Source organism: Ammospiza nelsoni, chromosome 16 (assembly GCF_027579445.1).
Source record: "Ammospiza nelsoni isolate bAmmNel1 chromosome 16, bAmmNel1.pri, whole genome shotgun sequence".
NCBI classification, from domain to species: Eukaryota; Metazoa; Chordata; class Aves; order Passeriformes; family Passerellidae; genus Ammospiza; species Ammospiza nelsoni.
The window spans coordinates 9,698,518-9,841,480 of NC_080648.1; the positions used below are offsets into that span (position 1 = coordinate 9,698,518).

The 142,963-nt window shown below is 45.1% G+C and overlaps 3 protein-coding genes and 1 long non-coding RNA gene across 5 annotated transcripts; 2 read left to right on the top strand and 2 right to left on the bottom strand.

Moving 5' to 3' along the window:
• Positions 1 to 8,179: 8,179 nt before the first annotated feature.
• On the top strand, positions 8,180 to 80,309 carry TCF7 (transcription factor 7). 2 transcript variants are annotated; one of them, XM_059483754.1, is made up of 12 exons: positions 8,180 to 8,716; positions 8,821 to 8,887; positions 9,276 to 9,382; positions 58,692 to 58,824; positions 61,847 to 61,937; positions 66,368 to 66,454; positions 68,247 to 68,357; positions 68,578 to 68,740; positions 68,936 to 69,043; positions 71,225 to 71,273; positions 72,807 to 72,879; positions 76,668 to 80,309. In XM_059483754.1, exons 1-12 carry the CDS (start codon positions 8,519 to 8,521, stop codon positions 76,957 to 76,959), a joined length of 1,479 nt encoding a protein of 492 aa, XP_059339737.1. In that variant the 5' UTR covers positions 8,180 to 8,518; the 3' UTR covers positions 76,960 to 80,309. The 2 variants fall into 2 exon arrangements, with proteins under 2 accessions (XP_059339737.1, XP_059339736.1); XM_059483753.1 differs by lacking the exons at positions 66,368 to 66,454; positions 72,807 to 72,879 and having other exon boundaries at positions 9,273 to 9,382; positions 76,668 to 76,965.
• A 1,565-nt stretch (positions 80,310 to 81,874) lies between these two features.
• SKP1 (S-phase kinase associated protein 1) lies at positions 81,875 to 91,047 on the bottom strand. The gene is made up of 6 exons (XM_059483381.1): positions 90,949 to 91,047; positions 88,258 to 88,354; positions 85,988 to 86,061; positions 84,709 to 84,852; positions 83,908 to 84,048; positions 81,875 to 83,135 (listed from the first exon to the last, which is right to left on the bottom strand). Exons 2-6 carry the CDS (start codon positions 88,352 to 88,354, stop codon positions 83,100 to 83,102), a joined length of 492 nt encoding a protein of 163 aa, XP_059339364.1. The 5' UTR covers positions 90,949 to 91,047; the 3' UTR covers positions 81,875 to 83,099.
• A 74-nt stretch (positions 91,048 to 91,121) lies between these two features.
• Positions 91,122 to 93,328, top strand: LOC132080297 (uncharacterized). The gene is made up of 2 exons (XR_009419549.1): positions 91,122 to 91,481; positions 93,060 to 93,328. It is a non-coding gene; the product is annotated as an uncharacterized LOC132080297 (long non-coding RNA).
• A 7,120-nt stretch (positions 93,329 to 100,448) lies between these two features.
• Positions 100,449 to 116,501, bottom strand: PPP2CA (protein phosphatase 2 catalytic subunit alpha). Its single transcript, XM_059483413.1, has 7 exons — positions 116,200 to 116,501; positions 105,211 to 105,420; positions 104,560 to 104,733; positions 104,293 to 104,382; positions 103,841 to 104,002; positions 102,985 to 103,103; positions 100,449 to 102,299 (listed from the first exon to the last, which is right to left on the bottom strand). Exons 1-7 carry the CDS (start codon positions 116,299 to 116,301, stop codon positions 102,227 to 102,229), a joined length of 930 nt encoding a protein of 309 aa, XP_059339396.1. The 5' UTR covers positions 116,302 to 116,501; the 3' UTR covers positions 100,449 to 102,226.
• Between the last annotated feature and the right edge of the window lie 26,462 nt (positions 116,502 to 142,963).

Below are 142,963 nucleotides of genomic sequence, written 5' to 3' on the forward strand. Positions count from 1 at the left end.
CTTCTTTTTCCTGCTTCATTTGACCCTTCATCTCTTCAATAATTTTATTTTTTGTCACAAACAATCACTAACAATCATTAAAAAAAATAGGGCAGAAAAACCTCATCTTTTGGTGTGGGTCTGGAGTGATGCTGGATGTATCAGAAGTGACCAATACACCCCACTTCATATGGGTCAATTTCAGACTTTGGAATAATTTTCCTTCAGTTTCTGATCTGGCCACTCTGTCCCACCACCATTATCCTGACAATTTCCCTTTATTCTCACTTCCTAGCAGCTGCTTCCATTTCACTCCCCCTTTCTTTCTGCAGGGCTCTGGCTCTGGGAGGAGTGGGTCAGGCTGCAGAGGCTCAGGGAGGGTTTCCTGCCTGGGACTCAAATGGGTGCAAGGCAGGAGCTGCCAGAGCCTCCAGCCCTGCTCTGCAGAGGTTTGATGTGCTAATGTGGGGTCACAGAGAGAGCTGCAGCCAAACCTTTCCCCTCTTCCTCAGGAGCACCAGCCCCTGCAGGGACCTCTTGCTGAAGCAGCCTCTGGTTTGGGTCTTGTTCCTTTTACTGCCCTCTCAAGCATCCAGAGAGAGAGTTTTCCATTCAGATGTCCCAGGTCACCACAACTAAACCAGGTCACCAAATAAAACTAAAACCAGTTTCACTGTCTGCCACACACCTCAGCAGTGCACTGTTGCCATCCAGCCCTATTGTCACTTTCTGATCTACCTAACCTAGATTTTACCAAATAATTCCTAAAATTTCAAAATTAATTACAGAATCACAGAATCATTAATGTTGGAAAATACTTCCAAGATCATCGAGAACAACTTTCAGCTGAATGCTGCCATGCACACTAAATCATATTCCAAAGTGTCACATTAACTTAGTTTTTGAACAGGAGGTGCCAGGAATGGTGGCTCCACCACTTCCCTCCACTGACTCTTTTAAGTCCGGAGTTTTCCTTTAGAAATGAGCTCATTTAGACAAAAGCACGCTGGGGAGAGCCTCTGTGGGAAATTATGCTGCCATGTATGATGGAACACCTTTGGTGGGAGATCCACAAGGGAAGGAGCAGTTGGAAGATGGGTCTGGATCTCCACCTCTTTACCAGGCTCAGCTGCAGCCTGGACAGCATGTCTGAGCAGAGCCTGAGCTAAAAGGACAATATTTGGATTTCCCCTGTACTTTGTCCCAGCCAGTGTTCAAACAGGAATCCCAGGACAAAGTGTACTTTATGTGAATTGTAGCAAATGCACAGGAAGAGGCTACTTCCAATGGGTTGTAAGGTTTGCTTAAAATGTAAAGAACACTTTCAGAGAAAAAAGCAGCCCTGTACCTTGGTTTGGTAAAAAAATCAAATTTTATGGACCCGAAAAATTAACATACTTTTCCCTATAGTTTACGTAAAAATTGTTGTGGAAGAAATGAGTATGATTCTGCAAATCCGTCTTCATGGATCCTTTTAATTTAGAGGCATGAGTCATTGGAGCAGGGACTCCTTGGATGAATGTGTGACCACAGGATGCAGCCCTGGAAAAGTGTTTTTGTAAACAAATAAACATGTTCCTTCCTGTTTGAAACTCAGATCTTTCAGCATTGGGCAAGTGCCTGAGAACCTGACAGTGAGAGTAACAAGAAATATTAAATGCAATGCCAGTTGCTTGGTCCAGTTCCAACAGCAAGAGGTGAACAAAACACACTGAGTGAAAAATAGATTAGTCTTTTAAAATCCTTTAATAATCTTAAGTGTTATGGGTATCAGGAGCAAAGAAAAGACTTGTTAAGTGAAAATTGCCTGAAGAGATGGTCTTATAACCTGACAAAATCAGAACAGGGGGTAAAAAACCAAAAATTGGTAAAGTTGATGGTGACTTGTGCCATGTTGTGCCATACACACAGGGAGCGATCCAATGATCACAGGCTCCAAAATGGATTTCACACTATGGCTTTTGACATCTGATGAAGTTTTTGAGAGATTATCCTCTGTTCCTGGAGAAAGCAGGATGCTGGCCCCAGTCAGAGTCTGCACTACCTTTGCTGCTTGATCCCAAAGGGGAAAAATGGAGTCTTCAGTCCTAGCAGCTAGAAGCATTTCCAGAAAAGCTTGTAGATATTCAAAAGCAACCTAAATATTGCAGTGTCAGGGAGTCAATTTTCTGTTGGTAGTTTAAAAGCAAACGTCTGTCAGGGAATCCTTTAAGTACATTTAGATCAATGCACGAAGTCAAATAAACACTTAAAATCCCTCAAGATTAAGAGTGAATCCAGTCAGGAAATGGCTGAGCCACTGCATGACCCTTTTTTCTGTCACAGACCGACCAACCTGGAGGATGCTGCAGCCCAAATCCTGCTGTACCTGGGCACAGAGCAGCCAAGGAGAGGAGAGCAGAGCCCTGTCCCTGCCCCAGCTGGGTTGGGATGTTTCAGCTGCAAACGATAGATCTATTTCATGTATTAGAGCTTGTCTAGACTAAGGAAATGTTCCTGCTATGACTCTGCTGAGGTAATTACACCAGTGTAAACCCCTTTGGGCAAAACAGAGCTTTCAGTGGCCTGATTTAGGCTGGTCACTTGCCAGGATTAGTTCAGCTGGTAGCAGCCTGTCCTCCAGGAGCTCCTGCTCCCAGCTGGAATCCCGCACACAAGTTTTCATCCGTCTCATCTGAAACGTTGGCGCTGCCAATCTATCAGTCAAGCCATCCTTGTGGGATGGTTGTGCTCATGTTTTTCTCCAAAAGGATGGTAAATATTTAGAAGGTTCATCTGCTAGTGGAGAACTGATTAATAGACTATAAAAAAGGAAAAAAAAAAAAAAAAAGCTGAAATAAATCTGGGTTTAATTAAAGCATATTTGGATTTGTATATGCATATCAGGGAAATATGTTTGCTGCAAATAGAATGAAATAGGAAAGCTGATGTAGGATGTTTAACCTGACAGGGGTAGATGTGTTCCTCACCCTCATTAAATGAACTTGTGTGTGAGGATAAAATGTGTCCCAACAGTAAAGTGGGAGCTACTGCAAACTGATCAATTCAAATGAACAACAACAAAAAAAAAAATTAGAGAAAATATCCCCTAAATAAAATAAATCCAAGGCTGGCCCTTTTAAAGCACAGAAGGTGGAACCCTGGACTAGGAGAAGTCAGAGGCAACATTTACATTGACTTTAAAGGAGAGGCTTCACTTACTCCAAGGTGTAAAACCACACAGCACTGCTGTGCAAAGCATGGTACAAAATACATGGTACAAAATACAAAATACATGTGCTGAGTTTCACACACAGCATTCGGGGAACCTGTTGATAAATGCAAGATGAGGAACAGGCAGACCAAGAGACAGACTTGGTTATATTTTAATCTGGTTTACTGTTACCTGCAGGTGTTACAGTTAAAATGTTCTAAAAAGTTACTACATACCCTTAATTCTAAATAGTTACTGGAAGGACAGCTAGAAATTCTAATAGTAAAGAAAACATGCTCCTTTAAAAGTTTCCTTATTAAAAAAAAAAATTAAAAAGGAGGGGGGAAAGCATGTCTCTAGCACAAAGATGACATCAGAAAAGTTCTTCAATTCACAGATGGCTGCACCTTTCAAAAAAAATTAAAACAGGAACCCTAGATTGATTTAATCACCCATACAAGCGAAAAAACGTAATGAAGATATTTAGTGCCAAATTGGTTTCTTGGGACTTTTTCCATGTAAATAATACAAATCAAACCTTGAAGTTCAGTGCAGATATGATCTGACAAGTAAGCCAGGCTTTTTGTTTTCCTTTGATCCAGCTCCAGAAATATTTTATCCAAGGTAAAGTTGGTTTTAAGTGTTTTCCATTTCAGTTTTTAATTTTGGATATTCATCATATAGGAAACTTGCTTATAATGCTTCAAACACCAGTCAGGCTGCACTGACTCACAGCACCAAACCTAAAGATTTTCTTGTATTTGCTCGTAAGAGGGGGAATATCAAGAACTCCCAATGTGCCACGGGATCAATTTCCATTGCTTGGTTATTTTTAAGGGTACAGCAAACGTGGACAACCCCAGCTGAATATTTTCAAATAGCAAGACAAGCCAATTACAGTATTTTTTGTGCTGTTCCACTTCCCCTAGGTGTGCTGGGGAATAATACTTACGAAGATAAGATGGACAGGCTTTTGCTTTCTAATGATTCTCCAAATTCCCCACATATTGCCATTCCCTCAAGATGCCATCTGGGAGCAACACTGCCTTCTCTTGGAAGAAAATTTTTATGTGTTAGAGTTTATTGTTTGGTTTTTTGTTTGGTTTTTTTGGGGAGGGGGGAAGGTTGGTTGGGCTTTTTTGGGTTGTTTTTTTTCATTTGTTTGGTTGTTGGGGTTTTTTGGGTTTTTGGTTTTTTGGGTGTTTTTTGTTTGTTTGGTTGTTGTTGTTGTTGTTGTTTTGGGGTTGTTGTATTTTACTTCTCTGATTCTGTTAAAAACAAAAATTTAAAATAATCTTTTTTTTCTATTCCGTTTCAAACCAAGACGTAGATTCTGCAGTCCAGAAATATATATATATAAACCTGAACTTGTTCACAGTTTTCAGTGCTGTGTGCCTAAATACAGATTTAGGCACCTTGCTGTAGGCATGCAGTTTTCAAAAATTCAGCTCTTGTCAATAATGTAAAATCCTGTGGATTCTCTTCCTTCCACAAATTGGTATGTAGTATATTTAGAATTAACAGGGCCCGTTTTCTCTTTTGACTTGAGTATGTGGTGTAAGGTTAATGAAAATAAGATGGATGTTTTATTTTGGGTCTTACATATAATATTATTAAATGTGCCCACCAGAAATGTAGGATAAAATATTTGCTCTGCTTGAAGATTATGTGATATTTGTATTCTAAGCCTCACCACAGTGGGTTTCTTTAAATAGAAGCTATACTTTACTCCTAAATTGCTTAAGGCAAAGGAAGCAGAGATGATGTTTTTATGAATGTTTAAATGCAAATGGAACTGAGAGTGAATGCTATGCTAGCTAACATCAAAGGCTCACCAAAGTCTCTGCATTAATGAGGCTCTTTGTTTCCTGGATCACAGATTACAACAGGTTTCCAACTCATTGCCAAGGCTTTATCTCCATTTGGGAGGGCTGTAAATCTCAGACGATTTTTTTCACATGCAAAACAAGAGGATCATCTGAAAGAAGAAGGAAAAAAAATCTTAAAGTAGCAAATATTTCATTCAAATGATTATTCCTCAAAGTGGCTGCATCTTGTTTTATTTTTGGGATGTTTAAAAGAATGGAAATTTGCCAACGGAGTTTCCTATGGGGCAGTTTATTCATTTGGAGGAGAAAACTAAGCAGGAAAAAAGCAAACAGCATCCTTCCCATCTTCTTCAGCCAGGCATCAACTGTGCCCCAAAATCAGAACAATAATTCTATGTCATGCAAAATCCGCAATTAGCAAAAAGACAGATTTTGCTCCATTTAAATATATTCAAGTACTTTTCAAAGTGGCTCCAACTAGTTCTTCTCCTCCCCAAAAAATAATAAGATTATATCCCAAGTAATAATACCCTAATTAACAAGAGAAATAGCGACCAAGATTTTTAGCTTCCTATTCAAGGGCTGAATGTGACAATATGTTGTATATTGGGTCATAAAAAACAATTTACATGGCGTCATTACAGTCTGTAGCAAAGTCTCCAGGACCCAGGGCTATCTTGTGCAATCTTAATTAAGGAAAATAAATATCGGTGTGTTGTTTTAAGCTACTGGAGACATGCACAGGACCTGTCGTGTGTGATCAGAAGAGATGGGGAGTTTCCTTTTCCATGGGAACTGCTTAAAAATCCCTCCGACGCCGACACACAAGTGTCTAGTGCCTTCGAAATGGGCTGCGAAGATGGTAATTTCTTGTTTCCTGACCCTCGGGGCCAGGCAGGAAAACTAATAATTTTCTGCCACCCCACGTCACGTCTGTGCCGCGAAGGGGCCGAGGGCGCTGTGGCGGCAGCGCCGCCCGTGCTGGGTGTGCACGGAGGGTGGCCAGGGACACACGCGTGTGGCATGGGTGTGTCAGCACACGGCTGGCAATGGGCAGTGTGTCTGTGTGTGTGTCTGTGTCTGTGTGTGTGTCTGTGTGTGTGTTTGTGTGTGTGCGTCAGTGTAAGTACACACGTGTGCTGCGTGTGCCTGAGCTCAGGTATCCGTGCCCTGATGTGTGTGTGTGTGTCAGTGTGTGCACACACGTGTGCTGTGTGTGCCTGAGCTCAGATATCCGTGTCTGATGTGTCTGTGTCTGTGTGTGTGTGTGTGTGTGTGGGTACACACATGTGCTGAGTGTAACTGTGCTCAGGTATCCGTGCCCTGATGTGTGTCTGTGTGTGTGTGTGTGTGTGTGTGTGTGTGTGTGTGTGTGTGTGTGTCTGTGTCTGTGTGTGTGTGTGTGTGTGTGTGTGTGTGTGTGTCTGTGTGTGTGTGTGTGTGTGTGTGTGTCTGTGTCTGTGTCTGTGTGTGTGTGTGTGTGTGTGTGTGTCTGTGTGTGTCTGTGTGTGTGTGTCTGTGTGTGTGTGTGTGTGTGTCTGTGTGTGTGTGTGTGTGTGTGTGTGTGTGTATGTCTGTGTGTGTGTGTGTGTGTGTGTGTGTACACACATGTGCTGTGTGTGCCTGAGCTCAGGTATCCATGCCCTCATGTGTCTGTGTGTGTGTGTTCACATCTGTCTGTGCACATACACGAGTGCTGGTGTTGCAGTGTGTGTTTGTACACACATCCCAACAAGTTTCAGTGCACACTTACACATGCTGAGGTGTGTCTGTGTACACACATACATGTCCTGATGCCCTGCTGTGTACACGTGTGTCTGTTCATGCATGTCTGTGCACACATACACATCCTGATGTCCTGCTGGGTACGTGTGCCTGTTCATGCATGTGCCTCTGCAAACATACATGTCCTGATGTCTCAGTGTGTGCACACACATGTTGATGTGTTCTCATGTGAGCTGTGTGCACACACGTGGACTGATGTGTCAGCAGTACCATGTCTGGCCTTCTGTCCTCTGCGTTTATCATGTGCCGCTGATCAGTGCTTGTAGATTCATAGGTGCATGTGAGCATGCAGATGTGTTTGTGTGTGCAGCTGTGTGTGTACAGATGCCTGTGAGTGCCAGATGTGCAGCTGTGTGTGTGCTGATGTGTGCAGTTACATGTTCTTTTTCATGTTACATGTTCTTTTGTGCTGTGTGTGGATCCCTCTGCCGTGTGCTGCTGTGTGAGTGCTCGTGTGTGCCAGATGTGCAGCTGTGTGCTGTGTGTGTGTGCACAGGTGTGTGTGAGGCTGTACACATACCCCTGTAGGGACCTGTGTGGGCCGTGCAGACCCCGACACGTGCTGATGTGTGCACACACATAAATGTGGACGTGTGTGAGGTGTTTGCCTGCAGCCGTGTGTGAGGCAGCACTGACTGGTGCAGGTGCATGTTCAGCCGTGGGCACGCAGGAGTGGCTGCAGCAGAGCTTGTGCCACGGTGAGTGCGCAGATGTGCGTGTGCAGGGATGTGGATGGGCACAGATGTGCACGGGCCGTGTGCGTGTGTGCTCAGGTGTGCGTGCAGGCACGTCCGTGTGTGCACACAGGTAGGCACAGGCGCGTGTGCAGATGTGCGGGCAGAGGTGCGTGTGTGTCACAGACGTGCGCACACACACACCCGGGGCTGCACCAAGCCCCCGGTGCTGCCCACCCCGCACCCGCACAGCCCCCCTGGGCCGGGATGGGGATCACCCCGCCGCAGCGCCGTGTCGGACTGGCCGCGCCTTTAACGCAGCGACTTGGCGCGGCAGCGTGTGTGCCAGCGAGCGCGCCCGTGTGTGTCCCCGTGTGCCCGCCCGCGTGTGCGCGCCTCTCGCTGTGTGTCTGCGCGTCCGTGTGTCCGTGTGTCCCTGCGTGCGCCCGCCCCCGGCCCCGCCCCGGCGCTGCCAATCACCCGGCGGCCGCTTTGATGTCGCAGCGCTCGCCCGCCGCGCCGCCGCGCTCGCAGTCGGACCGGGCGCTCCGTGCTCCGCCAGCCGCCGGCGCCCGCTGCTCCAGCCAAACTTGCCGGGGCTCGGAGGGCGGGGGGGCGGCGGCGGCTCGGGGGGGCCCGTGGAGCCCGGCATCCCGCGACGCCTGCCCGCCCGCAGCCTGCCGAGCCCCCCGCGGGCCGCCCGAGCGGGGAGGGAACGGGGGGGAGGAAAGAACAGAGTGACGAGGGAAAAGCAATTGTAGTTTTGTTTTGTTTTGTTTTGTTTTGTTTTTTTCAGGAGAGATTTAAAGGGAATTTGGAAAGGGGGAACAAAATTAAAGGAGGAAAAAAGTTTAAAAGTTAAGGGAAAGGAGGAGAAAGCTTTAAAGAGAAAAATTGAAGAGGGAGCTAGTTTTTATTTTTAATTTTTTTTTTTAAGAGGAGGAAAAAAAATAATTGAGGGAGAGAAAAAGAAATACTAATTGCGAAGGGCTTGATCCGGGAGAACAATACTCGCCGGGAAAGTTGCTGCGCGGCGGGGAGGGAGCGGCGGGAGGAAAATGCCGCAGCTGGGCAGCGGCGGCGGGGACGACCTGGGCGCCACGGACGAGATGCTGGCCTTCAAGGACGAGGGCGAGCAGGAGGAGAAGATCCCCGAGAACGCCTTCACCGAGCGCGACCTGGCCGACCTCAAGTCCTCGCTGGTGAACGAGTCGGAGGGCAGCGGCAGCCCGGCCGCGGCCGCCGCCGATGCCGAGGTGAGCCGGGCCGGAGCGGCCCCGCACGGCGGCCCCGCGCCCCCCGCCCCGCGCGGCCCCCGCCCCACGCCCCCGCGCTGCCCCTCTCTCTCCTCCCCGTGCAGGCCCTCCGGCGAGTGCAGGATCCGCAGAGGGTGTACCAGGAGAAGCTCCCGGACCACATGGATGATGGTTAGTCACGGCAACCTCCGCGTGTTTCTCTGTGTGTCCCCCTCTCCCCATTCCCGGTTCCTGCTGGTTTTCCCCAGTGCGCCTTGTCTGGTGCGTGGTCCCCCGGTTCCCCAGCCCATCGCCCTGACACCCCTGGGAGTCAGGGATGCTAGCCTGGTCAGCACAGCCCCCAGCGGGAAAGCTACTCCTGACAGCACCGAGGCTCCCCAGTGTCCCCACTGTGAGAGTCTGCACCCATGGGGGACCCTGGCACTCCCCATCACCTTCTCTCAGGAGTATGGGACAAAAAGATGCCCACAACATGCTGTGACCTCTTTGGGGACCCCTGACAGGTGGAGGAGTCACCTGTCATAAGACAAATTTTAACAGGGAACATTGATTTCAGCAGGTATGAAACATCAGGACCCAGGGATGTATAAAGGATCTGCCTATTCTGGTTACCCTTTCCTGATGCTCTCAGATCCGTATCTGCCCAATGGATCTATGTCACCTCTGGTGAGTTCCTCCTCTCCGTATGGAGAAGTCTTGTGGCCTCTTTCACTGCTGAAGTATGTTGCAGGTATTGTGCGGGCACCTACACATGCTTTTTGCCTGACAAATTGGAGCCCAGTTTCTGAAATAGCTGGACACTGTTCTGTCCAAGCCAAAAGGAAAAGCAGTGGGAATGGGGAGAGATGCTCGGCAGGAAGCGCCTGCTTCGCTCTGAGTTTGTTGGAGGAGCTGCTTTTCCAGTCTGCTCATCCTCTAGGTTTGGCTTTACTCTTCCAGCAGTCAACTCCTAATATCTCATGGAAGAGTGTACGTTCCTTTTTCTGGGTCGTGGGCTTTGGAGGGAGCAGCTCCTGGTCTTTGTGGTTGTGTTCAGGGATATGTCCCGCAGCTGAGCTTGTGTGTTAGGGCTCTTTTGTGGATGATGGCCCAGAAAATGGATCTTGTGCTTCTAAAATGGCAATAGAGGTTTTCAGGAAAAGGCTTTGTGCTGCTGGAGGACTATTCCCATCTTTCTCCAGGAAAGTTTAAATCAGCTTTAGTAATTCTGTACGTTCTCATGTTTCTAAGTTTTGCCATCTGAATGATTAAACTAAAGTCTTCTTTACAAAAGCTGTCTTTTCCCACCACCCTCTCGATCAGACCTTAAGAAAATAATGTCCTGACATTGCAGCAGACAGTCAGTGCTGGTGTCACTCCTGGGAGCCAGCACGCTGCGTTTGTTTCAGACATTGCTCCCCATTAGCCGTCAGAAACTGAGGACAGAACGTAATCTGATTTATTTCAGTTTCAGGTTTTAACCTTTAAAGGGATAAAGTTTAAAAGAGTATGTAAACGTGTCCTTAATTCTGGTCATTTGCTCGCAAGAGGGGTAGGATGTCAAACTGGTGTTATGGAAAATGGATGGATTGTGGAGTATCAAACTTAGAATTATTTGTGGAAATCGGTGCCGTACCCTCACGCCTGGCCTGGGTAGCAGGAGACAGGTCCCTGCATGAGCCTGCCTGGACCCCACACAGCTTTTCCTAGGAGATTCACTTTTCCTGGCTGGAACTTTGCTGAAGTTTGCAGACATCAAGGATCTATCCCTAAATTTTTAAGTCTTCCTTCAGTTTACAGCAAGAGAAGATGTGTTTGCAGGGCAGGGCACGCTTATGTTGTTGTAACCCAAATAAGCATTTCTTCTGGTGCTTCCCACCTTATCCAGGTACCAGGTGTCCCCCTCATTCCCCAAAATATTAAGCTGTTCTCTTCCTGATAAACTTTAAATGTTTTTAAATTTGTCTTATGTAAACACACTTAATTTGCTCCCTGAGATAGAATTTGGGTAAGTCCAGAGTTCCATCAGTGCAGCATCTTTTTGCTATGGTGGGATATTTCTTTTAATCTTAAACTCTTCCTAGATGGGCAGCAAAGTGCAATAGCCTATTTATCAGCAGCTAGGCTATAGAGTAGATTGTGGTTTAGGAATCACCTTTTCCCTTGATAACAGAGTAAAATCCGAGCGGTTGCTGTCAGAGCAGCCGACAGGAGCAAATGAACTGTGCAGAACTGGAAGGGGAGAAGATACATGTGGCAGAGAAGGCATGATCCCATCCCCTTGAGGGCCATCAAAATCATCCAGTGCCTCACACAGCTTCCTTTAGGCCAGTTTGGATCCTGCCATGGTTTATGAAGAGCTGATTTGATGTTTTCAGTTAAAAACCTGGCAGACAGGGGAAGATTTCTTCTTCATGAAGAAGGCTGGTCTTGCGTTTTTTTCAACTTACTACAATAACTATTTCAATATATTACTCTGGGCAATTTTGTCTTACATTTCTATTGACTGGGCAAAGATTATCATGGTAAATTATGGATTGCTCTCATATAGATTTATTGCTGCTGTGTACATTATATAAAGTGTGGGCTATAATCTGGTGGCTGCTTCCAATAATCGAGGAGGTCAGATCTGTGACCAAAGATTGCGGATACTTAACCATCCATAAAAGTGTGTTTAATTAACACTTTAGCACGAGTCAGGGAGGAGGGTTGTGTGAGTGAATAGGATTAGGTATCACAATCATGCATGCACTTGATAGTGGAGATTGTATTTTGGTTAATGAGGCTTCCTGGAAACAGTTGTTTGCAAGTAGGATTAATTTTAGAATCTTAAAAAAAATCAATTAAAAAATTAAACCAGGAGTACTTTGGCAAACTGTCAGGGCTTTACACTGAAAACAGTAATTTACCTGATTGAAAACAGAGTCTAACTCCCTGAAATACACAGAGCAGCTGGCTCTGAGGCTGGGCTGAACCTCTGCCCTGCAACGCTCTGTAAAACCACATTTTTTTCGGTGGGCTCCCCACGAGCCCTGTGGGGGAGCTGTGAGTGGCTCTGGACGGGGTCCAGCGCCTGCCTGGCTGGGTGTGTTGCTACCAGCAGTGGCGGGGTGCTGCTCTCCTCTCTCCTATTTTCTCTCTGATTTTGTCAGCAGCACCACTTTTGCTTTGTTTCCCTCTAGGTGTTTGTAGCCACTAACTGTTACGCTGCTCACCCGAGCATCCTGCTCAGGTCCCCACATCTCCCAGCCAAAATTGCCTCTTTTCACCAAAACACACCCAGCCACGTTATTGACATGCTCTGAAGATGCTGGGGAGCTGCCCTCAGCCTGGCTGATGCTCCCTGGAGGGCCAGCAGCAGAGGGTTGGCAGGAGCTGCCCGCAGCAGGGTGGCCCTCCTGGGCTGAAGGTGGCACATGCCAGTGTGGGATGATTCAGCTGGAGAGCTGCTGGTTTGGGCAGGCAAACCTTTCCTGGACTGGCAGTGGAGCTGTTGCTGGGGGCGTGGGCAGGGTGAACGTGCTTTGGAGCTGAGGACCAGGCAGAGGGCTGAGCCCAGGGTCCCTTGTTCGGGGAGCTGCCAGGCTGGGGAGGGCACAGGCAGTCAAGGGTGTTTAAGAGCATCTTGGCACAGCCTGTGTGTGCATCTGAAATCCTCTGCAAGGCTCCAGGAGAGCCATCTCTCACCTGGCTCTCAGGTGTTGTGTGTGTGGTCGTTCAAGGCTCCACTTTATCCCATCTTGTGCAAGGTCCAGCTTTTCCCTGAGTGAAATATATAATACTTACGGGTTAAAAATCTGCAAGAAACTTCCAAAGAATATGAACAAGTTGAGGAACCATTTTTCTAAATTAAATATAAAATCATAAAACTATATCCTTTTTTTAAATAGTACAAATGACTTTAAATCAAATTAAGGTACATCCTTAGTAAGAAGAGCAGCCTTTTAGGTGGTTACAAACATTAGAGGTCAGACATGGTCAAACATGTTAACACTTTGATCAGATTAAAATATTTTTCTTGCTACAGTTATATAATTGAGTTTAGACCTGAGGGGGTTTTCTGAACATTGTTATATCTTGTACTGTGTGGTAGTTAAATGGTAAAAGGAGCTCTTGTAAGTTCCTTTAAGTTCTTTTCGTAAATAGGTTTATAAAATAGGGGAATGAGCCATGCTGCCCTGTATATAGAGCACGAGGTCTCCCTGCTCCTATTGATGGGAGAGATTTCAGGGGAGCTCCTCACATTTTCTGTGTACTTCAGATGTGTGTGGTGAGTGTGTGAGGAGTGTAAAGGCAGGATGAAAATATTCTGCATGTTAAGCTGAGGCGCTGGACTTTCTGTCTGAGAAACAGAAGTTCAAGAGCTTCTTTTTCTTTGGAAAACAGACACTACCTCATTTTCTTAATTACAAAGTTGTCAAACCAGAGCTTACATGGGAGCAGAAGAGTTGGGGTACCTCCCCAAGCTCTGCACAGCTGAAGTCCCCAAATAAGACAGCAGAGCTCACAATAATGTGGCTTTTCAGAGCCTGGTCCCTGTGGTCCGCTGGGCTCCGTGGGCTTGTTCAGAGGGTATGAAATGTCCCCTTGGGCAGGGCAAGATCAAAGTGCAGTTACTGCTGGCCTGGGGCCACAGGGCCCAAATGCCTAACACGAGGTCAGAAAAGCATGGAGCTGCAGTCTGGGACTGCTCTTCACTGGACAGAAGCTGAAGCAGCAGCAGCAGCAGCAGCTGAGGCTCAGGACTCGGCTGCTTCTGCTGCATCCCCTCCCCAGGGCTGCTCCATCCCCTGCAGGAGGACACTGTGGCCCCCACAGCAGCTGGCGGAAGGAAATCTGCAGCTCAGCTGTTCTTCTGCCTCTCTGTCCTGACTTGCACTGTCAGGGCAATAGTTTAGTGTTGCTTTTTCCTGTGTTGGGTTCTGATCTTGTTGAAACCAGTGGGAAAGCTCCCCGGCGTCTCCGTGCCATGGGGAGAGGGCGGCTGCATCCCCCTCCAGATGTGCTGTGTGGAGGGAGGGAGGCAGCTGGGAGCCAACAGGAGCTCTGTGTGTTCCCAGCCGTGCCTGCTGCTCTGGGAGAGCAGCCTCCCAGCCAGGTTCCCTGGCAGCAGGGCTCACACCTCTCCAGGAGGGTTCCCTGTCCCCAGGAATTGTTACATTCCCGGCACACAGCCTTTAGGAGTGCTGCTGATGGACCTCCTGGCAGACAGACAGATGAATGATTTGTTCCCTCCTGACCAAAGAAAATCCACTTCTTTCAGCTCTTCTACCTAGCTTGAAATAAGACAATATTGAAAATAATGTTTTGTGTTAAAGCACAGTTTTGGATATGTGGATGTACCAAGGCACAGGGCTTACGAGGTCATTTATTGCATGTCTGATTCAGTCTTGGTTTCCCCCAAGGAAAATTCTTGTGTTAATTTCTGAGTTCATATCACACCCTCAATTTTGAAGCAGAACTTCCCTTTGAAATAAATTAGAGAGTTCTGCTTAAGAAGCAGCGACATGATACAGCACTGGATGTGTGTGGTCCAATAAACCTTATTTTTAAATTGTTTGGAATGAAAAAAAGAGAAAGCAAAATGTCACAGGGAAACAAAAGCAAGTTTTATGTAAATCTGTGCATGTGAATAAGTGTGCACGTGATCCAGACAGTTCAACAATATCTGGTCTCCCACTGGGATTCCTTCACAGGCTACCCTGGAACTGGCTTCCCAGGCATGGGATGCTTTGTTGGCAGGGAGTTGCTATGAGATATGTATGGTAAAGGCACTGTTCCTGCAAACTTCCAACCATTGCTGTGTGAGAAATTTTATGGGCTTGACTGGTTGAGAATCTGAGGAGAAAAGCAAAAACTTAACATCAACTCGAGTTCCCGAAGCTCATCCATGTTAATGATTAGTGGTTTTGAAATTTTAGCTGTGAAGAACAAAGTGATTTGGGTTTGAGTGGCACACGGCATGTCCGGGATGAAAAGTGCAGAGCTGGTCTGGTACCCAAAGCTGTAATTGAGAGAAGGGGGAGCAGGAGGAGCTCTGCAATGTGCTCACCTGTGTGTTGCCTCACAGCTTGTGGTCCCTCTCATGCTATGACTCCATTGGCACCATTAAATTCCTGCACTGGGGTGAAACCCTGGCTGATCCTGATCCATGCAGCATTGGCTCTGCCAGGTCCCCAGGCCAGTAGCACGGCGTGTGTTCCTGTGACTAAACAGCCCTTGCTGGCTCGAGGGGTGACTCCCCTGCCCATTGTCAGAGATCTTCTGCACAGGGCCAGATCTTAATCACAGGCTGAACCCTCCCTATCTGCAGCGTGATCTGCAAGGGAAGCAGGATTTTGGGATATGGGCTGGTGTGAGCTGCACACCTAAGATGGCAATCTGGTGTGGACTGAGTGTGTGTGTGTACATGGCATGGTGGCTATGGGCAGAGCACAGCCTCCTCCTGAGAAACATCAACACTCCTGAGGAAGCATTTACAGCGTGCCATTAACTTCACATCTGCAGTTCTTTATCTGCCTTTTGGCCATGATTCATCAAGACCAAATTTAGTCTTTGTTTCCTATGGCTTGGCCTTTGAGCCCCCTTGCCAGTTCACCACAGAGCAGGTGAGGAAGGACCTGAGCACTTGTGAGAGTCGTTCCTCTCTCAGGGAGGCTGTGCTGGGCAGAGGGGGTTTGGGTGAGCCATAGTCAGACACGTGCTGCTCTTCACTTACTAAAATCTCCTGCAACATGTGTAAGCCACAGTTTCCTCAACAAATCCTCAAAGATTGTCTTTCTCTGTCTGTTCCATTGATTTGAACAGGGACTAGGTGCCAAAACTGTTTTTTGAAGGCATGGCCACTGTGGGAGCTTCTCTTTATCCCACCCCTCCGAGGCTTTTGCCACAGCTGCTGCATCCCTTTCCTGTTTGCTCCTTATTTCACAGAAACACAAAATGGCTTGAGTTGGAAGGGACCTTAATGATCATCACATCCCAAGCCCCTGCTGTGGGCAGGGATACCAGCCACTGTTCCAGGTAGCTCAGGGCCCTTGGTTTCCCATGCCTTTGCCATTCCACCCCACTGCTCAAGGAGCCAGGAGAGGGCTTATGTCAGCATCTCTGCCAGCCTGATGTACACATGCTCTTACCTCATCATTTGCCAGTGGTGGGTGGAGGGCACAGCAATAGGAGAGTAGGTACAAATTGCTTCCTGAACTCTTTGCAGCAGGGAAAGCTTCTCAGCCTGATCAAATCCCAGGCTGGTGCCAAGCAGGGATGTGTGACTCCCCCCTCTAGGCTCTTTCATTGCTGTACTTGGAATCTCTCTTTTTTAAAAAAGGCTACAACAAGATACTTGCTCATTAGTCTCCGTGTCTGGCGGATGAAACAAAGGTTTGGTAGGCAAACAGGTGACTCAGAGGGTTGGATACAGGATACAGAGCTGTTCACTTCCTAGTTTCCAGTTTTAATCCAGCTGAATCAGTAAAGACCAGGTGCCTGTTCTGTTTGCTGGCGTGTCCAGTGATCTGTCTGAGAGGGCACAGCTCTGTCCAGGCCCCAGGCAGTGCGTGTGTTTCATGGGGTGAATGTCCAGAGAACCTGCAAAGTCTGGACCAAACCCTCTGTGAACATCATCCAAGGTCTTGTTCTCACCATAAGACTGACAGTTCAGCACATGCTGGTGGCTCACAAACCCACTGCCTGTTTCATAAAGAAAGGGTTTGCAGCACCATGTGCCTCTAAGGCTTGGTTACAGCAGGATCTTCTTGGTGGGTTATCTTGGACAAAGAGCTCTTACCTTTATACCTCCTTACAGAGCAACTTAGCACTGCTCTGTCACTGGTTTTTGTCTTTGAGTCTTTATAATTTAGGATCATAAAGTCATTTGTGCTGGAAAAGCCCTCTAAGATCATTGAGTCCAGTCTTTAACCCAGCACTGACAAGGCTACCACTAAAGCACGTCCCCAAGTACCACATCTACACATCTTCTAAATCTCTTCAGGAGCAGTGACTCCACCACTTCCCTGAACAGCCTATGCCAGGGCTTGTCAGCTTCTTCAGTGAAGAAATTTTCCCTGCCATCCAATCTGAACGTCCCCCTGGTGCAACTTGAGGCCATTGCCTCGTCCTGTTGCCTCTTACTTGGGAGGAAAGACTGAAGCCCCTCACACCTGGCTGTACCCTCCTTTCAGGTGGTTTTAGGAGCTCACCCTGAGCATCCTTTTCTCCCGGCTGAGCCCCCCCATGTCCCTCAGCTGTTCCTCATCAGGTTTGTGCTCCAGGCCCTTCATCTGCTCCGTTGCCTTTCTCTGGACATGCTGCTTATGGCCATTCCCAGTGAAGAACTCTTCCACCACCGTCCCCTCTGTGAAGTGCTTCATGGACAAAGTAGGACACTTGGTCAGTAAAAGGGTTAGCAGAACCTGATAAAATCAGCTGTCCCCACCCAGAGCATCCTGCTGGCTGGAGGTGCTGGGCAGGAGGTCACCAAAGTGGCTTCAAACCACTGCTCCTCTCCCATTCACCACCTCTGTGCTAAACACAGCTCAGCTGCCACGAGAGGAATCTGCTTCATTGTGTTTCACGGGGTCCCGAAATTAGTGTTTTGTGAAAGAAAACAATAAACTCAACAATGCTGTGGTAAGTTTTTGAAACCAAAGTAAAACTGGATACTAGAATCTAGAGCACTTTTCCCCTCTGGTTATAACAACTTTGCATTTGATTAAATGATAGGCAAAAAAAAGTCTCAAAAGTATCTCCTTTGTTCCATTGAAAAATCTGGAACGGTAATACACAAAGTACATGTCTGCCTTGAGGAGCTACATAGTAATCACAGACTGACCAAAATAAGACTTCTTTTTTTTTTTTTTTTTTTTTAAGTGATTCAGCTTGTCTGGTCTATGTTGAATTTGTTTTCTACTGTAGTTTGCTCTGAGGAGTAGCCTATGTGAGCATAAACTGAGGTGCTGCTCTGGTGGAACCCACACAAAAATAAAATATGAAATCCCAAGGTTATAAAGGCGTTTGGCTGGGTGCAAGGGGGCTGTGATTATAAAGGCACTTGGGAAAATACTTTTTGAGTCACCAGGAAGAAGCTCTTTGCAGCAAAATGCTCAGAAAGGATCAGAAATGTGAGATTTGTATTCTGATGTTGAGGATATGGCACTGCGGAGATTGCTTTCATGTTTAGGAAATAAACCATTGTAAGATCTACCACATGAAAATTTGTTGTTCTTAGCATGGAGAGGCTGATGAGGTGATTCTCCTTACGTGCTGCTGCCCTGGAATTACTGGTGTGGGAGTCAGGATAGTGAGGAGGAATTGCTGTTTTTGGATTCTATGTGGGAGACACAGCACAACCCCTGACACCACCAAACCCCAGGTTAAAAATTGGCCTTTGAGCTCTGGCTTCTTGCTATAACTTATGGACTGGCACTGTCAGATTTGGAGTCTCACCATCCAAAAAAATATATGGATTTAGAAATACAAGTGATTTTTTGCAAGATTGCATCATGCTGTGCTGAGTATTCCTTGGAGTGCTTAGATAAATTAAATAAATAGATAAATTAAGTATGCATAATAACCCAAAATTGAAACCAGAAGTAATAACATAAAATAAGAAATAAAATTTTAGAAAAATTAAATAAACGTCCAGACCTTTTTGTTTGACTTTCTCTGATACAAAGCAATTCCTCCAGGACTGCACACCATATGAAACATATTATAAATGCTCTTGTAAAATCCACATCATTATACCACATGAAAGGCTAGGTCCTAAAAATAGCCATTTCAAGAGGATGCAGGCTAGTAGCAATTTCGGTGATCATGAAATAGTTGTGTTGACATCTCTATGCGTGTACACCCACAGAAAGCTTTGACTTTTGAATATTAGCTACATTTGTGCTTTATGGAATTTTACATCTCATCCCATGGATAGTCCTTTACCCAGCAGCATTCATTTCTGATCTTATTCCCATTTTTCTAACCCTGATTTTATTGAGAAAATGGATACATCATTACTCTTTTCTTTTCTTTTTAGATTTTATGTGAAACTCTTTCCTTGCTATCAGTTTGACAGTGGTTGGCAATATCAGTTGTATTTCCCTGTCTCCCACCAGGGAAATATATGTTTTCTTTCCTTCAACAGACACACACATCCCCAGTATTTTGGGGAACTAACTGTTAAAATGTAAACCATACCATTAGATAATAACACAAGAAGCTGCCACATCTATACAGCCTTTGTATCTGGTGTAGCACTCAAAAGAAAGTAAATGAAATCTGCAGTAATTACACAGTAATGTATCCACAACAAAAAAATTTCTTCCTTGTCCCAGTGATCCGAACTTGGCTTTTGTTCTGGAATATGAAAGGCTGCAGCCTCCTGCCTTCGGTGTGCTCGCAGCAAAGCCCTGGCTGGGATCAGCTGCCGTAGCTCTGGGACAGACAACAGAGTCCTGCCAGCTGATATCGCTCGAGATCTTTTTGAAGAGCTCATCAGATTTGGTTTTATTGCTGTTGTGTTTCGGTTTTCGCTTGTTATTTGTTTGAAAGCATTACTATAGGGATCGTTTTCTGAAAAACATCGGAATCTTCAGCCTGATCTCTTGTTTGCATTTTTCTTTTATAAGAAATATGACGGTGCTGGGGGTGCACACCTTCACTTGAGGGTTCCTGAAGTCTGTGGTTTAAGCCTGTCCTGGATTTTAAGTGTGTGGCCCTTCTAAAATCACTTTGGAAGCAGTCTGTATCCTCAAAATAAATTTGCTTCTGGAACTGGAGCAGAATCTGTGGAGATGGCAAGTGAAATAACAGGGTGTTGAAGAAAATGACATTGCTTCTGAAATAGTTGGCATGAAAATTATGAAGTCTGAAGTTTCATTCAAATCAGATGTAGCTCTGGTTGTTGTGGGGCAGGACACGAATTCACCCAGCAATGCAGCTCCAAGAGATTTACAGGGAGGTGTGCAGTTGTTCCAGGTTGTTTTAACTGCAGGGCATTTCTTGTCCCTTGTCCTGGGTGGGAGTCCTGTTTTTACCTTGGTCAGTTGATTTCGTACAGGCTGTTAACAATTCTGAAGAATCAAATGCTGTTAAATGACATTAAGGAAGTGGGTTTATTGTTGCTAATTTAGCTCCCTAGAACAGCTGGACTAGGGGACATGGGAACACCTTGACAAGGCAATAGTTTTATAGTGTAAATGACTTAATTTCTATGTGAAATCATCAGTAATTGAAGGATATCTTTCCATCTGAGGGCTGAGAAATTTTGGCTCATTTTAGCATCCTGCTTTTTACGATGCAACAGACAGCGGTGTTTAGAAAAAGCTAAAAAGTTTTAATGCTTCTGGCTTGAAGCTGGTGTCATGCTTAAGCCCTTTTTTCCATAATTAATTGGGTGTCTGAAAATGAGGTTATATCTGGCAACGTCAGTTTTTTACTATTTTGGTGAGCTCAGGTTTTTCTGCTAGGAGCAGAACTCAGGTAAAAGCACCAAATGTTCCTGGCTGGGACTTCTGACAATGCTGGAATGCAAGTACAGAAAATTTAATTTCTTGACTCAAGAGTACAGAAAATTACGTGATATGTTAGTGATAATTGTTTGGTTATTGATATTTACTGGAACTAGTATATAACTGCGTGCATGTAGTTATATACATGCAAAATAGAATGTTTTCAAATTGCAATACGCTGTTTGTACAGATCTAGCACGTGGATCTGCTTATAAATGCATAGCGATGGATGAGGCAGGCTGCAGTGAATCTCTGAAAGATCAGCTCCCATATCCAAAAGCATCACTCTTCATCCAGATTTCCTGCTGAAACCAGTGGTGAATGCCTGGCTGTGGGGTGGGCGCGTTGCTGTTTCCGTGGGCAGGAGCTGCTCGTTTGATATGGGAGCCGAGTGATCCTCTTACCAGAGAGCACCAGGTGCTGTGGCAGACGGTGTAAATAGCCAAATAAACAGACATGAGTAGCACCAGTTGTTTATGTGTTAACACAGGATGTTCTCAAAATCAGGTAAGAAGTGAGGCATGTTACCAAGTTTTATAGCAGAGGAACTGGATAGTCTTGTAACTGCCGCGCACAGCCACAGCAGAGGAAGCAGGGTTTTATCCCAAGCTCCCAGTCCCACAGGAGCTTGTTTTTCTGTCACTCAGTTTCCCCCAGGAGCATTAGCAGCTTTATCATTTCATGTGTAAGCGATGCTTGGAGAGCACGGCAATGTCGATACTGAAACAAAGCATAAAATCCCACACAGGCTGCTGCAAGAGGGGATGTTTCAGAAGTGATCAGAGAAGAACTAGCCTAAAAGAGTAAGCTGTGCTGCTTATTAGACCACTTACTTCAACATATTAAACAAATTGCAATTTCATAATCTTTTAGGAAGTTGCAGGTGGCCCTAGGACCACAACTCCTTTAAGGCATGAGGCATCTTGCTTTAAAAACAAATAACCTTCTCAGGCTAAATGATAATTTCACAGAGTGGCATTAGCTGGATTGCAACAATGATGGCATGGTCCAACACATTGTCTGAAACACACATGATACACAAATCCTCATTATTAAACCAGGAACAAATGTGATTTATTTACCCACTTGTAATATGGTGATGAGAACAACCTCCAGGATCACACAGAGTAGCTTTTGGACACACGTACCAAACCTCTGGATGCATAATTCAAATTCTTTGTCATGAAGAATCAGTCTATTTATCTTGGAACCTTTTTTACTTAAACAGTAATCTCTAGGAAATCATTTAACAGTAGTTTGCTGCCAGTTTGTCAGTTAATGGCTTGAGGCAAACGCTGAAGCAGATGAAAACTTTTCCAGCGATGCTGCAGTTGCGCGGGGTGCAGAAAGGTTTACAGCAGAAAGCAAGAGAGGAGGCGGACAGATGAGTTCAGTCCAACTTTTACAATCATGAGGAAACTCAGCACAACAGGGCAAAGACAGCTTTTGCAAGCACATCATGTGTAGAATGTGAATGCCATCAATTGCACCCATGTCAGCTTCTAAGCTGAAATTTTCCTTACTGGAGGCTCCAGGTGTGAGTGTGGGGAGGCCAAAACCACGTGTGTTTGTGGTGGCTGGGGCTCTGTCTCGCTTCTTTGCATCCCAGGCATTTCTGCATCTCTGTATCCCGGGTATCTCTGTGTCTCTGCATCCTGAATATGTGTCCTGGACATCTTTGCATTCTGGGCATCTCTGCATCTCACCACCCTGGGCATCTGCATCCCTGCATCTTGGTATCTCCACATCCTTAGGCATCCCCCCATCCCAGGTGCGGAGGCAGCCAGGCAGGAGAGCCAGGGCACAGCCCCCCCTGCTCAGCTGGGGTGCTGCAGGGTGTCTGCCAGGGCAGCAGAGTCCTCCAGCTCTCAGATGTTATCTCTTCTCTCTAAAAGTCTAGCAGCGAGTTTCAGTTAGGTAATGAGTTATCTGATTTCCCTTTAATCTGGGCAGCATCACTCCAGCGTGATCACCTCGAATCGCTCTTTATCTCACGCTCAGTGCTGCAGGAGGAAAATTGGCAAGAATAGGGAAAAATTCACTGGAAAAGGAGCTCAGAAAAGTTGCCCTGGTCTGCACCAAATTCCTCCTTTTTGCAGCAGGTGTGGGTGAGAAATAACTGCCCCGAGTCTAAATTCTCCCAAGAGGCCGCAAAATCCAGCTGAAGTCGATGCCACATCCCTGCAGCATTATCTCCCACTCAGTGCTGTCTGCCCACAGAGGATGGTAGGGTGTAGGAACTGGCAGGGGATTAATGGCAGCCTGGTTCATAAAAAACTCCGCTGCCAGAAGGACGTGGGACCCAGACAGAAGTAAAGAGGGGCTGGTTCTCTCTGCAGATGCCCCCAAGTGCTATTTGTCTGAGAGCAGATTTTCCCACAGATCTTTGGCCTTCATATTATTTGAAGAACCCCCTCTGCAGCTGCAATCCTTCCCTCCCCCGAGGGAAAAACAGGGTGGTAACTTTGTGAACTGAATGGTGTGGAGGTTTAGGAGTACTGCCATGGGAGGGGAAGATTTGGCTCATTAGCGTGGAACATTGTGTTGCCAGGAACAGAGTTTTGGGGCAGAACTAATATCATGGAAGCAGATGCAGTCAGCTTTTATTAAACTGGTTTGTAGATGACTTTAAATAGGCAACAGTTGTATCTGGGGCTTTCCTTGTAAGAGGCAGAATGGCAGACCCCAGCAGAAGCAGAATCTGGCTTAGATGCTGGATAAAAAGCACACAGGAGCTAACCTAATTTCTCAATGTTAGGAAACATTTCTCCCAAGTATATATTTTTAAAGAAAAAAAAAAGGCACAACTGAAGACTTTGTGAATGTGTTATAATTTTTGGACTTTTAGAGCCCACCCATCTCACTTTGAGGAAGGAGAAGGAGCAAGCAGCTGTAGAGCCGCAGTGTTCATAGTCTGAGGGACCCAACTGATCTCACCTCTGCTTTTTCCTGATGCACCATCTCCTCTAGGCCATGGACTCCCAAGTTGCACTCAGTTACCCCATCTGAACATACATTAACTGCTTGACAGTGGCAGGCATGGATAAATTAATTTCCAAGCACTTCTCCCTTGAACCACCCTTTCCGTAGCACCAATTAACTCCTCAGCGCTAATCAGCATCAGCGATGGTCGGGTGCCATTTCCTGACACATGGCATTCCACGGCCACCAGTAACCATGGGCTGAACTCACTCTGTAATTGCCTTACCCAAGTACTCAGGTTGAAATGTCCATCAGCCAAATACAAAGTGCCCATCCTAGCCAGCTCCCAGATATGAGTGAGACCCTTGTTGTGTCTGAGGAGTCACCACAAAGACCATCCTGGGGCAGAGGCAGCAATGACAATTGCTGTGTGTCCTCACAGTGTCCTCCTGGTCCTTCCCCACCTCTCTGCAGCCTGGACTGACTGCCTGGCTTTCATGGGGGTGTTGGGAATGGTCGGTGCCCATCAGTGCAGCCAACCCTACAGATCTCTGCAGAGGCGCCTGTTGGAGTTCTGACATCTCCATAGATGTCTGTCAGCTCCTCCTATGCCAACTTTAGCCACCATTTCATGGAGCAGAGAGAACTTTCCAGAAATCCTTTCCCTGCTCCGTGCACCCAAGAGCAGCCTGGCACACCCACCATGTCTTCCTTGCTGTGCTCCATGCAGCCTCATCATCCATCCCAGTGTGGTTGAATAAAACAAGAATCCTTTTGGGTGCTGTACTCCATCCTGCCTTGGTTGTGCAATAATTTCTTTCTCAGGCAGTTCCTAATCTAGAGATTTTCTGGGATCTGTGCATGGCATTAAGGGAAGTCTCCTCATCACCTCAGGTTCTGTCTTTCGGTACCAAGTGTTTAAGACATAATTCCAGGCGTCCAGGGCTTGCTTTCTCTTTGTGTCTCCTTTGCTGTTGCTTTCATTTGCTAACATGTTGAACTTCAAAGTCTATTCTTTCTCATTCCTAATTTTTATGGAAAAAATGGTCTGAACCCCATTTGCATTTCCTCCCTGAGGATACTGGCAATCCTTAATCCTATATATTAAAGAATCTCAGTTTTCCCAGCAGCCCTTTATTCTGGGACTGCTCTTCCACTCTGTTTTCTCCTTGAAATGCTCTCCGGTGGTTCAAAATTGCTCTTCACGGTGCCCCTGACCACTGTCACTTGCTGTTATGAGCTATTTGCACGGATGTTTGATCACTTTTTAAGCCCTTTTCCCTTCCCATCCTGTCCCTTGCAGGTAATTTGTGAAGGTTTCATGCCCATGGCAGTAGATGCCCGTTTGCTCTCAGAGGTTGCAGCATGGGCCGTGTGCTCTGCAACTGGCGATATCCAGGACCTGCTGGAATAACTATTTAAAAAGCCAAGAGATAGCAGGATGAAAGTAAATGGGGCACTATTTTATTCAGGCTGATTTTAATTTCACACTGATGGTCTCCATATCCCGGTTGAGTCCCAGTGACCACCAGCATTTACCTGCTCGAGAGGCAATTGCCATCTGTGCTTCCCCTGCTGGGATGCAGGAGGGGACAGGGACCCTCTGTCTCTCAGTCCCTTGTCCCTTTTCCTGCTTCCAGACAGGACCACAGCAATTCCCTGTGTTCCCCAGCTGCTGGGAGCTGTGGGAAGTAGGTAGAGCACCGACTGCGCTGGCCGTGCAGATCCAGGGATTTAGATCACGCAAACCCAGTGTTCTCTGCTACAAGCCATTCTCAGCGATGTGCTCGGTAATTAACATGTTCATAAACACTTTGTAATCTTGTGATCATGGCTTGCAGATTAGCTCTTTTGCCAGCTTTGCGATTTCTTTGCCAGTTTTAGTTTTAATTGCAAATCCATTACTGCCAGCTCCCTTGCATATTGTAGCAATAGGCAAATTAAAACACTTGGACACAGTTGGGCGGGTTTCAGTTAAGAAATTAATTGTTACTGCCAACCAGTGCTTTTTAATGTGAGGGTGGCATTTGAGTTTGTTTTTGAGGGCATAATCTCCAAGACTTTCTTTTTTCCCTTCTCCTCCCCCCTCCCCAGACTGCGTTGCCCTGTCGAGCAGCTCCCCAGATGGCATGAAGCAAATGCCTGCCTCTTTGATCTCCTAGTCAAGAAATTTGGAAGTCGTTCTGAATTTATGAGAATCCTGTCTGAAATAAATCTGTCTGTGCACAGGGCCACACTAAGGCAACCTGGAGCTGGAGGCAGGGCTCACCTGAACGTCCCGGGGAGGCACAGGATTACATCCCACAGGAGCATCGGGTGATGCTGTAGCGATAAAGAGAAACTTCATGCATATTGTTGAACATGAAAAAGTCTAGACAATCTACCATTTACCAGTCGGGGTAATTGGCTAAAGGCTTAATCCACCCTGATAATCCAGTAATGGTATTGTTGGCAGGACATTGATGTAAATATCACTCAGCAGTGCTGGCAGCCGCTGTCTCCTGTGATTGCTGCCATTCCCAATTCCTTTTCCACAGTTGTTAAGGCTGATTTTCAGAGTTCTGCAAACTTCTTGTCTTTTACAAAGACTGTCTGGGCTCTGTGGTTATTTTTCACTCCCTTGGTTGAATAAGTAACATTTTTCACCAGGTTAGAATTTTCACAGACACATTCCTCATCTTTGTTCCTTGATGTTCTTTTTTCCCTCATGTATTTCTCCCGTGGCTCTCTCCAGCCTCCTGCTGTCACACTGTTTGCCATTGCCCTTCAACACAAACAACATCTGGTCCTGCAGTGGACCTGTGCCAGCACTGCAAGCCACCTACCACTTGTGTGTCACCACCAAACATGGTGGCATTCCCTGAGACTTTGGTGGCATCACTCTGCACAAGCCCTGACATGCCACCAGCATGGCTGGGGCTACAGGCACTGGTGGGGCACTGTGGAGGTCATTGAGCAGGGTTCTAGAAATCCCCATTTTGCAGGGGTGTTTTTAATGCATTTCTGTGTGCCCCATGGGGACAAAGAAGGGGATTGTACCACCACAGATGCAGGGAAGGATGGACAGACTAGTCCAGCCTCCAAACGTGAGTGTCCCACCACTGCAGTGCTTGTCCCCACATGCTGCCTCCCATGGCCTGTTGATGTGTTAGAGCATGGCTGGGCTTAAGTCTTGGTTTAATTGTGCATGAAGCCAATGTCTAGGAATACTAGTCCCATTCTTGTTACTTTATTCTCTTTAAGTCATTCCCTCCATTTGCCCTGGTAAATGTGATTGTTTTCAGCTGCCTTTACAGCTGAAGCCTGCACAGTACCAAGCACAAATGGAACCTGCCTGATTGGAATCACAGAATCCCAGAATCACAGTATGTTTTGGGTCAGAAAGGACCTTAAAGACCTTCTCATTCCATCCTCCTGCCATGGGGAGAGGTGGCACCCGAGATGAGGTTGCTCAGTGCCCCATCCAACTGCTCTGTACAACTCCTTTGCCTTCAGAGAGACTGGGGTTGTGTTATGGGTTGGAGCTCAGCAGAGGATTCCCTGATGATCGAATGAGAGCCCTCCTGGGAATTCCTTATCTGCAGCAATGTTGACTCCATGCTGCCAGCTGAAGTATTAAAAACCCTATATGTAATAATATATTCACTTATTTTGATCAGTAACCCAGCTGAGATGGCTGTGAATCCTTGTCACCATTCTTAAGGAGGCCTGTAATGGTTTTTTGAACATTGCTTTTTTTTTTTTTCTGCTCAGAAAACAATAGAAGCAGCAGAGTTCCGCTGCAAACAAAACCTGAACATGCTCTAACTTACATGTGAAATATCAAAGAGCCCTTATTCAGTACACATCACCGCCCTTCCGTTTCACAGCAAACACCTTGTCACAGCCCAGAGACCTTGGGAAAACTATATATAGTGTATTGGGGCGAATGTCACCCTGGTAATTATCCCATAGCTCTGGCTCCACAATGTTGTGGCTAACAAATCCAACTTTAATTGTTGGTGATCTCTATCGGAGCAGACATCGGGTTTGAGTTCACTCAGTACAGAGTCAGGAGGAATAAACACAAACCTACAGTAAGATCAAAGCAGCAGAGAGGTGCACATGTGCTAATAATAATAGCTTATGAAAGCTCATATTTTCCTTCAACAACATCCTGTCATTTATGTATCAGTTTTGAAAAGGGTAAAAATAAAATTCAGTGTAATTTACTTCAGCAAAAAAATAGATAAGGCAGATATTTGATTGCAGCAGCTCGTGTGGGTTTGCTGCGAGGATTGTAAATTCATCGCGTCCTCCAGTGCATGTGTGAGGGGAAGGTGCAGAGGCTGAGCTGGCTGTGACCAAAGCACCATCATTATCTGATTTTTACATACAGCTGGTGACAATGTGATGCAGAAGGGAGGATGAGGTAAACAGTCTCAAAGCCGGGTAACCGCATCCACACCTGGTGCATCTCGATAAAATGTCTGTAAACAGTCTGGATGGAGTGAGGTTACAGCGGGGCTGAGGACAGCTAACGGCTCCAGGAGATGCAGGGAGAGGTACACCGAGGCTTGGGGATGGTGTTTTGGTTGGGGTGGAATTGCCCAGGGGATTAAAATGGGGATTTTGCCCTTTCATGGCCGTAGGCAGCTTTGCAGGTCGGCTTTCCTGGCAGTGTGTGGGACAAGCAGAGTGTGGCAGGGTGACTGTACCCAGAGGCTCTCACTGAGCGGGGTCAGGCAGCCGTGATTTCACCTCCACACAGTGTGACCCACTTGGGAAGGTCAGCCCTCAAAACTGGGCACTCTGCTGACCATTTCCTCTGTCCTCTTACATCAAATTTGTGCTTATCAGCGTTTTTAATCTAGCACAGTGGCTTATGCTTCCGTTGAGAGTTTGTCTTGCCTGGCACTGAGGTGCCTGGTGAGCTGTGGGGGCTGGAGCACAGGGAGCTGCAGGAGCAGAGCTGTGGTGGGTGATGTGAAGGGTGATGAAGGGTGCTGTGCCTGTTGGGAAGGAGTCCCAGGGTGTTGTGAGTCTGTCTTTCACGTTGCATGCTGTGGTTGTTGACACTCGGCTATGCCTGTAGTTCTCTCTGCAAGCAGGAAAGGGTTTGGGGTTTCGGTGAGGGGAGGAAGGCTGACAGTAAAAGGTGACAAAATGTCCCACTGAGTACCCAAGCTGGCTGGCTGAGGAAAGAGAAAGTTGTTTAGAAAGAACCAAGAAGAGCACAAACAGGAGCAGGTACAGGGACAGTCACACTACCTGCTCTTTCTGCACAGGCTCCTTGGGCAGAGGGTGACGATGGCCATGGGGTGACAGTAGCAGAGGGCAGTCCTTGCAATGGGAAGGTGTTTTTCAAGGCTGTGAAGCTGAGCTGGAGTCTATTCAGAGTCTGCAGCAGCTGAATCGCAGCAAACAGGGACTCGTTAAGAAACTGGAGCAAATAATAATGATCCATATGTTTAATGCAGCTGAAAGGCGAACTTCAAAGATTCTGTTATCCTAAAAAAGCCCAAGTAGAGAGGGGAATGTACTTGATCACGGCTTGGAAGTTTTGATGGTAGCGTTGTAAGTAGGTCAGCAAACGGTAATATTTAAATTAACTCCTCTTTCTGGCAACTAGATGGGAATGCAGGTCTGGAAATGGGTAAATGTAGATTCCCTTCCCAGCTCTGCCACTTTGACAAGTCACTTCATCTCCTCGTGCCTAAGGGAAAAATACACCTTTGGGCTCTGCCCAGTAATCATCAGCCAAATGCTTCCCCACCTATCTATAGGGCTTTAGAATATGTGATTGAAAAGTGCAAAGTGTTATTAACATTGAATTAATGTCTGCCATTACAATATGTAATGGAGTATTTCTGCACACACCCCATTTCCTCCTGCTCAAATGTTTTGTCAGACAAGTCCAAGTGTTTACCAGCTTTATAGCTGGCCTAGAAAGAGCCAGCCAGAGCTGGAGCTGCTGGTCCCTGGTGGAGCTGCTGGGCTTGTTTGATGGCAGGAGAGCTGGGGTGCAGAAAGTGGCAGCAGAGCTGTCAGTACGCAGCCATGGTCCCCGTTTGTGGCAGCAGGGTTGGGGTGGCCGGGGTGCCCCCTCAGCAGCCAGCCCATGGCTGCAGACACATCTCCTGTGACACCTGCACACTGTGACACTGCACCAGGAGGCCAGACTCCCCTTGCCATGGGGTGCATGGTGGGGTGCAAAGGCAAACTTCCTGCCAGGGATGGAGAGGGCCAGGCTGGTCTGAAAATGGGGAATGTGCTACTGGAGCACCTCACTTCTCTTTTCTGGCAGCTGAGAGCTGCAGCCCTCCCACAGCCTGCACCTCCTCAACTGATGGCAGCATTTTCATTTACTTGGGCAGCGCTGATTGCTTTAATTTCTACCTCCTCCAAATACATTGATTTTCTATGTGCAAATAACAGCTGCATGTTTATTGACCCACAGCTGTATTTAAGGATTCCCACCCCTGGAAATGTTCGAGATCAGGTTGGATGGGGCTTGAAGCAATCTTGTCTTGTGGAAGGTGTCCCTGCCCATGTCAGGAGGGTTTGAGCAAGAGTTTTAAGGTCCCTCCCAACCCAAACCATTCTATGATTCTATGATATCAATGCAGATCTTTCAGAGCAGCATTGCTCCTTTTTGGTCGTCTTCCCATCCCATCAGACAGACCTTCCCTGCCTGCCTTGGGTTTGCCCACCACTGTGCACAACCCTGCTTTTCTTTCTCATCATCATGCCCTGCACAAACATTTCCCTTCTTTTCTAAAATATAGCAGCACATGGTGTGGGTTACTGTCTAGACTGCATCACTTGAACCAAATGAATTCACTAATATGATATATTACTAGAGCTCTCTAAAAGTAACAAAGTACATTTCTTTGTTCACTCTTTAATTGTTAGTTCATTAGCTCGCTTGCTGATTCATAAAATATGAAAAGCTCCAATAGGGAATCTAGTCACTAGTGCAAATTAGCTAGTTTCTAATGTACATAAATAAATTATAACCCTGCATTTACAATTTGCTTTTGCTATAAGGGCTGTGCAGAAATGCTTTATCTCTCCACACAAAATGACAAGTAAAGGCAGAAGCTGGGAGTGCTGTATCCTACACTTGCAGAACACGCTAGTAGCAAAAATTATCTCTTTGCTGGTGGGTAATTTGTTTTCTTTAGCTCTGAAGGTGGAATATGACAATGTTGGGGAGCTGCCTTTGTAGCTAGGGCTGGATGTTCAGCTGGTGAGTTGGCAGGGCCATGCTCTGTGTGCTGTCAGCAGCTGGGAAAGCCCTGAAGCTTTTGTTTTCCTGGGGCTCTGCGTTTTCCTCTGGTTTGTCTGATCCATTATTGTGCTCTCTCTCCAGCAGCAAGTCTTCCTACTTTTTGACTATTCTTGTTGCTTATGAACTATTCCCAAAAAACAGCCATGTCCTCAGATTCCTAGGAAACTTCCAGGTATTGTGTACCCATGTGCAAGACTCCCAGAGGGTGTAAGATCATTTTAGGGTGGGTTTTTTCCTATGCATTTTTGTTTTAGGGAGTGTAATTCTCGAATAAAGATCACAGATAGAATTCTTCACTGCTTTCCCGACCATGATCAGTGTGCTTATGACTAAATGAATCATTCTCTAAAAGTTGTGTAGGTTTCTACATAAAATTCTGCAGGCAGCTGTTTAATATCTGCATATTACATTGGTTTAATCCCTTCTCAGTTCTGTAATTATCTTAAAGGAATGCAGGCTATCAGAGTCCAAAAGAGAGAGTACCAAAGTCACAGAATCACAGAATGGTTTGGGCTGGAAGGGACCTTAAAGCTCATCTCAATCCAAGCCTTTGCCATGGCAGGGACACCTTCCTCCAGACCAGGCTGCTCCAAGCCCCGTCCAACCCATCCAAACTTCCAGGGAAGGGGCATCCACAGCATCCCTGGGCAGCCTGTGCCAGGGCCAAACAGCGCAGCAAACTTATTAATTATTAAAAACTTGTGTCTCATCTGATTTGTATGGATACCAAGGATTTGTGGCCATAAATGCTTTGCTTTGCTAAATTCATGGTTACTGCCTCTTCCATGGGCAGCGTTCCCAAAGTCTTTACTGGGTGTTAGGCTTGGACCTGCAGATGCTCACGTAGGGAAATGATTTCACATATATGGATGGTCTTGTCAAAACCAGCCTAACAATTGGTGCATAAAATTATTTGTATATATTTGTATTTGCAAGTGTTGGGTTTATACATGCAAGATCAAGGACTTAATTTGTAAATTTTTTTTGTTTTGCTACATGAAAGCTTTGCTGACTGCGTACCCAGAGGTCTCTGCTGCATAAATCCTTTTGAATTTCAATAAAAAGCTCTTGTATGCCTTTCTTGAGCAGACCTAGGTACTTTAAAATTTTCAAATTGATGATAAACTGAAGGATAATTCATTAGGTCATCTCACTGTAGGATGCCACATTTCCAGTGATGTGTTACCAGCAATCAAGGCCCAAAAATGTCTGCTTTTGACAGAATGAAATACACTTTTTTTTTCTCAGCCTCTTTGAATGGCATTGATTAAACAGAGATTAGGATGATGTGGGGTTTGTATCTTCAGTTATTTTACCTCAGTACTATACCATTGCTTTAACTGACTTTACCACAAAGCCTCTCAAACTTCCTTTTCTTTGCTAAATTAGCTTGTGAATTCTCGGCTTCCTAACATGCTCAACACCTCCACCTCTGACAGATGTGGAAAAAGCCTTTTATCATTACACATCCAAAATGTTCCCAGGCAGTGACCCTGGTGCACTCCATTGCTGTGACAGGACATGGTTTTCCAGACATTGCAGACTGGCCCTTGGGAGGGGACCTCATCCACAGACAGAGTGGTGAAAGCTAAATCCCAGTCCCAAAGACATTTTAGGACCTTTGTGGTATCAAAAGGGAGCATTTTTCTTGCATGTTTTGAATTTGAGAATCTTAAGGCATGATTCATGTGGTCTGGGAGCTGGCAGGGCTTGCAGTGCAGATGCACCAGGAGCCTGGAATGTGCTGTGCACTGAGTGTGGGCAGTTAGGTCATCACACCAAGTGAAATCTTGCTTTGGAAAGTCGGAGACACCTGTGTCCCCCAGTTTGACTCCATCTGCATTTCACATGAGGCTTTTCTTGCTTGATCACTCATGGATTTCTGTCATTTGGTCGGTATTGAGCTTCAACAATAAAAGCAAATTAGTTCTGCTTAATCAACTCCCAAATCTATAATCTCTAGGTCATGAAGGAACTGGTGAAATCTCATGGAACTGGTAAAACCTCATGGAACTGGTAAAATCTCATGTCTCATGTCTCCTGCTGTTGGAGCCAACCAGGCTGCTGCAAAGGCCTGCAAGCGACTCTCGACAGCTTCATTCAGAAAATCTTGCATCTTCATCTTATTCTGCTTTAATTTCTTCATTTACTTGTTGAAATCATTGGCTGCACTTGGCTTCCTACATTTTAGTTTTGTCATGTGTATAATGCTACCCATGTCTCTTTGCAGATGACCAGATTAGGTGGAGGAAAATGAGTTATGCTTATTTCTGTGTGTTATGTGTTTTTTTATGAGCACTGCCCTATGCAAAACAAGCAATATAATTCTTTAATGTTTTCTTTAATCCTGACTCTAATCCAGTCTCCCTAGTTCCACCTGAATTCCATGTGAACTAGCTTTCTTCAGCGTACATTTTTTTCTTCTTTGTTGAAGGAAAAGTTTCTTGCTAAAGAGGTGGACAGTTCTAGATCAGTGTATCCTTTTTTTTTTGGTTGCTCACTGTACATTTTTTGAATCCAGGCCAGCCATAGTGATGAGGACCTCAGCCCCAGCAACAAGCTGCTGTTAGGATTACAGAGCCCACACTTCCAGGGACAATGGCACTTGAAAAGGCTTTGCAAGGGCATCACAGCAGGGTGCTATCATTGCCAACTCCACACTTTTTAATCTGTGCTACTTGGGCACATGAGGAGTTCTAGCTCAGTGCCAGGCTGCCATTGGGGTACGAATTGGGGTTATGGTTGGGGTTGGGGTTGAGAGAGTCCAAGAGCCAACAGCTCCAGGAACAGTGGGGCTGGAAAAAGCCTGCAAGGGAGATCACAGCAGGGCCACATTGCTGCTGCTACATCCTTCTGATCTGCAAAACCCATAAAATTGGTTTGGGCGAAGATTAGGGTTAGGGTTACAGTCCGTGTTAGGGTTGGGATTGAGGGAGTCCAAGAGCGACAGTTCCAGGAGCACTGGGGCTGGAAAAGGCCTTCCTGGGACATCACAGCATGACCACAACATTGCAGCTCCTACACCCTTCTGATCTGGAAAACCCACAGTATTCGTGTGGTAAGAGTTAGGGTTGGGGTCACTGTTAGGGTTGGGGTTGAGAGAGTCCAAGAGTCAACAGCTCCAGGGACAGTGGGGCTGGAAAAGGCCTGCCTGGGAGATCACAGCAGGGCCACAACATTGCAGCTGCTGCATCTTCTGACCTTCTGGACCAGCCATGGTGATGGGGACCTCAGGCCCAGGACAAGCTGCCATCAGGGCTAGAGTTAGGGCTGAGAGAGGGAAATAGCCTCGAACTCCTTGGATATTTGGCCTGGAAAACTCATGCCAGGAGGATCACAGCAAAGGCACAGCATTGCTGCCTCCACACCTTTGAGATTAGGGCCATGCACGGGGCTGGGCATCTCAGCTGCAGCCCTAAGCTTGCTGAAAGTTTGGTGTGAACAAAAAAGAAAATTCTGAAAGGAAGTGAAAACAATTAAATGCAATAAAATGAATTGGAGTGCAGTGAAATGAGCCAAAACTTAATTAAATCATTTTCATTGAAATCTTGAGATTTCGTTTCCTTTCATTGAATGAAGAATTTTTATTTCATGAAAAGTCATGAAAGGAGAAATTGAGGAATTAAGTGAAATGAAAAGTCAGGAAAGGAAAGGAAATACAGTGAAATATATTTTCTGTCAATTCAATTCTCTGCTCTTCCCTTGGTGTTAGGGGCACTGGTGGGCCTGAGATTCTCTGAGATTTCTCTGGCCAATTCTGGCAATCAGAATTTGACTCTGAAGGCCACCACACAATTCCTTGAAGAAGACAACTTCCGTGCTCTGCTGGTCCTGTCTGATTTCAGGACAACAAATGTAAGGCAAAATATTTTACTGCAGATACCAAGAGTTTTAAAGTCATGAAACAAGCTTGCATTTAAAAGGAAGAGTTGCTAAATTCAACACATATAATTGATGTATAATTTGAAGTAATAGCTTTGCAGGAGTGTCTGCATAGAATCTGACCTATATATTCCTTAGAATTGGTGACCATGTGGAGGAAGGAGAGAGCTTGACCCAGCTTGACATTCAGATCCCAGAGAAAGGTTGCATGACTAATACTGAAAAAACAGCCATATAATTTCAGTCTTGGAATTGCATCATGAACTCACAGGCTGACAACCATGGAACCCAATATGGGCATTTTCCAGAGTCACTTCCTGATGCTCATCCACCTGAATTAAGACAAAAGAGTTAATTACTTTCTTTTGGAAAGCAGCTCTCCTCTTAAGCACTTTGCCATGTTAAGAGCACCCCTTCTGCAGCTGAGGAGGATTTCAGATGTTCTCACACTTGCCAGGTGGTGGTGATCCAGCCTTTTCAAAATGCCTCTACATAAAATTATCCCAATCCCACAAACCACTCAGTATTATTTCATTGATGTTCTGCTGGCAAAGAGGCCTCTAAGGCTTTAGAGACTTGAATGGAGGCAGGTGCCTTTTTTATCCTCCAGCCTTCCCAGAAAATCTAGTGATGCTGTGGGATTTCCCCAGTCCTCAAAGGAATTCCCTCCTTGGGGGAAGGTAGAGGTCAGAGTGGCAGTGTGGGTGTTTGAATCTTCCTGGGGCACAGGACTGTATCTCCACTGCATCTTTCTCTGTGCCACCTGGGTGCTGAGTCCTCATTCCCTGGGAACATCTCTGGGCCACTCTGTCCTCTCCATTTTCCCCTTTTTTGCTCACTGACAGCAGACAGATCACACATGGAGGGAGGAGGTGCAGCAGTACAGTGAGTGCTTGTGGAACAGGGAGTCAATCCAGAGACCTCTGGGTATGAAACTGCCACAGGAGCCCATGAGGGTGGTGCCTCAGGACACAGCAGCATCCTTGGGTACCACTCTGGGGCTCCATTATTCCCACAGTACCTCCTGTTGTCCTGCCTTGTAACTCAGCAAATTCTTGATCAGCTTTAAGGAAAAGGCTGTTCTGTATCAACTGTGTCAATCTCTGTTTCACATGTGTGGAAATGTCCTCACTCCCATTTGCAGCACAAGTGGCTGTTGGGTTCATCACTGCAGCTGTAGCGTGGAGGGTGCCATTTAGGGTGACTCACTGGGGTGCACTGCTCTGCCCCTTGGGGCATTTGGTTAGGACATGACACATTCTGGGAACACTGGATCAGGAGAGAACAGAAAAGCAGCAAAGGGTTGCTGCTCTGATACGTTTTTTTTTTTTTAATTCAGCTCCTTAAATGATGAACAGAGCACGCCAAGAGCTGCTGGATGTTGATCTCTACTTTCCTGCCCCCTTAGCAGGCTCACAGAGATTTGGATTTTCCCTTGCAACAAGGATGGATGGAATGAGCTGAAAAGGAGGGAGTCAGCTCTGCTGCCTGGTGGAGGAGCACGGGTGGTGTCCTCGGGTGCTGGGGCCACCAGCAGCAGTGGAGATCCAGAGAGCTGCTGGGTCACCCAAAAACATGCTCAGAGAGAGGGAGGGGAGAAGCTTGAGCTGCTGTAATCACAGGTAGGAGTGGAAATGTCTGGAACTGATCCATCAGTGAGCAGTGGGCCACTCCTTGGAAAGGCTGGGAATGATTCCTGTCCCCTCTCAGCAAATGTGTGCTGATCTGGACTTGGACAGTACTTTCTTTTTCAGTCTGGCTAATATACTCAGGACACGTTTAGAAAGAAATTTATATAAAAATCTCTCTTCATGTTTCATTTCCAAGCTACCACACATGGATTTACTTGTGAATAATGGATGAGTCAGCAGGGTATAATGCTCATTACTCAGTGAGTACGTAGGGAGGTACTTGGAGCAGGGGCAAGGGCTGGGTGAATCCCAAATTCATCCTGTCCCTGGATGCTGGGTATTGTTGCCTGGAGCTGCCACACTGCTGATGCTGCAGAAGCTGGGACAAGGAATTCAGCTCATTTTCTCCTAATTTTTTAGTTCATTTCTGTTGAGGTAAACTAAACCTGTGACATGTCATGGAGTTCAAGCCAATGATGAAGTCTAATTTCTGCATCTTCTGCCTTCCCCTGCTGTTTGTGGAAGGGAGGTAACAAGTGACGTTGGACAGCCACAAACTTTTAAATGAGGATTACATTGCCTACAAAGAATGCAGGCAGGCAAGATTTGGTGGTGCAACTTTCCAAAGAAAAGCCTGTCAGCCAGTGTTAATGAGAGTATCTGATCATTCACAACTGGATTAATCTTCTTTTCCCCCAGTGAAATGCTTGTTTAAGGCACCTGCTATAAAGGGAGCCATACAATGAAGAGTCTGGGTGGTAAAAAGTGGTCTTAGAGCCCTGGGTTTGCTTCTCATTCTTCAGGTAATGTATAGAGCAAAGAAAAGGCTCCCATAACATGGGAAACCAGGAAAAGAAATAAGGAATTAGGATCTGGACAGCCTGAAATACCCAGCCTGCAGAATCTTGTGCTGCTGGTTGCATGGAAAAGAGTGATAATTGAATCAGAGAGACTGAATTTAGGAACAGAGCAGAATAAATTAATGTGAGGTCCTGGAGGGTGATTATCCCTGCTCCCATGCCTGAGAACACCTGGGCTTGTCCTGTATCACAGGAGGCAGAGAGGGAGGGTGGTGAAGGATGAGCTTCTCCTTCTGCTCAGAATACAGTTTAGACCAACCCTAGCCAGACCAGAAAGACAACATGGCATGGAAATCAAAACACAGGCTCCTGTTTCTCTAATGGTGTACACAGGATACAGCGGGGCCAGCATGAGGTTTTATTTGTTTGTGGTCAAGAACTTTCTTTTTCTAACGTCAGACACTTTGGGGCTGAGGGTTTCAAATGAAACAGGATTCAGCTCATGCAGAAGTTGCATGTTGGCAAATACAGTGCTGTGAGTTTAAACCCTGTGTGGTTTACCATGGAAAATACAGACATGGTGTTTTTCACCTGAACTTGGCTACACACAGACCAGAGACAGAGGAGACCGTGTAGCTGAAGCAGTGAAGAATTTCAGATGTGAAACCAAAATTAACTTCCTCGTTGTGCACACAAATACAGATAGACACACACACCTGCCCAGGCTGCTGTAGGGTGATGGGCTGGTGCCATTTTGGCTTGCAGAGCAGTCAGGTTGCAGTGAGCAGCTGTGTGTGTGTCAGCAGAGGCTGAGCAGAGCTCCAGCCCCCCGAGCTATGGAAGGAAGATTATTGCTGGGAAGGACGCTGTGCTGGGAGGGAGTCAGCCCTCACGGACGTGACCTCAGCAATATTCCATGCATACCTGGACACATGTTCAGCATCTGTTTAGCCCTCAGGATGCAGGCACTGGCACAGGCTGTCCACAGGAGCTGTGGCTGCCTCATCCCTGGAAGTGTTCAAGGCCAGGTTGGATGGGGCTTGGAGTAACCTGATCTAGGGGAAGGTGTCCCCTAGACTGGTCAAGGACTGGTTGAGTTTTAAGGTGTCTTCCAACCCAAATTTTTCTAGGATTCTACAAATATTTGTAAGCGCGTTCAAGTCTTTCTTTTATTTGTAAGTGCATTAAAATCTTCCTTGCTTTTGCTCATACAAGACCCATGTGTTTCAGCATCTCTTATGGATGACACATCTTCCCAGCTTGGTGGTGGCAGGGCATGGCCCTTCACTGGAGCTGAGTGAGACAGGAAGGATTACTTGTGCACAGAACTCATTGAGGCTGGCCCTGCTCTGCTTCCAAGCAGGCTGAGGATTAAGATGCAAGTAGCAACACCCAAAAATACAAAGAGGCTCAGGAGTCCTTTCATGCCTTGTTTCTTGGCAGCACAGTTACAGCTGTTGCCTGTTTTCCAGTGACTCGTGCCTGTGAAAGGAAAGCCAGGATGTGAATCTTCATGGGTTTATTTGTTTGCTGCCCAGTAAGTCGGGGAAAAGTATGGTACACCACATTTATAATGCATCATCTGAAATGGATCATTTCCACCTTTAGACTGGGGTAAAAAAGAGACCTCCCACTACAGATCAATGCTAAGGACCCTTGTATGTGTTTATCATCATGAATTAATGGGGTGGGTGAGGGAACTCCCTCCCACATCCCTAATTCCTTTTACTTTTGATTTCTCCTGCAGTGTTGAAGGTTTACAGTCTGTAACACAAAACATGTGGGTTTCACAGGTTCCTGCCCTGGAGGAAGCAGATTTTGGGTGTAGTTTCTCATTCTCATTTACTCCTCATATTCTTCATTAGCACTAAGGCCCAGAATGAACTGGCTGCAGAACACCAGCTGGGAAGGGAAAGCCAGGATGTGGCCATCTTTCCCATGCTGACAATTTTGTGAGGATTTGACTTAAATGTACAGTTTAGCAAAAAAGTGAGATCTGGTTTTTGAGTTGGAGCAGGATATGTGTTAAGAGTGAAGGTTTGGGTTGGTGGAGACCAAAAGCTGGCAGTGAGCCTGGGAACAAGGGCAGAGCAATGACCTGCATGGGGGCTAGGGCTTTTGGGAGAGGAAGGGAAAATTTTACTACTAAGATTTGGCTGAGAAAACCCTGAGACAGTGTAGCTGCTTAGGCGCTTATGATCTCGACAAGACTGGCACTTACCAACTGAGCTGTACCTACTGCCTTGAGCCTTGGCCATCAGTGCCTTGCTGGCTGTGCTTGGAAGCATGGCCCAGGGGCACTCAGCAGTTCTCATGATGTTTTACTGATGCCTTAGTACAATCTTAGTGGTTTCTCCTGGTTCAGGCCCTAACCCTCCATTCAATGTTAGCCCAGCCCTAGAAACCTCTCCCAGTTCCCAGGCTAAATGAAATGGCTGCAGATGTGGCAGCAGAGCCCACCATATAATCTGCTGGATTCAAACTCTAACCCTGACCTCAACCTCAGCCTATTCACTGCTCCAGTGACTCCTGGTGACCCCAGATTTCACAGGATTCACTCACCATGAACTTTCCATTTTGGTGCTGTCTCCCCCAAATCCCTTTATTATCCTAGCCCATCCGTGTCTTTTGGACCTTCCAAAGTCACACAGCCTGCACCAGTTCCAAAAAAAATTATCTCCAAGAGATAATTTTTTTCTGGAATTGGTGCAGGCTCTTCTCTCCCCATACTTTGCTCATCTGCCTCCACTGAATCTTCTCATGACCCAAATTTGTCTGTTCTTCCTGACCTAACTTATGATCCTAACACCTACTTCAGCCTCAGTGCCATTGTTCTCCCTTGCCTAATACTAATCCTACTAATCCTAACCAAAACTCTCACCCAAGTCATAAAGATGGAGGCTATATACAACCTGCCTTAGATCCAGATGGACCTGCTTTTTTTGTGTAGAAACTACACTGAGATCCAGAGTCCCATCAGCTGGGAATGGGGTTGGGGCCGAGGCTAATATTGTTCCCCAAATGAACTTTAGGATTTAGTTTAGGCTCATGTTTCACAGGAGCCATGAGCTAGGAAAAAATGGGAAAGTGATGGCACTTTCAGTGTCATATCTCCAGTCCCTAGTGCTGGTTTCACAAGTGAGTAGGTCAGGAGTGTCCTGTCCCAGATTTCCCTGCTGGCTCTCACAGGGGTAAAACAAACACAGGTACTGTAGGTGCATGGTGTGACAGAAGTCTTCCTTGGAAAAAACAGACTTCAAGGAAGAGTATCTGATGTCATCACTGAGAGATGACTGGGCTGGAACAGTTTCTTCAGTTCACCTGTAAATAAAATGTTAAATATAATGTTTGACATTTTATTTGACAGCAGCTCCTTCCACAGTGGTGCAAGGATCTATTTCTGAGGAAAGTCTTCTGAATTCCAGAAGAGATCAAGATACTTTGACTGAGAAGGGACTGTATCCAATAATAACTCTCAAGTTCACAAATAAGTCTTTGATCTCTTCTGTTTCATGACTCCACATTGCTTTTGAAAGACAGCTGAAACTTCAACCCCCACAGTAAAATTCAGCTTTTTTTTTGTTTTATCTTGTTTACAACAAACACAGGCAGGTGGCAGGTCCCTGTGGTGTGATGAGTGTGAGGGAATGACCTTCTCTTCATTGCAGTTCAGCGACAAATGAGAGAAAGAGAGGAATAGAATAGAATAGAATAGAATAGAATAGAATAGAATAGAATAGAATAGAATAGAATAGAATAGAATAGACATTTCAGTTGGGAGGAGTATTGACAGCTACTCCTGTTTTACATATAACAAGAGGGCTTGGGATTTATGTGATCAACAGTTCAAAAGTTTTCAGAAGAGAAGTTCCAGGCTGTTTGCATGCTTGCTCACAACTGAATGCAAAGCAGCTTGAGTCCAAAGTCCACCCCAAATGCATCCCCCTGTGTTGCAGACCACCCCTGCCAAAGCTGTGTGAGGATGAGCTGCTCCATTGCAGCCCCGTGCTGAGTGACAGTCACCGGGTGGCACGGGGACAGCTGGCCATCTGTGCACCTCTCCAGGGAGGAGCACACAGCTGTGAGCACATCTTTTCTCATTTGATGCATCACATGTGAAAGGAGGAGGCTGGAATTCCAAGCTGGCCCCACTGTGCCTGTGACCACAGGGGAGCAAAGCCGCATACCCCAAAGTTAGTTCAGTGAAGCAGTCACAGGTTTTTCTGTTGATTTCCATTCAGGCTTCCAGAGGTACTTTTTCTTTTCTCTGTGTTTTATAAAGCGCTGCATACACCTACTTTCAGCTATAAATAAGAAATAATCGTGTGCATTTAACACTTATTAAAATTCTTTTTAAATTTATATGCAAACGAGGAGCAGCCACAGGCTGCTGGCAGGTTGCCGATAAAGCCCTTTGTTCTGCAAGGATTCTACACCACTGATGAGGCAGATAAATTTGTCTTCAGTGCCATAGTCTTGTCTTTGCTCTGAATCTTTTTTATAACTACTGGAAGGTGTAGGTTGAGAAATGCTGGTTTGATTAGCTGGGCTTGTGGTTGGTCCCTTTTCATGCCAAAATCATTTAAGTGTTCCAGACATGGCATACACCCATGGAATCTACAAATATATCTCTCCCCAGTGCGTCATAATTCCTGGGGTAGTAAGTGATGAATCATCAGGATCTAATGTGAAGATAAGCTAATTAGCATTAATCAGAGCTCCTGCCCGAGGTGGGAAAATGCTAGGTGAGCAGTCTGTTAGCTGCCATCTGACTTATTTAATTATTTTATTTTCATTTCTTTCAATTTTACAAATCAGACTCTTCAAAGCTTTTAAGCTCATAGACTGGTACTCTTTGGTGACATGAAAAATTTAGCAGCCTTTTCATGTCCCTCAGTCTCCATCCTGCCCCGATCTCACCTATCATCTCACTTCTTGCATTGCCTGGAAGCCCTCAGACTGTGGCTGGGTTGTGCTGTGGCTTGGGATGGCTGCTGGCTTGGAGGTTTCTCCCTGCAAGGAATCTGCCTGTAGCCCCCTCCTGCTAAAATCATTAAGAGACTATCTCCAGAATTTAAATTAACTCTCACCTTGTTTCAATATGACAGAATAGATATCCCTTCAGGTGTAAGTGGTGATGAGAAGTAGTTCCCTTATGTAAAGTAGTTGTGGTATCAGGCTATGCTCTCTTCTTTCTACTCAGGGCAATAACTTTTTCTTTGAAATCGTTAAAATTATTTTGCAGCATTTCTCTTGTAGTAATGTATCTTCTAAGAAAAAATCCCAAGCAGCAGAGATGACTGTAAATACTTCCCAATGTGTCCTTACCCTGGCTGGGGCAGGGCTGTTGTAATCAGAGTTCAAGTCTGTGGTGCAGGAGCACAAGGAATTCTGTCTCAGCAGAAAGATGAGTGCTGGCACATTTGTTTATGGATTGTTTATGGCAAATTCTTTTACCTATTGGCATCTGCAGCATGCCTCTGGATTTTGAAATGCATTGGCTTTGGTGGTGTGTCTCCTCACACCTCAGGTTTGGTAGTGGGAATCCCATCACAAAGGGAACTAGGACTCTGAATTATCCATTAGCATAAAGATAATAGCTTTCAGGGAGACCCATGAGGAGTTATTTTAAAGATGCTTATTATTTTAAAGGGCACCCAATGAGCAGCATGGCACCTCAGGGCACCTGGGACTGTCCTGCAGCCCTGATAGCCCACAGTCCATAATGGTCACAGAACACAAAATGATTTGGGTAGGAAGGGATCTAAAAACCATCTGATTTCAGCTCTCCTGCCATGGGCAAAAACACCTTCCACTAGAGCAGCTTGCTCCAAGCCCCATCCCACCTGGCATTGGCATGATGTGGCACAGCCTCTCCTCCATGGAACAGCTTGTGGGCTCCATGGGAGACAGCATCCAGCAGTGGCAGCCCTGCTGGGACGCGAGGAATGTGTGCCAGCCCACCCCCAGGGCAAGGAAAAGGGAAACATTTGCCAGTTTGTGGGCTCAGAGTCCTGCAGTACTCCAGTCGTGTGGTCATTTGCTGCAGTGGCCAATGCCTTTCTTTGCCACCCAGACAGAACTGAGGTTATCTTCTTTCCTTGAAACTGCTGGAGATCTGCCATGGGAAATGCCTTTCTTTGATCTGGATTTTGCCATGATCCCGTAACTTATAATTACACTAACTCTTCCATTCCAGTGAAACCCGCCCCTTCCTTTTGTACCCATGGCACATGGGATTTTTGGAGAAACCACTGAGACTTGCAGAGCAGCTCCATGGGCTGCTGGGGTGGGTTTTACCTCCTGAGTTTGCCCAGATGTAGCAGAATTACTCCTTTTCACCTAATTACCGTTCCATAGCTCTGTACTGAGTTGGAGGAAAAAATTCCAAAAGTGCAGGAGCACATAGCTGCTTCTTTTATTATGGTGAATAAAATCACCTAGGCCAGCTGAGAAGGTTTGTAGCCACCAGCAGATGTCATTGCAGCCAGCACAGCATGGTACATGTCAGGTGAGAACAGAGGCACTGCAGGTATTCAAATAATACCCAGTGGAGAATGAAAATAAGAAAATAAATCATGTAATTGCTGATTGCTAGGTAGCTCATTCTTAGATCTCTGGTAGCTCATTTGTAGTAGATAGACGTGAGGAATTAAATCCCACACTACAATTTGTTTTCTGCTGAATAATTAAGATTTATTAGTCCCAAGCACCAATTATAGTAATTTAAAATACTTATACTTTTTTTTTAATGGAACATGCATGTGGATTTTATTTAGTGGGAGTAGTTGGGTCCTGATAACCTAACGAGCCTGAGGATTAATGAGGAGGGCTGGTGAGGGGCTGATCCACCCCATGCTCCAGTGCTGCCTCCCATGCTGGGCTCTCTGAGGAGAGGTTGAAACTGGGTGAGCTTTGAGGTCCCTTCCCACCTAAACCATCCCAAGATCCTTTGATTTTGTGATTCCTTGGTGCAGGAGAGCCTTGGCATGCATGTCTGGGCACGTGTTTGCCTAGATGTTCGTGTGTGTGCACGTATTTCTGCCCTTGCTAACCTAAGTTTTTAATGCTCATGGGTTTCTGTGCTAGTGGCTACAGGATGGCAGACAATACTCCTCTTTAAATCAGTGGCAAACTTTTCTGTCATAAAGACAAAATAATGAAAAAATGCTCATTAGCCTCTGTATCTGAATAATTTCCCCACTCCCCTTCTTTCTCAGGGGTCAGCGAGCAAACAGGTAGAGAAAATGCCTGAGCTGCCTGTAAGACCTTGGTCAGTCACTGGTAGTTATTATAATGCCCTTGCACCAAATCTATAGAAATATTTTATGTAAAATTTACTGTTACATGCAATATTTACTGTTTGCTTGGTGAAGACCACAAGCAGAACTGAGTCTGCTGAGTTCCATCTTTTTCAGATTCAGGAGATAACAATTCTCTACCCTAAAATACACTTCACAGTTAAGAAATGCAATTTCTGTTAAACTACTGATCCAGATATAGCCTTGTACACATAAGAGACAGTCAAGCCAAGGCAGATGGATGTGATGGTAAGAGAAATGGACTAAAGGCAGGGTTTTATGGCTGGTCTCCTCGCAACACAATGAACAAGTATTTATCTTGTGGGAAACTCTGGCTCTTCATACTTCTACAGTCTGGGAAACTCTGGCTTTTCTACTGTCACTGGTGAGGCTGTGCCTCAGATTCTGTTTTGTGTTGAGTTTGGGGCGCTCACTCCAAGACAGACATTGAGATGCTGGAGAGTTTGCAGAAAAGGGCAGTGGAGTGGGGAAGGGTCCAGAGCACAATTCTGATGAGGAGAGGGGCTAGGGAGGCTGATCCTGTACAAAAGGAGGCACCTTCTTGCTTTCTACAGCTCACTGACAGGCAGGTGGAGCCAGGTAGGGATCCATCTCTTCTCCCAATAAACAAGTGATAGGACAAGAGGAAGCAGCCTCAAGTTGTAGAAGGGAAAGTTATATTTAATATTGGGAAGAAATATCCACCAAAATGGTTGTCAAGCCCTGGAAGAGGCTGCCCAAGGCACTCAGGGTGGAGCCACCATCCCTGGAGGGATTTAACAAGCATGTAAATGTAGCTCTTGGGGACATGGTTTAGTGGTGGCCTTGGCAGTGCTGGGTTAACATTTGGACTCGATGATCTTAGGAGGCTTTTCCAGCCTAAACGATTCTGTGATTCAAGACCCGAATGAACACCTGCCAGCACTGGAGATAATGTTGTGTTCTTGGCCTTAGATGAGATAAATCAGTGGGGAAACTTCATTGACTTTGGCACAGGCTGTATCTTACTTTCAGTTCCATGAATCTAAATTGTTAATCTTTTGCTAAAAGCGTTTGGAGGTGCCCCAAACACTTCAGCTGGGGACACACAGAGTCACCTGTTCTGAGATGGTGTTTCCTTATGAATCCCATCAGCTGGGTCTCGGCTCAGCTTGGGGATTTATTTCTTCAGAAAGTCCCAAGTTGCTTTATGTCCTGAAATAGAGGAGAGAGCCAGCCAGAGAATTAAAGGGAAGATGTTATGTTAAGAATGTGTTTTAAGAAGAAATTTCTTTATCTGTGAAGCACCTCACTTAAAACTGAGAGTTATAAAAAAGTGTAATTCTCTGTAATCCATAGGAATTTTACCTTTTGATTTCTAAGGAGCTTAGATGCTGGCCAGAAGATAGATGGGCTTATTTTTTAATTGCAAACTTCACTGGGAAGAATGTAAATCCTAACCCAATGGCAATAGTGTTTTAATTGTTTTTTTTTTCAGCAATCCACGGGTAATGAAAAGAACTTTTACTATAAAAAATGCAATACTAATATAGGATTTAATCATGTGACAGTGTCCTGAAGCAAGGACTCTTCTGCCTGTGTATCATTGTCCTGGTGGCAAGAAAAGCTTTCCATTCCCAGATTCTTTCAAAAGCAGATGTGGGACACATGGACTTCCTGCTCAAGCTCTAAATAATACCTAAGCTTAAAAATGTCACTATGGGCATGTGGAGGTTGTATGCATACAGGTGTGGTAGATGGTTTGGGTTTTTTTAGTACAATCAATGTTCTCTGTAATCTCTGTTCCATCGTTCAGCAAATACAGCTGTCAGTTACTGTAATAGATCAGAGACCATGACAAGTTTAAAAAAAAAATCTGTGTTACAAAATGACCTGCAGTTAAATAGCTGATCTCTGGTGCTGGTTGAGTTAGTCAATTATCTGGTTGGGAAAAAATCTATGGCAGAAGCTTCATGTTATCAGCCATTCTTCCTTCTTGAAATTTTTTTCTTCTTTTCATCTAGATGGGTGCAAATACTGGGGCAGTTGTGGATCTGTTTGCATTTCATGGAAGCAGCTGGGGTTTTGGTGGCACTGTGGTGGCATCGCTGGGGGCTGCTGGTGCAGGCAGACCTGGCACCTGACATACTGGGATGTGCTGGGACACAGCAGCTGCTTGCCTATCAGCCACCCTGGTCCCTGCCTCCCGTGGGACTGACTCCATACACACCCTTGTGTTTGCTCAGTTCTGCTTTGTTTAACTTTTCTGGAAAACCTTTTCCATGGAGCGCCGTGTCGCGGCTGACCTCAGGGCAGGGCGAGCTCCCAGGGCAGGCTGTGTCGGAAAACAAGTCTGACCTCAGCCAGCAGAGTTGGTACTTTAACATTTCTGCCCTTCTCCACCTCTGTGCAATGGTGATAGCTCCCTCTGGGGTGATGGGAGCAGACACTTCCCTGGGGCTGCTTTCCCCAGTCAGGGTCTGGCCACAAGGACCCTCTCTGTGGTCAGCCAGGGGGACAGCCCAGCAGAAGATTGCTCTTGCAAATGTCACCAGAGATGAGAATCAAAGAAAGGTTTGGGATGAACGTGGCTTATGTCTGGGTCTTCTGCCTCCTGGGAAGGTGAGTGCATCCACCAGGACTCTGTCATGCACTGAAACTTCTCCCAACAAAACTGTGGTGAAGTTTGGTGCAGCCTATGAAGAGTTGTGGATTTTCTAAGAAAAGTAAATGGGGCCTTAAAATTCCTGGCCCCATGCAGTCCTGGAGCAGGTGATAAGCTCCCCAGGAAGAACTGCTTCATTAGAACCCTACCAAGCCCTCACAGGTTTGCTCCTGTTGCTGCTTGTATTCCCATGAACCCCAAACTCAAAGCAAAACCAAGGTGAAAGAGAAAAGTTTCATCAATTATTTTTCTCATCAAAACCATATGAAATTTTGACTTCCTTATTTTTTTGGTGTGAAGTCTTTCATCAGTCCTGCCTTGTGAAAGGATGATTAGCCAGTGTTAAAATGAAATCCAAGACTGGGAACATTTTGGGTGGTCTCTGGTTCTGAAGTGACAGTTTTTCACATCTGACCTAACCAGGTTATCCCTGGGTCATTGCTGACAGTCACTTTCATAACACCATAGCCAATAACTGATGGGAACTCTTGGTAAAAATATGTTGAGAAGCCAGCCTAGCCATAGCAGGATTCATTTATTATTTTTATTTTAGCATAAAAAACAAAGTTTGCTGCTTTTATTAATAGGCCAAGTCATAATCTTCCATTATGGCACCTCCTACTGTATTTGACTGTAGCTGGAAAATGAGACTTTCATCCAGGCCCTGAAGTTTGGAAACCAGCTCCCTCCAAGCTGCTTTCCATACTGAGACACAAAGATGAAAATAATCTCATGACCATCCACTCCTGTAGTAAAATCTTGTGCAATTAAATCTATGAATCTCAATACCTGAAAAACAGGATTTGATGACACATGACAAGAGCTGAGTTAAAATATGTATGACTTAGTACCAGCACAGTGGGTAATCTTTATCATCACGAGTGTGGAGAAGATGAAATCAAGGCATGGGGTGGGGATGCACAGCACCAGAGTTACCTCATATATTCCCATCCCTCAGCTGAACTTCAGTTCTGAAAATGAGCCCCAGAAGTATTTCTGAACAGACAATTTTTTTATTTTAATGGGAAAAGATCTGTAAGGACACTTTGTATGGAGTCAGGGGTTCCTGTGGTGCTTAGTGCATCACATCTCTCCTGGCTTGTTGTGAGCAATTAGGAGATTGAGGCAGCAAAGCTGTATGTTCCCCTTCAGTCTGAGTCCAGCTCACAGGGTCAGACCTCTCCATCCTAAATTTCATCCAGGAGCCTCTTCCCCATGCTGCTGAGGCTACCAGGATTAGCTGTCGAGCATTTAAACTGCTCCTTGTTTTACATCTCATAGGAGGTAACATTTAAGGAACTTCTAGAAGTCAAGTGGCAGGACAAGATTAATTAGGATTCCTTTCTAATCCTAATTACAATGATATTTGCTTCCCACGATAGGAGTTGTTCATTATCATATGTATAAGTTTGTTTCTTTAGTCTGTCTGCTTCCCTCTCCCCGACAAAAAAAAAGGTTAAATAATATTTAATATGTTTTTGCAGTCATTAAAAAAAATCAACTCTTTTTAATCTGGTAAAAACATCAGATGGGCAGAGGAGAAACCCATTCAATTCCCTATTAATTTCCCTTGCTCTCTAATTATATGCAAATCCACCAAGCCCAGGTTTTAATTCAGCTGCTCGCATTAAGAGATCAGAGGAAGATTCAAAATGGGAAAGCAGAGTTTGACTTGTCATCGGGGGCTCGTACGAATTTGACTGCAAGATAAATTCCACATTTTAATTAAAATGTTTATTCCGCTCTGCACAATAATGCTTGCTTGCTTTCAGAGGAAAAAAAGGGTATTAAGCATTAAAGGAACTAATTCCTCCTATCAAGAAAATTAGGATTTCTCCCAGGCAGACACAGGGTATCATCCAGGATTAGCGGCTGTAGCATTCTTTGTAAACATGTCACCCTTGAAAGTGAGCAACAAGGAAAGCTGCTATCGCCTCGCTGCTGCAGGGTGTCCACAGAGCATCCCTTTGGCTCCAGAGGGGGATTATCTTCCCTCCATGGCCCCCACAGAGCCATTTATCTGAAAACTGGGAGCTAAATGTGAGTTAGATTAGGATAATGTGGGGGTGGCAGCGGGCAGCTCGCCTCTCTCCGTGCCAGCATCACCAGGGGGGTTTGGGGTCCCTGTGGGGAGGGATGGTTGGCAGCACCACTGCTGGGGAGGGGTCTGACATGTATCCCCACACTGGGCTGGAATGATGCTCTAGAGGGACAGACCCTGGGGAAGGCTCAGAGCAGCCATGGTTCATTCCTTCCTGGCCATCCATGTTGGAAATGAGCTTGACATTTATATAAATTTGAAGGGATTTCGCCAGAGTAGAGAAATGCGCACTCAAGGAGGATGATAATCTTACATATTGCCATCCCTGGTTGTTTTGACTTGTCTGTTACCGGATTGTGGCATGGGCTTGGACATGGCCACCTTTGACATGGTAAAACACTTTCCTTTGGTGTCATCTCACACTGTGAGTGTGTGGCCTTGGCCATGGATGCCATGGGAGAAAGCTCCCTCTGGACAAGTCAGCAGCATTACAGTATCATTTTTATTTTTGCTTTTATTTATTATTCCTGTTATTACTATTATTTTTTCACAGCATTGTCAGCAAATTGGGGATTTCAGGCAGTGTGAGAAACTTGGGTTTGTTCTCTGCTTCTTTCAGCCAGTGATGTTGTCAGATAGTGAGATCTCCCCTGAAGATGAGCTGTGAGACTAGCAGATTTAAAAAATGAGGGAAGAGGAAGAGGGAGAGGGAGAGGGAGAGGGAGAGGGAGAGGGAGAGGGAGAGGGAGAGGGAGAGGGAGAGGAGAGGAGAGGAGAGGAGAGGAGAGGAGAGGAGAGGAGAGGAGAGGAGAGGAGAGGAGAGGAGAGGAGAGGAGAGGAGAGGAGAGGAGAGGAGAGGAGAGGAGAGGAGAGGAAAAAGGTGAAAAGAAAATAGGGACTACAGTGCTTGCCAGGAAGGGATGACAACTGTCCCTTCGCAAGCCTATAGACAAGGGGCAAACATCCTGTGATAGGTCTCCTGGCACCAGCAGGATGGTGTCAGCCATGGTGGCCTTGCATCCTGGCACTGCTGTGATGTGGAGGGGCAGGTTTCACCCCTCTGATGTTTGGTTAATCGAAACGTCTTAAATCACATCACTGTTTTTGAGGGGTTGTGTTTTGTAAAACTCCCCCACACACTTTCAAGTACATGGGCTGGTTTTGTATTTGTTATAAATGGAAAGGGAAAACACAGCCAGCAGCCAGGACCCCTCTCCTCATGCCCAGGGATTCTTTAAGCAAACATTTGCCTCCAGAAAACTGCACAACACTGGCACCTGGAGGGTTCTTGTTGCTGGCAGATGGCCCCAGAAATCTTGCAGGTTTTTCCATCTGCTGCTGCAAGCACATCCCTGGAGAGGAGGGATCTTAGAATCACAGAATGGTTTGGGCTGGAAGGGACCTTAAAGACCATCTCATTCCACCTCCACTCCCATGGGCAGGGACACCACCCACTGGACCAGGTTGCTGCAAGCCCCATCCAAACTGGCCTGGAACATATCTGGGGTGTGGGGCAGCCACAATTTCTCTGGGAAACTGGTGCCAGTACCTCATCACCCTCAGAGGGAATAATTTCTTCCCAATATCTAGGGATGTGACAGCCAGGTGCCAAAGCCTGCTGAGTTCAGATCCAGCACAGAGCTGTGGATGGGGTTTGCAAATGGCTTTTCAAAACAGGAGAAAATCCTTGAAACGAGCAGCAACAGGGGTCACAACACAGCTCTCACAGTGCAGACCATCAGTGTTTCACCAAACCTTTGCACCCTGAGGTTTGGCTGGCCCTAGTGCTGCCAGGCAGTGGACACCCCTGCTCCTTTGGGAAATGATGTCTCAAGCCTGCCCACAGGGCAAGCCTTGCCTCTGTGACACATTTTTGTTCTGCTTTCCTCCCTTGCCCTCTTGGACATTTTCCTGATTAATTCTGGGTACTGGACCAGCTGCTTGCCTTTGAGAAGTGGAGTGAAATAAAGGAGGTCAGATACTATCAGCCTCCACAGGTCAAATGGGAGCCTTTGCATTCACAGCCTCAAGCATTACCGGTAACTCCAGGGTTTGCAAGTTCTGATTCAAATTCTCAGAACCACAGGGCATGATGGGGACAGAGATTTTTTTTTTTTTTCTGTGTAGCCCAGAACACCAGAGAGCCATTAACCAGGGATGGATGTTTCAGAACAAGCTGGGGGTTGATGCAGCCCCAGAATGAAATTGCTCTGTTTTTTGGGCAATTTTTGGGCAATAGCAGGGGTTTGGTGGTGCAGTGCAGCCTCTGGGTTATATTGCCCCAGCATTTTGGTTCCATGAAGCCAAATGGCACCTCTGCCTTTTGTGGCTCTGGCACACTGGGACTGGAGGGGTGTTGCTATTCCCTCCTGAGCAGATGCTTTGAACATCACAGCAGGAGCATTTCCCAAGCAAGGCAAGAATTGCATGGGGACACTTTCTGCAGGTTTGAGGAGGCATCTGAAGTGGGGTGGCTGTTCTGCTGAGTGAAACTGTAAACATTGTGTAGTGATGTCTAAATTTCTTTTTTTTGAGGCTTCCACCTCTCTGGTATGTGGTGTAGCTGCCTCCACACTTGTCCTCTGTCACCCTAAGAGAGCAACCTCTGAGAGGGACTTTTCATCTTTATTTTTCCATGCCTTTTTTAATTTTTTAAATTTTCAGGAAGAGCCACCTACATCTTTCTCTTAGAAGATAAATACTTGAGAAGTGAAACGGCTCTTCCTGTGCCCGTAAATGGTGAAAAGCTCAGCTTATTTCCCCTGCAGAGTTTGACTGAAAAATAATGATCATTATTGCTTAAAACCAGAAACCAGCAGCGGCACTGAGAAATTTTGGAAGGTTTTTAAGTTCTTTCCCTGTATTTCCCCCATTGCTGTAAGTGTTCAAGGGCAGGTTGGATGGGGCCCTGAGCAGCATGGGCTAGTGGGTGGTATCTATCTGCCTGTGGCAGGGAGTTGTAACTGTATTATCTGTAAGATCCTTTCCAAGCCAAACTGTTCTGTGATTCTGTGATTTGTCCCCAACCTGTCTGAAACTTGGTCACCTGTCTGAGAGCTGGGACACAGGAGGTGTGAAATGCCAGGGAAGTTGTTCTCTGATGCACATCCCACTCACAAGGGAATCAGGATCAAGGGAGATGAGTTTGGCCACTGAGGCAAGCACATCCCCTGGAATGTGCAAGGAAGATCAGGGCTACCCAGGTGCCTCATCAGCATTTACAAAGCAGAGCTGGATTTTAAAGAACCTGAAAGAAATCAGGGAGAAAGGGAAGAATTGAGAGAATTAATGCTCCATCAACCACAAAATGTATAGTGCAGGGGTAAAAACCAGAGTGAGGGCAATGTTTGGATAAAAACCTGAGCCAAGACACCATTTGCCTGTATGTGTGATATGTCTCTTAAACCAATCAGCTCCTTGTTGCAATTCATATGCAGAATTGATGCAAGAATTAATAACTGGAAATTATTCCTTTCCTCTCCATCTGACTGCTGCTCATAAGCATGTCAGGGCCAGCCAGAGGTGGGGTGCACATGGCAGTGGGACTCTTCTGGTCTTGGGGATGGGGTCTGTGGAGGAACCCTTGGTTGTGCTGAGGATAAGAACCAGATTCATCTCTCTGTGCCACAGCCAAACTGATTGACCTGGGCAGTGGCCAGGAAGATGCTGCTGCTGCTGCTGCTGCAGCCAAAATGTGTCTCTGCTGGAGGGGTGCAGGGCTGGATGAGGGCAGTGCCTGAGCATGGGTGGCTTTAACTTTCCCTGTTTCCTCTGCGGCAGCGGGCTGGGGCGCTGGGACTGCAGCAAAAGTGAGAAAAGAGAAAAAAGTGTGCTGAGCTGAGAAATGAGTCAGTGCTGCCTTTGCCTGCGGGCTGTGAGGGCTCCGGGCCCGGCGCGTGCAGCCAGCACCAAAAACAGCCTGCAGAGGGTCCTGAGGGGATCCTTCATCACAGCCAGTGCCACAAACGGCCTGCAGTGGGTCCTGGGGGGATATTCCATCACAGCCAGTGACACCAACAGCCTCCAGTGGGTCCTGAGGGGGTCTTCCATCACAGCCAGTGCCACAAACGGCCTGCACTGGGTCCGGAGGGATCTCTGATCACAGCCAGTGCCACAAATGGCTTGCAGTGGGTCCTGGGGGGGAATTTCATCACAGCATCTCCTGCTGTAGGACCACGGGGAAACGAGGGGCCAAGGTGTCTGCTGACAGTCTGGGGCCCTGAGCCTGGAGGTGTTACCAGAACTTAGTGTGCAGAGCTGGCTTTGAGTCATGGGCTCTTGTGGGTCCCCAGTGCCCCAAGTGACAACCTTCCCCTGGAAGCCCTCCTGGCATCTGGTGCTGTGGCATGTGCCTAATAATATCCTTAATCATCAGTCACAGGGTGGTTTGGGTTGGAAGGAACCTTAGAGATCATCCAGTTCTAACCCACCTGCCATGGGCAGAGGCACCTTCCACTGGACCAGGCTGCCCAGGGCCTCATCCAAGCTGGACTCATGTCCCTGATCCATCCCTGATGATTTGCTAATTTGGATTGATTGGAGGATAAAGAGCAAAAGGCACAGTGCCCGTGGTCACAGGTAGCTTCCCCAGCAGCAGTGCATGCTTGGTGCAGCCTGCTTGACCTTATACCTCTTTCTGTGGCACGATGACTAATTTTGCAGCGAAGAGGAATTAATTCCTCATTGAATCAGCAGCAGCAAACCTTGGTAGGTTTTGTTTTTCACAGCCAGCACATCGACTCATCTCACTCTCTCTGAGAAGTGATGTCAAAGCAAACACGGATGGGGCAACTTGGGGCTGGACTGCAGCCTGCAGCTCCTGTGCTGCACCCAGGCACCCACACAGGGCAAGGGAGCACAGGGACCTGCTCAGAGCTCAGCCTGACATCTGAGCTGAGAACAGCCTTAGGGGATGCTCCCAGCAGCCAGACACAGAGCTCAGCCAGTGACACACAGGGCTCTGGGACTGCCAAAACCCTGCTCTGCCATGGTGGTGATGGCCACCAGCATGGCACAGCTGCCAGCCCCAGCTCCCTTCCCTTGGCCAGGCCCTTTGCTACACACAGGCCACTTCTGGGCTGGTCCTCAGCTCTTCATTTCTCTGTCTTTGGGGCTGGCAACGTGGGAAAATTTGAAAGTGATGTGAGTAATTTCACTTGACTGCGGCTCGGTTCCCCAGCGACGCTGGAAACCACAGCGCTCACCCTGGCCACCAGCTCCTGCTGCTCCTGCTGCTCCTGCTCCCTGCAGCCTGCTCCAGCCTCCCTCAGCACAGCCAGGGTCATGGGCCACCAGCTCCTGCTGCTCCTGCTGCTCCTGCTGCTCCTGCTGCTCCTGCTCCCTGCAGCCTGCTCCAGCTTCTCCTCAGGGTCATGGACGGGGCCACCAGCTCCAAGGGTCACAGATGGGACCTTCCTCTCCCTGCAGGCTCCTGTGCACCCATGGATGGACAGTGGCTCCCCCAGTGCAGAGTTTTCCAGCAGTTTGAGCTCTTGGGATGTTGGCTGATGTTCTGGGAGCTGTGGTTTGTGCAAGGCAGTCAGCACTCCGGTATCCTGCATGGGGAGCACAGCACCCCTTGAAGTCACATCCCCAAAGGAAATTTTACCGCGTGAAATTTAACATTTTTCACTATTGGAAGGGGCAGTAGAGTTAAACTGCTTCTTTTTAGTTCTGAATTGTCTTCTACTAGAAGATTACTTAAAGTCATTCCCATCCATAAAAGCAGCAGTGGAGCCCAGCACTGGTGGGATGTTGGGATCCTCAGCAGCCCCCAGGCAGTGTGGTGTGACCACCTCTGCTTTTAACAGCTGCGTTCAGTTGTAGCAAGGAATGCTTCTCACAGGTTACAAAACATCCTCTTTTTTTTCCGTTTGCTTCTTTTCCTAAACTGATCCAAGCAAAAAAAAAGAAAAATTTTTTTTTTTTTTTCCCTACAATATTTTCAGAGTTTAAAAGTCAAAGAGTTTTATCAGCCATGGAAATTTTTTAGTTTGATCATTTCACTCAAATTTTGACTTTTGGCCTTCTATGCTACATTTTTTTAAGGTTAGCTTTAAAGTTTAACAGAAAAATTCTCCATCAAACCAGCAAAGTAAAACTACTCATTTTTAGCGTGTCATGACTAAATAGGTAAGTCTTTAAAACATTAATTAAAATGCTTGCTAACACAAGGTGCTTTCCAGAAAATGTTTGATTATAATCTCATACCATTCTCTAGTGAAAAACCCACATTTTGATTAAAATCATTGATAGTTCTGATCAACCCAGCAGCATCCCAGCAACTATAACCCCACTGCTTCGTGTGGCCAGAGCATGTGTGATGGAAATTGGGAGCAAAGGCAAAGGATGCTGAGCCTGATCAGGCTCCTTGGAGCCCAAATACACTGAAACCCCAGTGGTGAGGGTGATCCTCACATGCAAGATCCACTGGGTTTGCATGTGCTCAGAGGACAGAGAGTTTTCTGTCTGGCCTTGAGATCCCATCACAATCACACACCCAAGCTTGACTGGGGAGATCTAATTTTGCCTTGCCAACAATTAATCTTTCTTAATAATTATTGCTACTGTCTTTTCTCTTTGCTCCTCCAATTACCTCTGGTTATTAAAGTCACATCTTGGCTTCAAGAAGGGATCTTCTTCCCTCATAGCATTGGGTTTTTCAGTCATTTTCAGGGAGGTTGGTGGGATGGTTGGTGCTGGGAGGGGGATGCACTGAAACATCAGTGCCTGGCTCAGCACACAGGGGAGGAGGGGGCAGTGCTCACATGGGAGCTGAGCACTCAGAAGAGCTGCAATTTAACAAATTTGAGAGAGGGGGGAAAAAGCCCTCCAGGGTTGCAAACCCCATCCTGCTGCTCCATCCCCTCTGGAAATGCCATTCTGCAGTTGCTGTAAATGTGTCTCCTCGTTTCTGCACAAGGTCGTGGCTGCACAGCTCGTTCCCCAACCTGTCCTCAAGGGGCTGTGCTGGAAGAGGTGAGGCAAAGCTGTCCCTGGAGCCCCTTCAGGTCCCCCCATAGCTGCTGAAGGACAGGAGGTGACACATTGGTGTTGGGGCCATGATGTTTGGCACCAGCAGCGTTATTTTTGGTGGTTGGGTAGTGAGCAGCTCTGTCACTGCAGCTCTGGGCTGTGTTGAAACCCAAGAGACAAAATGAGATGCTTTACCAAACCACAGCACAGCCCCTGTGATGTCCTGAGCAGCAGCACCCTCTGTCCTCCCTGGGGACCTTCTGAGGGAACACCAAACCACTGCCCTGTGTCATTTCAATCCTCCTGGGACAAAACATTTACATCAGGGCAACTTTATGGCATGAAACATTGTCAGTTGCTAAGTCCTGGCTTTGAAAAGCCTCTTCAATGTTCACATGCTGCAGCTGATTTGCAGGAGCACAATCTAGACCTTGCAAAAAATGGGGAATTGATCCTGTTTCTCTGGCATGTGGATTTCTGTAAGCCAGGTATGGTTTCATAGTGCAGCTGGGGGAGACCAGGAGTTGCAGTCATGGCCATGGGCCACAACCATTGGCAGCTGCAGCCTTTGAACCAGGATCAACATGGAGTTTTTCTCTATTTCTCCATATTTTTGTGCAGCATTTCCTTCTTCCCTTAATTCTGGGAGATCGGTTCCAGTAACAAACTCCCTAATGGAGGATGTGGATAGGGGGATAAATAACCCCTTGCAGAAATTTTTGTCTCCTTGCTGGCCATCCTTCTCCACCAGATCTTTATGGCTTTAGAGAGTAGAGAAGTTTTTGAGTGAGGCAAGGGCAAATGTAAAAGGGTCATGGGGAAGGCAGCTCTTCTTACTGGTGCAGCATGTTGTTTGCCCTCTGAACTGATGGAAAAACTGAATAATTGAGCTGCTTGTTGTACCACCAGGTTACCCCTGGACTGTTGAATCTCAGAATGGTTTGAGTTGGAAGGGACCTTAAAAATCAAACCTTCCAATCCCTTGTCTCCTGCCTTTGCTCTGAAAGCTGTTCACAGTCATCAGGCAGCCAGGCTGGCTGCTGAATGGTGCTGTGCTTTGGATCAGGCATGAGGCAAATGGGAAAGAAAGATCTGCCCTACTTTGAACAGAAGAAATGCTTGAGTTGAGGTTTTCAAAACAGCTCAACATTGAGATTGTTCTGCTCCAGTGTCATGTTAGAATGTACATGTAGAACTGCATATCCCTCATTTAGGCTTTGTGGCTCTTAAATAAGCTAAACCATAGCTAATTTTAGAAATATCACTGAAAAGCTCTTCTTCATCTCATTTCATGGCTGAGAATAGAAAAAGCTCAGAGCTCCAAACATGTGTTTAACTAAGCAGGAACCAGCCCAGTGCTGCTCTTGATGGGAAAACCACATAACCCATGGCCCTGCTGCAGGACAGGGATGTGCCACACCAGTTTGTGCTGGGAAGGGGGATTACATTCCCAGTACCCCACTGAATGCAGTAAATCTACACCTGTTAAGCACCAGGAATTAGGGTTTTCATTCATTCTCAAATGCAAACCTGCGTGCCTCTTGGTTTTTATTTGCATGAGCAAACCTTTGTGGGAAAGGCAGATGTAAAGCAGCGTCTCCATCAGTCTGTTTTCTTTTCCGCTTCATGGGTTTCCTCCTCAGAGCAGGGATGCAAAACACAGGACTTGCCCAGGGTTCTCAGTGCACTTGGAGCAGCCAGAATGGATCTAGGATAAGTTGATCAGAGCCACTGTGTATTTCTGTGCCTCCCTCACCAAAGCCAGCCAGAGCTTTGTGCTCATTCTGCCTGAGCAAAATCATTACCAAAGTGGAAGGCACCAGTGAATTAAGTCCAGAGATCCTAAATGACTTGTCAAAAGTCACACAGCAAATCATCTGTAGACATCCCAGTGAGACTGCTGAAAACTGGCTGGCATGCCCAGCTCCTAGCCCCTGGAGAGCTGTCTGTGTGCTCCATTCCCAAACTGACCCTGTTCTGGAGTGCTGTTAGTCCTGGTTTCTTTTGTGGATTTATCTACCTAACATTCCACCACCAGGATGAAGTCACTTTGGATTTAAAGGCAGCCATGGGCGAAACTGGGCATGTAGGAAACAGCACGAGACGCTCGAGGCGAGGAGGCTGCGTAGAAGGCAGAGTGTCTGTGTGTCTGTGTGTGCTCCTTGCTGCTGTGCAGCTCTTCCAAACAGGTTCCCCTCTCTCTTCTCCAACACATAGGAGGACTTCCTGTTGTGTTCACCAAAAAGGGCATTTTCCAAGGTGTTGGGCTCTGACAGCGTGCTGCACATAACCAGGAGCAGCTACAAGAGGAGACAGATTTTTATTTGCTTACTTTTCCTGGATTTTTTGCATCTCCAGCATTACCTCAGCTCCCTCTGGTCCTAAACCAGTACTGGAGCTCAGTCCAACAGGGATTTCAGCCCAAGGGCTAACTGATGACCATGTCCTGTTTTCAAAGACATTACCCTCAGTGTTTAATGGTGGCCTTGGCAGTGCTGGGTTAGTGGCTGGACTTGATCTCTATAAAGTCTTTTCCAACCTAAATGATTCTGTGATCTTGTGTCTGTCCTTGCATGACAGCCCTGATTAAGAAAGCCTAAACATGACTTCCACAGTGAATATGAAGGATTCACTGTGAAAGTTCAGATTTAGACCCTGTGGTAGTCCAGGACAGAGAACAAGAGCTTTGCATTGGGTAACTTGTAGCGTTCATCCTGGAGTAAAAGATACTGGAAATGAATGGAAAAAAAAGTTCTGAACTCTGAAAACTCCAAGCTGGTTTGATCTGTTTTCCACTTATCCAAGAAAACATCTCCAGCTGTTTTCCCTGCTCAGTTTATGGATTAGGTTTTGGTGGTTTTTTTTTGCAGGATGCTGCAGTGTTTGTTTAGTAATTTGTTTAGTGTTTGTGTAGTGTTTTTAGCTATTCCCAGCCTTGCTGGCATACAGCAGGACTGCAGAGGGCACTGGCTGTCCTTGCTGGTGGATCCTGATGGTTTCTGAGTCCTGTCCATGGTTGTGTCTTGCAGTCCAACAAAGTTCCCGTGGTGCAGCCGTCGCACGGAGTGCACCCGCTCACCCCGCTCATCCCCTACAGCAACGAGCACTTCAGCCACGGCTCCCACTCCCCCCACCTGCCTGCTGACATCAACCAGAAACAAGGTAAGGCCACCACCAGGACCTCTCTGCTGGGAGGGGGCTCAGCTGGAGACCACTGAGGCTGGCACCCTCCTGCTCCCAAATCAATGAGAAAAATCAGCACCTTTGGTCAGCTTAGCAGGAGAAGCTTGTTTTTAGTTTATTGGCAATGCTTTGTGATCTGGCTGTGAGCAGTTTGATACCAAAAGTGCCAGCCCTGCTGATGGAGTGTGCTCAGTTCTCTGTACAAGCTGTCCTGCACCTTGAGACCACACCAGAGCCTGCACGATAATGCACAAGAGTCAACCAGAAAATGGAAAGTAATCTTTCCTTTGACTCATACCCAAACTGCTGTCAGGTTGTCATTTTGAGAAAATAAATGCTTGAAACAGGAAATATTTTGACTAAATGGGATTGGTGTCTGATAGTTGACTGGACTGTGACATGTGTGTCCCCCTAGCCACATGTTATGTGGTTGTCACCTGGTTTGGCTTTTTGTGTTCCTGTGTGAGCCCAGGCTGTGTCAATTGGCTCATGAGGCTACAGAGGAAAGTACAGTATGCTGAGGTTAAACCCTCTGAAATAAACTGTAAATACAAGTATGTGTTGAGGAATTCACCCCAGCCCATCATTCCATCATTCTTCATGGGTTCCTGGCAAACTGAGTGTAAAATCAAACTTTTCTCAACCTTACCTTAGTGCAGAACATCTGTTCAGATTACCCAGTTTTTTACACAAACCTGAGCTTGATTTCACAGGAAAGCAAAAAAAATCTGACAGTTTTTTGTCAAGCTGCATTCAGGAAGGAGGACAGTGCCAAAACAGAGGCACAAAACCAATTGTTGTGATGAGGGCAAAAGCCTCCATCCAGGAGTGATCCAAGTGGTCCCAGAGGCATCAGCTTCACCAAGTTAACATCACTGATAAAACAATGGGTTATTGAGGATGCTCTTGGCAGGAGGACCCACTGAATAATCCCTGGTCTGAACCTAGAGGCCACACTCTGGACTCATCAGGGATGCTGATGGTGGGGTTTAGGTCTGGAGGTCACATTCTGGACTCATCAGGGATGCTGATGGTAGGGTTTAGGTCTGGTGTAAGGGATACTCAGGCGCATCCTGGGTGTCTTCCAGGCAGCACACTGCTTGTCAACCATCAGGGCACAATAAACTCAGCAGAAAAATAGAAAGAGTTCACAAAATGAACCTACTGAAAGCTCAGGCAATGAGTTGAGTCTGACAGAAGGTGTGCAGGAAGGCAGCCCAGCACCTTCCCTCTTGCTGCCTTTGCTGCACCCGGCAGAGCTCTGCCCCTCCAGGAGCTGCCTCCTGGCACTCACTGTCAGCCTGGGAAACCTTAAGTGGTACAAGAAGAGCAGCTCACCCAAGGGCAGAGCTGGTTGTACCCCTCTGTGGAGGCTACAGCTGGCACTGGAGCAGTCCCTGAGCATTCAGCTCTGCAGTGGGTCAGTCATTCCTGGACACTGTCCTTGGGCTGCCCACCTGGCCCTCAGTGCAGGCACTGTCCACATTCCCATTTGTCCTGTGCTTCTACAGACACAGGGAGTCTGTTTGTCCCAGAGACCCACCTTGTGCAAGTCAAGGCAAGGTTCAGCCCACAATGCTCAGCTGGGTCCTGCCTTTGTGGTGCAGCTGTGATCAACATGCCCCATGCCTGCACTGCTGGGTGAGGGTCTTCTCCTGTGTTCATGCAGATGTGCCCCATCTGTGTTTTCATCACTACCCCCACCACCACCCAGTGTAAGTGCTTGAGAGGCACTCTCATACTCATTCTCCCAGCATCCCTTTAAAGTTTCTCACAGTAGCCCAAGGACACACAGACCAGGAAATACAAGCAGGAATTCTGAGTAAGTGGCTGGTGGCCCAACCACTGGGCCAGCAAGAATAACTTGTGCTCTGGCTTATGCAACTCCTGTTGTTGGGGGTGCAGATCTGAGGACATTCCATCAGCTGCCTTGGGCAGGCCTCGTTTTGTTTGACCCTCCATGGGCCACTGAGTCCCACTTGAAGGAAATCTTGTACTAGGTTAAAGATTCCTGTCAGGTCAGTTATATATTTATTTTAGCTGACTCCTAATAAAATGCACTTGGTATCATTCCTAATTAATAAGGGATCATTCAAACACCTAGGAGAAAAACCCAGTTGCAGCTGCTTGTAACTCTAACCAATTTAGTCCATGTGTTTGTCATCCAGGATGGCCACTGGATAATCCCTGTTCCCACGTTTTGTCTGAGGTTCAGTAGCAGCCATCACTACCCTGGGCTGCTACCAGAGCTCAGTCCCTGCACCCCTCCAGTTCCCAGTCCAGGGGTCAGCTGGGGGCCAGCTTTGCCAGCAGCACCGTGGTTGTCTGAGTCCCACCCACAGCCCCAGGCAGCACAGGATGTTTTCCAGCCCAGCTAGGAAAGGAGCAGTGCTGCAGCCCTGTCCCCTGGCCATGCTGCTGTGCCAGAGGCTTTGAAGATCACACAGGGATTCCCCATGCAAAGGGTGAATTCCCAGCTGGCACCATACCCACCTCCATAGCTCCTTGGCATCCACAGAGCTGCAGAACAGTTGTTTTGAACTTAAATTGCCTAAAATTAAGTTGGAAGTGATGCCTGCTGGAACATCCCCACTGCTCACGGGGGGTCCTGCAGATGACTGATGGAGAGGGAGCCCAGGAACGGCTTTGACCATCCACTGAACACCTGAGTGGGCTCTCTGGGAAAGGCAGAGGGATGCCTGGAGTCAGCCAAATCCTTAGCAAAGCTCCTTGGCCTCAGGGTGGCATGGAGCAGCTGTGATGCTTGTGCAAGAGCATGATGTCTCCTCCACCCCCCCCTTATGTCTGTGATTTTGCAGCAATGTGGATGCCCCACCACATCCCCACAGAGGGAAGCACAGGGAACACCACCCTGCAGATGGTTATTTCATGGGGCTGTCCACAAGTGCCCAGAGATGGAGCAGCCAGGGGGCTGGGAGCGAGCTGGGTCACCCAGGGAGTGCAGTGCCACGTTCAACTCCTCTCCTTCTCCTTCTTGCAGGAGTGCACCGTCCTTCGCAGACCTCAGACATCCCTGGTTTCTACCCCCTGCCCCCCGGAGGAGTGGGGCAGATCACACCGTCGATGGGATGGTGAGTGAGGGACGGCTCACTGAGCCCGCCCACCTCTGCTGCTGCTCCCTGTGACCTCCACGGGGCCTTCCCCAGCTTCTCCCCTCCTGTGTGCTGTGTGAAGAGGGAGGAGAATCCAGCCCTGTCTGTCCTGGAGGTGGGAGCAGACCCGTGGAGAGGCTGAAGGTTTCATCCTGGCTGAGGCATCCCTGGAGAGGGGTTACAAGCTGCCCAATCCAAAACTGCCTCCTGCTTTACATCTGTCTGTGTGGATTAGGGAACCCAGAGAGAGCTTCCTACCCATCCCTCCTGATCACAGCAGAAGTCTCTTTTTTGAGTAGGAGGTAATTTTCTCCCTCACTGGACTTTTCTGCACAAACAGTGCTTTCCCTGAGCACACCACCAGTATGGAGTAATCCCGTGGGATGCTCCATCTGCCAGGCCCTGGTGTTTCTTGGGATCTGACACACTGGGAAAAAGCACATCATGGCAGAGACCTGCCAGGAAGCAACCCTGATACCCACAGCGTGGCCAGCTGGTAACCACTGCCCCAGCTGGCATGGGAAAGGAGAGACCATGAGCTGGAGCACTCCCAAAACGTACTCCCTGCATGGGCCAGCCCTGCAGATTATCCTGCAAAGCACAGCCTGCTGGTAAACCTGCCCTGGGGACACAAGTTAAAAATACACCAGTGTGTTCTCTGTGGTCATTGCCACTGGCTTTTGTCCCCATGACCATGAGCACACTGAGAGAGCGGGTCTGGCAGGTGCTGCCATGTGGGCATCATCACTCCTCAGGTTAATGTTTATTCCCTGCTGATGATGTAGGGACATGGCAGAGGCTGGCAGGGAGACTGGTGGCTGCAGGTGGCAATTCAGGGTTGCTGGGATGAGGAGAGGGTGCAGGGACAGTGGCCAGATTCCCCCAGTGCCAGTGGATAAAACTCTGGCAAAGCCCAGCAGAGAGCTTCAGGTACAAGAACCTATTACAGAGTGGGAAAGGGGAAGCTTCTTAAAGCACAAAGTAAAATGTTAGCTTTTGCTTTGTTTTGTTTATGAATTTCATGTTCCAGATATTTAACCACAAGGAAACAGAGAATGAGGCCTTTGATACAGAGTCTGGCTTCAAAGAGATTACATTTTGCCTTCTGTGCTAAATCTGCTACTCTTGGGTGATGATTTAACTCCTCATATGATGTGATTCATCCTCAGGAAAAACAAGGACTGGGTGACTCTGCTGTAACATGAAAGGAACAGTGGGAGTGGGGAGAAAGGAGCCTGTTTGTCAAATGGAAGGTCCATCTGGGTTAGGATGGTGCTGTTCAGACAGCCCTGGGCTCATGAAGGGAGAGCAGTCTGGTTTTTTATGGAGATTTTGTGGGGCAGTTGAGGGTAGAGAGAGCTTTCATGGCTGAGAGCTGCTCCAGCATCCTTGGGGTTTGGCATCCTCCTGCAGCCTCATCAGATGGCTTCATTAATGGCTTCATTAATGGAGCAGATATGGTAAAGCAGCAAAGGGCCTGACATGCAGAGAGCAGCACCTTGAGGCATGTGTGTCTAACAGAGTTTGGCTCGTTCTTTTCCTTGCCTGGAATGTGTGGAAGAGCCCCAGCCCCCCCTGTGGAGTGCCCAGTGCTCAGCTGAGGCTCAGCACTGCTGTGGGTGGCTGCAGGAACACTGAAGCCTGGCAGGTTCATGGCAGCATCCAGGGACTGTGTGCCAGGGATGGGTGTGCTGGGGATGGTCATGCCAGGGATGCACCCCAGAGAAGCTGTGGCTGCCCCATCCCTGGAAGTGTTCAGACCAGGCTGGATGGGATCTTGAACAACCTGGGCTAGAGGAAGGTGTCCCTGCCCACGGCAAGGCGTTGGAACTGGATGATCTTTAAGGTTCCTCCCAACCCAAACCATTCCAGGATTCTGTGGTTGTGCTGGTGCCACCAGGGAGCTGCCAGGCCAGGGCAGCCACACATGGGAAGCAACTTTTCCTCCACAAGCTGGCAGGCAGGAGCTGGGCACAAACTGGTTTTGCTCTCACCGAGCGCTTCAGGAGGAGGAGCTGCAATCACTCTCTCTGTAATTAAGCTGGGATGACAGTCAGATAAAAGCTTCCAAGAGTCCAGTCAAGTGAGTTTTGCTTATGGGAGCCTGGCAGTAAACATCAGCCAGGAACCTGCAAATCGTGTCACTCACCTGTGCCCGGGGCCAAGCTCAGTGGTGCCAGGGCAGCCTCGCCTCCACCATCCCACAGCCCTTTCCTGAGCCACCCTCCCATCACCAGCTGATCCTCTGCAAACAGGCTGAGAGCTGGGGTTGTTCAGCCTGGAGAGGTTTCCAGGGAGGCCTGAGAGCCCCTTCCTGTACCTAAAAGTAGCTTAAAAAAAGAGGGAGAGGCACTTTTTATATGGGCAGATAGGACAAGGGAGAACAGTTTTGAAATAAAAGAGGAAAGTTGGATCAGATGTTGGGAAGTTTTTTACACAGAGGGTGGTGAGGCCCTGGCACAGGTTGTCCAGAGACATTGCAGCTACCCCATCCCTGAAGATGTTCATGGTCAGGTTGGACAGGGCTTGGAGCAGCTGGATCTAGTGGAAGGTGTCCCTGCCCTTGTCAGGAGCTTGGAATGGGATGAGCTTTAAGGTCCCTTCCAACCCAGACCAGTAATTCCATGGTATGGGCTGCAATTGTGCACTCCCAACCATCAGGGACTGATTTTGCAATTGCTTTAATTTTCATGTCAGAGGGACTTTGGATGAAGCTGCAAGTGCCTGACTCCATTCCCATCCCAATACCCCAGCCCCTGGAGTAACCCAGGTCTCTCCTGGATGAGCTCCAAGTGTTTTCTCGCCCCTGGGGCAGCCGTCTCCACCTTCAAAGGCTGTTTGGGTTTCCCGGTGCTCGCTGTTTGTTGGTGTGTTTATACACCCGACATCTGAGGGGTCGGAGAGGGCTCCTGCCTGCCAGGGTGTAAACAGCCCTGGCTGCCTTTCCTGCAGACACATCCCACAGATTTCAGTCCAGCCAGGAGGATTTCAGACAGCAGCAGGAGCGTGAGCCTCCTTCCTGCCTAGCACAGCTCAGGGCTCTGATGCTGCCCTGCTGCCATTATTCCTTTTCAGGGCAGAAACTTCTCTTTAGCCCTGAAAAATCCCAGGCATCCAGGAGCTTGGGTCCTTCACAGTGCACCCCACTTAATGATAAGGGACTTTTTATGGATTTTTTTTCATCATTAGAGCTGAAAATAGGTGGTTTAGGTCCTGGGTTTAGGTACAGCTCTGTGCAGCCTGGCCAGAGGAGCACAAGTACCAGCACAGTTGTGAGCACCCCATTGTGCCCATCCCTGGAAGTGTTCAAGGCTAGGTGGGATGGGGCTTGGAGCAACCTGGTCTAGTGGGAGATGTCCCTGCTCATGGCAGGGTGGGTTGGAATGAGATGAGCTTTAAGCTCCCTTCCAACCTAAACCATTCTGTAATTCTGTGATCTCCATGTGCAGTTTTAGGCAAGAAGCATCTTTTGGCAGGTTTGCAGAACAATCCAAGGTATTTTTGAGCTATTTCCATATGAAAATGCGGGGGTTCCCTTGCTGGGAACAACAAGGAACTTCCTGCATAGTTATTTTACTATCTCAAAAATCATTTCCAGCCGCAGGTCTGATACATGTCTGGTCCCCAGTATGAAACAGCTTTCAAAAAGAATGCAGGACTGAGATTTTGGCTTCTTTAAAACTGACGGGTGTCCTTAAAAGGGTGTGCTGAGGAAATCAGAGCATTCCTGAAGCGCTAAGGCAGGGTAGCCACCTTCTCTCCAGGCTCCAGGAGTCTCCTGTGCTTGGGGCATCACAGCATCACAGAGTAGATAAAGTTGGAAGTGACCACAGTGGGTGACCTGGCCCAGCCTCCCTGCTCAAGCAGAGTTGTTCCAGAGCACATGGCACAGGATTGCATCCAGGCAATCCTGAGATATCTTCAGTGAGGGAGGTTCCACATCCTCCAGTGCTTGGTCACTGCACAGTAAGGAATTTTTACTTATATTTATCCTCCTGGTGCAGCTTCTTATGCACCATACAAAGAATCTGAGCAGGCTTTAATTTTTTTTTCTTTTTTTTTTTTTTTTTTGTCACACTGTGCTCTTTTGAGCAACTTCTTCTGTACAATAGCAACATCTCCTGATTTTTCAGCATGCCTCTGCACTTTGCATTGTTACCAGGTAAACTCAGAGCTGCAGCATTAGTCAGTACCAGGGGCAGAGGGGTTCAGAACTGGATCCTTTGTAGGAAGGCCCAGGTTCTCTCAAAATAACCCCCAAAGCCCACACTGCCCCTCAAGCCTAAGGGACACTGAGTGTCCATCCACCCAGCCAGGAGCATCAGTGCTCTGAACCCATTAGCAAAGGGTATCTTTAGGAAACACCCGTGGCTGTGGATGCTTTATAGACTCTTTCTTCCTGATCCCAGGCAGAGCCAGTCTGTCTATCCGCTCCCGTCATGTGGATTTAGACAGCCGTACTCGTCAGCGCTTTCTGCTGGGGCTTCTTTCTCCAGGTGAGTATCAGCTGTGGCAGACAGGGCAGCTCAGCTGGTCGTGCAGCTTGCAGTTTGTGCAGCAGGAGCTTGCAGCAGACCACAGCCACCCAGGGACAGCCACGGGGACAGAAGGCACTTTTAGGCAGTGTCTGGTCCAAGGGGTGCTCAGGGGAGTATTGAGGATGAAGGGTGCACAAGGGTTGGGTTTTATTCAGCAGAGCTCTAAAGAGAGTCAAAAACTCCAGCCTTCAGCTCAGCACTGGGAAACGGGGTGGAATCCATGGCTCAGGACTTTGCTCCGTGTCACTAACCCTGAATGTGTCCCTGCTGCCACCAGCGCTTTGCTCTGCAGAGATGGATCTGATTTACCTGGTCTTAGCTTTAAAAGCAGGACAGGAGGGGGCAGTGATTTGCTGCCCTCCCATCAGAACAAGCCATTTCTGTGAGATACAAACACAGCTTCTGCCTTTGGGTGAGCAAAATGCATCCCCTGTGGATGGGAATCACTGAGCCCAGCTCTTCCAGGCGTGCTGCTGGGCAAAGCCCTCCTGGTCCCATAGGTTCACCAGGGCCATATCAGCTTCTGCTTCTGCTTCATGTTGTCCTGAAGGGCTGTTAGTGGAGATTTCCCACAGGAAAACCATGCAACCCTTGCTCAGGTGAGCCCTTAGCCACACAGAAACCTGGATCTATGCAACCCTCGATCCATACAACACTTGATCCATGCATGCCTTGATCCATGCAGCCCCTTAGCCTTGCAGAAGAGGGAAGGGAGGGCTGCCAGCCCTCCTTTCTCATGACGTATGACCCATGCACAGCTTCAGAAGTGAAGGCAAGAGGAGCTAACGGTTCCCTGTGGAGCCCCAGCAGCCTCCCTGAGCTCCTGCCTGCAGGATTTTGGGGTGGATTTTGCAGCACTGCTGCTGCAGCCGAGAAAGTACACCTGGCCAGATAAGGATCAGACTGTGCTGGTGGATTAAATTAAACAGCTTTTCTTTTCGTGCCAGCATATCTAATGAACAGTTCATCTCCCATGGGCAATTCTGCCATCTCAAGCTGCAGTCATAAAGTGGCAAGCTTGGCAAAGCTGACTTTGCTGGCTTTATCCTCCAGAACTCAGGAGAGAGCTAATGAAGCCTGAGAGCTAATGAGACCTCTCATGATCTCAGCCCATGTTGTGGAGAGCATTGCTTAGGCAAGGTGCACCTCCTAGAGTTGCAGTTGGGTTCATGTTCAGACTTAGTCTATTTCTGTTAAAAGAAAGGTGTGGGGTGGTCCTAATCTCTCCCATCCAAACCCAGACTCCCAAAGGAGTTTGTTGTTCCTTTCTGCAGTGCTAATGAGATAGTGCAACAATAGAGACCTGAGCAGCTGAAACTGCTGGGTGAAAGCACCCTTGATCTCGGCCAGGCTGGCTCCTGCTGCAGGTGGCTTCCCTCACTGTGGCACTGGATCCTTTCCATCCACGTGCCCACAGCTTGACCAGCCATGCCATAACGGTGACCCAGGGGTGGTGGGCACTGCCTGCCCCCCTCCAGCCTGGCAGCACTGTGTGCTTTCCATGTCCTCGCTTTCTGTCTGCTTCGCCACGTCAGAGCGCGCTCCGAGGGACAGCGTGGCTGCCTGAGGGATGCCCTGGCACTCTGAGGGATGCCCTGGCTGCCCAGTGCCCCAAGGGATGCCCTGGCACTCCAAGGGACATCCTGGCTGCCTGGCCCCCGCCGTGTCCCCACCTGGCACAGCCCTCTGGCACAGCTCACCTGCTCTCTCTTGGAGCCTCCCAGCACAGCTCACCTGCTCTCTGTTGCAGGTTCACTCACCCTCTGATGCTGGGCTCTGGCATGCACACCACCGGCATCCCGCACCCCGCCATCGTGCCCCACTCCGGCAAGCAAGAGATGGAGCACTACGACAGAAACATGTGAGTGGGAAGTGCTGGCTCAGCAGCAGCAGCTCCTCAGCACACATTTCATCTGTCACTCTCAGTTCTCACACAGGGGGAGGATGGATGGACACTGAGCTGTGCATCTGAGGAGCAAATCTCAGCCCCCCCCCACCCACCTGCTCGTGCTGTTGGGTTGTTTTGGGGTCGAGTCTTCTGCTGGCTCTGATGCTGAAACCCCCTCTTTTGTCCCACCAAGGAAACCTCAGCCAGAACCAAAGAGAGAGAAGGAAGCCAAGAAGCCCACTATTAAGAAGCCCCTGAACGCTTTCATGTTGTATATGAAAGAAATGCGGGCGAAAGTCATCGCCGAGTGCACCCTGAAGGAGAGTGCTGCCATCAACCAGATCTTGGGCAGGAGGGTAAGAACTCATGGGGCCACTGTCATCACCTGGTGCCACATCCCTGTCCCTTAAAGCTGCTGTTAAGTACATAACAAGCATCTGCTCTTATTCCACAGACACAGGGGCTAGGTATGCCCTGAGGTGGGGTGGTAGTGGTGGGCTGGGCTGGCAGGGGACAGCAGGGCCATGTTTCAGTGCTGTTTGTCCCTGCAGTGGCACGCTCTGTCCCGGGAGGAACAGGCCAAGTACTACGAACTGGCTCGCAAGGAACGGCAGCTCCACATGCAGCTCTACCCTGGCTGGTCTGCCAGAGACAACTACGTGAGTGCCCCCTGAGTGCCCCCTGAGTGCCCCCTGAGTGCCCCGTGCTGGGACCCCCACCCTGGGCATGCCCCACAATGGTCTGGAGGGCTGGCTGGTGTTAACCAAACACCTGGGCCTGGAAATGCCATTCCTGGCAGCATAAGAGCCATAGAAATTCACATTTCAGGAGTATTTTGAACACCTTATTGCCTTATTGCCTGTCTAAAGGATGAATGATGCAGCCCCCAGCAACCATAAGCATTTTTTGGCTTATTGTCCAAGCAAATACAAATAGAAAGGAAGATAAACCTTTAAGTGCTGTGGATATATCTTTGGAAATGTAATTTTTTGGAAGCAAACAGCTTTGTGCATCTTGGACAGCAGCTGAGGTATCTGTGAGTGTGGTGAGGCTCTGGCACAGGTCACCCAGAGAAGCTGTGGCCGCCCCATCCCTGGAAGTGTTCAAGGTCAAGTTGGACAGGGATTGGAGCAACCTGGGGTAGTGGAAAGTGTCCCTACTCATGTCAGGGGGTTGGAACAGGATGTCTTTGAGGTCACTGTCAACCCAAATAATTCTATGATTCTGTGATTTAAAATAGTGGCCCTTTTTGTAGGGGGCCTTTTCTTGTGACTTTCACGACTGTTTTGACATTACATGCCTAACAAGGTCATTAGAGAACTGAAGCAAAGCACACATAAATCTTCAGATGTCTGTCCATCCGCACACTCCATCATTTCCCTCAGACACTTTCTTACCCCTGGGAACTGCACAGTGAGTGCCCATCCTTCCCACACTGACTCCAACCCTCCTTCCAGAATAACAGAACTCCACCAAGGGCAAGAAAACACCTGAAAACAGACCCAAACCACCCCAAACTCCCCCCAGAAACAGAGGGCAGAGGTGATGGGAATCCCCCAGCCCACATTTTGGTGGATGCACATCTGGAGGGCATCAGCATTGCTGAGAGCATGGCACCATCTTCCTCCAAGGCCAAGCACATCCTCCATGGAAATCCCAGTCCTGTATCATCTTCATCTGGTTCCTTGGGGAACCCAGGCTGGTTCCCTTCTACAGAGGACAGATGTTGGGCTCCAAAAGTGCATATTGGTGCTTCCAGCACTGTGAACCAGCTGGTTTGGGTGTTGTGCTTGTTGGAAGAGATGCTTCTCTCTCTGAAGTTGAGCAGGGACGAGGAGGAGGAGGAGGAGGGGGAATGTAGGTCACTGGTGCAGCACATGATGCAGAAATCAGGCAGGAAATACAGCTGCTCCCCCTCTGAAGGAAAAGCTCACCACAGCTCAGAGCTTTCCACCTTCACTCAAACCACAAGAAGTCATATAAAAAGTCACAGGTCAAAGGCAGCCCTGGGAGCTGCATGTGCCACACAGCCAGATTTGCTTCCGTGCTGCTGTGCCCTCATTAATCAGCTCTCTAGGGGCAAGGAGAGGTGCTGCATCTTGTGAATCAGAGAGGCAGTCTGGGGATAAAACAGGACTTTTTTATTCGTGAAAGAAGAATGAGAGATGGGTCCAGAACTGCAAAAGCACTGAAATAGATTAGTATTATTTAAAAATAAATTTCTGAGGATTTCCTAAAACTTTATTTCCCATTTGCAACCAGGGAATATCAAGAACCAGTTTCAGTTTGGGTATAAGGCACCACATTAAAGCATGTTTTGGAAATAGGGAAGGTTCTAAAATGAACCAAGTGCTTTTTAGAAACATAAGGAGCGGGAATAAGAATATGACAGGAGCATCAGCTATTGATCTCTCCATTGCATGCAGCAAATCTTGTTCAATTCTGTTGATCTCACTCAAAGTGCTGAGCCAAACTGCCTGTGGTGCTGGATCTGGGGATATTGGAAATGAGGGTTAATCCCTGAGAAAAGGCACAAGCCCAGAATGAATTTGTGCTGTGCAGAAGCCATAGCAAGTGCCCAAAACCACTTTGGGTTTGGGTTTCACTTTGAGAGTTCCTCCTGAGTTTCTTCTTAGGAGAGTTGGAATGGGAAGAGGGAGAAGGAAGAGACACCCTCATAGATAAACCTGAGCAGTCTCTTTGCAGCCTTTTCCAGCTCATCTGCTCCTGGAATGGGCTGAGCCAGCAGCCATCCCCAGCACCCAGTCCAGCCCAAAAGCCCTGCACAGGACCCTCAGTTTTCTGGAGCACAGGTAACAGCCTTTCCTTTGATTTCCTAGGGAAAGAAGAAGAGACGAACACGAGAAAAGCAGCAAGATTCCAGCTCAGGTAAGTGCCTGCAGCCTGGCAGCTGTTCCTGCTCAGATGGGAGAATCCAAAGCAGTTGTTGTGTTTTACTGTGTTTTCTTTTATTCTCTGGAGCTTAACTAGAGAAATACACACTCATTATTTTTTTAAGCCGTGGTAAATTAACATTTCTGTGACTTTTTAATAGGCATGTTTGATTTAGAACAGGGGTAGTGTGAGAAAGCTGAAAAGACTGGATTTTGGCAAATGTATAATAATTTCATATAAACTATCACTAAACTTCATCTCTTGAAAATATCCAAGGGGAACATCCCCATCAAACCTACAGATGATATTAGCTAAAGAAAACTCCTCTCAAATGCATCCGTATTGTGTGTGGGATGAAATGTAGTGGCAGGACTGAAGATCATTCATGGGACTACTCCAGCTTTGGTTGTAGTTTCAAAGTAATGTAGAGTTGAAGCAAAGTCATACTAAACCCCACCTCCCTGTACCACCCTGCCGTTGGAAAAGGCCCCTTTGACAGATTTCAGCTGGTCACAGACACATTCCCATCATCCAAGGCTATTCATGTGCTGATTTCTAAAGTATTTCTGCCACAGCAGGAATAAATATTATCTGTACCAATAAATATTAGTTTAAAAGGGAGTCATTATCAAGAGATGTGTCCCAGTAATACGTTCAGTTTAATTAACACTGTTGATCTCATTCAGTGCTGAGTTTGATAAGAAGAATACAAGGTTTTAGACCTTTATGTAGAGTGCATTGTATATTTTTTTATATATCCATAAATATGTCTTATCTGTGTGATACAAAAATTATAATTTCACCTGTTACAGATTGAAAACCAACTACTGGTTGTACACAAGGAGACATTCATTGATGATGGTTGAAAGAGAGAGGCTGAATCCAGCACAGAAACGTGCTGTTAATCTCATTCACAACACCAGAGAGAAACACGATGTGCCTGAAAGCAAGCAGGGCTTCACCCTAATGAGTGCTGTAATTACACAGCGCAACAGCAGCGTTTTAGGGCAGGCCGTGGAGAGCAGGTTTTCCATTTAAACGGGAAGGGGTGTGATGGGGGCAGAGTGGGATAGCTGGGCCAGGTCTCCGTGGTGCTAACTCTGCTTTCAGCCTGCTTCTGCAACGTTTCCTCCTCTTCTCTCGGTGCGCAGCCCGGTGGTGTCTGCTGGAAGGGCGGGGAGCCGGCAAGGATGCAGATACAGGAGCCAGGCATTGCCTCGGGATTTGGCAGCTTTTCCAGACTTAAGAAATTGGAAGAGCTGTGAATTTCCCAGTAATTGCCCACGTTCCTCAAAGCTGTTTCCCAAACCACCTCCAGCTGCCAGCAGTGATCACTGGTATTTGCCTAACGATCACTTTCTTCCAGGTGGTGCCAGCGCCATTCTGTAGCAGAAAATAATGGGATTGTAGTGTGTTAGTCGTGTGTCACAGTGGCTAAAATGATGTTGCCTCTTTTCTTCCTCGTGCTCCTCCTCCTCTTTGTGCCTCTGCCTTGCCCATTCTCGCCGCGCATGCTTCTGTGTTCAGATCCTGCCTCTCCTAAGAAATGCAGAGCTCGCTTTGGCCTCAACCAACAAACGGACTGGTGCGGCCCGTGCAGGTGTGTATGGCATCTCCTCCTCGCTGCTGGGTGTTCCTGGGACAGGGGGTCAGCTCCAGGTGTCCCCCTGCAGCCCTCCCAGCATCAGGCAGGGCAGGGAATGCTCTGGGCGTCCTCAGGACTTTTCTGAGCTGCAGCGACAGGCTGTACTCTGGGGTTTTTATCCCTCCCGGGGCAGTGTTGGTTTAGTGCTGTACATATTCCTCAGCTGATAGACTTCCCTGGTCTTTAAATTTATTTCCAGGATGGAGACCTCTGTGATCCTTACATGAGGGGGTTTTTTTCCAGTCACATTAGTGGCACCCTAGGGTCAGCAAGTGAGGATTTAATGGGGTATTTTTTGCTATTTATACTGGGCTAACCATGTATTTCAAGATCCATCTCTTTCTGAGCCTTAAATTTAGCAGTACCCACCATGGGTGGGGTGGGACAGCCTCAAGCAGCAAAACAGAGCAGTGCTGTGCTCCTCAGGCTCCCAGAGATGGATTTGGTAAAGAAATAGTAAAGTTCACGTCAGCCAAGTGCTGCTGAGCTCAGAGGGGCTGCAAAGGCCGGCAAAGAAAGCTCCTGGGAGCTTCTGGATCTGGGTGCCAAAGCAGAGAGAGACTCCAGCTTAGATAGACATCTGCAATTTGTAGTTTTACACCAATGCATGAGGGAAAGGGTGGAAGTAAAGTACTGGTTGATGTGTTCACTTCATCTTGAAGTGACTAAAATCATTTAGTTGACCCATACCTTGCTGCACTCCAAGCTCCAGTCCTTGTGGCTGAGTCCCCTCCTGCACCTCAGCGTACCACAACAGCAAAGCTCCCTGTTTGCCTTTCATTCCCTGGGAAGTGTCATCAAGCACCATTTTTAATTAAGAATCCAGGCAGAGCTCCCTTAGTGTCTCATTAATGCCTGAATGCCAGAGGGGGCTGCTGGAGTGCCCTGTGCCCCCTGCAGCTGTGCTGCCAGGCTGAGTGCCCACTCTGCCACGGACACTCCTTCCCCCTTCCCTCTGCCTCCATTCCAGCTCTGAGCTCAGCTTCTCCTCTGCACGGCTTCCTGATTAACACAGGCTGCTGGAGTGCCTGGGCACCTTGGCATGCTCCTCTGTGTGCCCCTGTAACCCAGCCCTGGCCAGCCAGAGCTGCTCTGCAATTCTGTACTAACTGTGCTGCTGCCACTCGGGGGCTCCTGCCCAACGGGCTCTGCTCACCTGTGCAGAACAACCTCCCCAGGAGGATCTCCACTCCAAGAGAGAGGTTAACTGGCTAAAACTGGGTGTTCCTGTTCACACTCCTGCCCCACAGCCTGGACAAACACTCCAGGGTGCTGTAGTTTCCAAAGTGAGAGGGATAAATGCCTTTAGCTGTGTAATGCCCACCTCAGCATAACCCATGGACTGGGCTGTTATCAGTAGTCGGTAGTATCACATGTTTTTTTCCCCCTGTAACTTTAAATCCAATGAATCAATGGGCACATTCCTGTAATCTTAAACACTGAAACTCTATCCTGCAGCTGCTCCTAAGATATCTCTGGGAAACAGCTCATCCTCAGGCTTGTCTGGGGAATTACTGCCCATGGAAAATACCCTGGAGTTAAATAATTCGTGTTCCCTATTGCATTAATTGGGTCAGCAGGGCTAACATGGCACTGACAGCAGTAACAGCACTGCTCTTGTTCACTTCCAGTGCAAGTCATGTTTGATAGCGGACTAGTTAATGCTCATCCTCACAGTTTGGTTTTTCATTAGGCAGATCAAAGACAGCTGTGTGCCCACATTAGCCAGTTCTCCATTGGATCCATTTTCCTCAGCTGAGACAGTGAGGCAGGAGCTGGCTGGGAGATGTTCTTTCACCTGTTCTAGCTGTAAAGGCTCCAGCAGAGGAATTGTCCCTTCAGTACTGTTAAGGTGACATCTTGAGAGCTCTTTTGTTTGAGGATCTATTCTGAGGTGCTCAAGGACCCAAGGCAGGTGACATGAGGGATTTGTCACATGGAGAGAAGGAAAACCAGCACAGTGAAGGCAAGATAGTGTGAGGAACTGAATCCGGACAACCAGGGGTAGTTAAAACAATCTGGATGTACAAGGTGACACCTGGAACTCAGGATAAATACTGGCAAAATTGTTACAGGATCTGAAGGAATCATGGCCAAACACAGCTACAGCAAGAATGATGTGTGACTTGTATTTTTGATACCCCCAAATCGTAACACACAAACGTGGGGAACCTGAGTGTGTTTTTTCCAGGAGGGACTAAGGGATGCTGGTCCCTGCTCCCTAAGGCAGGTGCTGCTGCCTTAGGGACCTTCCCAGTCCCAGCAGATTTCTTACTGGAAGAGCAGGGCTGGGGGAGGAGAGCTGCCCTCAGTGGGTAAAAACCTTGTCCTGTAAAAACCCCTTTGGGTCAGTAAAGCCATCCCCAGCTGATGAGCTCTGTCACACTCCACAGAGTGGGAGCATGGAACTGAGTCTGTCACCACTGCAGGGTCATTCTGCCAGTCTCCGTCCCTGGTGTCTGCCCATGTTGCATTTTGTACCTGTACTCCACATCCCAAGGGGAGGTCACTTCCCAAGGGGAGGTCACAGCCAGCATTCCTCTCCAGGATCCCCATGGGCTGAAGTGTCATTGGTGGCTCTGTCAGGGCTGATTTTCCTTCAGCCCAGTGAGCAGGTTAAAGGTGATCTGCTTGCCAAGGAGCAACAAGTCCTCTGAAGGCCTCAGGACTGTTCCACTTTTCAAAGCAGGACCTCAGACACCCTCAGACCATCTCCCTCCAGCCAATCCCAGGCCATTTCCTTCCCTTTTCCTGAATGGTAGCTGAGCACATTTCTGCCCAGCTGTATCACTGAGCTGTCCTTGGAGGTGGGGAGGAATGGGAAGTACACTCACATGCAGAGATAACTCAGAGCAGAAGAGAAGAGCTGAGAGCAAAGGCCAGGTTGGATGGTACTTGGAGCAACCTCTGCTCTAGTGCAAGGTGTTCCTGCCTGTGACAGGGAGGTTGAAATGGGATGAGCATTAATCCCTTCCAGTCCAAACCAGTCTGTGGTTCTAAGTAGATGGTACTGTGCACAAGGCTAGGAAAGTGCTGGGAAATGAGCTCTTGGAAGCTTGCGATTTTGGGATGAGAAAAGCCAAGACTGGTGTGAGGAGCATTGTCCTGGCAGAGCACAGCCTAGGGCTGCCAAGCACAGTGGTGCTGACGTGCCCTGTGACACCAGTGCACACCACTGTCCCGTGGGCCCTGCCTGGGCTCTGTGGCAGCTCAGGAGGGGATCCAAGGGGGAATGCTTTAATCCTAAACTTGTGAGAGCCAGACACCCACACAGAATCCGAGCACTTGGGGGGGTGGTGGCTGGTGAGGAATGACCTCATGGGTTGCATTTTTATTATTATTTTGATTTTTTAAATTTTATTTTTTGGGTATTTATTATTACTTATTATTTTTAAATTGTATTGGTTTGCTTTTTTATTATTTTCCTTTCATGGCTTTGATAACTATTAATTGGGGCGGGGGGCGCTTTTTTCTTCTTCTTTTTTTTTTCTTTTTTTTTTGTGTTTTCATTTTAATCACGGCATTGTGATGTTTACTCGTGTTCCATGCCTTCCTCCTCCTCCTCCTCCTCCTCTCCCTTGGCGGCCGAGCCCCTTCCCGCGGGCGCCGCTCCCGGCCCGCGGGCGCCGCCTGGCGGTGTCCCCGCAGCGCTGCAGCGCCGCCCCGGCCCCGCGGGGATCAGGGGGCGGCGGGGCTGCCGGGACCCTCCCGTTACTGACACAGACCTCTCTCTGCTGTTCCAGGAGGAAAAAGAAGTGCATTCGGTACCTACAAGGAGAAGGACGCTGTGCCAGCCCAGTTTCTTCCGATGGAAGTGCTATAGACTCCCCTCCATCCCCACCGGACGCACTCCGATGCATCCCCTCCGCCTTCCCGTCAGAGCAGCTCGCAGCCCCCGCCGACCCCGCGCACCGCGACCAGCCCGACCCCTGCCCCGTGTCCGCGCACCTCCCGCCCGCCTCCGGCCCCTCCAGACCCGGCGCCCGGCGCTGCTCGGCGCCCCCCGCCTACAGCCGCGCCTCCTCGGGGACATAGTCCCTGCTGCCCCCGGACGAGGACCAGAGGCACAGCCAAATCCCCATCTCACTGTAAAACATGCAAAGTTTGGCCACAGGATGACTTAAGGATGATGGAAAACTCATTTGGTTGGGGTTTTTTTGGAGGGGAGGGATGATAAAGATAGAAAAGCAATTTCAAAAAAAAAAAGGTAAAAAATAAGTACTTGCCAAAAGTTAAAGTGCTGATGAGTAAACAAGCCTTTTGTCCCTGCCCTCTGATGCTTTTTTTTTGTTTCGGGTTTTGTTTTGGTTTCTTTTTTACTGTATTATCTCCAAGCGTGGCAGAGAGCAGAGCCACATCCCTAGCTTGCTGCTGTAGGTGGTAGGTGCTGTCAGTCTAACCCCGGCTTCCACTCCCTGCCCTCTGAGCTGCTTCTAAGTGTAGTCACTCACAGATGTCCCATAGCCCTTACACCAAGGAGCTGGAAAAGCTGGAATAGGAGAATTTTTTTAAAAGCCCAGATGTCTGAAAAGGAAACTAAGCGATGCCAGCGTTCTGATCTGACAGGGTAAAACAGAAATTAAATATTTAAAGCAATGAGGTGAATTTTTTGAACTTCTTGTTTGAGAACGGGAAGATGTTGTTTGCAGGTAACAGGTCTCTGTGCAGACATGTCCCCTTCCATGGTTGTACAGCAAGGCAGAGGAAAAGGGAGCACCAGCCAGGCAAAGGAGCATGGACTGCCTGCTGGTTGCTCAGGACATTGGGCAGGTGCAGCATCTGTCCTCTGCACATGTGGATGGTCAGAAATCCCACCAGACAGACTGGCCACAGCCTCAGAAATCAGTCTGTTGCTTTTGTGGGCTCTGATCGAGCTCTGCACCTGCACAGCAGTGAGCAGGGCGGGGCATGTGGGAGCCAGCAGCCCCAGGATCACACTGGCCACTGGTGCAGGATCTCACTGGCCCAGGGCAGAGACCCACAGTGGCCCATCAGGTCCCTCGGGGAGGCGTGAGCTCTCCTGGCAGCACAGCAGCACTCACTGCCCTGCTCTGCAGGCATCTGTCTGTACATACCCTTGGTGAGATAAGAACCCTCTTTGTCATGATTCAGTGAAGAACTTTTTAAAAAACCTTATTCTAGCTTTTTCTAAAAGATTCTCCCTCCACCCCGATGATGATGCCAAATGTTCATATATTCTCTCCAGCTTTAAAATGTTTCCCAGTTTCTAGTACTGTATTTATATTTTGAGTTTGATAAACAAAAAACACCGTGGATGGATTATGATCTCCATGAACTGATGTAAATCCCAAATAATTCCAAGTTCTGGATTTACTTCAGGTTTACAGTCTTCTCAGAGACCACAGTCTAGTCCAGAGCAGACTTTTTTTCCTGTTTGAAAGAAATCTATTCCAGACTGTTGAAGAGAAAAATGACACCACACAGAGGTAGAGGGGGCACTATTTTTTTCCTACTTGATAGATGGGTTTTGGAGTACTGAATACAAATTATGTAGTAATATTATTGTAGAACTGCAAGAAATTTAAGATGACCTTTATAATGTACAAACTATTTTTATATTTTTTCTTAATGCAAAAACACAAACCATAATTTTTTACATTGGATTAAACATAACTTTTTAACCAAGTTTATGCCTCAAAGATTTAAAAATTAAAAAAAAAAAAAAAAAAGCCAAACCTAACTAGTCTGTAGAGCAGCTTTGGCTTTAGTCCCTTTATTTAGATGGTTTTGCTTCTAGTATTGTAGATTTTTTTTATTTCTGGTTTTAATTTTGAAGATCTAAACCTGTTTCTTTATTCCTCTCCTGTATAAATGTAACTTCAGAAGCACTGACAGAAAGCTATGTGCACAAACCTGACAAGTTTGCAGAGTCATTTTGAAGTTTGAATCATTTTAACCCTTGGAGAAGTAGCATTACCTGATGCAATGCCAACTGTACACTTTTGTACTGACTGCACTCAGAGGGTTAATTACATAGCACTAGATCAATATGCAATCTGCTAATTTTAAATTATTTTAGCAAGCTTAGCCAACAGCATGTTCTGGTGCTGAACAGAGGAACTCAGTAGACTTGCCAGACCTGATATGGTCTCTTTAATCATGTGATTTTCAAACAAAAGAAACAGCTTTAAAAATGGTCGTCTCAGCTCATCATTTGTCACTCTGAGACCCTCTGCTGTAAGGTGCTGTAAGTGTCACCTCCTGGAAACACCAGAGATGACAGAGCAGCCACCACAGCCTGGTGTGCCCCATCCTGGGTGTAAGGCTGGTGCAACTCAACACCCAACTGCTACTGCATGGTTGGATGACAGATGGAACTTAGCAGCAAAGCAAAGGCAGGTAGAAAAGGAAAGGCAGATGTGTCTAAATAAAACCAGAGGAAATTTCAGGGCAAGTCCTGATCAGTATTAAACTGGCCGAGGCACCCAGACCAGCCCTCGTTCATTTCACCCCCGGGACTTTCTCCCATTTATTTCAAGGCTCCTCTGGCCCCTCCATGGTGTGGAGTCCCTGCCTGGACCAGCAAAAGGCTCTCCTGCATTACAGCCTCCTCTCACCACTGTAATTCCACTGATTCCTGCCAGAGCTCCTCAGTGACACTGAACACCCCCTCTCCAGGAGCCCCTGCCCCGTGGCACAGCAGCATTTCCAGAGCCCCAGAGCTGGAGCAGCCACACTCAGCATTGTGTGCTCTGCTCTATACATCCAGGCCAGAGCTCACCCTGTGCTTCCACTGCTGCAGGATAAACTCACAACACCCACTTGTGATAAACTGCACCCAGTTAAACCTGGGGAAACTGAGAAAATGTCATTATCTTTATTCCAAAACACAGAAAAGTTACTGTTTGGCCACTCCTTTCCAAGACAAAAGAGCATGACTGACTTCTGTTCCATGGCCCCATGGCTGATAACCAATGCCAAAACAAAGTTATAAATACCAAAAAAAGTGTCTTTCAAACTGCCATATGAAGTGTTGCTATTTTGTGTTAATACTCTTTTTTAATAAAAGGAAGACTTTGCCCTGAAGTTTTTATCTCAACAAGAATTTTTTTTTTAGTTCTTTTACAGCAGTTTTAACTCTTCCTGAAATACATATTTGAATTCCTGGAATCAGTCTGAATGTAGAAGTCATGGAAGTACCACTTCATTAAATCAAGTAAAACCACTGTATGTATGTAGCAGGGATAAATGTTTTGCAGCTGTACCTTCATTTGTCCAATGACTATCCATCATTTGTTGTAATTTTTTTACTTCACTGAGTTTGTATTTTTTGGCTTTTATGTTCAAAGTATGTTTATAGCTTTATAAATAAAGTAATTGCCAGACTGGCTGTTCAAAAGAGGCCACTGGAAGTTATAATGCTATCAAGCTCTCAAGTAACTATTTCTTAGCATTCAAGAGGATTCCTGCTTGCTTTTGTTTTTTCCCTTCAGCATTTGTATGTTTGAATAGTTTTTAGAATAACTGCCAATAAGCTTCAATGGGTCAGACTGAAATACTAAGCCAAGGGTACAAAGAAAATACTTTTTTCCTACAATTCCTACTGACACCCAGCCTTGCTTCTCCCTACCCCCACAGTCAATCCCTTGAAAAGCCTGATCCCTGATCATGCACTGACTTAAACAAAAAAAAAATTTAGGGAAAAAAAAACCAGCTTTAATACAAGTTAAACATCAACAGAAAGTTTACCAGTGGGAATAAGTCTCAGAGCACACAGCCAGTGCCTGTTAGAGCAGCAAGGAGCAGGTTCAGCTGAAGCACAGAACACAGGCAGCAGCCACAGGACAGCCCAAACCCTCAGCACCTCCCCAGTGTCCTTCTCTAGAGCTGAGCACTAGTATTACTGGAGTGGGTAAGACAACTGAGAGATTCACAAAACCAGGCTTTTCCTGCTGACATCCCTGCCAGGCAGCCACAGAATCTGAATCTGGCTGAAGTCTGAGTCACTACTGCAGGGGAATGTCAATTAGAGCAAGTTGTATGCAACCCTAACTACCAAGACCAGTGAGAGAATTACAGATCTGACAGAGCCACACAATGCCTTGAGCACACAGAGCAGCCCTCCTGCACCTCCACACAGGTGCCTCAGTGCCAACAGCCACGTGTCACAACCTGGGGCTCCAGCACAGGCTCCAACCCCGCACACCTGCCCAGCTCAGGCTTGGGCCAGCTGCTCTCACAAGTACCAGCTTTAATCCCAGGTGAGGTTATGCAGGCACAGCACAGCTGGAGCAGTGCAATGAGGAAGATAAACTGTGTCTTTGTCCCTCCCTCACCCTGAAGCAGCATGAGGCATCCTGCAAGGCTGACAAACATCGACAATGGGCTTGTGACAAGCACCCAAAGGAATTTACACAGGCAGCTGCCACCAAGCACAATTACACCAGGCTTCTGAATGTTAATTACAAACAGCCACAGAAAGGACATTTTCCATCACATTTTCCTCTAGTAGCACTTCTAAACTGAGGTGCATTGTTTGCAATACAGGCTGCTTGAAAGGCTTCAGCATGTCCAAGTCAGCAGTGCAGTATTTTATGCCCACTGACAATGTCTAATACACCCAATATAATGCACAGCAGCACAAAGGCAGGCCCCACAACCTCCTGAGAAACCAGATGTGAGGAGCAGTTCTACCCAAAGCATGGGTTTGAATGCTGCTTTAGAGCAAATTCTGAATGCTTTCATAATGGTTACATCCAACTGTAGGCAATCTTGGTAAGCCATCAAAAAAATCTCTCTCTGGATATTTAACCATCAAACAACTTGATCTCAAAGTTGCCCACTGTGTCTGACCCTGCATTAGTCCCTTACAAACTTGACATCTGTTTTGTTTCAATTAACCACTGCCTCAGTGCTATTATTTCTACACTCAGTAACAAGTGACAGTAAAAACTGTCTAGTTCCAAATAACTAGAACCATTTGCAAACAAAAGTTTAAAAGCCCTTTATTAATTCAGAAGTGAAACACCAATATTTCAAGTGAGATAAGTATGTTTATTAAGGTTCATTCTACTCTAAGGTTTATACAGAGAATGGAATGCAATACAAGCTAAGAGCACACCTCAAAGATCTACCACACAACCATCCCCTACTCCCTATAAGGGAACTGTAAAAAAAAAAAAGAATCAGAAAACCAGTTACTGTTCAACTAGTTGCAAGTGGCTTTGTCCAAAGAAGTTAAGCTTGATATTGCATTAGCTTTGTATGCAATAATTAAGTCTCTACAAGCTGAAGTATCACATACAGAGGCAAAAGATTTCCTGTGGACACATGAAACCATGTTTCCAAGAGCTACATCACAAGGGTCTTTAAAACTGCCTAAAAACCAGCCACTAATGGCATGCACAGGTCAATAATATTAACTTTGGTAATGTCAGTCATTTTTGGTCAAATCTGGATTCCACTTTAAACAGTAATATGTATAAAAACACACCCATCCTGTGCACAAAGCAACACACTTTATTTGCTATCACCTAGAGGCAGGTCTTCAAGACATGGCTGAAGTATTCAAATTTAACTGTCAGGAGCTTGTTTAGTTCTAAATCACATTTTCACTAGTCTATAAGGCAAGACTAAAAGGACAAGAAAGTGGTCAAATATTTAATTTTTTTTTAAATGCAGGACAAGAACCATCTTGAAAATTATATAGCTTTAAGTAACACTTAACTTTTTCCACAATGCTTTTGTAAGAAATCCAGTAACTTTTTTATATTATCTAGTTCCCCAAGACACATTCTAGTTTGTTTTTCTTTCTGAAGTTATCAATACCCTGTAAATACATGTGTTTTGCTCTTCTTGAGGAAGAAGTTATAGATGTTTTTATTTACAACAGAGTCAATCCTTAGCACTATATCTGGACTTCAACAGTTTAAAAGTGTAATGAAAATGACAACCTTAAGTGCTACTTCCCATACAGAATCCACACTTAGTTCAGTTTTATTCATTGCAAAGTAAAAAGACATCAAATTACACTAGTAAAAACTCAGAGATCTAGATCTGTACTCAAAAAAACACTACACATGCAAAGGGAACAACATCCTGCTAACACAACTTCATTTGCTGCTGCATTTGTCTAATATTAACAATTATGAACAGGGCAGTGCAACTAGTATTTGGAACAATCCTTACAGTGTTCGAGTGTCAGGCACAAAACTTCATTTCTCTTCACACCACTGGTTTTCTTTACGTACCTGCAAGAGCAGTTGAACTGTCAGTATGTGGCAGTGAAATTCTAAGCCTTTGGCTGTAAATACCCACAAGTATTCAAGATTATTTATTTACTGCACAGAGATAAACTGGGAGCAGCTTTATGTTTTTCACACAGATTTTGCAATTATAAAATCTGTCTTCCAAACTGGCCTGTTTAACAGTGTAAGCCAGGTTTTTCATGCCTAGGTTTGATCAAATCTGAAATTTTCTGACCAAACAAAGCAAATGGAATATCTGAAGTCTAAGCTGTTTATGACACAGCATTGAAAAATACCCTCAAAAATCTACAACTCATTGCCCTGTATTGAAACCAGGCATCATGTTCTGCTTTCTCCCCAACTCTGCCATTTTGCAGTTGGTTTGCTGATCAAGTTTTAAGATCAATGCGTTTGATACTTAGAGAACCCAAACTTACCTCTCCAGCCACATGCAGCAATACACCTTCAGCATTCCCATGATAGCCCCAAACCAAAAAACTAAGACTGCCACACACAATCCTACCTGCTTTCTTATTAAACATGCTGGAGTTAGAAAAATCAGTACATCTTGTTTTGACCTTTTCAGGTAATGGGATGCAAGCATGGTAGACACCAAAAAGTCTCCTGCTAGCAGCACCCCAATAATGAGGAGTTCATGCATTAGTTTACATTGATTGGTAACAAGTCTGCTGCATCACAAATTGAGTTATGAAGCAGCACACAGTAATTCAGCACAAGCAGCCATCAAAATTATAATTAAACCCAGACCAAGTACCTGTGCTTCTTCCTCTTCAGTGAAGTCATTCTTAATATTGAATGTCTTGCGAATTTCTTCTGGAGTTTTACCCTTGATCATGTTTGCCACTGTCTTGCACGTGACATCCAGCAAACCTTTGATGTCCAAATAATTTGCAGCCTGTGAAAGAGTTTTCAGATTTAAAGCCTCCATATCAATATTCTGTGTCATTAGATGCACTACAGAAGTTTACACCGAAATTTTAGAATACTGTATGCAAACAGATCATCCTCACTTTGAGAAGCTTCTAGCTAAAACCTTCAGGACAGTACCTAAAACTTGCTTGCCAAATAGAAGGTAGTCATTTGTACCATGAAAAACGCTCCTCCTGCTCCACCCTTTACAAACAGCTTTCAGAAGTCTGCAAACATCCAAGATCTTCAGTGTTGCAGTACTGTTAACTAGCCAAGGCAGGTAATGTTGGCTCACAGGTCCATTCACAGTACAAATTTAACAGTCAAAGTCAGATTTTCATTTTCATGCAGATCTCCAGAACTCTGTAACTAGCAATAAGCCCTCAACTCGGACTTGAGAGCAACAATCAAAGACAGTGCTATTTAGTAAAGTATTTTGATTGATGAGCAAGTACAGTATATGAGCATTAGGCTAAAAGCACTCCAACATCCTCACCAATTTCAGCCAACACTCACCAGAACCATCTCCCTCCCCACATCCCCCCTTTCCAATGAAGAAGTAACTCAAGAAGCATAAAGGCTTTATTTCTCAGGTGCATAGCATAACTTCACAGGCACAGGCTTTGCCCTTCTTGAGGACACTCACCAGGATAAGTTCAAAAAGTGTTCCTTGGTCTACTTTCAGAAACTCTTGATCCCACACAGGGATGTCATCTGTTCTCTTCTCTTTGTTCTCATCATCCTCAGGAGGAGGTGGATCATCCTTGTGATGGGTGCACCACTGAATCACCTAATTATGGTTTTGATATTAAAGTTTTATCCAAGTGATTCTTTCATGAAACCCCAACTATAACTTAACTTCATTTTGGAAGAAATCAGAACAATAGATCCCCAATCCCAGAATACAACAGCTTTCAGAAATCCCAACTGATTTAGTAGCATGTTAATTACTTAATCTTAAAAGCCAGCAGCTGGTGCTATGAAGTTATAGGTCCCTGTGCTAACATATATGGGCTGTACAAAGAAAACCTAATCCTCATTTTGCTGTATTTAATGTGTTTGCAGAAACATACTTTGTATTAAGCAGACACTGCACAGGGAAAGAGAGCAGAGTGGTAACAGCTACCAGCAGGTCACATTCACCCCAGTACAAAGTTCAGCCAGCAAGTTTGCCATTAGTGTTGGTTTGGGGTTTGTTTTGTTGTTTTTTTTTTTTTTAGTTTGGGAACATGCAATCTCATGACCCAGACATAGAAAAGAAGCAGGGATCTACTGCAAACAAAATCCTGTTCCATTTCACCAACCCAAAAGACTTCACAAATTTAAGTTATTTATGTGTCTGTTCACTGGGAAACAATTCCTAACCCTGTATTTACCCCAAAACAGGCACAGTAGTTTGGTGCTTACTTTGGCACTACCCTTTCTATTTGAAAGCGTAAAGAATCTTGGACACCACACAACTACACCTTTCTCCCTTAACCCAATGACCATGGTCTGTTCATGAATTTAACACCACCAAGGGCACACAGTGTCTCTTAAGCACCATCAGTGTCAGTCACTCTCACCCACTGCCTGTTGCTTAATCCTTTCTCCAAACATTTGCATCTCATGAACAGCCACCTCAGTTCACAGAATCCAATTAAAGCCAGTGCTTTAACACCATGAAATGCCAGTGTGCAGAGATGTCCAGCACCACTTCCTTAGGAAGCCTGTCTGCCTTACAGCTGCTGTTCCAGGTCATCCCTGCACACACTCTGCCATCACCCACCTGCCTCAGCCCACACACCCACGTTCATGCACCTTGATTTGGCTAAGCTTGCAACACATGAAAAATAATTTCTAACTAGTAGTTCATAATACCCAACTCCAAGATGAATTTTACATTTCTTTACTGCCATGGAGCACAACAGCTTTCACCATCTTACCTTTTTTAAGATGGCTGCATTAACATTTGGAAGAGGGACTGGGTCATCATCACCTTCATCATCCATTCCCAAATCTAAAATGGAAAAGACAACTGAGCAATTGGCAGACAAAAGCATTTACTGAACTGGGATGCTTCATCAGTTCTTCACTATTTTGACAACACTGAGGCTGAAGATTGGTAACAAAAGACCTCTAAACTGTGAGGTAAGGAGCTTTTGGAAGGCTGTATGGAGCTATGGTTGTACCAAGCAGAGGTTAAGTGGCTGATAAGGCTGCCTCACCCAATGACAGTATCTACACACCATCAGCTAAGCTGTCACTTGCTAACTCAAGTGTTCTGAATCTGAGCTCAGATGCTGAACAATCTGACAAACATTTGTGTATTTTTACCACTTACACAGTTTCAACCCAGAAGTTTTAACTGAGGGCTCCCATTCCATTAATGATTTAATAAGAATTCAATCTACTGTGGTAAATAGACACAGCATCTTGTCCTCTGCATGAGCAGGAAATACTGTAGCCACAGAAGTGCTGCTCCCAGGCTCTGAATCACTCATATTGATCCTGTACCAGCTGAAGAAGTTCACACGGTAAGACAGCAGCACAAATCCTTCCATCAAAAAAGCATTTATAAAGCATGTTTCCAACACTCCTTGTTTTAAAAGCTTGTCAGCACACTCCAGGGAGATTTGGATTTGTCCCCTTGATATGACCAAGGAATCAATGTAAAAAGAAGGAGAAAAAGATAATTAAAGTTTCAGCTTGATACACAGAACAAACACCACATTAGCCATCTTTGGTTAAAGAATGTGCTTTTTTTATTACCCAAATGCTAACAGTTGGATGACACCCTAGCTGTCAAAGACATCTTGGAATGAGTTATGTAACTGACTAACAATGCAGACCTTCACTCATGACATGCACAGATGAGCCAATTCTACATCACCAAGGAACCAAATTTTCAAGAACATACGACCATCATCACGCCTCAAATCTGTACGTGATAAAATCATGTACTTCTGTATTTAGACAAGTCTGCTACTGCTGCTATCAGTGGGATGCTAATTAACATTGCTTTTCTGTTTGAAATTACTCCACAGATGCAGAACTGAAACACTGCCATTAAAAGACACTGAAATAATTCAAGCAATATCTGAACTTTAGTCAACTCTGACTGACTTGTCACCATCACCTCTGAACCAGCAATTTTATCTGTTAGCAGAAAATGGGCATTTCAATGGTGGTCCCATGGTGCTCAGTACAACCAAAACTTTCAGCTCCTCCTCTCTCAGCTGCAGCACCCAACACACAAAACATTACCTGATGCTTAGCCAGCTGCACTGAAAATGCATTTCAGCTGTGCTAGCAGACTGGTTCTCTCCCAGGTTAGAAAGGGGCAAGTTTATGGTGCCCAGCTTACACTCTTCCCATGAATAACTTCCCTCTATCTCCAACACTGGCACAACTCCTGCAGGAGAAAACTGAGAATTGTGCACCCTAATGCATTCCATTTCCTGTTTGTGTTGCCAGCCATGTTCAACAGCATCTTATTAACAGAATAGAAGCATTCAATGCCTGACATTGAACCTTATTTTTACTGTTCTCATAAGGTGTCACAACCAAACATTTACATGCAAGAGCATAATACTAACTACATGTACAGAAATAATTGCTCCCAAGTTAATTCATGAATACATCCAAAAACTAGGAAAAGCCACCAGTAAACAATGAGGATCTGCACTGGAGGGATCAGCCAGTTTGCTCTGTATCCCAGCCATCTGGCACATTTCCCCTCCCCCGCCACGAGTTCTTTTGTTTCAAATTTATGTCAGCAGGAGATCAGACCTAAGTATTTATCCCAAATAATTTACCAGCATTCACAACTCACAATACAGGTTTAACTTCAGCTCTTTATTGCATTGACGTAGTATCTCCCACTCCATACAAGTGATATTTACGTTCTAAGACTGGTTTGTGTGATTAAATAAACTGAAGTTTTAAATATTAATGTTCTGTTTGCTTAACTCTCACAAAACTGAAGCAGATTGTGGGATGCTTGTATTTTACTGCCCTCCCTACAAGTGCTCAAAACCAGGGCTTTTTCCAAGAGCACATCCACCCTGAACAGTTTCAGCTACAACAGCAGGAGTTACAGCTGTTCAGGCAGGAGACAGAAGCTGCTCCATAGACCTGGGAATCCCTTTTCAGCACAGCACCAGTTTGTCTCAGCTCCTGTCCAAGAGGTTTCCTCAGGGTCTCACACTCTTACCTTCCAGCATGGTCTTTATAGTCACAGACTGCTTTGCAATTTCCACATCAACTTCAAAGATTTCTCCATCTGAGCTCTGCAGTTTAATTGAAGGCATCTACAAGACAAGGACAGTTATTTCCACACAACATTCAGATGTTACATGCTCAGCTGACTCAAAGATGTGCATCACATTTACTGCTGAAATTGTTTCTTCCCAACAGCAGACAGCCCAGTGCTACTTAAGGTGCATTCAGATTATTCACTCCTTGAATCAACAGCCCTCAATTCATTAATCCTCATGTTCAAGAAACAAGGACTGACTGAAGTCTAACACAAACTCATTTCTTTTTTTAACTTGAAAGCATAAAACACACAGATTAGTCAATAGTGGTTTTTTTCCCAGTATAACACTACAGCTATCTTTTCTCTCGAAAAAAACTTCAACACTTCCAAAACACCACTTGCCTCCAAATCCAAACAAGTGCTACTCACTTCAACTGCTCAAACAATGTCAGATCTCAACAGCAGTTTTCAAATGATAGCCTCTGGAACAGAATCATTACACTGAGGTTGGGAGGAATTCCTCTAGATGGGCCAGTCCAGCCTCCCTTGCTCCAAACAGAGTTAAACAGACCAGGTTACTCAGGATCAAAGGCTTTCCTCTAGAAAAGTGTTTGGTTTTCTGAGGAGATTAAAAAGCAACAAACTCCTACAAGGAAGGCCTTCAGCACTCACTACTGCCCTTGCAAAGCAGGAAGCAAGACCAGTACTTTGTTAGCATCTGAGACAACCATGCATTTTAACAAAGTTTCTGAAACAAACTCTAGTAAGACCTACAATAAAGAGGCAGCAGGCTTGAAAGATGTCATTAGCAAAAACACAATCAGATTTTACAAAAATGCATCATTCCAGATATGAAACAACTGAAACCCAGAAGTGAAGCACATGACAAAGCACCAGGAGATTACAACTTCTGGCTGGAAGTACACATGCAGACTGTGGGGTACCAGTGCACTTGAGCCAACCAAAGGACAATAAAAACACAACTATCTGGCCACGTAAAATTTACAAATTTGTTCTCAACCAGCTAGTAGGATGTGTTGTAAGTTCCTTTACCACACAAAATATTTGTCAGCAGCAAACCATTGCAACAGTTTCCTTTTTTTTTGGTCCTCGAGTTACCTGCTTCAGGATCACTGAAGCATGTGTTTGCACAGCCTGCAACTGCTGTGAACAGCTCTGGGAACAAAGAATTTCAATTGCAGTTAAACTGGCAACCAAACCAAACTTACCAGCTGCACACACCAGTGCCTCACAGTAGCACCTGAGCTATCAACAGTTAATTAACTGGACCACTTGAAGCAAACTTGCACTGCCTCTTTCTGAAAGCTCGGGGTGCAGTGTGCCTGAGCCTGACAGCCCCGTGCAAACCCCGGCCACGGCAGGCTCAGCCAACACGTGTTATTAAGCAGCTCACACCAGTCCCGAGTCCTCATTGCTTTAATTTCCATTTGGCAGGGAGCAGGCAGTTAATGTTTACACAGCAATGTAACCCTATATGACAGTGCTACTTCTAATTAAGATGGGTGTTCTGGAGGAACACACTCATGACTATTCCAAAGGTACAAGTGTGTGCACATATATAAATATATATATATAAATACATATATATACACACACACACAGAGAATCTGGGCTACAGCACAGCTCTGTGTTAGCAGTTTGAATGATGTTTGGGAAAAGTGCTGTAGGCACACATTTTAAATTTAATGCATCTGTTCTTGCAGTGGCTGCCTGGGAGCACTCCAGAACAAACCCAGCTCCATCGGCAGCCTCCCCGAGCCTGAGCTTACATAATGCTGCACAGCAGAGCCAGGCAGGGATGCTGCCTTAGCCAGGGGAGCCCCAGCAAGGATATTCCCCTCCTATCAGCCAAACCTGCTTATTTACAACAACACCTTCAGTTATTGCTGAGGGTCTGAAACAAGTAGAATGAAGTTAAACTACTGCTTTGCCATTGACAACACATCAGAATTTCATCGATTTTTTTTTTAACACCACTGAACTCGATTTCCTAGAAAACAAGAAAAAAACGGAGCTAATTTTTAGCAAGCTGCAGTACGGCTCCGCCAGATGACAGTCCCTGGGCAGCAGCACCACTGGGTGACTAAGCAAACCAGTCCTAAAAGCTTTATTTGACAACAGCACAACAGGCTGGGAGCCGAGCTCAAGCCAAACCTGAATTACAGCAGTAATTTACTCGGCTAAGTCTGAACCGCCGAGCTCAGCCGCCTCCAGCCGCGCCTCCCAGCGCCATTCCGGGTGGATGCCCGCCGCTTCCCCCCCCGCTCCCGGTAACCAGGAGCCAGGTAACGAACCCGTACCTTAGGCGCGGCCTCAGGGGGGCGGGGAGGGGGAGGCACAACCGCCCGGGGGAGGCTCGGTCTGCTCGGAGGTTTCGCTCACCGCCCCCGCGGGCAGCGCTGCCCACGCCGCCCCCGCGGGAGCTCCATCCCCGCACGGCCCGGGCCCAGCGCACCCCGGGCGCTCCATCCCCGCACGGCCCAGGAGCGCTCATCTTTCCGCCCGCCCCTGCCCCCGCCATCACGCCACGGCCTGCCGACCCTCCGTCTGCGGCAAGCCGGGCCCGCCGCGCCCGCACAGCTCCCAGCGCTGCCCCCGCGCCCCCCCGGCCCGCTCGGGCCTCACCGTGAGGCGGCGGCGGCTCCGCGGACGGACCGTGAGGAGGCGGTGGCGGCGCTCGGGCCCGACTGCGGCGGCGCTCTTATAGCGAGCGGGGGAGGGGGAAGGACCCGCCTCCCGCCGCCTCGCAACGCCCGGGCTGCCCGCCGCGAACGCCTGAGCAAAACACCGCACCGCGGCTCCCAAACGGCGAAATCCGGTACTCGCGCCGCCTTCCGCCAGTGCGGAGCGGGGAGCGGAGCCGGAATGAGTTCGAGGGGAAGGCACCGCCGGTGGAGGGTTTTTCAGGCAGCGACGGAGCCGCGCTAGAAGCCGCACAATAGAGAGGCCAAGGCCCCTCCCCGCGGGCTGAGGGGAGCGGGTCCGGCCCGGCCCTGAGGGCACCGCGGGGATCCCGGGGTGGCGGGCCCGGCTGGCCGGTCCTGTGGGGAAATCGTCATTCGCGGTAACCCGGGCTCGCCCCACAACGCCCACGGTGCTTTTCCTTCGGGGGGGAAAGGCGGGGTGATGCTGCCAATGTCTCTGAAGGCTTCCCGCAGGTAAACACGGTAAAATGCCATCGCTAGGTGCTGCTCCAGACGCGGAAGGCATTTTAGCCGAAAAACAACATGGAAGAACCGGCTAGTTTAAAATTCTTCCAACATCAGACAGCGTTCCTCCAGTGGAAATAAGTGCGGGAGCTTTCATGGAGCCGGGAATGGATTGAGCTCCGAGCGGTGCTCGCAGAGCTCAGCGCTGCTCACAGAACACCTGCCCCAGGTGCCGCCGGGAATTCAGACAGCTCTGGCTCAGCCCTTGAAAGCATCTCCGGACACCGGCTCTGCAAGGAGCCCCGGGCCGAGCAGCAGAGCAGAGCTGGGCACCCAAACACAGCCCAGGCCTTTGTATTACCACAGCCCCACCTGAGCACTGCCCCCAGCACGGGTGACAGCTGATAGGTCACCTGTGGGTGCTGGAAAGCACCAGGTACAGGGTTTTGAGGGAAATAGAAAGGGCATGTGAAGGGTTTTGCATTGTGAGGAAGGGCAGGGTAAGAGCCCTCACATCGTTGTTACAGCACACGCTCCATGCTCTGCTGCTGAGCCCAGCCTTGTGTCAGCTCTCCATGGCAAAATGGCTTTCAAGTAGGCAAGGTATTTATACAGTGCCAACACAGGATTCTGACAATTTGCTTTACTTCCAATCCTAAACAAAAATGTTTAGGAAGCAAAAAGCATGTTTTCACATCACTCCAATGCAGACACAGCCAGGGTGCCTGGAAGCACACTGATACCTGCAGCAGCACAACACTGCAGAGTGCAGCATCATTTACAGCCTCAGGAGGTTCAGAGGAGGTTCAGCTTGGACATCAGGAAGGATTTCTTCCCTGGAAGGGTTGTTAACAGTGGTGGAGTCACCATCCATGGAGCTGTGCAAGAAACAGCTGAACATAGCCCTGAGTGCTCTGCTCTGGTTCACAGGGTGCTGATCAGTCAAGGGTTGGACTTGGCAATCTCGGAGATGTTTTCCAATCTTATGTTGGAAACCAACCAACCATTCCAAACCAATGTTTCTGTGCCTAGTCAGTTTCCTATCTCTTGGGGTCCCAGAGAGTCCCAAGCTGTGCACCCCACACGTTAGGGAACAAATCCTTATTTTCTAGACACACTGGAAAATATTTTCTAACATGAAGAATTTTCCCAGGACTCAGAATTTCTTGGTTTAGAATCTTGTTTTGCCCAGTTCAGTAGCCAAGCCTGGCCTTGGACACTTCCAGGAGTGGGGCAGCCACAGCTTCTCTGGGCACCCTGTGCCAGTGTCTATCTCACATAACAAGTGAGACTACAATTAGAAAATATTCAATGTTAAAATGTTAAGTACCTTGTTCTTTGGGGCTGTTTCTCTGGAGAGATGGAACACTCAAATTCTCAGCCAGAAAGGAGCTCCTAGAGCTCAGCTGATAGCCTGGGAGTTCTGCATCACAGCATATCACTTAGAAGAGGCCTCTCTGTAAATTCCAAAGAACTGTTGAGGTGACTGCCTGACTTGAGAAGTTTATTCCAGGGGCTTTAGGATGCTGAGCAGCTTGCTAGAGCAGATTTGGATACAACTCTGAGCAACCTGATCTCTCTTTGCAGGTGGATCCAGGTCACCTCTGCAGTCCCTTCCAGCCTGGATTACTGTGTGCTCCCCTGGAACTCATCCTTAGAGCTGAGGGAGCAGCCAGGTGATGCTCAGCAGCAGACTTGGACACTAACAGAAGTTCCTCAGAGATCCTGGTATTGATAACCACATAAGCTCTGTGTTCACCATTGAATGGGATCTAATTTTCATTCTTAATTTATATTTATCTCATGTGTAGAGTGTGAAACCTCCAGACTACATCTAACATGACTTTCTTATTGTACCACCATCACATTTACCTCTTTCTTCCTCAATCACACCATCTCATACTCCAGTGCTGAAAACCACATTCAGTGCACTAAAAACCACTGCCTTTATTTTCCTTAAATTATTAATTTTTATTTATATTAAAACTCCTTGGTTTAGAGAATCAGACAATAAGAGAAGGTGGCCAGTGGAAAACCTGTCTACAAATCCTAAATCCCCTTTCCCCATGTGGCCAAAGAGCAAGGTTTCTGATTTGGCTGGTGACCAGCAAGCACAAGCTCACAGACTGCAAATCAAGCTCAGCAAAGGGGGGATGGGGTTTGCTCTCAACACAAGACAAATCTAATGGAATCTAGGAACAGGCAGAAAGCTAAATTCCATGTTAATTATAATTGTGGATAAATTTAATTCAAAATTATACTGCTGATTATACTTGGTACAGCTCTCTACAGCTTTCCAAAGGAGAAAATTCCATCCTCAGTGAACTTTGAAATCTACTGTTGAATTAGAAGTTTGGGAAAGTTAAAACAGCAAAAACACCCCACAGCCCCAAAAGAGGCAGATGGCCGTGCCAGATATGCAATAATCACACACAGCACCTCCCACTGTGCCCTACACAACCACCCTGGCCAGCCCCTGCAGCTGCTCCCCTTATCTGCTGGGGCAAGCAGCTGCTGCAGCAGTGATAGCCCAGCTCCTGTGGGCCAGCCAGTGGCAGTGACACAAACCCCAGCCCTGGTTAATCTGCAAGGCAAAAACAAGATTGCTTCAAAAAGGGGTGGCCCAATTTCAGTTGTTCTGCACACAGGTAATGATTGCACTGCAAATAATCCTAAAGCTGAGCATTGCTCCCCTGAGTGCAGACAATCACACCAGCACCAGCCAGGGTAAGTTACAATTAAGGGCCTTTGGCCACTGAGAACATGGAGGAGGAAGGGAGCAGCTTAACAGCAAAGCAAATACCTGAAAAGATTGGAGCAACTGAGCTTGATTTAATGCTTAATCAGATCCAGAAGAGCCCTGACCTACATATTCACAGCATCCCTGGGCTGCAGGCACAGCAGGGATTGAGCAGCCATGCAGCTGCAGGGGGAGGGAGTTTAACGTGCTGAATGTGAAGGAGCAGCCTCCTGGGCACGGCATCTGCTCCACAGCCTCATGTTCCCTTCTTGGATGCTTCTTTCAGGCAAAAATTAATGTGCCCCCCACTCTTCAGAGCACCTCACATTCCACTTTGACAGAGAAACAGGATTTTTTTAGCTGCTGGTAGTAATTTAGAGACTATGGAGATAACACACTGATTATTTTTCAATACAAATGTGATGTGGCATTGTCAAAAATCTAATGACAATCAGGCTTGAAAGAGTTCAGCTTTGCTCCATCAACAAGTTGGGAAAATCCACAGGAAAAAATCCACAAAACTCATCCTGAATTCACTGAGGGAGAGTGAGCCAGGGAGAGAGCCAGGTATGACTACAGAATCTGAAAAATTACCTAATCTACATGTAGGGGAGAATAAGACTTGCTGCAAAAATCATCCTTTTTTTTCAGGATTACAAAAGATGAGGAGCATTTTTTAAAACAAGCAGCCACATCAAGTTTGAAAATAATTGAACTGATTGGTTCAGTGTAAAACCAGAAAACATCAGAATTATTCATGTGAGAGAGATGGTAGAAGGACACTGCTGAGCTCAAAGGCCTGGGCCACTGTTTTTAAAGCAGTCTTGGAACAATACAGCAGCAGAAGAGGAAAATTCTTGTTCTCAGTACAAGTCTGAAAAAGCTAATTATATAAAAAGCTAATTATTGCATTTCCACTTCATCAAAACTTGCATTAAAGCAGCATCCTTGAGACAGAGTCACTTTTCACAGAAGTTGTACCCAGCAATGCAGAATGGTGGGTGGCAGAGCCCTGCACCTGGGTGAGAGTCCAGCCTAGAGAATCAGAGAATCCTCGGATGGTTTGGGTTGGGAGGGACCTTAGAGCTCACCCAGTTCCAGCCCTCTGCTGTGGACTAGACCAGGTTACTCAAGGTCCCATCCAGCCTGGCCTTGAGCACTTCAGGGATGGGGCAGCCACAGCTTCTCTGGGCAGCCTGTGCCAGGGCCCCACCACCCTCACAGGGAAGAATTTCTTCCCAACATCCAATCTAGTCCTGCTCTCTCTCAGTTTAAAGCCATTCCCCCTTGTCCTGTCACTGCAGGCCCCTGTCCCAAGGCCCCCTCCAGTTCTTTTGTAGCCCTTTTAGGCACAGGACTGAGACTTGGCCTCTCAGGTCTGTCCAGAGCCTTCCCTTCTCCAAGTGAGCATCCCCAACTCTCCCAGTCTGGCTGCAGAGCAGAGGGGCTCCAGCCCTCAGAGCATCTCCAGGGCCTCCTCTGGTGTTGCTCCAGCAGCTCCATGTCCTTCTGATATTGGGGATCCCAGACTGACAAAACCCAATAACCAAATCCAGTCAGGCACACACCAAGTGAGATTTTTTTATCAGCTTCTATTCCTTCCTCTAACAGCACTCCTATTCCCCTTATATAACAATGGGGATTTGAGATAGTTTAAAAAACTGAAGATGAAGAGGAGGAAGACTGAAAATAGAAATACCTACCTCAAACTTATTTGCAACACCTCTTTCCTAATCTCACCCTCACTCCACCTCCCCATATTTAAACAGTGATTTCTGTACCAGTTCTGCCTTGGCATCCTCTGAAATCATTGGGAGCACTGTGGAGGAGCCAAGCCTGCATCCTCTGGCTGCCGAGGGCAAGGGCGACCTGTAGGGGGATAGAACATAAGAAAATAAAGAGAGTGTAGAAAGTAATCTTACCCCTAAGGCATTGCAGCTGGGCCAATTATCAAAGATTAGGAGCAGGCCTGACTTTAACAGGCCACAGCTGTAAGCAATGAGAAGCAGAGTGCTATAAAAGAGTGGGGTGGCTGGGTGAGAGGGGAACAGTTGGGTGCTTTGTGAAGAAGAAAGAGTCAGTGCTCTGAGGAGCGGGTCACAAGAAACACCAAGAAGGTTTGGAACTTTTGTGATAGGAGACAACAGTATGGAGCCCCTACCATGAGATGACAACAGTCACCCACCTGCAGCCCGTTAGAGCCGGTCCATGTCAGCCTGGCCCGCGTCAGAGCCGGTCCATGTCAGCCTGGCTCACTGCAGAGCCGGTCCATGTCAGCCTGGCCCACTGCAGAGCCGGTCCATGTCAGCCTGGCCCACTGCAGAGCGGCTCCCGGCCCGGGCGGGTCACGGTGCCCGGGCGGGTCACGGTGCCCGGGCGGGTCACGGTGCCCGGTGCCCGGGCGGGGCAGCGCCACGCGGGGGCGCCGGGGCTCGCTCCGAGGGACGGGAACTCAGCGAGCTCAGCCCCGCAGAGGCGCTCCCGGGCATTCCCGGGAAAATGGAAAGCGCAGACTTTCTGTAGGTGGCCTTGAGAACGACCTTCAGTGGTACCGTATAAAACTGTAAAAATCCTTGATATAAACACAAGGGGAAGGGAACTGGCTTAGCTTTACAGGGCTGCCTGCGCTGGTCTCCAACGCCGGAGCCGTTCAAAGTCCAAAAAGCAGATTCTGGGCTGGTTCTGATGCCACAGATGATAATGAGCAGCTGCTTTGAGGTTTCAAAGTCCATGGGAATAAATACAGTGTGTTTCAGAAGTCAGCATTTTTAAATGCATTCAAAACATTTCAAAAAGAGATTCCAGGGGAGAAAAGGGACAGTCCAATAACATTTTGAGATGGCTGAGCTAAAGCTGGATAAACTCATGACCAGACAATCAGAACCCATCACCAGCGTTTCTCTCTCCCAGGAGGCCGTGGCACCCCCTCCCCTGGGATTGTCCCTGCTCCAGCAGCAGCCGGCTGTGTTCCTCTTCCCCGAGGACAAACACAGCGGCGGAAAAGGAGCAGAGCTGCCTGAAAAGTGGGTCAAGCGTGGAATGAAACACCCACCACAGGATACTCCCAGGCAGGGCTTCTCCAGCCGTGTGCTTATCCCCCCCACCCCCCGTTCTCCTTATAAAATAAAGAAGCAGAATAGAGCAGCCATCACTGCCAATTCCTGCACTGATGCCACCATAAAGGTTTTTCACAGCAAGGTTTAGGGTTAGGCTGGCTGCACGGGAATATTTTCTCAAACTCCTGAAAAATAAAGGCAGGCTAAAGCCTTTCAGCCCAATCGATCATGCAATTATCAATGTAAACAGGACACTCCTCTTTTACAGTTCAACATTTTCAGTTATAAATGCATAATCTGGAAAACAGCTTATAGATTTATTGAAATTAAAAAAACAAACCAAAAGGATCTAACCTCAAAAACCCCAGATGTATTTGGGGGAATCTACTGAGGAAGATGTATACAGAAATCAAGACAACCAAAAGCAAAGACTTAGTTTAATTTATACAACCTTGGGCAGTGATATGAGTAGATGCAAAATGGAGTGTTCTCAAAATCACTTTCCTGCCAAGTTCTCGTGTAGGATGCTCACCCTGATCATGCTACTCCTCCTCCAATTAGCAGTCCCAAGTACTACTAGCAACTAATGTTTTATACATTATTTATACCAGCAGCAATCATTTTAGTCTCCATCTCAAAGTTCTGTTCACCAGAGAGTAATTAAGAGATCAGCAGTTCAACTCATCTCAAAGACTGAAGCTTTTAAACTCCAGCACAGGTTTTAAAAGACTAAAACTTGCAGCAGTGCTTAATTTAAAATCAAAAGTGTTGTTTCAGCCTTTTTTCCCTGTCCATATGCCAAAGCACTCTGGTCCCTTGCTCAAGAAAGCAGCCTGCCTTTATTCCCATCCAAAAGGAGTACAGCCAAATGAATTAGAGCACCAAAATAACTTTTTGTAAAACCACAGAAGGCTGACTCATGAACTGCTGACTCTGCAGAGCTTTGTTGGTGTGTTCATGGGTACTGAAGGATTTCTACACAGTCCAGTGTGATTTTTACTAAACCCTTTACCTGTTTCCAACCTTCTCCCAGAAGAACTTGCAGAAAACCAATACTCTGTGTCATGATGCCACAGAACACAGAAGGCACCCAATGCCTTCTACAAGGATTCAAAAATCACTGCTTGCAGACATTTCACTCCAAAAATCCAAGCTCATACAAACCATGAGTATTACTGCAAAAAATGGAACATGTAAAAAGCCATTTTTCAGGCAAAATTTGCTCTAACCTACACAGCAACCCTTAAAATACATTAAGAGTTTCCAGGAGTGCTCTGAATCCAGACAAAACAAGCAGCAATTAAAGCAATAAATGAGTGTGGAACAGGTGCATAAGGAGGTAATCAGAGTGGAGGCACATCTTCAACTCACTGAATTTGGAGTAGCATTTAAATTGAAATTCAAAATTGTGATCACACTTGCATCTTACAACCATTTTTCTTGAATGAGTGTTGAGTACTTATTCTTCAGCCCCCTCCCAAGGTCACAGCTCCTCCAAGAGCAGGGACTGCACTCCAGTATTGCTAAGAATGTGTTTATTGAACTATGAAAAAAGGCCCAAAATAAACCCAGTACTATCATAGCAGTTTGGTTTTTTCTTGTACAGGAGGAAACCCTTTAAGAGTCAGGATAAAATTTTAAATTGTCAGAGCAGAGACTTGTCCCAAGGTCCTTGAAACACAGCTGCTTTCTAAAAAGGACTCGGTGCTTCAGTTTACTACTATAAAAATCAAAATAAATCCCATGGAACATGCATTGGTAGTATTGGCACCTCTCAGCAGATTTTTGTCACTAGAGGAGCTTTGGACAGGAACTGGACCAAGACAGAGGCCGGTGAAATGTCACAGCTTCCATTGGCAGGATGTCCCCTCAGCAGCTTTTTCACTGAGCAGAATTTGTTCTGTTACAGACACCTGGGGAAGGAGGCAACGTTACCCCACACATCCAGGATCCTGCCAGGGTATCATCAAAGACCTAAACCAGGTAACATTGCCCAAGCACTTGGGGCAGGGATATGGAATGTGTACAGCAGCATCAGCAGCTAAAACAATCCAAAATGAGCCCCAGGTGAGAGTCACACACGTTCATTACCTTGGACAAAAATCCACCTGCAGCAGCAGCTTGGGCAGCAACAGAGCAGGGACTGGGGCAGCAGCCAGCCCCAAACTCCAGGGATCTGTGAAGAGGGGGCCGTAAATAGAGGAACAAGGGTGGAAATAGGCAGAAGGTGTAGAAAGAAGGTGAAAGAGGGAAAATCTGGCAAATTGATACACCTCTGTATGTATAGAATACATATTTTGCCTCTTTGTTTTTGATTTAACGGTCCCTTAGTTCAGCACAGGCCTGCAGCAGTTTAGGGTGCTCACTTTGATATGACATGGCCAGTGACTTATGCAAAATGGAATTTGGGAAGCTCAAAACCCTCCTCCTTTGTCCATCAATATTCTCCTGGCTCTATTCAAGTATTGAGAAAGAAGTAAAAAGAGAAAGAACAGCTCATAGGAAAGTATTTTCATTCCCAACTGCCTTCTGCTAACCCAAACCCCAATGTCAGCCCTCCCCACTAAGGACTGTGTGTGACATTTCCCCTTCAACATTGAACCACCACAATACAGGAGTTCCAGCTGTGCCTCTAGTTTGTATTGCATGGCAGGCATTGTGGGGATGGGAGGAATTACCAGTGAGCTCCAAAACCTGCTCATTTGTCTGCAACCACCATGGTCACAGGCTGAAGTAAAGGAAGTTTTCTGCAGGTACCAATCAGCTACGAATAAATCAAACCCCAATTATCTGTATCTTTGTTTCTTCTCTTGCATCTTCTAAACATGAGTGCAGCTGGGTAGTGCTCCATCACAGCAACGTACCTTTTCTTCACAATGTGGTTTTTGCACTGGAATCTTCACACAGACCATCACAACATAATTATAGAGGAAAGCACAAAAACTGGAGTGACTCCAACATTGTCCATGGACTTTACTAACCACTCGGATTTGTGTACAGAAACTGAAGCAAGGAAAGGACTGCTCCCTGCCAGAGCAGATGAGTCACACCAATTAAAGCAACAAGGAAAGCAGAAAATAGGGCAAAGTCATTCCTCTTGAAGGAATGGTGTCAATGAAAGCACAAAGTCTCATCTACACAAACACAGAGAAAGACAAGCGACAGGAATGGAACGTGAACTACTCTCAGCAAAGGATTTTTTAATAGTGATCAAAGCAAAAGCTCCCAATATACTAAAAAAAGCCACTTCAGATGCACTTATTTTTAGCATGCACTTCTTCCTGTAAGAGATCAAACTACAGCACTGAGGTCTCCAGGAGCCACTTGGAACCCAACCTACAGGACAAGGCTCAGATTTTGCTGAAGGAAAAGCAATGACTTGAGCCTTTCTGAAAGGGAATGAAGTAATGCTCAATGAAATGCAGCATCTTCTTTGCAAGTTAAAGAATTAAGTGGTCCTCCAGCTTTTCAGAAAATCATGTCTAGGACTAGACCTCCAGGTGAGTTGGACATTTGCAAAACTTCTGTGTGTTCCCTTAGAAACAAGCAGTTTACAAAACAAGCCTCCATGTTATTACAGAATCTACACTGTGCCCAAGAAACTTAAAGTCTCAAACAATATGAATATTAAGAGACCTTATACTAAGTCAACAGCCAGGTACATTATTTAGATGTACCCAAGAAGTTTCACACACAAGCCTTAAGAAGGCATAAAATTTGAATTTCTGCTTTGAACCAAATCATCAAATTTGGGTTCAAACTTTGAGGAAGTTAGTAGAAAGGAAATACTTAAACAGAAGTTAACATAAACCACATACCACCGTTTTTCAGAATGGAAGCCTGGGCAAATACACGTAGCACTAAACTTCAAGTTGTTTCCTTTAATATTTACAAAACTGGTTTTATTCTTAGTTTTTCAGAAAAATGGTTTAAAGTATTAGCACCTACATTGTAAATGACTCAAACTTAGATTTACACTTGAAATAAAGCCACAACGCAATCAGTTAAGTGAACTTATATTCTTCCATTTCTCAGTATTTCAGTAGAGCACCAAGAGGGAAAGAGCAACATGTGAGTAACCAGCAAGTGAGACACAGACCCAGGCACCTTCCTGGGACAGGATTCAGAAGGTCAGAGTTTTCCAGCACACTCCAAATCACCTCAGTTTTAGTTAGTTATAAGGTGGAAATTTCTATGCAAGTTTATAAAACCCATCCAGCTACATGTTAGTTTAATTAAACCACAGTTGACCTGAGATGCAATTAGAATTTTGACATTTTTCCATACTTAGTTCACAAGTTTATTATGAAAAACACTGCAGCTCTGTCCTGCAGTAACATTGTTTTACAGAAAAAAACAGTTCTGTTCAAAGTAATTCACTATCCTTGGACAATTACAAGGGACAATATGGTAGGGCAGAGTGGAAAAGGGAACTGAGTGCAGACAAAAAAAAAAAAAATCAATACAATTAAATTAAACAGTATTCCCTGAAAATAAAACAAACAAACAGTTTCAGAACAAATATGAGGCCTTGGTACTTATTTTAAAAATGTTCTTTAAGCTTCAATGATTGTTTGCTGCTACCCTTATCTACAGTCATGCTGAATAAAGCTATAGCTAAATGGAAAGTTAAATGTATTCACGAGGTGTTAATGTCTACATCTTATTATTTGCAGTCTCTCAGAGAAAGCAAAAGTAACTACAAATAGCGCTATGCCAGAAACTGGTTTCTTGACCAACAATGTTGCTTCAGCATGCAATGAACTGGTTCATTCTAAAGTGGTCACAGTTGTTGATGACAAGAGGCTTTGTACTGAATATGGCACGTCTTTTGGTCCATGTGAAAACAAAGTTTGAATGTTAAATATTTTCTGACACTTTGGAGTTACTGTTGCTCTTCCCATTTCCTTTAGGTCAACATATGGTTCATGGCAATACTGTACAGGTCTAAAATCTCTTTACAGGAAGTAGTCTGGGGTGCGACGAGTAACATGCGGTTCACCTCTGCGCGGCGCCGGGTCAAACTGCAAACTGAGAGCACAGACACAGTGAGAGCTCAGCCTTCACTCAGGTACTCTAGCCAGGAGTTACAGCACTGGTTTAACACAAGTGAGCCACTGCAAGTTTCAGCAACCAAGTTAAGTCTACTCTTCCACTCCTGTTAGTATGTACTTTTAACCATCGCATTTTAAATTCTTCTTAGCATGAAATTAATTTTAGCTTTAAGACTCAAAGTGGTTGAACATTTATATCTATCAAAAAGTTAAAGTCTCCAACTATTATGCACAGTGCTTTTGCCCATTTACTAGTGAAGTTGCTGCTGCAGTAGTTAATTAGAAATGTCATTTAAAGACTGACACCCAACACCTGAAGAATTCAAAAGTGCCAAAAGTCTCCTGCCCAAGACTGACAGGAAAGCATTACCTTAGATGTCACAGACTACTCCTGCTCTCAAATCACATCCCTACACAGCAAGTCATTAAAATCCAGGTAGTTATACAAAGCAAAATTGAGGAGTCTCACTTTAATCTGACAGAGAAGATCTCAACAGCAACTGAGGCTTAACTCCAAGACTTTAAATGTGACTAACCCAACAATTCCACACTCACTCCACCTCCCAAAAGCTTAGAGAGAGGAAAAAACCCCATACTTGAACATAATTAAATGGGATCTTCAAATCACAGGCAACATAATTCTCATTTTTAGATATACTTACAAGGAGTATTTTAGAGTGTCATCAAGTTCCATAATTGCAGCCTGGTTGCCACAACGGTAACAATAGTTTGGAGCACTGAAAATTGTTACTACATTCCGATCATGGCACCAGTTGTACCCCTGGAGAGGAAGGAAAAAATAGTTCAGACAACCAAGTTAATGTACCCCATGTAACCACCTGACTACAAACCAACCTTTTAATGTGCACAGCCCTCAGTGGCATTTGCAGGGTTACTTTAAATAAGATTAAGGCTGGATCTTTTTCCTCTTCTAGAGAAAAAGGGTAAAAAGGAATTTTGGCTTTCATAGCTTGCTTCCTACTAGCAAATATGAGCTAGGTATTAAAAAAAAAAAAACAACAAACCACCTAGCAATATTTCTCCATTGCATTAGCATTAAATAGTTAAAACAGCAATTCTGAAGTACACAATCCACTCAAGCTTCAACTTTGATCACCAAAACCAGACTCCAGACATACATTTAAAAATCTGAAGTGGTAGGAATAACCAGAGACCAAGAACAAAAGCACAAATCCAATCTAAAAAGAAAAATTACAACTTTTTTCCAATAGACACATATTTAAAAACCTTTTTATCTACACAGAAATCACATCTAGTACCAAAGCCTGGTTTGAGATACTGCTGTAAATTTTCAGGAAAACAAGGCCAAAAAAAGGTTACTCCACTGTGAAATTCCTTTAGTAGCATATGAATACTGCCAAGGTCAAGTTTCTGGAATACTCTTAGCTGGATCATCACCTGTCACAGAAGCATATGCACATCTCTGACACACAGAGCATGGAATAAATGGACCAAGGACACAGCCCAAAGTCTGAACACACAGGATGTCCTGCTCACCTCCATTACCAACTGATGAGCTCTTGAAACCAACGTAAGGCCATTAGCATGGTTAAAGGTTTCTGAAATATCCTGTCCAAATGTGTAACCTGCACCTCGAGGAGAAATTCCCCAACCACCACGATCATCTGGATCTGACCATAGCAAGTCACACATTGGACCCTGCAAGAGATGTAGATGATGTTTCAGAGGGGAAGTGCAAAGAACCAAAAGCAAACAAAACCCAAAAATACTTGCATGACCCCTGCACAACTCTTTGACACTAAATATGTTTGTTTCTTTAAGCAAGGACATGCCCCTCATTTTTCCTTTTAAAAAATCCAGAACAGGAAGACAACAGGCCCTTTAATATTGTTAAGTTGATTTGAATTTCATTTTCAGCCTGCAAGCTTAACCCCCCAATACATGCTGAATCATCAATCTCATTGGCTTAGAAAATTATTTTTCAGTACCTCATGGGGAACTTCCTGCAAACGATCAAGTGCTCTGATGTGATCCAGTGTATCTATAGATGGAGAGAGGCCACCATGTAGACAAAAAATCTGCAAGAGTTAGGAAACATTAGGTTTATTTGCATTAATCAGTGCAGTTTGAACAGTTTTGAATAAATTATGAGAAAATCTGCATGAGATTCCCTTAAAGATGAGAACTGACACAATGCAATGTTAAGAACTCCCTTTACAATCAAAACCACTCAACTTGGTCAAATATCAACATACCTGGCCATCCACCAAGGCAGTTAGAGGCAGGTAATCAAAAAGGTCTGTGAAGTATTTCCAAACATTTGCATTTCCATATTTCCTTAAACATTCATCATAGAAGCCATAAACTTGTGTGATTTGCCTGCTTTCATGGTTCCCTCGAAGAATTGTGATGCGTTCACGGTAACGGACCTAAACAGAAGAGCTGATTTTAGCACACCTATGAGCAATTTTCCCCAGAACAGAATTTGCAATCCTCAAGCCCTGCCACACAATAAACCATTCTGAAGATTATATAATAACCTTTAAGGGAAAAAAGGACTCATTCATTCCAATCTTCAACTGCCAATTACTTTTGAGATTAATTACAATTTGTATTTATTATTACTAAGGAACTTTGCTATACCTGTGCATTAAGCTGATCTCTCCAAGCAAATTCTTAAAGATTGCTACTTAGGTAAGTAAAAATAAACACTCATTTTAGATAAAGCTCAGGCTTGCACCTGAACATTTTTATAATTTTAAGAAGTGACTTAGAAAACAACAAAAGCCAAGAAGTCAGTTTCAGTAGCTCTAGTACCAATGCAGTGAAAAACATAACAGATATTAAGCGTAGTCAGGACAGTAATGATATATTTCATACAAGACTGTAAAGCTGAGAAAAGTTACCTTAAGAGCTACAAGCAATGTGACTGTTTCGACTGAATAATATCCTCTGTCAACATAGTCCCCCATAAACAAATAGTTTGTGTCTGGTGATTTGCCTCCAATTCTGAAAAGTTCCATGAGGTCGTGAAATTGTCCATGGACATCTCCACAGACTGTGACTGGACATCGCACTTCTTGTACGTTGGATTCTTTTGTCAAAATTTCTTTAGCCTGTAAAGCAAAAAAGCACAAACTGTGAGTTTGTCTATGAAGAGCTTTTTATTCAAGGCACACTCCACCACTTCCAACTCTGCTACCTGCTCTCTTTAGGAGCTTTTGTCCCTTCCTTCTCTGAAGCACTTGAAGGAGAAGTTTATCTTTACTTAAATGCCATTAAAACAGCATTTCACCTTATGAAACCTTGTATTAGTGATTAGTAGTTGCACGGCTGCTTTTCCTCCTTGAGGACAGCATCTGAAGCAAAACTTCAGACTTTCTACAGAAATGGTTCTGTGAAGCATAGAACAATCACCATCACTGCTGGAACTTTAAAAGTTTTCAAGTATTTTGAAAAATGGAAATCTAAAAATCCTGCCAACATCTTACTTCCAACAGCCCAAACTCAGACACAGCCAAAACACTTCAGTACATTGGCACTCACCTGTACAAACATCTTCAACCCACCTGCAAAGGCAGGGGCTCCTGCATGAAGCAGAATGAGAACAAACACCTACAGGCACCAGCAATTACAGAGCCATTACCTGTGCGAGTTCTCTCAACAAGTTTTGTGATTAAACACAGACTAATAACATCAAGCTGTGTCTTCATAAACCAAAACTGGCTAAGATGTTTGTAATCAACTTTTTTTCCCAAAAAACATTGTGTATATAAAAGTTGCAGACAAAGGTAATTTGTATGAAGAAGCACAGGCTAAATATAGCACCAGAAAGGTAATTCTGAAATAATGCAAGACAGTGGTTACAGTTTGTTCTCAGAACAGTCACCAGACACATGCCACAATGATTTGTTAAATCTAGAAGCTATTAGAAATATAAATAGTAACAAGTTTACTAGTTACCATCTACCAAGACTTCCCTCTTTTTCAAGTGTCAATGCTCCTATTCAAACAGGATCCTTTTTTACCTCATTAACACAATTACAAGAAAATACATAAAAATTATATTCTGTTCTATAACCCAAGTTGTCTACAAGAAAGTGGCTGACACTCCCACCCAAAAGTGGTGTCACTGTCCCACACACCATCCTGGCTGACCACCATGGTCACCACTTCAAACAGAAGCAACACCTAAGTTTAATGATGGAAACTCATGAAATTCAATGTTTCACTGCAAAGAAATGCAAAAATACAGCATGGCTAAGCACCCTGCATAACACAAAGCTTTAGATGTCACTCTGCAGACATTGCATTTACATAAAAGTCAGTCTCATATGACAGTTTCCACTTGCACTGTGCCCAGTACTAAAGATAGGTCTTTCCTGGCTGGTGGTCAATGCCTAAAGTGCAGATGTATTTTAAGATAGCCTGACTTGAGTTAATTTTAATGCAGTGACACTCACCGGATGTTTTGAAGGTGTTTTAACAGCTTTAGCCTCTTCTAATACTCTCCTACATTCAGAAGCATTAGCCAGCTTAGTTCTCCTTTAGACAGAGAACATCAGAGATGCTTACAGCACTTCAATATATAAAGAACTTACTCTGTAATGAGAATGTTTCTATCACTGGATTTTCTTAGCACACTTGAAGCACTGCACAAAGAATGCAGCATTCATTTTTCATCAAAGGTATGCAGTGTTTGTGCTGAGAATGGCAGAGTTCTCAGCAATGGAGGTGTTGCATCCTCAGTTTCTGAAATATTAAATCACTCAGATACACACATGACCAAGCACAGAGAAGTCAGACAGCTACTCTGATGGGAAAAGACTGTTCCAGGTCAATCTGCAGAACAGCAACCTCTGTTTAAATCCTGCAGTGGAGGAATGCTGGTGCAGGGATTCCGACATTTCCATGTTTTAAAAGCAGTTTCATGCAACACTGTGTTATGAACTGTTTAGTTCATTTACAGTCTTCTGTCCCACAGTATTGGAAGTGGCACAGTGCTTAAACACTCAGCTCTATAAAAGAGCTTCAGCAAAGCTGAAGGTAGAAAAAATAACATCCTGAAAGCAAGCCACCAACAAGCAGTCTACTATCCCCCAAATAAATTCCTATTAAAAGGTAAAGTAAAAAAAAAAGCAATTTTAATATACCATAACACAATACAAACACAAGTTGGTAAGACAACAGTACATTTAACACTACAATTTCACAATATCAAATTGTGATCACTAATACTACTCCTGCAGGATCTGTGCTCCTGACCTTGCACTGGATCTCACACAGCAACTCCACCTGGTTCCACTCCCTCTTTTTATTGATTCTTAAAGGTGCTGCTCACTCCCCCTACCCAACTCCCTCTCCAACAAATGGACTTCCCATCAACAGCTCTCCTACACTTCCTCAGGGAGAGGAGCAGCAGAGCTCTTCAGCAGAAGGCAGAAAACTCCCTGATCCAACCATCTGACAGAGGAGAACTAGGAAACACACACACACATCACAGCCTGAACTTCAAACACCCTGGGACCTATTGCCTCAAAGGACAATAGTGCAACAATGCAGTGTTTTGACATCAACATTTTGAAACATCCAGGCTTCACTGACTATCATCAGGAAAAACAATGATAAAATTCATCATCAGATTTTCCTGAGCACCTATTAATTCTTTTGTATCTCTGCCTTTTTTCAGTTCTCAACAATTCCTACTATTAAGACAGCCCTGAACTTCTCTACACCTCCAACACTTAAACTTTTTCACATAGAATACCACCACAAGTCAAACTTCTGTGGTGCAGGATACTTAAGCAAAAACTTGTTATCAACAACCTACCAGATTACAGTTCTAAAACCCTGCCTCTGAATCAGTTTAATTATTTTTTCAGCACTACACTCTCAAATTTCAAAATAAAGTGCAAACACATACAGAATAAGACTGCAAAGAACACATTACTTCAAGCTGATAAATGCTAATTTTACAGCCAATTACCAATGAAGTCAAAGACAACAAACAGCTCTGAGACAGTTATATGAGAAGAGTGTAAGAAGAACCAAGTGCAATGCTCTCAAACACTACTGCTGAGGTGGAAAGTCATATATTTTACTCAGAACAAAGTTCAAACAATAAGCAGTAAGTATCAAATACATTTCAGCTTAGTCATAATGACTGGAATTCATCTGACTTGATACTGGCTTACTCAGTCATTTCTCTGTAAAGTGAAAACTTGTACAATCCCAAAACTTAACAAGAATAAAACCAATATTAGTTTAAACACACAAGAAAACAACCAATTTTCACTTTACTATAAAAAGAGCAGCACTGCATAAAAACTCAACTAGTACTTAAGAATTAAACCATTCCTGGCCTGCTGCACATCATGTAAAGGCCCAGCTGAACAGCACCAAGCTGTTCTGGTGGCTCTGTTACAAAGCACATCTCTGCAAGGTGTTGGTCATAAAACACAAATATCAGCCTCACTGTTTTCAGACAGTACAAGATCCAAGTGTATGAACTGCCATAGATAAGAATTTTGAAAAAGATGACAAAGTCACTACCATATGATTTTCAGATCCTCAGTTTATTTAATGAGATGCACAGGTTGTATGCATGCAGATGTAGCTCTTATCTCCCCTGCTCCCTCCAAATCTTTTTATCCTATATGCCCCAAATTAGGGCTCAGAGTCGAGGGCCATAAAAGCCATGATCCACCAATTTTAGTTCCTCAACTCACTCTGTGCTGAGGACATGCAAGCTTCCCTCATGAGCAGTGTGCATCATCAACTTTGTCTACAGAAATAATTTCCAGTGATCCACTTCTACAAAATCCTCTGAATTAATCTGTACCCAAATTCCTCTGTGTTTCCAGAATATGCCAGATATTTCTTAATTACTCTGACCCCTTGTTAGGTCCCTACATTCTAGCATGAGCTCTGACAAGTCAGCCCAATTATCTACCATGAGAAACTCTGGGGCACACAGCAGTAAATAAGACCCAAACCAAAGAGTAAACATCACTGTATCTGTGTAGAATTGTAAATCAATGCGTGAAGCAGCACTATGAACCAGTCTTTAAAAGATTACCACTACTAACTCAGTAAAGAAAATACAACCATTATTTTGGTTAGACACCACAGCCCCAAAGTCAGGTTGCAGATGGTAAAATGTCATTCTTGGCAGACCAGAGCTCACACCTGAGCCCACCATGCTGTCCAGCAAAGTGTGTCATGACAAGCACCCACTGGAACCAAGCAATAGTTGTTTGTAGTTACCATAAAGATATTTTGATGAGATTGAAGACTTCAACCACACCCATAATTTCCTGTCACCAAGGTGCACAGGATGTGACTAAAGGCACAATGATCAGCTAACTGGGATGAATACTGGCTTCAGCTGTTCCATCATGACCTGGAAAAGGTTCCAGTTCCAAGCAAAGTCATCCATTACAGTCAGCAATTCTTCTGCAGAGTCAATGCTTTTCAATTTAAACATTTCCCCACTCCTCACAAGAGGAGGAAAGAGCAGGTTCAGACAAAAGATGGGCTTATTTTTTAAAAGCAAAAGGTGTTTTAATTCACTGACATTTTAAACAAAACTAGATAAATGAAGCCTCCAATAACACCCTGCTGTGAAGGAGGCATGGCAGTCAGATTACACATGACACAAATGGGAAACCGATTTATGCAATCCACTAAGGAGTTCAGTGTGAATGTGTAAGTAGGAACAAAATTAAAATACAAAGCTCCCCATCAACATTTAATTATTTAGTATTCCAAAGTAAAACCAGGATTTCCATCCACATAGAAATACTGAGCAGCAAAATACTCTTGCCAGGACAGAAGTTGATGCATCTGCTTTCTCTCTGGATTTGTGACTAGCACCTACACCTCCATTTCCAATCTCTTCTGTTCAGTGAGAAGACAGACCAGTTTAAATAGAAGATATCAGCCAACCAAAAGAGCAATCCCAATGCCAGGACTGCTGTAAGATTAAAATAAGACAATCCTTTATTGCCTGTAAATTCTAGAAGCCCTACAAGAAAACAAGCAAGCAACAAACTTCTGCCAAATAACCCTCCCTTCCTTTGTATTACAAAAGGACTGACAGCATTTGAAACCTTGATAGTCCCCTCACCATTTCCATCTGAAAAGTTCAGCAGCATTCTTGCCCTCAGAGGCAAAGCTGGAAGAAGGGGAAAGGCTGTTAATCAATCAGTAGTTGACAAAAGCAGCGAGGATAGGAAGAGGGTCTTCTGAAAGAACTCAGTGCCATTATTTTCATTCATACAGAAGATCTTAGTATCTTTAACTTTAAATTGAAGAAAAATAATCTAGGAAAAACGTCTTTAAAAAACATAAGTGAAATAACTCAGGAACCCTTATGCCTTCCCTGCCTCATGGAGCTCCAAGGAGCACAGCAATGACAGCAATGCAGGAAGCTGACCACTTACAGGGGTGTTTTTCAGTCCTCCTTGTAGAACAAGCTGTATTCATTCTGAATCATTACATTCACTTTAAAAAAAAAAAGAAATAGGCTAAACCTATTCCCAAACTAGTTGTGCCTGATATCAACAAGTCCAGCTGCATGCAATGAACTCAGAAAATTCTCAACCCTTTTGTTCCAGTAACTCCAACACAGCTTGGCACAGTGATGCTACAGTTCAGGACACCAGTTGGAGGATGGCAGGTCAAACCTCAAGAAAAGAGTTTAGAACCAACCAGCAAACCAGAAACATCCGAACTGGAAGGCATTTTCAAAATATTCAGCAGAAATATTGGAGACCTAGTGAGTAACTGAGATCTAGTACTCACTCCTTAGTCAGCAATAAACTTTTTCCAGTGTAATATACACTACCTGAAAGAAAAGAACAGCATTACTGAATACAGGGTAGTGTTCAAGGGTCCCTAACCAGAGTGTAAACTCAATCCCTGCTCCTGTGATTCTCCTCACACAGATCTGCTGTACAAGGTCAGACACAGCCAGACAGGTCTGGGTTTTGTGCTGGGGAAGGCAACCCAGGTGAGTAACTGGAAATGGCTCAGAAGCAGTCACAGAGCAGCACTGTCATCACATCTGAGGAAGCAACAGCCTCAGCACAGGCAGATTTGGAAGTGGACATCAGTCCTGCAGCCCTGTCCAGGTCTTCAGCCTCAAACTGGCAGAACTCAAGTAGGAATTTGCTCTGAATTGGGAGTGCTTCCTACTGTTAGCTTAAACTATGCCTAGAACAACACAAGTATCTTTCACTCCTACTTAATCACAAATAATATCGCAACTAAAAAGCAAAAACCCAAAGCCAAACATCTCACTGCTAGCACAACTCAATTTTTACAGAATTTACTAGAATTGAAAAAAAAAGCAAACCCAGAAAGCTGCTGATGGTACAATCACTGGCACATTCAAGACTAAATTTCTATATGCACATCAAGATGTTGTATGTGAATCCAGACAAGGTGAGAAGGCTGGCTAGGCTGACTCTTCAAATGCCTTCTGTGAAAGAGACAATTTTCCATTTTTCATTATCAACTGTAACAGAAAACAAACAAAATGAAACAACCAAAAAAACAAACCACTAGGAAACAAAACCCCACAACAAATCAGAACACTGGGCATCAAACAATTTTTTTAAAGTGTTCAAGAATAATCTAAAACAGTAATTTAAACATTACAAAAGGCTTTGTACACTACGCTTGGAACTCTCAGACACAGAAGGAGTAACTACATGGCACCACCAATGACTTGATCCCTTGGGATGTTCAACAGAGCAGCAAAGGAGCCCTGAACCCCTCTGGTCTCCCAGAGCCCAGGAACAGCTGCTGAGGGCCCTCCTGCCACTGGCAGCAGCTCCCTGGCTACAGAATCCAGAAGCCAGGGCACTGGCACGGCACAACTGCAACGCTGCACATTCCTCCTGTGCCAGGGGAACACAGAACCTGCCCAATGCACAGCCCACCACACAGGGCACAGCACACTCTCAGCACCTGGCAATTCTGTTGGGGCAGGTTTCTTGGCTGATTTACAGCAAGTTCAGACAGGAATAATAATGTTCACAACCATCTTAGTCTGAAGAATAGTTAGTTATACATGATGGATATAGGAATGCAAAAGCTAGCTAGTGGAAAAGCCCCTGCAAATGCAGCTGGAAACAGTTTAAAACATCCACTTCTGGCCAAAATAATCAGCTTAGAAAGGGAACTCCTGAACAGAACGGAATGTAGGAAGCAGAAGGGGACATCAGAAAAAGAGGTTGGACAGACAGTTCAGTTTAAAACACAGGAGTGAGATCCACAGAACATGTAAGTCTGATGTATTACAGGAACTGAACTTTGACTGCACAGGCATTTTTTGACCCAAAAGAAAGCTTCATCAGAAATGTCCTCTCAGAATTAAGTCACTCAACATAAGCAAAATGAGTTTGCATAACTCACACAGCTGCAGCGGGTAACTTTTGGTTACAGAACATCCAATTTGGCAGATCAGATGTTAAACTGAAAATTCTACAACAGGAAAAAAAATTAGAAAAATACACCATGAACAAGGTACATACCAGAGAACAGCACAGAACAGGCCCAGAAACACATTTACACTACAAAAATTAGCAACGGTGACAAATCAAAAAGCAAATGTAACCAACACCATTGCTGCAGATCAAAAACTGCAGGAGTCAAACCTTGAATCAAGGTTTCTTGAATGCCTTTACCAGCATCAGCCCTTCACTTAGTTTAAAATATTTTGGCTAGCAGCACTATCTATTCAAAGTATTTCACAAGCAATTCAAGAACCCTGAAATGCTTTATACAGTATATAAGAACAAATACTCTTCCTTCTCTCCAAAAACTGGAGATGCCACACTCAAACTCACTAAATTACAGAGTAGTGTTCTTGAGGGAGTGGCTCTGACACCTCTGCCTACACCTGCACTAGATACTTTCTGCAACAACCAAAGCAAACTCTACCCAAAAATTCACCTCATTCCTCTGTGCAATTTTAGGCTGAGCAATGTGCCACACCCCCAGTTCCTGTGATAAAGGACATCTATACAGAGGAGACAAGAACATTTCCCTCCACTGTCACAAAGTAGGGGAAAGAAACTAAAGCAGCATCCTTCCACTCAATATGGCCAGTGGAAAAACTCTCACCTGGCAATAAAGGACTTCCTTTCACCTCTGCCAATAAACAATCCAGCACTAACAGGACAAACACAGCTGACACGTACCAGTAACTGGACTGGGTATATTTTGAGCACTTCTTTAGAACCTGCACTTCTCAAATGCTGAAGCAAAGCACAATGGGTCACTCAACTGATGGAGCATTAAACACACAGCACGTACCAAGCCCAGAATAATTTAACTGCCACTCAGAGGTTGATTATTTCAAATCATTTGTGAAAGTATAATGTATTATTCATGGTTACAAATTACTTCTAGACATCGAAGATGTTTCTGCCCAATTCCCACCACCACCATCACCCAGGTAACCAGGCTCACTGAAAGACACACCAAGAAAGTAACTGGGATGCTTTGGCCACACAATTATCATGTTCACAAAAAGCTGTTGAGTTCTTCAGGTATCAATTCTGAAATACAAGAGAGCCCTCAGGCTTATTCTTATTAGACAGGCACCAGTCTGCACACATGAAGCCCCAGCAGATCAAGAAATACTTGTCAGGGAGATCATCCAATCAAACAGTGGTACCAGGAAAAGCCCTTTATTTTTAAAAATCGTTTATTTTAACTAGCCCTAGCTGCAATTCAATGTGGTGAAGAACAACACTTTATACCTAGTAGGGTCTTTATCTGTCCTTTGGAACAATAGCTGCATTTGAGCACGTCCTTAAGCTAATCATGATGTGATTACATCCACAAAACTACTCAAACATTCCAAACAAAGAACAAGCCAGTGAGGTTTCTCAAAGTCAGTGCTGGGAACATGGAAACCCATTAAAGCAAGTGCTGTCCCTCAGCACAAAGGTACAGAGCTGAGCTCTCACCTCACTTCCATGAACACAACAGAGACAAGAAGATGGAAAACTCAAGAGTTCAAGGGCCTATTTCCAATGCCCTCCATCACCAAGCATGAAGAAACGGAACTACTCTTAGCAGAAAGTCCAAGTAAATCCACCTGTAGTTATCAGCAACAAATGAACTTTCCCTAACATCAGCATCCTGTGACTGAACTCTGCACAGTGCTGACCATACACCCAGCACACAGAATTGTCACCCCACCCAGAGCTCCCCCAGAGCCAGCCCAGCCAACGTGAAGGCTCCTGCTAAATAATACTGGGATTGTGGAAAAGAAATCTGCCATTCTCATGGTCTCTCATCTCAACACACGGTAGTCAGACACAAAGTTTTCTTTTCTTTATTCCTTTACCATTATCCTGATGAGCATTACACATTTATCTATAAATACAGCTCATTTCTATTCTTCACTGGGAAAAAATGAAAATGTCGTCTTGTGCAACACTGATGACTGGGACTGTATCTTCTGTGAGGAATTTCTAGTGGCATGCCTGCTTCTCACTGAACCAAAACCCCAATATACAGAAAGCTTTTTGTACATTCTACCTCCCTCATGGTCCTGCACGTTACCATACAGCCCCACAAAATGGGCCCATATGCACCCACTCCTGTGGGATTCAGGACCCAGCACCCTTCAGTTCACAAACGATGGCAAGTGAAGCACCTGCCTCTCACATAAAGCACTACAAGGAAGAAGCTGCACTGCCATCATTGGAGAGGCACAGGGACACAGCCAGGCGGTGACACTGCCTGCTTGCAACAGCCTTTAAAATACACAGCCTGGATCAAATGGAAACAGTGTTGAGTGGCTGGAATACAAGTGAACTAAAATCTGTACTGGAGCAAGAGCCAGTCTGGCCAAAATCACTGCAAGTTCTTTATTAAGTTCATAGACAGTCCTCTAAAAAAATTGCTTCCAAAACAACCTGATGTAGTATTTGAAAGCATGAGTCCTATTTTAAAATATTCTAGGGACTTTTTGTGGCAAGTACATAGGCTTCTTTAGAAGCCAGGACATCCATAACTTCATGTATTCCTTAATATCCAGTTCCCAAGAAATTCACAAATATTTCATCTTTCAGTCTAGAAAGAAATACATAAAACCATCAGTAACTAAAAAAAAAAAAAAATAAAAAAGAGCCACTACCACCAACAACCCTCAGCTATGAGACTACATCCAGAATTAAAGTCAAGTGGAAAATGCCTCTGGATGCTACCAGAAGAAAATTTTCCCGAATTTCCAAACCACAATCTGTCCTAGGTTGGCTTTACAACCTTTCTAAGCTATGAATGTCTCAAGCAACACATTGCCCTGTAACATCCACGTCTCAAACCAACACCATAAAAATATGCAGTTATATAGGAACTCGAATGTTTATCCTGTGAATTTCATGAAACCCAGAACCTTATTGAGAGAAACCAAAGCCCCAAAGCTAATTTATCCTTCAATTAGCTATAAACGCGTCTGCGCTTATTCATATCACGAAAAATACAAGAAATAAATCAAAGCAGCAGCTCTTTACCGCGTGTGATTTCCAAGCACCTAACAGAAGCCTTTCTTTTCACTATAATAACTCAGGCTTTGGGGGGTTGATTTAACATTTTAACCGGGGGGGGTCTCTCGGGGGTCTCTCCCGAGGATCCATCGCGGCCGCGGCGCCATTTTAGGAGGCGCTGAGCAGGCGGGAGGCGGAGCCGAGGCTCCAGCACAGCCGAGGGGCCGCGGCTCGCCCGGCCCCGGCTCCCGGCCCGCTCCCCCCGCCGGGCCGCGCCAAGCCCCCGGCCCGCCCGAGGCCCCGCGCCCGCCCGACCGAGCGGCACCGCCCCGCCCGCAGCGCCCTGCCCGGCCCCGCCGCCGCCCGCAGCCCCTCGCTCCTCACCTTCTCGCAGAGGCTCTTCACCTGCCCCTCGGACAGCTGCTTGCACTCGTTGAGCTGCTCCACCCACTGGTCGAGCTCCTTGGTGAAGACCTTCTCCTCCATCCCGCTCTCCCCCTCCTCCTCCTCGTCCTCACCGGCTGCTGCTGCCGCACCGCCCTGCGGGCCCCTGCGATCCGCGCTCCCCACAGCGGCGGCGGCCGCGACGCGTCAGGGCGGGCGGGCGCGGGGAGAGGGCGGCCCGGGGCACTCCGGCTGCGGCAGCGCTGCCGCTCCTCGCTCCGCACCGTGTAATGGCCGCCGCTGCTGACGTCACCGCCCCGGCCCCACCGCGGGGAGGGGGACGCCGCGGGAGCTGAGGGCGCTTGCGCGGCGCCCGGGCGGGGCCGCGAGTGCGCTCTGAGGGGAGGGGGCGGGTGAGGGCACCGAGCGCGCCCGCCATGCCCGCCTGCCTGTCCGCCCCGGGAGCGCGGGGTGGCTGTGCTTCGTCCCGGTCCTCCTTTCCGGGTCTTCTCCTGAACCCCTGGGGGCTGGCGCTCTCCCCGTGCCGGTGTCCGTTTGAGGGGCGCGGCGCAGCCCCGCCCGGTCGCAGCCGTGAGGCGGGAAACAGAGCTCTGCCGTGAGGGGTGGCCGGCATGGCGGTGCCAGCCCCTCCTGTGCCCGACTGCTGAGCGCCGGCTCCTCGCCTGCGAACTGCCTGCTGTGGGGTTGGGAGACGATGTTTGCAGGGGCTTTGTGTCGCTCCGCAGTGTTTGTGATTCTCCTTGCAGTTAATGCATATAGGTGTCCCCGAGGCTGGTGCCGGGGTCCTTGCAGTGACAGGACGAGGAGCACTCGCCGTAAAGTAAAACACAAAAAGTTCCACCACCACACGAGAAAGAACTTCACATTGTGGGTAGCAAAGCACTGGAACGGGCTGCCCAGAGAGGACGTGGAGTTTTCCTCTCTGGCGGCTTTCAGAACCGCCCTGGACACGTCCCTGTGTCATTGCTGCAGGGGACCCGGCCCTGGCCGATGGTCGGACTGGGGGTCTCAGAGCTCCATCCCAACACGAGCAGTTCCGTGATGCTGAGCCCGGTTACCGTGTCTGTCAGAGAAGTGGGGGGTGCTTGCTGGTGTTGGGTACTTTGAAATAAAGCTTTTCAGTTCTAAATCATGGGCATTAAACATTATCTTAATTGTACCACCAGGTAGGGCTGAGGTTAAAAAGGCTGTGCTGGATTTCTTTAAACAATTTATACTGAATGAGTTTGTGGAAGTCCACAGTTTATTATGACCTTTTTAGACAGAAGTAATGCATGAAGTGCAGCGTAAGTGTTCAGTAAAGGAAATTAGTGGTGGACCTTTCAGGAAACTTTCAGGAAGATGGTATTTTTTCAGGAAACTAGTGGTGACCTCAGCTATCTTACTGTGCTCAGACACTTGCTACCTAAGGGAAAGTATGTCAGTAAGACACTGATAACTTGCAATAAAAAAGAATATAGGAAATATGCAGAACCAATTTCTAATGAATTACGTATTTTATTGCAATCTGCATCTTAAATTATAGAGGAAGATTTCCCCTAAATAACTTACAAAAGGCATGAAATTATCAGTTTAATATTTTTTCACTTAAATGGTTCAAAATGTTGATAAAATATTGATTTGTTAATTTCAAGAGGGCACAATGACTTTTCCTAGTTAATTTGTATTAATTGTCCTGGTCATCACTTGCCTAATACGGAGTCTGACTTGTTAAATTCTTTGCCTACTATTGAAGGAAATTAAGAATTCCATAGTGAGCAAGGAGTGAGGAATGTTTGCTTTCATGGGTCAGTCTCGGTTTCTTGATGTCATACTCTCCTGCTAGACAAGTTGGTTTGAATTGCCTGACTTAGGTTTTGTTTATCTTCCAAAAAAACTTGGCCATTCTTACACAGGTTCCCATCTTCAGATGACTTTAGTTTTGTGCTTAAAGTTGTAGAAGGAAAAGTACCATTCATTGAGAAGTGATAGGTTTCAAGAATTCATTCTGTAGCACATCTTCCCAAAACGGTCTTGAGCAAATATATGCAAAGAATATGAAACAATAACATCAACTCTTGTGTAATTTGCCAAGCTAAAGTTCATTTTCTTTAATAACTGTTGACTTTCTGGCATAGTTACATGTTTGAGGATCACACTGCAAACCATCTACACAAGCTGTGCTTTCCTCACACCTACCAGGTAAAATGTGGCAGGATTTCAGTTGCAGTTTTGTAGGCAAACAAGCCAAGTTTAAAGTTTCTTCCAGCTAGTGTGGATCAGGCTGGACATCTCACATATTAACAACCACTGCTGTCTTCAGAGCACTTGTGATGGTTCCCAACCCCACTGTTGGTTCCCAGGAGTGTAGTGGTAAAGAAAGGAACGTTTGTTTGAAAAGGCTCAGTCACAGCTCGTTTTCAGACAAACTCCACTTGGGAAGGGGTCAGTGATTCAGCGCTCCCTGCTTGCTGCTGAAAGCTGAAGCTGTGCCACTCACTGCAGGAGAATTCAGGACTCTGCAGAGGAAATTCAGGATCCATTTATCTGGACACTCACAGAGAAGGGGAAAGCTTTGGTTTCCATCTCCATTCCAAGCATTTGCTCTGTTTTTATCCTCGTACTCTTTTGAATTGTCTATATGTGAATCAGAAATCAGATCTCCTTCATCTCTCTGACTTGGGAATGACAATCAATAGTTTAGAGAATCACAGTTGCTCTTCTTAGATATTTATCTGAGCCTTCAAAGGAGAATGTAATAATGAAAGGATACGTGCTGTGTTGCATAAATTGGGTGTTTGTCAGGGCTTCAGATACACAGTAAGATTAAACTGTAACCTGTGTGATGGCAGTAATAAATCGTATTTAGTATGTGAATATATGCCAGGCATGTGTGTGGTTTGTACCTAGGGAGCTGTCTGGGTGAGGCTGCCCCGGTGAGTCAGGGGTATGGAGGCCACACTGCTGTGCTGACACCTGAGTCAGGGACCAATGTGTCACATGTGTGGCATTCTGGGGAGAGGTGAACTGGTCAGGCTGACTGCGCTTGTGTTTGCACACATCCAGCTCTAGGTTATTCAGGCTAGCCTATAGTGCCAACTCATTCTGTACTAGTCTGAAATTAATTGAAACTCATGGACCAGGGTGTCAGCAACTGCAATACTCTTATCAGTAACACCAACATTTCCATTGTACTATGAGACATCAGTGTTTAAATGCAGATTTATGTAGATTTATATCACACCGTCCAACTACACAACGTATTGTCAACTTAGCATTGTAGAGTAAGGAACACGTAAATTGGTTTCTTCACACTTGACTCTCTCTGAATATTTTAGTGATTCTAAATTATCCATCAATGCATGTCCAAAATGTCTGTTGCTATGGTTTTTTAATACTAAATGCAGAATTAAAGGGCTATGCAATACAATATAAAACTATACTTTACAATTTAAAAGCTATACAGTAGTGTAACAATGAGCTGCCACCTTTAGATGTAGGGCTGCCAACTTTGATTAACACATGTATTTCTGCAAGCAAAGAATATAGACACTGGTACATTAGTGTGGAAGTCAACTGCCTCCATGAGAAAAGGGACTTCTGATCAAATAAATTCAGAAGTACACACCATGTAGTCTCTTGCATATTCAGGTACTGGCCACTACTGGGTAAAATATATGTTTTGTGTCTTGATAGTCCCATTAAATCAGATAAGCCTGTCATCTTAAGTAGAACCATTGCAAAAGACCGAAAGAAAAACAGAACACTTTTACATCAGATATTTGTTACATCATCACAAACAAATACTATTTCTGTGTATTTGACTAATTTCAGAGTCCAAATAGTACGTGACAAAATCAGTGACATCAGTAATACCACTATCAACAGTGGCCCACTCACTTCAATGGAATGGCTTCTGTAAAAGATAGAATCTCAGTATTAATCACCTTGTATACCACAAAACATTGTACTGAAATCTGCTAGTTCATCATTCACCCTCACACTGTAGATAAAGCAGGAAGTGCAGTGCCTTACTGAAAGGAGAAATTACAGAGTAACCATGAAAATCACATTTTCAAATCACTATGGTTACAGATATTTCATAGTCAAGAGTCTTATAAAAGCTATGAATAGAGTGCTGATTCTCGAATGTTGGGGGCTTAATATTTTACAAATATTTTATGTCCTGCTCTCTCCCTGTGAGTGCAGGAACTCTGTGTCCAGCCTGGCTGGGTGGGAGCACTGGGGCAGTGGGTACATCCTTGTGCACCTCAGCACAGGGCCACGTTCCTCCTACCTATCATCTACCAGTTTTAATCTCTAGAATACTTGACAAACACTACCTCTGCCAGGACAAATACTGTCACTTTATCACCAGATGGACAAATACATGATTTCAGCCCGATCAGGAAACAGATACTGAAATCAACTCACTTTCCAAACATGACAGAAGCACTGAGAGTCGAGAGTAGAGACCCCAGTTCAATAGATACTTGTGCCCATCCTTAAATTCCTTCCTTTTAAACAGATAACATAAGCATCTGTGAAATGTCCTGCTAAGCTCATGCTGCGAGGCTGTAGGCTTGCTGATTGCTGGTGTAATGCTCTGATCAGCACAGCTTGTGTTACAAGTGCTTTCTTTGGAAAAACTCCCATTATTCAGTCCTTTCCATAAGCTATGTTTAAGTGCACAACAAATTATTAATACGTACAAGCAGTTGTCATGGAGATAATGTGATCCCAAATGCGTTTTTTGTAAGTGGCACAAACCTGGCACATCCCACATGCCTTGTATGGACAATTCCTACATAATGTTTCCTGTGTTAGATATGGGACAGATATGTATCTTTGCTTTTTATGCCAATACCCAATGGAGAAACCACTGCTTCTGCCTTTCAGATGGCTGGCTTTAGGAACATGAAAAATGTAGGACTTGTAAGATGTGGGGTTTTTTAAGCTGCAACATATTAAAAAGGGGCTGAACAACTAATTTCTGTGAAATCTCAAATACAATGCAACATCCAAATTATGGCTATAACCTCGCAGGATGTATTTTCTCTCCTCATCTTGGTCCACAGAATTATGCCAAAATGTAGCAATTAATCCAAAAGAAGGCAGCTGGCTAATGTAGCTGGGGAGGCTTCAGGGCCATAATGAGGATAGTTATCCTTAGAATGAGGCTGCTATCCTATTAAATGTCTATAAATTCCAGTGACATTTTGTTTAGGATTATCATAACATTTCTACTCTTTGACTGTGCCCTTGCAAAGTAGTTCATTGTGCACTTTGACCATTCTTACCTTTATTCTGCACCTCGTGTCTGGTCCTGGAGGTTGCTGCACTTCAGCCAGGCAACATCTGACTGTTGGAGCCATTCTGTACCTGTTTATTGGGGTGAATGAAGGAGATTCTCTGTATATTATAGCTGTTGCTTCTTTTTGCTTTTTTTCCCTGATATTTACTCATCAGTTAATATTACATTACAGTTACTGTCATAATGACCTTGAGCTGGGCCAAGCAGTTAAGCTACAGAAAGGCTGCACAAAAGAATTGCAGCAAGAAAACTTGAGTTATTGCTCCCTCACTTTCCTGCCCAGTGACTGTGTGTTCCTTTCATAGCACTGCCTCTGCCTTGTAGTGAAGGAGCATAAACTCAGCTGGGGAGTACCCATGACTGCTAGTGCATGTTCATATGATATCCGTGTTGGTTTGGAGATGTCACAAGTGTCTTGTGTGACAAAACAGGTCCACACAACCTGTTGAGAATGGCCTGGCTGAACTGCTGCCTTGGCCTCCAGCTCAGCATCCGCTCTCAAGCCCAGTTCCAAGCAGTGCTGGCTGCTGATTAAATGCTTCCTCCGAAGAGAGAGCCTGGGGAAGGAAATTTTCTTGTGAAATCTCTTTGTGTATGTGCTAAAGGACAAAGGAGAAGTTCACTGCACAGGCACACTTAGATCCTGATTTTGCTTCACGGTGGTCAACAGTTGGGTTATTTGCAATAGCTAGTTACAAATAAGAACCTGACCTTATTTTTAACCTAATACTGAATCAGATCTAATTGTAATAGGTGGGTTCACTGCTGTACTTTGCTCTTTGCATATTCTCATTCAGAATTTCAGTGCCATCCATCTTAGGTATTAAAAATAGGTGGCAAGTTGGATAATTCTTATTGTTCCAAATGTCGTTTGCAGCCTTACATAACAGTGTTCTCACCAAAAAGTTTATTTTAAGTGTGGAGTGGAAGAACATGCTGTAGCAACCTGAAATTATTGGCAATACTGTAGCTGAGTTATCCAGAATCTGGATAGAACTGTCTCTTCTTTTTTTGATGGGCCATTTTAATATTAATCAAAACAAAGATATTAATTAATATAAAAATGTGTAGACTGCCTGTGCTTTGGAATGACAGAGTCCTGTGTTGTCAGTCACAAGCATCCTTAGGTAAATTGCCTAAGCAGAAACTGCTGGTAATTCCAACTCAATGACAGTCCAAATATTTGTGAGTGTAATAATAGTAAATATATGCAAAATGGTTAATTACTTAGAAAGAGAATAACTCCAGGTGGATATAACTGCACTTGATAAACCTGAGCTTCCACAACTTGATGAACCTGAGCTTTCTCATTAGTGACATTAGCATTGTGTTCATTTAGAAAGTACTGTCTCCATTTTTAGTAGCTAAGACCATTTATCCCTCCAGCCATGAGCTGTGTCACCTTTCCTCACCATAATCCATCAAACACATGTGACTTGGGAAGGATGAAAAATGTTGGGAAGAGGTGGTGATCAATCCTGTGAATATTAGATACCTCCCTCCAGCTGTAACAAGCTCCCCTGCTCTCCATGTGATCACAGTAACAACAAAACCTAATTGATTCTATTTGAACAATAAATTTTATTTTTTCATTGTCTATTTCATTGCATCCTGTGATATCTCTCCTTGATCAACATCCTTTTCACATCAAAGCTAGCATTTATTCTTCCTGATTACTGTTCTTCTTCTCTATCCCTTTTCTTGTCCATAACTTCCTTTCTTCCCCCTTTTCAGCTTCACTGAATTGGATCAGCCAAATGATCCAATACCTCATAAGCTCTGAAAATATAATTTTAAACTGTTTATTCTCCCTGGAGTTCTGCATAAGATAAATATAATAGAAAATAAAAAATACACTGTTATAAATTTGAATAATAAAAATCTCAGGTTTGGCAAAAGAATGAGAAATGGCCATGAAGTGACACATTAATCTCACTGGTAAATGGTAGTGCCAAAATTCCTGGCATTTCAGCTGGCACTGGGAACTTACTGAGGGAGCTCCTGGCGTCCTTGGTGATGTATTGTGGCATCAGTTACCACTGCTGAGCTCTTTCACTGGCAAAGGAACATTCCCTGTTAGCCCCATCACCACATATTGAACTGCAGGGTGGTCATGCAGGTGCTACTCACACCTGCCTGTCGGATGCCCAAAACAAGCAGTCCTAAAAGATTTCAGGTTAAAAGCTGGGTTTGCACTGGGCTGCCCAAGGGCACACTCAGCTTGAGCTGAGTATCCATGAGTCCCTCCCGGGCACTGAGGGCAGGCAGAGCTCAGTCTCACTGTGCTCAAAGGCAGGAACCAGGACTAACCCTGCTGCTGGGGCACACAGAGATTTACTCCCAGGTGTCCATGTCTAGCACGTGCATAATGTTAACTTGCACACTTTACCAGTGTGGTTTTCCTCCTCAGATTACAAACTGATCAATGAAGTTATGACTGTTGTTTTCACTGGATGAACAATTACTCCATAGTTAAATAATGTTATCAGGTGTATTATTAGAGAGAACTGGTTTCAGGAAACTGTCATTAACTTGAGCAATTATAATTTTTCAGTTCAACAGTGAATGCATCTGTATCAGGACTGAATGAGTGAGAGGCAATCAGTGCAGAATGAGAGGGAGTTTCCAGCTTCACAAGGGAGGCTCCCCAGCACAGAATCTCTGGGCTCATGCTGTGGGGCACTGCCCAGCAAGTTTAATTCCGATTCAAATTTACGATCAAAAATAATCTTTAAAAAATCCATCTGAACCTCCTCAGAAGAACATTTATTCCAGAAATATCACCTTCCAGACATCAGATGCAGTACAAGTTATTCTCAACAGCAGGGCAGTTAAATTGACCATTCTTGTGATGGAGCTGTTCCTATAATAAGTCCCTCAAGGTAACTTTTCATAAATGGCCCTCTCTGTCCTGATTATAGTTACACTCCTTTAACAAATCTTATCTATTACAGCAGAAAATCACTCATATTTTTTCTTCTAGTAGGCAGAAAATCTCCACTGGCATAGCTCCTACAGCTCTATTTTTTGACAATGTCCAACAGAAGACAGTCAGGAAATGTACCAAAATCTACCAAAAAACTGAAGGTGTAATTAATATACCAAGTGAAAGAATTTCCACAATAAAGGTGTGTACATTACAGTAGCCTTGAGATAGGGCTGACTTCTTCCAAAACAAGTTCTTCTGGTTTTATGGGACTATTTATTGCACTTCTGTGTTAAAGAAAATAACTCTTGTTCTCACTCTGTACTATGAAACCAGTATAGCAGGAGGCACCATGGGCTGGTGAGCAGATCAGGAGAGGATGTCTCTTGTATTTGTTTAAAGATCTTCAAGGCCATTTCAACTCCCACTTTCTCTTCTGTGAAGTGTTACACCTACTATTCATTTTGCTGATTAAATGATCAGATTTTCTAAACTGAAATACTCTCTCTTCAAAGTATAAGGTATCTTAAAGAGAACAGTCATATTAGGAACACAAAATCATTATTATGTCTGTGAAAAAGCTTCTGGGCAATGTTACTGAATGCAAATATTTGCATTTTGTTAATCTGTTTTAATGTTAATGCTTTATACATATAATCCAGAAGTAGTATATATAAACATTCCTTGTAAAAAGGGTAGCCTCTCTAAAAAAATATACTGACAGAGGGTATGTGTAACATGGCTTTTCACTTATCTCAGGAGATTCTGCAGTGTTCAGTGTCTTGCAGACACAAAGGTAATTTCACTTAATCTGAAAAGTAGTTCAGTGTGAGATGTCAGAACCACAGCACTGGACAGTAAGATTTCTGGGTGAGGGAGTGACTGAATGTATCCACCTGAAACTACTAATACATATTTTTAAAGTAGGGGTGGTGTCAGTAAAGTACAGCTTATCCTGAAGTGAGACCATGCATGTAGCAGATGCTGGTAGTCCCTGTGCATCCAAATCCCTTCTACTTTCCTTTTTTACGATGGGATTGTGAATTGTACTTTTTTGGTTTTGTAATTAAAGGGTAGAACAGATGGAGAGAACTTGAAGAGCTGCATCCATTAATTTAATGTAGAGAATGTCTCCATGTTATAATTTAATATAATGAGATTTTACTTGAGTGAAATAAAACTCTACAGTCTAGTGCTTGGGAATGTTTACTATATGAGCAGCTTCACTGTTGAAAAGATTTCACTGAGTCATGCTATGACTCTCTGCCAAATACCAATCATATGACCAGCCCAGCTAGAAAAGGGTGTTCCTTCATGCCAGTACATTTCACATGCCACCCTACATTGAACCTTTTTTTGGCTGTTCACCTGTGCATTTTATGTGGCAACAAAGGGGGGCAATATAATCTGTCTGAGTGAGTTTAAAAATGAGTTTTTAAAAGAGTATATACTGAGAAGCACAAGGCAGCTGGTCTAGTATTAAGAATGGTGTAACAAGAGGGGCTGGGCTTGACAAGATTTCAGAAGTAGATTTAAGGCAGACAATCCAAACCAAACATTGATACTGGTGAAAAGCAGTGAATATCTTGCCAGTTCCAGGAATCGAGATGCTACCCAGGAGATAACAAACAATATCAAAAGTTCAGAGAACAAACTTCCTTATTTCTGTTGAAATAGGAGGGGGTTTGAATTTCTACAGTTAAGACAGAAAAAGAAAATCCAAAAGTAGATGAATGAGTTTTATATGCAGCAGTGGACACTGCTAGATTTCCCTAAATCTCATAAAATATTTATACTTAACTGTAAATGTTTGAGTGAAACTTGCATTAGCTGCACTTTGGGAAATTTCTATTTTATTCCTGAAATGCTTTTTATCTATGGAAAGCTACAGCAAATGTCTGTGCTAGTGATTCTCTACTCAGCAAGCTCCAGCTGTAGATACATAACACCCCTCTCCCACACAGCTCACCATGGCTAGCAATCAATACATTGTCTCCTGCTCACAAAGGCTACTCCTCTGATAATCAGTCACTAGGATGGGGATGAAATCATCAGGGAAAATAGGACTGGAAAGAACACAAAGGCTCACAATGGGCTCAAGTGTCTCTGCTGCAACCCTTAACTCCAACTAAAATATCCTACAGATTAACTTGCCTGGGTGACTACTGAGTAAGGAAGTTAAAGGGATGAGCACACATAGCACAGAAAGTTTAAATTACATTTCCCAGCAGTGTGATCTGTGAAATCACTGTTAGGCTGCATGGGAATAATTGAGAGGTCACAAGGGATTATATGAGCATTTATGTTTCATTCTGGCATAAGTGTGTTCAGCTCCAGTGATAGCAACCAAATTGTTTCCGTCTTCAGTAATGCTGCATTTGCCCCTAGGCCTTGAAAGAATAATATGTTTATTAACTGTACATTTTATCTGTCACCAAGATCTCAGGTTTTCAAATTTTCAGTATTCAACTACTGAATTCAAGCTACAGTATTCAATGTACTGAAGCTTCTCTGCCTGGTGTAAAGAAATGAAAAACAGGCTGGTTAATGGTTTCAGAGCACAACACACCTCACCTCCCTCAGAACAAAGCAGAGCATTGCTTTAAATGGCAGCAGCCTTTGCCAGGGAACCTGATATGAGGTGCTCAAATCTTCACCTACCACTGGATGAGATGTGTCTCTCCCTTTTCCCTGCTTTCCTTTGTCTTCCCTATACTTCTGTGGCTCTCACTTGAGGAATGGCTCTAGCTCTGGCTCTCTTTCACTTCCCCACTTTAACCTCATCCTTCCTCCTGTTGAAAAGGACTTCTGGTTTGGAGAAATATTCACAGCATTTAAGCAAACCCATGGTTTTAGTGAGCAGTCTCTCCTTTGGCCTCACTTTGGTGCTCTTCAAACTGCAGCAGAACACATTCCATGAGATAATTAGCAGCTGCATTCAAGGGACTCCAGGGGAGACACGAATTCTGAATTTTGTATATTTGTATATCTGATGTAATTTTGTCTCATCACAGCCTGCATAAGCTCCCTGTGCAATAGAACAAAGGACAGAATTAACCAATGAGTCCAAAAAACTTACACAAGGAAAATAACTATTTTCTTCCCAACAGCTGGTGCAGCTTTTTCACTGTTGGATCTGTCTGTAACACCCCAAACCAACTGGAAAGGAAATGTTAGAAACCCTCCAAAATAATGCTTGGTGCAGGTAAGGTAAGGTGCTCTTTGCCTGACATATTCACTGAAAATCAGGTTTTTCACTTGGAAAATACACTTCTGCAGTCAAGCAACTGTGATGTTTTTCTTAAACATTTACCCCTATACACAATAAAATACTTAATAATTTTATTATCAGCTCCTCTGCAGAAAATAATTCAAGCCAAATAGACAGAAACTTGTGGCAAAGAGCAGAACTCCCAGAGCTGCATGGTGGATGTGACTGTGCTAAAGCCTCTTGCACAGCCCTCAGTGACTCTGATCTGGATGTGCCCTCACAGAGTCACTGAGTGCAGCAGATATTTCTGTATTAGGTAGTTATTTCCACTTTACTCACAAAAGACCCTTTTCCGTCCCTAGTTTTATTCCAGCAAAGAGGTTCCTGCTTGTGTTAGGATTTCCTCTTTCCATGGTGTCCTATTTGCTCACTCTGCAGAGTGCTGGGAGGCTTTCAGCATACAGGAAAGAATTTCTAATTTCCCAGGGCCAGAGTGTTTAACAGCAGAGATTAGCTGATTATCTGGTCTTCTCTCACCACCCTTCTAAAACCTGATAATTGCTTAGATCTGAACACAATGAGCACATTTCTAAAATAATTCAGATACTGGTATTTTGTATGAAAAGCATAATATTTTATTGCCAACTCTAGAATAGCATTTTCCATCAGTAGTTCTCAGTGGGCTTTGTAAAGTCAATACCACTTCACAGGTGAGGAATCAGTGCTCAGCAATGAGAATATTTACCCCAAACCCTCTCAGCCAGCAGCACAACAAGGAAGGAACATGATCCAGGCAGGCTGGGATCAGATCCAGCTGGTCATTTAAAATGGAAAAGATGTTATTATTTATTTTTGGAGGATATGCTAGCTCAGCCTCCCTTTCACATTTTTTTTCAGTCTCATAGAAACTGTTTTTCTTTCTGGGATCTTTAAGGTATGTTCTTCCTTCTTCTGAGCTGAGATCCAGTGAATAAAATCTTATTCTGAGCTCTAACTCTAACCCCAAGCCCCTGGAAGCTTTTCTGGACTTGGTGACATTAAGCCCCCAGTTCCCTACTTACCCCAGGCCCTCAAAATAAATTTTTAGATAGGATTATACAGGAAAATGCATTAGGAGAGGAAGAGCATTTAAAAATAGCCTAGTATCTAAATCTGGATGTAATCTCCTCTAATTCTCCCAGTATCTGAGCAAAGGCCGTGGGGCTTTACCAGCCTGGTGTTGGTAAATTCAAGGCACGTGCAGGATATAAACTTCACAAATAGTAACAACTGGAAGCAAATCACAAGCCAGGGAGCAAAGAGGAAAGGGCAGCACTATCCTAGGCTGAAGTTTAATCAACAATGCAAGAAGAAAGAGGAAGAAATTAAGATGTACCAAAATTGTCCTAATTTTGATGATCTGACTTTTAGTTGCCATGAAACCTGCAAAACTGTCAATATTTCAAAATTTTATATTGTAATGGCTGAATTTAAGTTATTATGTTTTAAAGTCACAAAATAAAATAAGTATTTGTTTTAAACTTAAACATAACAACAGGGGCTCTTTATTTTTTAACCCTGTTAATTTTTTTAACATCCCAGATTTTTCATCGCTTTTTACTGTGTCCTACTATCCAGCTTAGGTTGCTTTTACTTTTTTTTCCTAGCAATATCAGTGACCAACTGGAAAATGCAACAGGAGAAAACTAATGAAAAATTTCAAATATGTGACAATAAATAGAAAAATTGATTGTAAGAGGAACTGGAATTTGCATCCTAATTCCTGTGATAAACAAAGACTTCTAGACTTCAAAACTCATTAACTCTTCCAGTTTCCTTATTGCATGAGCTTTGCTGCTCAGCAAGATTCTTTAAATACTTTACAGACACCTCGTGATACCAGATAATGTCATGGTCAAACAGAAACTGCTTTCCCTCAAAAATACAGGATGGACAAGAGAGCCCCTACAACACCTACAGTCTCAGTATCACATTTCCAGTACAAGCAAACTCCTTCCAGTTTCAGCTAAACATGTGTTGCAGCAGTTTAACTCATCTCCACTCAGTATTTTCCTAGTTTTAGTTTCTTTTACTGCCTCTGCAGTAATTTGTGCTCGGTTACAATCTTGGATCACGCTGTGGTGACTCGGCTGTTAATGTGTAACTGCTCCTCAGGGCTGGTAACAGAAAACACGAAGATAACTATAAAACACCTGCTGATTTTCTGCTAGCTTTTTTGTTTGTTTGCAATTTATGTTTTCCAAGCAGATCTTCCTTCCAGAAATGTGTGCTTCTATGCTTTCCCTACTCTTACATTATTGAGCTGATTCCTCATGTGTTTTCTGTGTGTACTGGTCCCTGTAGCACGCCATTAATTCATGGTGCACTCAGTTATTTTAGGCATGGATGTTGGAGAAACACAATTAAAACAGGACTGCAGTATCATAGCTATGCAATTACTTTTTGTTTCCTTTTTTTTGTTAATTTAGACTTTGGTCTAAAGGAAAACACTGGTTTTGGTGTAGTTTTATAGTGAGGTGAGGACGTGTTTGAATTAGGGGTCCAGCATTGCCCAGGAAGCCTCTTCACTCCTAAGCCCTGATTATGAACTGTAATTTGGTGAGCAGGGTGACAGACACGAGTGATAAAAAATATTAATTGATTTTTTTTGTTGTTAAATAGCTGATATTTAAATATGAACAGTGAAATTACCTAATTAGACTCCATATGGGCCAAAGTCCCTGTTGGGGTTTCAGTTTGCAAAGGCAAGGCTGTGGTTCCATGTCCTGGGTGAAGCTGCCCCTCTTTTCACTATGTCCCTCCCCAGGCCACAACCTCAGTGCTGCCACAGCATCTCCGTGAGATTTCTTGCAGGAAAAGGATCCCAGCTCAAAATACCCATCTTTGGTCAGGTTATTTTAATCCAGATCAGGTCCTTGACCGGGTTCACCACGCGGCCCCACATGAATTACTCCAGCACAGCTCAGGGAAATATGTGGGACTGGGGAGGAGCAACGTGACTGCAGGCAGAGCTGCTGCCAAGGGAAACATTGATCAGGCTGTACCAAGTATTTGTTTAGAAATCATTTTGAAATACAGTTTCAGAATACTTGCAAATGAAATGTGTTTAGTTGTTGGGATAAAAAGCTAGAGCAAAAGCTAAATCTGTTCCCTAATTATACAGAATAAACAGATACAAAATTAGACTGTGGAGTCTAAATAGGTAATTTCGCTGTTCATATTTAAATGTCAACCATTTAACAACAAAAAATATTCAATAAACATTTTTGATTACTCGTGTCTATCACCCTGCTTACCAAACTACAGCTCATTATCAGTGCTTAGGAGTGAAGAGGCTTCCTGGGCAATGCTGGACCCCTAATTCAAACACGTCCTCACCTCACTATAAAACTACACCAAAACCAGTTTTTGGCTAAAATGTCCTGCCTGCCTTTTTCACATTAGCTTTATTTTTGTTAATGATGCTGGGACTGGAACACTTCAGAAAGAGAGGGAGTTGAGAAACCGTGTCTGTAAAAATTTGTTGTTTAAAAGAAAATACCTTTTGTTCGAACTATATGGAATGTTTTTCATCTGGCAACTGTTTTCCCTTTAAATAATAAAACATTAAAACCTGAACTAAAAATAATCCTGTTGACTGTTCCAGTTCAGGAAATTTCTATGAGCCAAGTTTTGCTGGTTTTTTTCAGTGGCTGTTATTCCAAGTTAAGTCAGCTCAGCAACTGCTGACTCCACAATCTCAACTGCTTTCATACAACCTTCATTTACTTTCTTTTATTTTTGGAAACTGTGACAAAACATCAGCTGGAACACTCAGTCCAGCATTTTCTGAACATATCTGAAATAAAACAGCAGAGGATCATCTGCAGGAAAAATATTCCATAAAAATGCATAGCCCCTAAAGGATATCTCATATCCCTACCTGGAAGGTCCTTTAACAAGTGAAGATGTTTCTCATGCTGTTGTTTAAAATCACCAGTACGTTGTAATTACAATAACAAGTTTATGCAGCAATAAATATTTAAAGAAGAGCAGTTCTCACCTTCCCAAATCCAGCACCATTCTGACAGGCATTAAAATCAGCATTTCTCATCTTTCAGCAGCTCTACATCTCTGCTGTTACTCTGTGCTTTGAAGGAGAATTTGATTTTCTTTCTTGTGAGAAGTTGGTGTTCAGGGCTGGTAAGAATCTGATAGCAAATGGTGATTTTTAAAGCTATATTAAATAACATTTTCTTTTAAACCATATGCCAGCATCTAAAGTAAATCTGCTATTAAACAACTCAGAGCACCAAATCCCTCATATTTGCAAGGAAAATGGCAATTGTGTGCATTAAAATGGAGCTGGTTAGCAAAGGACACAACCAAAACTTTTCCTTTGCAGCAAAAATCCCAACATTATGTGTGAAAAATGTGTATTTTATGATTGGCTTTTCACAAATATTAAAATGAATATTTTATGTGTTGTGTTAGAAAGTAATGCTGTATCAATTCTCTTAAGCGGTGTGTTAAATATAGTTTTAGGTTATAACAAAATGTTAAAATAAAAACTATGCTATGTAGGATACTTTTTTTTCTAGAGAAAGGTCTCACACCGAGATAGTGGTCACAGGACACCTAAATCTTTCAGAAAAAGAGAATTTATTGCCCCATTATCAGGAGAAACAAACTTCTTCCCGCCTCGCTCAGCCAGGACGATGCTGTTGGGATTATGGGGAAGAAGATGACGATGACCAGAGAGAATCCTGTGTTTGAATGGAATTTATGCACCACGTATGAGATGTATGAATATGCAACAGGCTATTGTTTTTAAGGGTTAATCTTCTGTTAACGTGTGCCCTTTTTCGGACTTATGCTGCCCAGAAATAGGTACCTGGACTGTCTGTAACTCTTTGTTTTTATTGTCTCATGTTGTCCTAATTCAAATTGCCCAAATTATTATTATTATTATTACTCTAATTGTATTACTATTTTTATAACCATTTTATTACTATTAAACTTTGAACATTTTAAAAACAAGTGATTGGCGTTTTTCACACTACGTCTGTGTAGAAGACAAACACACTCGTGTTTTCAGCTCCCCTGGGATTTCCCGGAGATCTCAAGGCACTTGTTGGGTATCCTCGCTGGCAGGGAGCGAGCGCTGGCCCCGCTCCGCAGCCCGGGGCTGATGGAAGCGATCCCCGAGTTCCAGGGGCTCCACAGCCCGGGGCCGATGGAAGGGACCCCTGCCTTATAGAGGCTCCACAGCCCCGGCTGATGGAAGTGATCCCCGCCTTTCGGGGGCTCCACAGCCCCGGAGTTGATGGAAGCGATCCCCGAGTTGCAGAGGCTCCGCAGCCCGGGGCTGATGGAAGCGATCCCCGCCTTTGTGGCTCCACAGCCCGGGGCTGATGGAAGCGAACCCCGCCTTTCAGGGGCTCCACAGCCGATGGAAGCGACCCCCGCCTTTCAGGGGCTTCACAATCCCGGGGCTGATGGAAGCGATCCCCGAGTTACAGGGGCTTCACAATCCCGGGGCTGATGGAAGCGATCCCCGCCTTTCGGAGGCTCCACAGCCCCGAACTGATGGAAGCGATCCCCGAGTTACAGGGGCTTCACAATCCCGGGGCTGATGGAAGCGATCCCCGCTTTTCGGAGGCTTCACAGCCCCGGGGATGATGGAAGCGATCCCCGCCTTTCAGGGGCTCCACAGCCGATGGAAGCGATCCCCGCCTTTCGGAGGCTCCACAGCCACACCTGCTGGCTCAGCGGGCTCGGCACAGCCCGCCTGAAACCCGGGAATTTTTAGGGAAATCGCTCCGTAGCAATGCTTAACGCTGTGTCACGCCGTGGTGCCCTCTCATGGTGTCAGGAAAATGGTCAACATTTGAAAATTGTCTTGCACCAAGTGCTGTCTAGAGGTTCTTATAAAAAAAATTTATAAAATACTCTTTGTGGCCAAGTTAAGCATTAAACAAGCTAAAAAATACAAATTATGTTTACTAAGTTCCAACAATCTGTTGGTGCTTATTTATATATTAAAAGGTGATTGCATGATATCTGCTATTCGACTGGAGGATTTGGTTTACTCACCCTCTGTCTGGTGGCGACAAAATGGGGTTTTTCACTGTACACTCTGTGATTTCTTCACTCTGGAAAGGGCCAAATCTGGTACTTTTCCATGATACAGTTATGCCTTTTGAGGAGCAGGCTCAGAAAGTGAAGACTTGGCCACTGTCTCTGACTCTGCTCTTGTGTAGGAGAACATATAATCATCGTTTTGTGAAAGATCGTATAGAACTTTTGAGAAATACAGACTTTGGGGATCTTTTGGGACATTCTCAGGCTCTTCTGAATATCTCTCCTTTACTGAACACTCACACACAAATCAAGGACAATTTGTTCTACAGAAGCAGTTTACCAATGTCCACATAGTTACGGGCTGATATCTTTTCATATCATTAGATAATCCATAAATTAATATCATCAAGTCATTAGGACTCTTCTCATCTAGTGCTATTCAGTGTCTGTTCTCTACTTAAATTCTCTCTTATTTTTTTGTCATTGCACCTACTTCAGTAACATCTGGGATGTCTGTGCCTTATTCCGTTGCTGTGTAACCTAGTTCACAGTTTTTGGCTCATCTTTTTGAATAAGTACAGTGGGTGGGTGGAAGGTGAGTTATTATTTTAGCTCCTAGTTCTAGGGTAGGTACGGGCCCCAGAGTTTTATCTAAATTATACTGGAGAAATTATTCCCTCCAGGAGGACTCTGCTGGCTGAGGACTGTCCCAAAATACTCTTCTAATTTGCTAGATAGAGGTTATGAATGGACTGTCAGGTAGCTGAGGCTGTTTCACCTCTCTTTAGCTGGTCCTTGTTTCTTTATTTCCAAATTGCATTTACATGTGCTGCCCTATCATTTATGTTTCTGTGGATGTGATTCACACTCATGAACAGAGCCTGAAGTTCTTAGAGCCATGCAGTTTTTCAGCATGGAGTAGGAAATTAAGACACATAAGATCATCAACTTAATGCTTTTGGGCAGCCAGGAAAATGCAGCATCTCTGACTACAGATTCTCCCTCCAATGTGCAGGATCTTCTCTGAGAGTGTCAGAAGATACAGTGAGTTTCAACCCAGCTCAGGTGGGTTCAGACTCCCTGCCAGAAGTGTTTCCAGAGCTGATTTTACCTTATCCACCTCCATACGTTCCTCTTCTGCACACCTGAGGGATATTGCCCAACTTTAAGTCACTGTAGAACTTCTTAAACTAAAGGGCTCATGTGAGAAAGGCAGGATCCCTATCTTCCATAAGCAGTTTGGAACATCTGATCAAATAGTTTAATTATTGCCTAATTTGAGTCATATAAAGCATTTTCTGAGAATCTCTGCTTCTCTTCCCTGGCTGTTCAGAATAAAAACAGATGCTTCCAACATAAACAAATAAATCCAATGTCTGAAATAGATGTACTAATACCCCTGTAAATCTGGAGGAAGATACCAACTTCCTGCATCATGTCCTTATCCTGAAAGAACATCCTCCATGCCTCCATTTCTATTTAGCTTCCAGCTACCACTTCTGAAGGGGGGGAACTTTAGAATCCCTTTAAGCTGTCTCTGTGGGATTCATCTTACATGGAAAAAAAAAGAAACCCAAATAAGCATATTAAGAAAAAATAAAATTAATCCTCCTGAAAGCTCTAAAATGTTTGTGAAGGATTTTGAAGGGTTACAAAGACGCCTGGGGAGTCCAAGTAGCCTAATGGATAAATTGCTTTCCCTTCTCTGCAAAGCTTCATTTAATTTCAAGTGTTAAACTTAGTTGTTTTAACTCAATACCTTCTGAAAGTGTATCTGTAACACTAAGTCAATCCATCATCAACAAAATCAATGACTCTGGAGATTTTAACACAAATCTCTATCAGATTTGGAAGGACAGAATGAGAGAGAGAATGAGTAACCCCTTCTGTAATTGAGCCATGGGAGGAAAACTTGGCCTCTGGTCTTTGCTTTTCCCTGTCCCCTCGAAATGAATGAGATCCTTCATTCCTCTGCAGCAACTGCATTTTCTGTTGCAATAGGAAGAATGAGTCAGAAGAGCCTGCTGCTGGTGAAAGCTTCACTGGGCAGTCTTCAACAGAGTGCTTCATCCTTTGTGTTTGAGTTTTCACGGTGTTAATCACTTATTAAAAATGTCTGCTATCACCACGAGCATTCTGGATTTGTAAAAAAGCTTTTTGCTTGTCATTTATTCTAAGACTTAATGAACAAGCTCTCTTTGTGGAAGAAGACATTTTAGGTATGCTCTTAAAAATGAAATAGAGCAAGCTGGTAAAAAAGAAAATGCATCTCAATTAGATTATTCTTCCTCCATCTGTTCCCTCAGATCTTTTTATGGCAGGAAATTGCCTATTGGATTTTTGATTTTGCTTAATGGAAATGGCAAAATTTAAATCCATTTCCATTCCCACTGACATCAGAGGAAACAAAATTCAATGTCTGAACACAACACTTTTTTTTTTAACCATTAGTGCCTACAACTGCATCTCAGTGAATATAGTAATTATAACATCAGTGAATTTAAATTAACTTAAATACTTAGAAAACTGTGGACTGGCACTTACACTTCTGAATCTCCTTGGCATTTCTGAAAATCCCAACTTCTCTAATTAGCAATTTCTTATATGCCACATTCTTCCTGTGTGGACAAAACAATTAAACTCTGTGAACTCTCCATATGACTTTGGGGTAACAGACTGTAACTGGATGGGATTTCTAACAGGAAATGGGGTTTCTAATAGGAGATAGTATTTCAAGTAAAGCAGTGAGCTGGAGAAACCTTTTCTTTGCATTTTTAGGATGCTGAACTTCAGAAGTACCATCCCTGAAAATCCTGGTTTCCATAAAAACCTCCAAGTTTTTTTTGGAAGTATCCAGCTGCTTGACAAACAGGACATTATGAACAAACAATAAATCAGCTGGTTAAAAGAGATATAAAGATTGTATACCATATTCTTTTTTTGTATCTATGTGGGGATTGGTAAAATACATTCCAAATCTCTCATCAAAAAGCCTGCTGTCTTCAAATCTGAAATGAATCCAAATATCCAACACTGCTGTGCTGCTCCCTGTGCTTCCTCTCAGAGAAGAATCCTTCTCGCTGACTCATTCTGCTCTATAAACTGAGGTTTGAGACTAAGGGAATTATCCTGGCTTGTTATTTACCTTCATGTTTGCAGTTCAGCACGGCCAGCATAAGTGCTGCAGGGCACTGTTGTTATAATTATTACTACTACTAATAATAATAATCAATATCTAAAGCATAGAGATTGAGACCATGACTTAGCACAGGAGTTCTCTCTCCTCTCCACAATTCCAAACCTCTACAGAATTTCATAATAGTAGGTGGACAATAACAGAATTTTATGCAGAATACAGTCTTTAGTGGAAATTAAGTACACACTTGGAAAAACTTCCAAGTTACCACGTTGTTAACCATGTGTGCTATGTCTCCAAACTTCCACATTGTTGCTTCCTCTTTTCCAGCATTTTCTCTTGCACTGCTCCATAGAGAACCCTTGTCACTGACCATCCAGGGGCTCAGTGCCAGCACTGATGGATGTTTTTGACATGGACAATATGGAAAACCATCTGCAGGGCAAACTGCAGGCACAGGTTACCTGTGAATAACACAGATTGCCATCTTCTACAGGTTTATAAAACAACTCTGCTCTTTGGTTTATATAATAACAGCACTATTTTTAAAGATGAACTTTGCACTGCTTTGACTGAATCTGGAACCAGAACATAATGGCAACTCTGACCTTAAATGTAGGCACATTACATGTCACCAATTTAATTTAGCTTTTATATGATCATTTTCCTTTTGCTAATGTGGCACTGCATTTAGAAGTTCATGTGCAGAAAACTGCTTTTTCTGTACAGTTGAATCAGAAGTACCATTCCCCTCCAAAAAACCCCACACATTTATTTGTTTTGTGTAGGATCTCCTGAAATCAGTTAAGGAGCCCTGTACATTGTGTAAGCACATAATCTGTGTAAACATCACCAGGGGCAGCTCATCTTCAAGAAAAACCCAAACCAGAAAGTTTAGTAATTCCACTTTGTGTTAACAAAATATTTTCAGATGAAATCATGGTGTATAACAAAGGAAGGGGAAAAAATAAAAATCCAACAAAACCAAACAATACAGTTTAATAAGAAGCACATTCTGTTTGTTTTAAAAGTACTCAAGGCATGAAAGCATGGACTGAAAAAATCCTCCTGCTACATCAGAACTGACTCTGAGGCACAGAGTGCCCTCATTTCCCAAAGTCATCAATGTCCTGATCCTGCTGCAATTAGCAGCTGCTAATGTAGGCGATGAGCAAAAGGGAGCAGGATTTTGGCACAGTACAGAACAGATTTGGGCACAGTACCCAACCCATCAGCAGCAGGACAAACCAGAAGTGATTAAAAGACAGAAGACAGAGTGAAGGAGAAGGACAAGGTGGGAATGCCAAGTACTGAACACTTTTGGCTCTTCCGAATTTCAGAGAAGGGTCCACGTTCTCTGGAGCAGTGCTGCTGCTAGCCAAGTCCTCCTTCAGTCATTCAGTCCAATATTCCAATTGTGCAGGCAATTTCATACCAGCTGGAAGCCTTAAACTACAAAACTAGTCCTTATTCTTAATAAAAAAAAATAACACATTTGATATCTGTGATCTGACAAATCACAACAGTGAAGAAAAGGTGTGCTCTAGAAACAATAACATTTTATTTATGATTAATCTTTCCATGAGCTCTTTCATGATTATTCATGAGCTCTTTCATGTGAAGGTACTCAATTGCTTGTTCTAACTGGAAAAAGTATTTTTAAGTCCTTTGTTATCCAAGCAATAGAAATTACCCTGGAGCTCATCTAGAATTGTATGATTGATAAATTCCAATTCACTAAGTGAAGTCTTTTCTTTCTGCTTAAATACATTAATCAGGTTAACAATATCCTTATGCTGAAATTGTTGGTAAAAGAAGAAAAACACTTTCTACCATGGCTTTTTATTTCAGTTCATAGAGACTTCCTCTAAAAGGCTGACAACAAAAGCTGTAATTTGCTTAAATAAAGACTGTCATTAATTTGAAAACACGCTGAAAGTCTTTGTTTCTGCTCCCTCAGCCTTCCTCCAGAATTCAAACACATTTACCACATTACTTTTGATGGTGCATCTTCAGGCTCTGAACCAATACAGCAGCACCAGGGATACAGAAAAGAAAGGAGCAGCTCCTTTCAGCAGCTTAAAAATATCCTCTTGGATGTGTTTTATTTACACTAATAAATCATAGATAAGCACTCCTATATTAAAATAATCACAGTAAAAATATACTTTTTCACACTGAGGTCCATTTACCATTTAATTTGTACATTACTAGCTGCTGATAATTTGAAGCAGTTTTAGGTTAACTACAAAGCTGGTTTTAACTCGATACAGAAGTTACTTTAATTACATCTCCTCCCCCCTTTTTTTTTTAATTGAGGGCTACACTCTCACTGGTGCCAGGTCTCCTCAGTGCTACCAAGAGCCAGGACATCAGTCTGTTTTTAGAGGGAACTTCGAGGGAAGCTGAGGAACCCCTATGGCAAAATGCACCATTATCCCTAATTAAAAATTGATAAGAACTAAATTTTTAAAACATCCAGTTACTGCAGAGAGTGGAAATGGGATGGATATAAAGTACAGAAGTAAGAATCCAAATAAGTAAGAATCTAAATTTATACCCTTGCAATCTGACCGCAAGCTATTGTTTCTGTACTTTGCACAAGTTCAGTTAAATCACAGTGAGCTGGTGTGTCTGGCAAGGAGAAAACCCAGCCTGACCCATGTCCAGACTGAAATTCTTGTGGACTTTTCACAGGCAGAGGTCTGGACTCAAACTGAGCTTTTAGGGAAAATCCCCACCACAATGCTGAAATATGTCTGCGAGGAAATGCCTGTGGATAATGGCGGTGGTGTTTGGGGATGGCACAGCCCTGGTGCAGCAAACACACCGCCCCTGCCGTGGCCAATGTGTGCTGGGGAGCTCGGGGAGGAACCAGAGCCCAGTGATGCAACCCACGGCTGGCACGGGGCCCTGGGGAGGCACAGGGCTGGCTCTGAGGATGGCCCTGAACTGCAGCGCTGGGAGAAGCCTCTCAGCTGGCTCTGCTGTCCCTCCCCATGGCTGGCTCTGCTGTCTGTCCCCATGGCCACCTCTGCTGTCCCTCTCCCATGGATGGCCCTGCTGTCCCTCCCATGGCCAGCTCTGCTGTCCCTCTCCCATGGCCACCTCTGCTGTCCCTCCCCATAGCCACCTCTGCTGTCCCTCCCATGGCTGGCTCCATGGCAGGTTCTGCTGTCCCTCCCCATGGTCAGCATTGCTGTCCCTCCCCATGGCCACCTCTGTTGTCCCTCTCCTTGGCCACCTCTGCTGTCCCTCCACATGGATGGCCCTGCTGTCCCTCCCATGGCCACCTCTGGTGTCCTTCTCCATGGCCATTTCTGCTGTCCCTCTCCTTGGCCACCTCTGCTGTCCCTCGCCATGGCCAGCTCTGCTGTCCCTCTCCATGGCCACCTCTGCTGTCCCTCGCCATGGCCAGCTCTGCTGTCCCTCTCCCACAGCCAGCTCCATTTTCTATCATGGCAATGGTCCCCTGAATGTTGAATAATCAGCATTGACTCCATGACTGCAGAAGGCCGATCAACTGTTTTATTGTGCTATACTATATCATACCATACTATTAAGAAACTCGTAACCCTCACACACTGTCCCATCCAGCTTTGGCCTAATTGGTCAATCAATCCAAACACCATCCAGTGTCCAATTAAGAAACCACCCTTTGGTAAAGAATCTCCATAACACATTCCACGTGTGCACAACAACAAGGGCAGCAAATGGGGATGAGAATAGTTTCTCATTCTCTTCTCTGAACTTTCTCACAGCTTCTCAGGAAAATCCTGGGAGAGAGCCATGTCTCTCTGTGTTCAGAGGATATGTGATTAGCACAGCTGTCCCTCTCCCTCTGCCATGGCCAGGTGGGGCTGAGGACACCCAGGAGCTCCAGGATGGAGGGCACCCACAGCAGGACCCAGGCAGGACACCAGGAGCTCACCCAGCTCACACACATCATCTTGTGATGGGTCAAAGTTACCCATTTGTTTGGGTTTGAGAAATTGTTTGGGTTTGTGAAATGCTGCACAAGAATCTAGTACTTACTTGAGATTAATGTAGAATGTGCTGTAAAAATTAAAATTTATTTTAAAATATAAAAATAAAAATATTTAAAATATTAAACAGAATGTAAACAAAATATATTAAAAATATAAACAAAAATAGAAAAATAATAAAACTAAATAAGCAATATGCTATAATAAATAATATAATAAAATATATAAATAAAGTATAAAAAGAAAAATAGAAAAATACAAATATATAAATATATAAAATATGCCCTATCAAATGGCATTTTTAAAAAAAATAGAAATAAACATTGAACTTGAAACAGCTTCCTGATCAGGAAGTTGTTACATCTATCCCAGTATTACTCAAGAAAGAACACATTGCTTTCTGTTCTAGACCACAGGCTGTGTAAGGATTTTTTCCAAGGGTTTGAAGCACTGTTACATTGGATAGCTTTAATGGTTGCACACAAAAAACCCTCTCCAGGAACCAAATGACAAAGTTAGTGTTGAAATTGTTGTTTCCACTCATCTCTGGAAGTCAGTGGGTTACAAGTACCTGATAAATTGAAAACATTTGAACTAAAATGCCCATAGTGACATTATAATGGCAGTGATGCATTTAAGTTCATTAAGCAAGGAAGTACTGGAAATTATTATCAGCAGATACAAATCTAAAGTGGATATTTAGTGCAGATTTCATTTTGAGACACATTAAACCACCTTTGCAGGGCCAGAGCCTATCTTTTATTGCTTGCTGGGACTGATTTTTTTTTTAAGTAGCTTGGGATATATCAATTTTAAAACATATACATACCATGCAATCAACAGAACAGAAATTGCACCTCTTCAGAGGAGAAAAAAAAAGCGCTTTTAATTTATTATTAAAACGACCAGCTACACATGTTACTGCCAGGTAGGATTAAAATATTCCATTAGATAACGTCAATACACTGTTCCCTGGTGGTGTCAGAGAAGAAATATTGTCCCTGATGAGATGTTGCTGAAAAAGTTCCCAAGCTAGGTGAAAATACCAAAGGGATTCAGGTTCAGCTCCAGCTTGGTGCTGCTGTTTGGTTTTTGTTTATTTCCCCGCACAGGCTGAGGGTGACTCGGGCTTCAAAGGGCAGAGAGCTGCCCTGGGGACAGGGGATGCCCTGTCTGGGCTCTGAAGCAGTGCCTGCTAATGCTGAATTAATTAAAGTTGTTAAGTGACCTTCATTTTGTGTACAGGTCCAAGCTTGCACTGGTTTTTACAGATTGCTTTCTGCCTTCCACGTTAACAGGAGCAAAATAAAAGCCGGATATAGTTAGAGGAGCAGTGGAATGAAAAATGGGAACGTGTGTGGTGGGAGGAGGAGGAGGAGTCCAGAGGAGGGGATTGCTTGCCAGGAACCATTCCTCACTAGGGTGGGAATCATGTTTTAGTGGCTGGGGTATTATAGTTTCCTATTACCCAGCCTTTTGGAAAAGCTTGCTCCCCTGCAGCACCAGGACTTGTGTGAATTCCTCACTTTTGGCATCTGACTATTTTTACTAAGCTGGGACATTGGATTAAAATGGTCTGAGTAAATCTTTGCAGAGTTAAATCCCACCCTGTGTGAAATGCAAATTCCTCTTCTAAATGACCCAATGAGTGGTGCTGCTGCAGCAGGGCTGGCATTAGCTTGGTGAAAAAGCATCTCTGAGCTTTGTGCTGTGAAACCCTGGGCTGTGCTGTTCCACCACCTGGATGGATGGCTGGAGGCAATGGGAATGGGCAGGGGATGCAGACAGCGTTTATTTCTGTCATTTCATTATGAGTCCCATGATGTTTTGACCTCCTTAAAATGATCGGAAAGAAAAGCAGGGAGGCACATGTAACCACACAAATCCAAGTTCAGGGATAACTTCCAAGACTGCATGTAAGAACTGGGTCACGACTTCAAAGAGACCTGCTCTGTCTGTTGGAGTAATGGGATTTTCACAAAGGGCTGAGAGCCAGGACATCAGTCTGTATTTAGAGGGAACTTAAAGAAATGCCGAGAGACCCATATGGCAAAATGGACCATTATCCCAAATTAAAAATTGATAAGAACTAAATTTTTAAGACATTCAGTTATTGCAAATAGTGGGA

What these genes read in the sequence shown, in the direction of transcription:
- TCF7 (XM_059483754.1), top strand. Translation starts at nt 8,519, where the DNA reads ATGCCGCAGCTGGGCAGCGGCGGCGGGGACGACCTGGGCGCCACGGAC. An exon ending in CCCGGACCACATGGATGATG is followed by an intron (nt 8,888 to 9,275) that starts GTTAGTCACGGC and finishes TGATTTCAGCAG; the next exon opens with GTATGAAACATCAGGACCCA. An exon ending in ATGGATCTATGTCACCTCTG is followed by an intron (nt 9,383 to 58,691) that starts GTGAGTTCCTCC and finishes TGTGTCTTGCAG; the next exon opens with TCCAACAAAGTTCCCGTGGT.
- SKP1 (XM_059483381.1), bottom strand. Translation starts at nt 88,354, where the DNA reads ATGCCTTCAATTAAACTGCAGAGCTCAGATGGAGAAATCTTTGAAGTT. An exon ending in ATGCAGCCATCTTAAAAAAG is followed by an intron (nt 84,853 to 85,987) that starts GTAAGATGGTGA and finishes AACCATAATTAG; the next exon opens with GTGATTCAGTGGTGCACCCA. An exon ending in CACTTTTTGAACTTATCCTG is followed by an intron (nt 84,049 to 84,708) that starts GTGAGTGTCCTC and finishes ACTCTTTCACAG; the next exon opens with GCTGCAAATTATTTGGACAT.
- PPP2CA (XM_059483413.1), bottom strand. Translation starts at nt 116,301, where the DNA reads ATGGAGGAGAAGGTCTTCACCAAGGAGCTCGACCAGTGGGTGGAGCAG. An exon ending in CTCATCAGTTGGTAATGGAG is followed by an intron (nt 103,104 to 103,840) that starts GTGAGCAGGACA and finishes CTTCCTCTCCAG; the next exon opens with GGGTACAACTGGTGCCATGA. An exon ending in GACACTCTAAAATACTCCTT is followed by an intron (nt 102,300 to 102,984) that starts GTAAGTATATCT and finishes CTGTGCTCTCAG; the next exon opens with TTTGCAGTTTGACCCGGCGC.